At 38.1% G+C, this 144,179-nt stretch overlaps 1 protein-coding gene and 1 pseudogene across 1 annotated transcript; one reads left to right on the top strand and one right to left on the bottom strand.

The window, feature by feature from the left end:
* Window positions 1-4,858: 4,858 nt before the first annotated feature.
* Window positions 4,859-20,607, top strand: LOC102271158 (poly(A) polymerase alpha-like; annotated as a pseudogene).
* A 40,000-nt stretch (window positions 20,608-60,607) lies between these two features.
* Window positions 60,608-115,314, bottom strand: ETNK1 (ethanolamine kinase 1). The gene is made up of 8 exons (XM_005897701.3): window positions 114,868-115,314; window positions 101,358-101,617; window positions 89,716-89,856; window positions 84,683-84,825; window positions 75,798-75,881; window positions 73,836-73,996; window positions 66,603-66,676; window positions 60,608-66,290 (listed from the first exon to the last, which is right to left on the bottom strand). The coding sequence occupies exons 1-8, from the start codon at window positions 115,021-115,023 to the stop codon at window positions 66,218-66,220; spliced, it is 1,092 nt and encodes a 363-aa protein (XP_005897763.2). The 5' UTR covers window positions 115,024-115,314; the 3' UTR covers window positions 60,608-66,217.
* Between the last annotated feature and the right edge of the window lie 28,865 nt (window positions 115,315-144,179).

The following is a 144,179-nucleotide window of genomic DNA, read 5'->3' as shown; positions in this document are numbered from 1 at the left end:
CCTGGAGGACGGCATGGCAACCTACTCCAGTATTCTTGCCTGGAGAATCCCATGGACAGAGGAGCCTGGCTGGCTACAGTCCATAGGGTAACAAAGAGTCAGACACAACTGAAGCATCTTAGCATGCACGAATACACACTTCAACTAAATAATTGTAATTCTGATGAATATTTTACATCAACAGTAATTATGTCCTGTAGTGTGTCACCTGAAACTTGTTTTCCAAGGTCTTTTTTTTTTTACTTTTAAGACAGAAAACTAATATTAAATTGAGTTAATAATTGGAATGCTCTTGGATACTTGACATAATATCTAAGTAAACATAATTTTAATATATATATTTTTGTTTCTTTTTCTTGCACATTGTAAAGAGCTATACTTCTGAGCTGGTAACATACACATTCATTTTTCCTACTTTAAGAAGGTATAAAAAGATGTGTGTAGTTGTAAAACATATGTGTGCTCATAAGTTTTGTGGTCTGCTAAAAGGCTTGTGTATCACAAACAGTTCACAATGAACTACCTCCAGTGTTTTTCTGATTAATAGAAGTGAGTTACTTAGGTTAAACACTGTATTGTTGAAAGTGTACTAGAACAATCAGCTACAAATGTGAAGGTAAGAAAATGGGGTATGTGTGAGTCCCCCCCACCACCACCGCGCAAAGAAACAGAGTGGCTTTGTCTTAAAGTGTTTTATTTCAGAACATGAAAAGGAATTATGAAAGAAAACTTGAATGAATTTAGAAAGTCATAGAAAGTTAGAACACAAACCCCATTTGCTTTGGTTTTAAATATGTGCAAACAATGAGTCTGAAAAGAAGAAATGAAATATGTAAAAGGAAAATCAGCAGAGTATGCTTAGTTTGATGCATTAATTTCAAAATAGAAGGCTTTCATGAAAGACTAGAATTAGGTTTTTCTCTCTTGAAATGAAAAACTGTTCTCAGAGTAATTAGTCTGCTCTTAACAAGAGGTAGTAAAAAGAGATTCCTCATATTCTCTGTTACCAGCGCAGGTAACAGAAATTCTATATCTCAGCAGAATAATGTTCTGTGCTTTGTACTGCATTTTTATGCCCTTCATTATTTTCTAAAGCAAACAACAGAATCAGGAAACTTAAGACAGACAACAGAAGTTATACAATCTGAAGAAGATAGAGAATAAAAGATTGAAAAACAAAAGTGAACAGAGCATAAAGAACTTGGGGAACACTATTGAAAAGTCTAATATATGTGTAATTGGAGATGTAGAAGGTGACCTTCAGAAGTTGATTTTCTGGATTAATAGCTGTTCACCACTGCAGGGCTCTAGATATTTCAACCATACTCCAGAGAGGTTCATATGTGCACATTCCTGGCTGCATCAAGGTAAATGAACAGAACACAGCACAATATAACAAGACTTCTTTGTAATTAAAATAATCTTTGGAGTTAATTCTTATCTTGAGGAAGGGTTGTAATTTGTTAAGAAAAAATATCCAAAACTTGAAAACAAGGCAAAAGGATGACAGTTAATCTTTCCAGTGTTATACTGTGGCATTCGCTAATAGGTCTGCCCAAAATTTATTTAATTTTCTACAAGAATGTCCTTTTGATTGACGTACTATTTGGGGCTTCCCTGGTGGCTAAGTGGTAGAGAATCCACCTGTCAATGCAGCAGACCCGGAGACATGGGTTCGATCCAAGGGACCCACGAAGCTCCCTTGGAGAAGAAAATGGAAAGCCACTCTAGCACGCTTGCCTGGAGAATCCCATGAACAGAGGAGCCTGGCAGGCTACAATCCATGTGGTCACAAAGAGTCAGACACAACTTAGCATAAACAGCAACTATTTACCACTGATTATAACCCAGACTCTAAAGTCACAATCTAATTTATAGACTTTCACCCAGCATAGATAGAAATTATTTCTTTGACATGTGTTCACTTTCTGTTTGTACAAGTAATCATTTTACTTTTTTGAAACATTTACTTTGACAGGATGAAATCATTGAAATTCAGTTTTGGAAAAGTCAAATGATGGCATGTGAAACTTTGGTTGTGGGCAGAGATGGACACAGAATCTTCTCCAAAGAGTTGTTTTGTGTGTGTGTTTTTTAGGAGACAACTGACACAGCCTTAGATACTTTCATGTGATTTCATGAGGCAAAACCAAGTGTATAAGATTAAATGCTGCTTTACGAATCATTAAAAGCCATCCTAAAATCAATTTAAAAATTGACCAGAAGCCACTGCAATTTGCTCCAAAGAGAGATAACATGCTGAGTAAGCAATGCAAATGCTCCTTACCCTTCCCCAGACTGAAGTAACCTGCTGCATCAGCACGGTGACAGCTACGACTACAGTGAAGTCAAAGACAGCAAGACCTGCTGAACAGAAGCCAAAAAGATGGGCATTTCATTTACTCTGTTCTTAGTAACTGTATTAGTTTCAGTTTCGAGGAAGAGCATAATGGCAGAGTGTGATGTAAGATATATCCTAAAACTTCTTTGAAATTTGCTCTAGAAAACCATCTCAAAAATAAGAGAAAAGCCTCAAATTCCCATAAGATAAGATAATCAGGCTTTTTGTGTCATCTGATACTTTTGATCAAGAAACCTAAATTCAAATCAGTCAGATGTTCTGACTTCAAAGGACTGCAGCATCCCTGGAAAAGGATGCAGCAGCTGTTTCCCACAAAAGATAAGGCTCCTATACATGACGCTCCTAAGTATTTTCCTAAAGTCACCAGAATCAGTTCTTCTAAGTTCACATAAACACACTCCGTTCTTGCTGGATTGATATCTTTGGGCCCCTCACTTGTGCTGTTAGATGATACTTTTTTAAAGTATTTTCTGCTATCTCCAAAAATTAAACAGTTTTAGTTGGGCTCAGTAAATAAGTATAATCATTTCTTTCCCCACTCCTCTCTCAAAAAAAAAACCAAACTGAAACAAGTAAATTTCCAGAACACACTGTGTAATAGTAAGGGAAGACTGCTAATTGAAGATGAGATGCAGACCTAAAAAATAATCTGAGAGAATGGAACAGCAAATACCCTTAAATCCTGACATTTTTGAACATTTTTATGTGTTTGCTTTTTTTTCTATTTGGGCTTGAGATTACTACTTCAAGAAGCTTATACTGGCAACGCGATGACAGTTATGAAGTGGAAAAGAAATGGAAAGAGGGTAACATTTCAAGTTTGTGTTTTTTTTCTCACAAAGTCCATGGATTGTGGGAGAAAAGTAAAAGACATGAGGAGAAAAATAAAGCATTAATTAGAGGGCATATCTTTGAACAAACTTGGGGACAAAATTACAGATTTTTATTTGGGTATTGTTTTTTTTTTTGTTTTTTTTTTTAAGTACACACTCAAAATAGACAAACTTCCTTTTCTCTTTTCTGGGTATTGTGTTTTGTTTCTGTATGTGAGCTATGCTCTGAGCTCTGTGCTACAGATTCTATTCTGGGATCCCCAAATCTTAGCATAGGTAGTACCAAGAATTTGATAGACATTCCATAAACATTTGTTAAGGACATGATAAAACCAAATAATTACTGAGCTATTAAAAACTGCTATGACAATAACCTTTATTTATAAAAAAGATTTCAGTTTAAGGGTAAGGTATAAAGAAGTGTTTCTGGCCAGTTCTTCTCAAACTTTAATGTTCATACAAATCACCTGGTAAAATTGCCATTCTTGTAAAATGGCAAATTCTGACTCAGTACTTTTGGGCGGGGCTGAAGAGTCTGCATTTCTAACAAGTTCTTAGGTGATGCTAATGCTGTGCATTCATGGGCTACATTTTTTATTTTTAATTGGAGGATAATTGCTTTACAATATTGTATTAGTTTCTGCCATACAGCAACATGAATCAGCCATAAGTACATATATGTCCCCTCCCTTTTGAACCTCCCTCCCACCTCCCACTTCATTCCACCCCTCTAGGTTGTCACAGAGTACCAGGTTTGAGTTCCTTCTGTCATACAGCAAATTCCCACTGGCTATCTATTTCACATATGGTAATGTATATATTTACATGCTACTCTCTCAATTAGTCCCACCCTCTCCTTCCCCTACTGTGTCCACATGACATGGGCCACATTTTGAGAACCAAAATCCTGGACAAGCTGACGGTCTGTGTCAATAAGGAGGCTACAGAGTTGGGCATCACAGAGAAATGTTGGACACATGGCCAGCAAGGAAAAAGGAAGGCATGGGTCAAGCAGGCATGGCCATAGGGGAGGAGAGGAATGACCATCCAAGAAGTCTGCACATGGCCCTGTCCTTTCTGGCTCTATGAAATGAAAAGTTTTATTTCCTGCTTGAAAAGCAAAGTTTCAAGAATCAGCAAGCAAATGGGAGAAGGAAACAGAGACTGTCTCCTTACCCTCGAAATCATATTCAGACCATCCATGAGGCTTTATGAGGCCAGTTGAGAGAGGTTGTGAAAGACTAGTCTCTGCCCCTTATGGCACCTTCTCAAGTCCTCATTTCCTAGAGGAGAGACCTTGGCTACAACCACAGGATGCCTATTCCCCAAGATCTTTGAAGCTTGGAAGAGATTATTCTGGCATCACTGGCCTCTCAAGCAGCTTTCACCAATTAATTGCCTCTTTCCCTCTCTTTTTCTACCCACCTGTCCTCTCCCCTACACCTAGTCAGCCATCAGCCTCCATCACGGCCATCATATTCATGGAGGTCATGATGCACTCAACAATGCACCTTTAGTTAAAGGTCAAAGTGACTGAATCTACTCACCTACATTCCTGGCCCACAGGTTACATGAACCTTTAGCCCCTGACATTATCTTTTGAACTCTAGTTTCATACAAACACAAAAAACAAGAACAGAACTCAAGGTATGGAGGAAAAAACATGGTTATTTTCCGGTGCTCGCTCTTCACCCGAGACACAACAGGCAGTAGTCTCCGCCTGCCTTCTGATGACAGTGGTGGTCCTGGGCTGGGGCCTCAAGTGTCAGTCAAGACACAGAACAACAAAAGTAGGAAGCTGGATGCCGCTGGGCGGCCGCTCTCAGAGCAACCACTTGACGCAGCTTCGGGGGCATAATTAATTTAGATACCATGTGAAAGTCAGCTCCTGGAGCTGTGTGATTCTGCAGCCCTGGAAGGGACTCTTGAGAGAAAACGACCCAAAGAAGGAGATGGGAGAAGGGGAACACATGACGGTGAAGGAAGAGAGGTGAATTTCAGCTCTAAGGAAGTTTTCTCCAGAACATTTCTCTTTAACTTTATATGGGAATATATACAACAACAAGGATTAAAATGTATATATGGCCTCTGGAAAGTATCCGTGCCATTCGTTAACCACCAGGTCATCTCCCTGGCTCTGTAATAACAACACAAATTACTGTCTCATGTGTAAACTACTGAGCATTTATTTCTAATGCTCATGCTTTACAATAAGAATTATGCATAATACTAAATGTGTCAATGTATATTATTGGGAGTCTTATTTTATTTCAACAATAATATAACTTTGCCAACAAAGATCCATATAGTCAAAGCTATGGTTTTTCCAGTAGTCATGTACAGATGTCAGAGCTGGATCATACAGAAGCCTGAGAGCCAATTGGTGCTTTCAAACCATGTTGCTGGAGAAGACTCTTGAGAGTCCTGTGGACCAAGGAGCTCAAACCAGTCAATCCTAAAGGAAATCAACTCTAAATATTCATTGGAAGGACTGATGCTAAAGCTCCAATACTTTGGCCACCTAATGCAGAGAGCTGACTCATTGGAAAAGACTCTGGTGCTGGGAAAGACTGAAGGCAAAAGAATAAGAGAGCAGCAGAGGAAGAGAAGGTTAGATAGCATCACTGACTCAGTGGACATGAATTTCAAACTCTGGAAGATAGTGAAGGACAGGGAAGCCTGACATGTTGCAGTCCATGGGGTCGCAAAGAGTCAGACATGAATTAGCCATTGAAAAACAACAACAATGTCCATCTACTTCTGATTGTGACTGAACAACAACAGATTTTATTGTAGTTGGTATGTTTCCAATCCTAAATTCAACAAGTAAAAAGGGAAAAATTAGTATTAATAAAATTATTAACTAGAAATGTGTGACAAGATAAATGGGCCACCAATAACATAATATACCCAAAGAGAGAAACTAAATGAGTAGTTGTGCTCTGAGAGAAATGAAAGACCAATCATAACAGACACATGTCATCTCAACAAAAAATAAGCAGTGTTGAAGGCTTGCAATTTTAAGCGCAATGTTAGAAGCCAGTGTGTCTAATCCCATTTAATCCTAGCAACGATCCTATAAAATTGGTACAATTATTGTCTCCATTTTACCCCTAAGCAAATTGGAGCACAAAGGGGATCAGTAACATATTAAAGGCCGTATAATTGGTAAGGAGCAGAACTGGAATTCAAGTCCAGGCTGACTGAAGTGCCCATGATTTTGCCAGTAAGATATACATGATCCCTAGAACCAGCAACCCACATTTGTTCCTCTGTACTTAACATTGGGCTGAGTGTTTTACTATCTTCTAAAGCATTAACATAAATCCATGGCATATTCAGTTCTACTTCAGCTAGTCTGAAAAAAAAGAACATCAAGAAGCTTCAAGTGAGTCCAAAAGAGGAAGAATTTCTTAAAGTTTATCCAGGATCGTTCAGGGGAAGTAGCACTCTGGCCAAATAGTGTGACCAGTTCAAATAACTTAGCCATAGGAGGGATATTCCAGATCAGTTCAGTTCAGTTTAGTTGCTCAGTCGTTTCTGTCTCTTTGCAACCCCATGGACTGCAGCACGTTAGGTTTTCCTGTCCATCACCAACACCCGGAGCTTGCTCAAACTCATGTCCATTGAGTTGGTGATGCCATCCAACCATCTCCTCCTCTGTCATCCCCTTCTCCTCCTGCCTTCAATCTTTCCCAGCATCAGGATCTTTTCAAATGAGTCAGTTCTTTGCATCAGGAGGCCAAAGTATTGGAGTTTCAGCTTTAGCATCAGTACTTCCAATGAATATTCAGGACTGATTTCCTTTAGGATGAACTGGTTTGATCTCCTTGCAGTCCAAGGAACTCTCATGAGTCTTCTCCAACAACACAATTAAAAAGTATCAATTCTTCGGTGCTCAGCTTTCTTTATAGTCCAACTCTCACATCCATACATGACTACTGGAAAAACCATAGCTTTGACTAGATGGACCTTTGTTGGCAAAGTAATGTCTGTGCTTTTTAATATACTGTCTAGGTTGGTTTCTGCTTGGCTTCCCTGATAGCTCAGTTGGTAAAGAATCTGCCTGCAATGCAGGAGACCCCGGTTTGATTCCTTGGTCAGGAAGATCCCCTAGAGAAGGGATAGGCTACCCACTACAGTATTCATGGGCTTCCCTTGTGGCTCAGCTGGTAAAGAATCCGCCTGAATGCAGGAGACCTGGGTTCGATTCCTGGGTTGGGAAGATCCCCTGGAGAATGGAAAGGCTACCCACTCCAGAGGTTCTGGTCTGGAGAATTCCATGGACTGTATAGTTTCTGGGGCCACAGAGTCAGACACGACTGAGCGACTTTCACTTTCACTTTCATTTCAGACCAAGATCATCCAAATATCCCTCTTGCTCTGATACTATAATTTCCAAACCTTAAGATTATACTTTTATTTCCTGGATTTCTTTTTCCCCCTACAATGAGAGAATGGGAGAACCACTGGCATCACTTCATGGCTTTCTCAGAATAAATTAATAAACTGACATTCTTATTTATACATCAGTGTTTGTGAGTTGGGATACGTCAAGTCTGCCTGCTTGACTAAATTATCAAAGCTGAATTCTTTGATCTGTTACATCAAAGACCACACCAAAGTTCTGCCATTTTGAGAACCCGTTGGTAAAGCAGTTGACCTCCTGGCCTTTCAAGAGGATGTATTAATACTTATTTTGTGCTGAGCTAAATAAATGTGCACTCATTTGTTTTTGTTTTGTCTGTTTTTCATGTGTTGTTTCTTTAGTCACATACAATTTTTAAAACTATGGGAAATATATCTCTTTGACTATGGATTGGTTGACATGATTTCTAAGGTATACAATTCCCTTGCAAGACATTTGGCCCTGTCCAAAATCAATAAGACATCTGGTCCATAAAACATCTGGTCCAAGGACTTCCCTAGTGATGCAGTAGTTAAGAATCCACCTGCAAATTCAGGGAACACAGGTCCCGTTCCTAGTCCGGGAAGATTCCACATGCCACGAAACAACTAAGCTCATGCTCCACAACTACTGAAGCCCTCGCACCCTTGAGCCCAGGCTCCAAAACAAGAGAAGCCACTGCAGTTGAGAAGCCTGTGTACAACTAGAGCAGCCCACACTCGCCACAACTAGAGAAAGCCCATGCGCAGCAATGAAGACCCAGCACAGCCTAAAAGAAATACAAAATAAGTAAGCCAGAAAGAAAAACACCAATACAGTATACTAACGCATATGTATGGAATTTAGAAAGATGGTAACGATAACCCTGTATGCGAGACAGCAAAAGAGACACAGATGTATAGAACAGTCTTCTGGACTCTGTGGGAGAGGGAGAGGGTGGGATGATTTGGGAGAATGGCATGGAAACATGTATAATATATAAGAAACGAATCACTAGTCCAGGTTCGATACAGGATCCTTGGGGCTGGTGCACTGGGATGAGCCGGAGGGATGGTACAGGGAGGGAGGTGGGAGGGGGATTCAGGATGAGGAACACGTGAATCCGTGGTGGATTCATGTTGATGTGTGGCAGAACCAATACAATATTGTAAAGTAATTAGCATCCAATTAAAATAAATAAATTTAAATTAAAAAAAAAATTTTTAAGACCTATGGTCCACACGTAAAGCTCCTTGAAATTTGGTCCTATTCAAAATGTCCATCACCACACTTGGTCCATGACAAATGATTTTGGATAGAACAAAATAACAAAAAAAAAATTTTAGCATGGACCAAATATCTGTTAACCATACAATAACAAAAAAGATGAAAAAAAAGTAGAAGAGGAGGACAAATAAACATTAATTAATAGCCAGTGTAGTACTATTTGGGGAGAATGACTTTGAACCAGAATTATTCATGTTCCCAGGAGAAGAAGTTGAATAGAAACATAAACCAAAGTCACATAAAATGAAGGCTAAATAAAAGCCTTAGAGAAAGTCAGAGTTCTTTGGTCTGTTCCTAATTTCCAGAAAATGCGTTTACAAATGGTCAGGCAACTGAGCATCTGAGATCTAATTGTGTCACATCTAACAAACTGGTTTGATGTTCTCCTTTTAGAAGAGCAGATGGAGTCGTCTAAAGACTATGAGAAACCCCTGAAGAAAGATGTGACAGTCTGAGGAACAGACTTAAACTAATGTTTAAAAAAATAAATGCTTTCGTGAATTAGCAAGGATTTTGCAATCCAGATCTAAATGAGATTTTCATCATTCTTTAAACAATGCCAAAGTAATTTTCTGGTTTTGAAGAAGAAAAAAGGACAAGAATTTAAGAAGCTAAGTAAAGAGCAATTGATGAGAAGGAGTTCAGCGTGAATGCAACATCAAGGAAAATGGTTTCAGAGGGTTTTTCTTGTATTAAAAATGTCTTTAAAATATAGGGCACTGCAAAGAATAATATAATAAACACTTGTGTATCTAATACATGGTTCAAACAAATACTCATATTTTGTCATACTTGCTTCAAGTCACTTTTGAGAGAAACAGATCCTTATAAATACAGTTTACATCCTCTCTATTCCTCTTCCCAGTTCAATTCTCCTCCCTTTCTCCCCAAAACTCATTACTATGAGTTTTGACGTGTACTACATCTACTATATAGGTATGCAGTATAAAACAGTACCATATATACAAGTATATATACAAAGTAAGTGTAGTATTAAAATACATATAAAATACATATAAAATACATATAAAATACACCAGGACTTCCCTGGTGGTCCACTGGTTAAGACTCCGAGCTCTGACAATGCAGAGGACTAAGATCCTACATGTCACATGGTTTGGCCAAAAAAAGAAAAAAATACAGATTGGAAAAACACCAAACTTGTATATCATGTAGGTATACATGTAACTCATATATCTCGTGTACTTTCAACTATATTCATAAAATTGCTTTTAAACTGAGACATTTCAGAGAATAAATTTCAGAGTTAGTTGACGTGGCTAAAATCTAGTGGCCATTCTTGGAAAATAATAAGAATAGAGATAAAATTTAGAGCAAGGACTTTGTTATAGTGAATTCTGAAAGCTATTTTATAAATTCTGAGCATATACAGAGAATGAAAAGGGATTTCAAAGATGGTGATGTGACCAAAAGTTCTACCAAGAAACTCATGTTTTATAAATTTGAAATCAGAAATGAAACGAGTCCAAATAGATTTCAAAGGTGAATTGAGGTACTATAAAAGATTATGGTGGCTCATTGAACTCTCTTCCAGGCATGCTAAGCTACTCTCTGGGAATAATTTACACAGCTTTGGAAACGACATTAACTCTTCAAACCTCTAGGGTACTCCTTAGTAAGTTACTATCTGATGTACTGATTTTTCTTAGCACCTAAATTATTCTCACAACAGTAGCTCTTTCCTGAGATTAAGTTATGGTCTCCATAAACCATATAGTTTTCTGATTACTTAAGTGTTCCTGTGACTTTCAAATGTGCTCAACTTATTCACAGAAGTAATTTAGGCCACCTAGAAAACCCACCTAAACAAGTAAAATTCACTCTGATGCTACTGTGTCCATATGCTTAAAGACAACGGTATGAAAAAGGTCAATCTGATACATTCAAGCCTATTAAAGAATCTACTGACTGTACTGCCAATCCAAATGTCCATTATGATTGGCAAGCAAAGCCAATTAAATAAGGAATGGTTCACTTATGGCTTTTATGCAGTCAGAACTTCAGTGAGTTACAAATGCTCTATAAGTCTGGCTCATGGTCAGATTTCCTTGGGATCATTAACAGTCCCTTGGTAATTTTATCAAAGAGAGAGGTATCGATCCCAGTATCCCAGCCAAATTTTAACTTACAGAATTACAGCTGACCCTCCCCAAATTCCCTCAGATTAAGTGATATATTCTGTGAGAATAAGCACCCCTGACTTCTAATGTGCTTCATCAAACCCACGGATGTTTCAGTTCAGTTTAGTCGCTCAGTCATGTCCGATTCTTTGCAACCCCATGAACCACAGCACACCAGGCTTCCCTGTCCATCACCAACTCCTGGAGCTTGCTCAAACTCATATCCATTGAATCAGTGATGCCATCCAATGATCTAATCCTCTGTCATCCCCTTCTCCTCCTGCCTTCAATCTTTCCCAGCATCAGGGTCTTTTCAAATGAGTCAGTTCTTCACATCAGGCGGCCAAAGTATTTGAGTTTCAGCTTCAGCATCAGTCCTTTCAAAGAATATTCAAGACTGATTTCCTTTAGGATGGACTGATTGGATCTCCTTTCCATCCAAAGGACTCTCAAGAGTCTTCTCCAACACCACAGTTCAAAAGCATCAGTTCTTTGGTACTCAGCTTTCTTTATAGCTCTTTATAGAGCTATAAAGCTCTATAAAGCTTTCTACTCAGCTTTTTTATAGCTCTTTCCTTATAGCTCAGCTCTCACATCCATACATGACTACTGGAAAAGCCATAGCTTTGTCTAGATAGACCTTTGTTGGAAAAGTAATGTCTGCTTTTTAACATGCTGTCTAGGTTTGTCATAGCTTTTCTTCCAAGGAACAAGTGTCTTTTAATTTCATGGCTGCAGTCACCATCTGTAGTGATTTTGGAGCCCCAAAAAAGTAAAGTCTATCACTGTTTTCAATGTTTCCCCATCTATTTGCCATGAAGTGATGGGACCAGATGCCATGATCTTTGTTTTCTGAATGTTGAGTTTTAAGCCAACTTTTTCACTCTCCTTTTCACTTTCATCAAGAGGCTCTTTAGTTCTTCTTCACTTTCTGCCATAAAGGTGGTGTCATCTGCATATCTGAGGTTATTGATATTTCTCCCAGTAATCTTGATTCCAGCTTGTGCTTCATCCAGGCCAGCATTTCTCATGATGAACTCTGCATATAAGTTAAATAAGCAGGGTGACAATATACAGCCTTGACATACTCCTTTCCCAATTTGGAACCAGTCTGTTGTTCCATATCTGGTTCTAACTGTAGCTTCTTGACCTACATACAGATTTCTCAGGAGGCAGGTCAGGTGGTCTGATAGTCCTATTTCTTTGAGAATTTTCCAGTTCCTGCCTTGTCCAACTCAATAACACAGAAGCCTTGATGAGCCCACAGAAACCTCTTCTCCCACCACACACTCAACAACAAAAAATGAACCTATTCTAATTCTTCTTTAGTGTGTTTTTGATCACTCCATTGGCAGGATCAACTCAATGTGGCATAGACAGACGTTTATTTACAACCACCGATTTCTCTACATGCCTTCCCAGCAAAGAGAGAGAAGCTGAAGTGTGAAGAGCAAAGCCATGAGCTTTGACTCCTGCTGGAAAAAGACAAAATCATCAGCCTCACTGTCTACGCCCCTTGGAGATCAACTTTAGCTATACTGGTTCAGAAATGGAGGTCGGAAAACACCAAGCAATGACATTACTTTAGCAAAATGAGAAATCTGATCAGTACTTTTTCCCTGAGAACACCTAGGGAAGATCATCTCTAAAGGGGGGTAAACTAACATGGAGTAAAGTGGCCCAGAAGATGAGGCAACTGTAGTGTCCCACCAGTCTGCAGGATAACTTGGAATGAGAATCCACAGACTAGTGGATTTTTAATTGTCAGTCTTATAATTTTGTCAATAGAAAACTAAATAATATGTTATTTATTTGCTTGATTTTATTTGAAAACTCAGTTGATTCAATGAGAAAAAAATGAACTACCAGGGTTTGATATCACTCAGGTTTTAATCTCGAACTCATCAACAAGTTAACAGAGTTCTAGTTTTCATATACTTGTTTTGTATGTTTATACAGCTCAAGTTACCTATAAACACTAGAGTGGGATTTCTTCGGTAATAAGGATTAGAGGCATTGTTATTGTGGAAAATAATATAAATGATTATAGTTAAGAAAGCACTAATGCCATTCCTCGGAATATAAACTACAGCATAGTTGGCTGTGAAACATAAATACATCTAGTTAACACTTAAGCACATTTTGAGGGTCTGAAAAATCATCTTTTCTCTTTCTGAGCAATACTGACACTCATTACCACCTTTGAATATAATTTCATGCAGCTTAATTTTCTTATTTATAAAACTGTTTCCAGGTGTGATTATTATTCATCCATCACATGATATATTTTTAAAAATGAAAACTGACAGCATTCACTTCTAAAATTTATGTATGCTGGTAGAATGCTCTAATTATACAACAAAGTAATTTAGTTAATGTAATTTTTTTGGTACTCAGTTATACTCCCTAAAGATGTTCGTAAATTAAAAAAAAAAAAATTAAACTCCAAGTCCATGTATTTTTTCATTAATACTATTCACGATTTCTTTGTGGATTGTAACTATATAACCCAAGGTGATGTCTGCTAATTCTTTCTCAAGTTCCTTTTCTTAATCTGCATAATAAGAAACCCCAAGGATAGACAGAAACAGCATCTTTGATATAATCGTGGGCTCACAGCAAACTCTGACAGTAGAGTCTGAAAGGATTACTTCAGAAGGTAGGTCCTGAAAGTGAGAAAATTCAGGGAAATTTCAGACATCCTTAATCTATTTGTGAATGCAGACAGCAGAAGTACAACAAATGACCCCAGTACTAAAGAACTCCAGAAAGGCATTCCACTTTGTATTAAGATATAGGTGCAATCATTCATTCATTCAACATTTATTGAGAGCCTATTAGATGACTGGCACCAGGTAGAGCTTCCCTGGTGGCTCAGCTAGTAAAGAACCCACCTGCCAATGCAAGAGATACAAGAGACATGGGTTTGATCCCTGGGTCTGGAAGATCCCATGAAGAAGGAAACGTCCACCTGTTCCAGTATTCTTGCCTGGAAAATCTCATGGACAGAGCAGCCTGGCGGGCTACGGTCCATGGGCTTACAAAGAGTTGGACATGACTGATCACTGATGCACCTATGCCTACTAAGGTACCAGGCAGCAGGAATTCAAGAATGAAAAGGATGGGTCTCTGCTCCAGTCTGGGGAGGGAAGGGGGAAGACCGATGCACAAAGGATTTGCCTGTAGTGGTTAAGATTGAACATGGCTACAAGCTTCTCCTGGAAATGATGGTGATTCAGGTAAACATCAGTCAAGTCTGCTCTGAAGGAAGATCCGTGGTAAAGAACAATCGAGCAAAAGACCCTGGCTCCCGGGGTCCTCCTCCAACTGAGCATCAGAGTCTGCTGGCAGAAACCCTGTAGTCTCCAGCTTAGAAATCCCTCCCCTGTTGCATCAAGACTGTTCACAGACCTTGAGTCCTACAGCAGGTGTACCCAACCTCTTGGATCTAATGCCCAGTGATCTGAGGTGGAACTGATGTAATAACAGTAGAAATACACAATAAATGTAATGCTCTTGAATCATCCCTAAACCAATCCCCCGCCCCCCACCAGCGGTACAGGAAAAACTGTCTTCCATGAGACCAGTCCCTGGTGCCAAAAAGGCTGGGGACTGCTGTCCTAGAGGACACCCCCCAACAAAGGGGCCTGGTGGGACTTTCTGCCTGCAGCACTGTTTATTTATCCTCTCTCATAATTAAACCTTCTTCTAATCCTACAAGGTAATAATATTTGCAAATGGAGAACACCTGGCTATCCAACATGATGAATTTTCCAGGCTTCTGGGAAAAGGGTTGTTCAAGCCAAAAGAAATCTAACACGCCCCCAGAAAGTAACCTGAGCCCTTCACAATATGAATACACAGGCACAGGGGTTAAATGTATAATGTATATTCAGCACAGAGAAAGCATGAATATTATGTCTCTGTGTGTGTGCGTGTGTGTGTGTGTGTGTGTAACCACAGAATTCTAAGCTTGTAGGGTGTGCTTTACATCTATATCATATGTTATCCAGATACCAGTTGTATATTATAAGCTGCATATGCAATACCATATGGACACCATAAAATATCACATGTGTTGTCAGGATAATTTTACATTTAGTGCATGATTAAAATGTCTTATATTATACACCTATCTTTTCTGTGTGTGCATGGATTTGTCTCACAAATTGCTTTCATTATCAAATTCAGATATCAGTCAAAGTTAAAGTCTCTTTACTGAAATTTAATAAAAAGCAATATGGAAACGTGACTACAGTTTGTTTTTCTTCCCTAGATTTTTCTGCCATGCAGCATTTAACACTGGTGCAGCCGTCAATACCCATTCATCTGCTATCGGGCAGCTTTTTCCTTTCACTCACTGTGACATTTTTAAAGTGGCAAAAAAAAAAAAAAGAAAAAAAGCTTAAAACAGCATATTTGTCACTTTTTTCTTTCTAGTGACCTTTTAAACACTAGGGAAAATTATATGTACTAAACCCTTTAATCACTCCATGTACATTTCACAGTAGTGCTTTCTATAGGGGTATCCTTTAATTAAATTTAAGAAATTTACATTGTACACACTGCTGTTCATTTAATTATTCAAACATTTAAACATAAGAAAACCTCATAACTTTTAGCTATGGCAACCATGTGATGTAACTATTATCTATAATAAGAATCATTTTTTATAAGGAGAATTTCAGAAATAACTTGTACATACCCTCAGCTTCCAGTCTTTAAGTCCTGATAAATAGCTACATGAAGCACTTTCCTTCAGTATTTAAGAAATTTAAGAATTTAAATCCAGTGAAGAAAAACAGTCTTTATGTTTCCATATGGTTTTTTATTAAATTTAAGGAAAATTAAGAAATTTAAGGAAAAAGATACGTGGATGGCAAGACATTACATGGAACGTTTCTAGGAGGAAGATGTTGATTGGGTCTCTGGGCTTCCCTGGTGGTCCATTGGTTAAGAATTCCAATGCTGGGGTCATGGGTTTGATCCCTGGTCAGGTAGCTCAGACCCCACAAGCCACGGGGCAACTAAGCCCAGGAGGCACAACGTAAGATTGCCAGTGCCACAACTAAGAGCTGACACAGCCAAAAATAAACAAATACAGAAGTAAATATTGAAAAGAAAACTGAATCGCAACCCTATTTTGGATCAGCTGTGTGACCTTGAGGGAGTCACTGTGTATCTTGATTGCACCCTTATGTCACCGTTTGCAACATAAAATACTGATAGCCACTTCTTTTCATCACAGTATCATTGTGGGGATCGAATTAGTAAATATCTGTGAATATGCCCTGAAGTCTACTTTAAAAATGAAAAGTAACATGACTTTTAGTTCAAAAACAAATATTCTCTGTTTTCTAGAAGTGGAGAAATTTAAAATTCTTGTAACACAACCAGAAAGAAACCAAAGGTTTAAAACAAGCTAAAATATCAACATTAGCAGTACATTATTTTAAATCAGTGTCCTTTCTAAAAAGAGAAACAGAAATACTGCTGTCCCTGCTATAGAATGGTATTACAAATTGCAAAGAGTAGTAATTCTGGAGTGCCCATTTAGTTTCATTTTTACTCTTATCATTTTCACTATGACTGTCATACCTTTAGACACGAATAAGTCTCACAGACATAGAAAACAAATGTATGGTTACCAAAGGGGAAACAAGGAGGGATAAGTTAGGAATTTGGGATTAGCATAGACTATATATAAAATACTTTATCTATATATATAACTACTATATATAAAATAGATAACAAGGACCTACTGTATAGCACAAGGAACTATACTCAATACTCTGTAATAATCCATAAAAGAACCTGAAAAAATACATAAACATATATATACATATATAACTGAATCACTTTGCTGTACATCTGAAACTAACGCACACTGTGAATCAACTATGTGTGTGACTTCTAAGTCACTTCAGTTAAGTCAGACTGTTTCTGACCCCATGGACTACAGCCCACCAGGCTCCTTCATTCATGCAATTTTCCAGGCAAGAATACTGGAGTGGGTTGCCATTTCTTAGTCCAGGGGAACTTTCCAAGTCAGGGATTGAACCTGCCTCTATTCCATCTCCTACACTGGATGCGGATTCTTTACCACTGAGCATGTGAGAAGCCTGTAACTTTCACACTAGAAAAGTTTTTTTTTAAAAAAAGGAAAGTGAATGGGCAGCACACCCTAGGTCAGAATCTCTTATTTCACCACTTATGAGTTAGCCACCAAGAGAAACTTAGTTTCTCAAATCATCAGTTCTCTGGTCTCTGCAACTGAGAACATAATACTGAACACAGAAAGTTCTTAGGAGTTCCTGCTCCCTCATAAATAGTGTATCTTAGTCAGTCAGTCAGTTCATTCGCTCAGTTATGTCCAACTCTTTGCAACCCCATGGACTGCAGCACGCCAGGCTTCCCTGTCCATCACCAACTCCCAGAGCTTGCTCAAACTCATGTCCATCGAGTCCATGATGCTATTCAACTATCTCATCCTCTGTCATCCCCTTCTCCTCCTGCCCCCAATCCCTCCCAGCATCAAGGTCTTTCCAGTGAGTCAGTTCTTCACATCTGGTGGCCAAAGTATTGGAGTTTCAGCTTCAGTATCAGTCCTTTCAGTGAATATTCAGGACTGATTTCCTTTAGGATTGACTGGTTTGATCTCCTTGCAGGCCAAGGGACTCTCAAGAGTCTTCTCCAACACCACAGTTCAAAAGCATCAATTCTTCGGTGCTCAACTTTCTTTATAGTCCAACTCTCACATCCATACATGACTCCTGGAAAAATCATAGCTTTGACTAGATGGACCTTTGTTGGCAAAGTAATGTCTCTGCTTTTTAAATATGCTTTTAGTTTGGTCATAGCTTTTCTTCCAAGAAGCAAGTGTCTTTTAATTTCATGGCCGCAGTCACCATCTGCAGTAATTTTGGAGCCCAAGAAAATAAAGTCTGTCGCTGTTTCCATTGTTTCCCCATCTATTTGCCATGAAGTGATGGGACCAGATGAAATGATCTTCGTTTTTTGAATGTTGAGTTTTAAGCCAGCTTTTTCACTCTTCTTTTCACTCTCATCAAGAGGTTCCTCCTTACTTTCTGCCGTAAGGGTGGTGTCAGTGTATCTGAAGTTATTGCTATTTCTCCCAGCAATCTTGATTCCCGCTTGTGTTTCATCCAGCCCAGCGCTTTGCATGATGGGCTCTGCATATAAGTTAAATAAGCAGGGTGACAGTATACAGTCTTGAAGTACTCCTTTCCTGATTTGGAACCAGATTGTTGTTCCATGTCTGGTTCTAACTGTTGCTTCTTGACCTGCATGCAGATTTCTCAGGAGGCAGGTAAAGTGGCCTGATATTCCCATCTGATATCCCATAGTTTGTTGTGATCTACACAAAGGCTTTGGCATAATAAAGCAGAAATAGATGTTTTTTCTGGAATTCTCTTGCTTTTTCTATGATCCAACAGATGTTCCCAATTTGATCTCTGGTTCCTCTGCCTTTTCTAAATCCAGTTTGAACATCTGGAATTTCATGGTTCACAGTACTGTTGAAGCCTGGCTTGGAGAATTTTGAGCATTACTTTACTAGCGTGTGCTGCTGCTAAGTCACTTCAGTCCTGTCCGATTCTGTGCGACCCCATAGATGGCAGCCCACCAGGCTCCCCTGTCCCTGGGATTCTCCAGGCAAGAACACTGGAGCGGGTTGCCATTTCCTTCTCCAATGCAGGAAAGTGAAAAGTGAAAGTGAAGTCGCTCAATCGTGTCCGACTTTTAGCCACCCCATGGACTGCAGCCTACCAGGCTCCTCTGCCCATGGGATTTTCCAGTCAAGAGTGAGATGAGTGCAATTGTGTGGTAGTTTGAACATTCTTTGGCATTGCCTTTCTTTGGGATTGGAATGAAAACTGACCTTTTCCAGTCCTGTGGCCACTACTGAGTTTTCCAAATTTGCTGGCATGTTGAGGGCAGCACAGTGTATATTAAGGCTCTGGTTTGTAATACAGAGAAACGGTATTTATCACTGTTGTTTTGGCAAGAACTCTGTTACCACACTTTGCTCTGATAGTAAGGTGGAAGACAAACTGATTCTGGAGTTCAACAAGAGTCCAACCAGCGTTCTAGAAAGTTGCTGTGCCCGTGTTTGGGCACCACATGAGGACAAAGAAGAAAGCTGAGCAGCGCTGAAAGCAACCCGCGTTGACACAGTGGGGAGGTGGGGCGGGAGTGGGCGTGGCCCCCGGGGCTGAGTCTCGCCCCTTCTCCCTTTCCCCTCAGTGGCCACGCCCAGAGCAGCCGCTGAGTCCTTACTACTCGGGGATCCAAACAGACACAGCCACCTCCGAAAACACTATGGCATCACCTCTCCCATCAGTTCAGCAGACCCTAAGGAAACTGAGTGCCTACTTACGCAGAAACTAGCTGAGACTCTGAATCCCTCTGGGGTTTGGGAAGAGGAACTACAGTGCAGGAATTTCATTTTGGGAAAATGAACTTTTCAGTAAAAGGTTTTACTTTTGGATCTCATAGATGAAGAGTACATACAGAAGGTGCTGATACTAATTGATGTGTTGTGTTGCCCGAAGACATGTTTATGGAAGTGTCTTCTTCACCTCATACTATGATAAACTGAAATTACAGGAAGAAGTAAATGATGTAAGGGGCTTCCCGTGTGGTCCTAGTGGTAAAGAACCCGCCTACCAATGCAGTAGACATAAGAGATGCTGGTTCCATCCCTGCGTCCGGAAAGATCCCCTGGAGGAGGAAATGACAACCCACTTCAGTATCTTTGCCTGGAGGATCCCATGGACAGAGGAGCCTGGTGGGCTACAGTCCATGGAGTTGCAAAGAGTCGGGCAGGACTGAAGCGACTTAGAACACACCTAAAAGATGGAAGAGCTGTTGAAGAGGCATTGGTAACCAGTTATCAAGTTGCACTTTTGTGGAATAGAGATTGATATTTTGTTTGCAAGATGGACACTGCAGAAGACTTGGATTTAAAAGATGACAGTCTGCTTAAATTTTTAGATATAAGATGCATAAGAAGTCTTATTGGTTGCAGCATAACTGATGAAATTTTACTACTAGTACTAAACATTGCTTCAAAGGCAGTGCGGTGGTAAAGAATCTGCCTGCTATACGGGAGACTTGGGTTCGATCCGTGGGTCAGGAAGATCCCCTGGATTAGAAAATGGCAACCCACTCTAGTATTCTTGCTGGGAGAATCCCATGGACAGAAGAACCTGGCAGCTACAGTCCATGGGGTCAAAAAGAGTTGGACACAACTGAGTGTGTACACACACACACACACACTAAACCTTGACAACTTCAGGTTAACCCTAAGAGCTATCAAACTGTGTGCCAAATGCTGCAACATCTATTCCAATATATTAGGTTTCCTTGGTGCTATTTCCTGGGCTATGATAGTAGGAAGAACTTGCCAGTTTTATCCAAATGCAGTAGCATCAACACTTACACATAATTTTTTTTTTTTGGGGGTGGGGGGTATTTTCCAAATGGAAATGACCAAATCCAGTCCTATTGAAACAGCCTGAAGAACACAGTCTTAATTTGCCTGTATGGGACCCAGGGCTTCTCAAGTGGCACTAATGGAAAAGAATTGCCTGCCAGTGCAGGAGATGCAAGAGACTTGGGTTCGATCCCTGGGTGGGGAAGATCCCCTAGAGGAGGAAACAACAACCCATTCTGGTATTCCTGCCTGGGAAATCCCATGAACAGAGGTGCCTAACAGGCTACTCTTTGGGCAGCAAAGAGCCGGACACAACTAAGCGACTGTACATACACACAGTTTATAATATCAAGGTCACTAGTATTTTAATATATTCTATATAGAACTATCTTATAAGCCAAAGTTGTATGGGCATTTGTGCTTTAAAAAATAGTAATGGAGACTTCCCTGTGGTCCAGTGGTTAAGACTCTGCTTCCAATCAGGGGACATGGATTCAATCCCTGGTCAGGGACCTAAGGTCACACATGCCTTGGGGCAACTAAGCCCGTGCCCCACAACTACTCAGCCTACGCACCACAACGAGAGAAAGCCCAAGCACCTCAATGAAGTTTCAGTGAAGCAAAAAAAAATTAAAAAAAAGCTAATAAAAGAATACTAAAAAAAAAAAAAAAAAGATTCCATCTGGGAATCAAGATGAAGTTCTCCCCATCCTTCAAGTGGTCGTCTTGGAGCCATCTTGATTTGGTTTTGGCATCCTAATGAAACAAAGTCTGGAAAGGACAGCCCTCCCCCTCAAGGCTAAATATCACTGTTAGTTTGCAACCTCCAGAGTTTGATTTGTCACCTGGGTGAAATTCAGAGTTGCCCCTCCCCTACACGGAGGACAAAGAGAGACCAAAGGAAGAGGCAGACCCTCCATATTGGTAGGTGGCAGGTGTAATCAGCAAGGAAACTTACTTAAGAGGCTTGTCACGGGACCACAAGATGCTTAGGTCTCTGCCCCTCCTGGTCAGAACTTTTTAAATGTATATAGATGCCATTACTATGTTTAGTCATGTATATACCATCCAGATGGTCTCAACAACATCTCATCCCCTCAAGGCTCTGTCTTTGAAATAGCTCCTAGTGTGCGAATGGTGGGTGAAATGTGTATTTCAAAGACAGGGGAGAGGGTGTGGAGCCTCTGATTGCCTGCATCCAACTGGCAGGTCAACAATCGTCCTGGGATGTCCTGGGACTTCCCTGGCAATTCAGTGGTTGAGACTTCGTGCTTTCACTGCAGAGGGCCTGGGTTGGATTCCCTGGTGGGGGAACTCAGATTCCACATGCCTCATGGTAGAGTCAGACAAACAAAAACAATCGTGACATCTTTGTCCCTTCCCCATCATCCTCTCATACGAACAGGAAGTGAGGTAATGGGCTACTGTCATGCCTGGTGGCAACCAGACTGCTCTGATTAAGTACACTAAACAACGCAAGAAAGGAGAGTACTACGATCGCTTGAAGCCGTCGTGTCAGGGAGGTTCTGAACAGGGTCCTGGGCTGGGTCTTAAAGTATGAATAAAATTTACTAGCTGGCAAGATTCGGGAAATATTCCTTAACAAAGACAACGTGTGTCCAAATCTCAGGGACATGAAAGGACATGGATGGTTCACTGTGTGGAAGCCAGATTTGAAATTTGAGATCAGACGGGGATCAACAGTGACTGTCTCACGGCACCATACTGAGAAGTCAGGGTTTTAGCCTCTCTTCTGCTAGGACCCAACGAAGTGTTCAGCGGGAAACAAACTTTTCCAGATTCTGTGTTTTGGAAAGATCATTAAAAGTTTGTATATAGAATGGGTTGCATTGAGGAGGGTGGGGAGATTGCACAATAAGAAATTAATTAGGGGGCTTTCCTGGTGGCTCAGTGGTAAAGAATCCACGTGCCAATTCAGGAGACACAGGTCTGATCCCAGACCTGGGAAGATTCCACATGCCGCGGAGCAACTAAGCCTGTGTGCCACAATGACTAAGGTTTTGCCCTAGGGCCCATGTGGCGCAACGACTGAAGCCTGCATAACCTGGGGCCCACGCTCTGCAACAGGAGAAGCCACTGCAACAAGCCCACGTGCCTCACTGGGCAGGAGCCCTTGCTCCCAGCAACTAGAGAAAGCCTTGCACAGCAACAAAGACCCAGCGCAGCCAAAAAAAATAAATTTTTAAAATATTCGCTTTTAAAAATTATTTTAGGAAATTAATTAGTAGACTTTAGAATAGTCCAGACAAGAAATTGTGTGCCCCTGGACTAAGGCAGCATGGGTGTAAGTTCAAGAAGGGGACAAGTAGGAGACGGAATCAGAACATAGGGAATGAGTGTAAGAAGTGGGAAAGAGAAAGCAGCTAGGTTTTCTAGTTTCCTGACTAGGGTGCCTGAGTGGATAGTGGGCAGATTAAACATAATGAAATGTTTTTCCATGTGAAAATGCTCAAACACGAACACACCAGAAGACATAATGAAGCAGTCCTATGTTTGCACTTATTTACAACAAATGTTTAGATTTCTGAGACACTTTTGTTTATATTTGACATTTGGAAATAAAGGCTAAACAATTCTATTCCTATATACTTAAAATCACTTTGAGTGTGCGGTAGCTCCAAACGCTAGGCCATCTTCTGGGCAATGATATGCTTTCCCAAATTGGGACATAATTCAGCAATAATGTGTCATGCTTGATAATGTTCTCAACAAAACATGACACAATTTCCTTCCATTTACGTGGTAGTGGCAGTCTTAGAAAATTCTGTATATCTTTACACGGTACAAATTTACTGTACAGTGTGCATTAATTGCTCAGTCGTGCCTAACTCTTTGCGACTCCATGGACTGTAACCCACCAGGCTCCTCTGTCCATGGAATTCTCCAGGCAAGAATACTGAAGTGGGTTGCTATTCCTTTCTCCAGGGGATCTTCCCAACCCAGGGATTGACCCTGGGTCTCCCACATTGCAGGCAGATTCTTTACCATCTGAGCCACCAGGGAAGCCCCAAAATTCTATGTATCTTTACATGGTTCAAGTTTACTGTATGTTCATAGGTAAAATGGTGTTATACTCCAGGCTTAGAAAATTGTGAACAACGTTTTCCCTTACATGGATGCCTGTTGAGAACATCTGAGGTTGTACAGAATACAAGACCATTCTCTGTGTGAGACTGTCCTGAGTGTTACAAAATCTTGAGTGTCTCTGCCTCCTCATATACTATGGTGACACTTAAGTGATTTTAGCAACCGAAGCATTGAGGCAATTAAAAATACTCCCAAGACATTTCCCAAACATTCCCCAGGAAATCTATCACTCTGACCCCATTTAAGACTAGTGTGTTTGGGGAATGTTCCAGAGAAAACACCACAGCATCCTCTTTTTCAGCATCTGTGGGTACCATTTCAGCCCAGTAATTAAAAATCTCCTTCTTTAAAGAGGGCCTTCCCTGGTGACTCAGACGGTAAAGAATCTGCCTGCAATGTGGGAGATCCAGGTTCAATCCCTGGGTCTCAAGGATCCCCTGGAGAAGGGAATGTCTATCCAGTCGAGTATTCTTGCCTGGAGTATCCCATGGACACAGGAGCCTGGTGGGCTACAGTCCATGGGATCACAAAGAGTCAGACACGACTGAGTGACTAATACATACTTTACTTAAAGGGAACTAATGATCTTGTTAATTGAGAAATCTTCTTAGCTTTGAATCAAACTGCACTAATGGTTAATCAGAAAGCATGAGAAGAAAAGAAATCAGTATCTGTCAGTTATTCTTTAGTTTTTAGAAGAAGTCTCATCTCTGCCTCTGAGTGTTGGTGGGGCCTTAAGCACTTCATGAACTATAACAGGACCTGTCAGTCTAGCAGTAGAGTTCAGGGCAAGATGTGGAGAATGAGCCTAACTTTACTTTATGGCTGCCCTGGCCCACTAGATTGTTGAGTCTAGAGGCATGCTGGAGCTAGCTCAGGCTGGCTTTTGAAAGCCAACCTAAATTTTGCTGAATTTGTGAGCTGGTTAACAATATATTAGAAACTCAAAATTACCCATGGTGACAGTATTCAGGGCTTCCTTGATGGCTCAGTGGTAAAGAATCTGCCTGCAATGAGACACAAGAAACATCAATTCAATCTCTGAGTCAGGAAGATCCCTGGGAGAAGGGAATGGCTACCCACTCTAGTATTCTTGCCTGGGAAATCCCATAAACAGAGGAGCCTGGTGAGCTACAGCCATGGGGTCACAAGAGTTGGGCACGACTGAGCAACTAACTAGTATTCAAATGATGGAAACTGGAAGACACTGTGAATCAGGCCTCTCCTCATTGCCCAGAGCCAATGGTTAAGCATTTGCTGGTACTCCATTGGTTGAAGTTCTCCATCCTGCAGGACAGGGAGATTGCCCCTAAAGAGGCATTTTTCAGAAGTCCATCATCCTCTACATCCCATCTTGGCCACAAGCTGCTCATTATAACTTCAGTGCTTGGTGATCGTGCCTATGTGTGATCACACTTACATGTTACTTGTGGACACCTCAATGCTGTTTCTCTGAAGCATCCATGCAAGGGTATCATGGACAAACTGCCTCTATCCTGGGCTAAAATGACTCACCCCAAATAGACACTTTTGGGAAACGCTAGCACTGCTGTCCACCAAGGAGTGCATTCCAGGCTTCCCATAACCCTCTTAACAGCAGTTCAGTTTTACTCAGTTTCAGCACGAGTATAAAAGTAGATTCATTCCTTCTTCACTCTATCATCTGTCCCTGCAAGCCCAAGCTTGGGGAAAAGCCACAGTTGCCTCTGAAGTGACTTGAAACTTACAAATCCCTGAGCTTCAGTTTCTGGGTCAAAAAGAGTAAAGAGTTTTGTCAGCCTCAAGTCACTAGATGCTGTAGAAGTCCATCAAATCTGCTGACTCAACACATTTTGCTTTAACTATTTAGGAAAGATGCCAACTGAAGTTGAATGACAAAAGAGATGTACAGGGAGTGCGAAAACTAAAGAGAAGGCAGGAAAATGAATATGTATTGTTATTCCTACTTCAAACAGTCTGACAGCATTTTCACTAGTTATTCTGTCTCCTTTCTGCACCGTATCTTCTGAACTAGCTATTATTTTGGCTATTTTACAGGTGGCAAAATTAAATGGGACTTCCCAGGTGGCTCAGTGGTAAAGAACCTGCCTGTCAAGCAAGAGACACAAGTTCAGTCCCTGGGTTGGGAAGAACCTCTGGAGAAGGAAATGGCAACCCACTCCAGTATTCTTGCCGGGAGAATTCCATGGATAGGGGAGCCTAGCGGGCTACAGTCCATGGGGTCACAAAGAGTTAGACATGACTGAGCGACTAACACTTAATACTTAAAATTAGTTTGGTCAGATAAATAAGCTAGGTCTGGGACATTTGGAGAACTCAAAGCTAAAATCCTGGTTTTCTAAGATCTTCCTCTCAATCACTCTGACTCCAGTATGTGTTTCCCATTTGGTAACATGAAGGTAGTGTAACTAAGGTAGATTCAAGGTATGTTGCCCTTGAACCTCACCCATGCTTAGGCTTTTATATAAATGAACCTCTTAAAATAGTTGAAGAGTCAAACATCCATTTAGTTCAACTGAATTCTAGGACATTTTTTAAAAATCAGTATAAGCTACAATAATTCATATTATTAATATTTGATCATTGTATCTTTTTTCTCTTTTTCCTTTTTTGAAGCAAATTTATTGAGATATAAAAGCATGCAATAAACACAATAAGTGTACAACATAGTTAAGTTTTATGTATGTATAAACCCACAAAACCATTTTTACATTCAAGATGATGAGTTTTCTATTACCTCCCAAATATCCTCATGCCTTTTGTAATTCCTCTCCCTTTCCCATCCCACCTACCCCTGCAGGCAAGATATGATCTGCTCTGTCAATATAGATAATTTTTTATGCTCAAAGTTTTATCAAATTGACTCATATTATATGTACACAATATCTGGCCCCTTTCACTCAGCATTGCAATTTTGAGATAAATTCATGTTGTTAAATCTGTTGCCCATTTCTAATCAGGTTATTTTCATATTATTGAGTTATGAGAGTTTTTTATGTATTGTGGATACAGTGCTTTAGCAGCTATATGCTTTGCAAATATTTTCTTCCGGTCTGTGGCTTGTCTTTTCAGTCTTTTAACAGTATCCTTCAGAGAGAAAGAGTTTTTAATTTTGATGAGGCTGAATTTATTAATATTTTATTTTACAAGTCATATTTTTGACATCATATCTAAGAAATCTTTGTCTAACATAGTGTCACAAAGGTTTCTACTTATGTTTTCTTCTGGAGGTTTTATAGTTTTAGGATTTACATTTAAGTCTATAATCCATTTTGAGATTTTGAGTTAACTTACATATACACTATCAGGTTAAGATTGAAGTTTGTTTTTGTTTGTTTTTCATATAGATATCCAATTATTACATTTATTATTTTGCATATATGTTTCCAGTTATTCTAGCATCATTGTTGAAAAGACTATCCTTATCCATTGAATTATCTCTGCATCTTTTTCAAAAATCAGTTGTCCACATGTGTGGGGGTCTATGTTTAGTTCCTTTTGTTTCATTGACCTTTTTTCCCTATCCTTATGTTATTGCCATAGTTTATTGGTTAATGTAACTTTATAAGTCTTGAAATTAGGTGATACTAGCATTCTGATTTTGTTCTTCTTCAAAGTCATTTTGGTTATTCTAGGTTCTTGTATTTCCTTGCAAATTTTGGAGTTAGCTTGTCAATATCTCACACACACACACACACACACACACACACACACACACACAAACACACTCACACAGAGCCTGTGAGTGTTTGATTGGGTTTGCATTGACACTATGGATCAGTTTGGAAAGAACTGACAACTATATTTCTATATACTCGCAACAAACATTCAAAATTTTAAAATGAAAATTAATATCACAATAGCATCAAAATATTAAACACTTTAAATATGATAAAAGATGTGAAAGACCAGTTCACTGAAAAGCACAAGACGTTGCCAAGAGAATCACAGACCTGAATAATCAGAACAATGTACCTTGTCATAAGTCAGAAGACTCAACGCTGGAATGATTTCTTTTCCCTTTAATAATGGAAGCAACTGCATTTTTGCTTCTCTTTGACTATGTTCTGCCTAAAAGAATCTGAGCAGAAAAAATATGTGTAACTTCTGAGTCATATCTTTTTCGATTTCCATTTTTTCCTTCCTTTGGGTCAATGAGAATGGGGATAGAATTTGAGGGCAATGCCTCTTCAAATCTAGTCTTCTGACCAGCAGCATCAGCATTACCTGGGAGCTTTTTAGAAATTCAGGTTCTCTGTCCTCACCCCAGACACACTGAATCAGAAACCCTGGTGTTAGAGTTCAGCACTCCCTGTTTGGAAAAAAAAAAAAAAAAACCAGGTGGGTCTGATGCAGGGTAACATTTGCCAGCTACTGCCCACTGGGAATGCAAAGCATCAAGTAGGGCCTGACTGGCTGATATCCTCACTGAGCGAGTTGCCCACTCTCCCTGGACCACCAGCCTACCTCCATCCTCTTATGTGAAGGAGAAATAAACTTCTTTTGCTTGAGACATCTGTAATTTTTTGCTTGCTTTTTGTGTTTCTGAAATACCTTTTTATTGGAGTCTCACTGATGTAGGCGTTTGTCATTTTTGTCTCTTTGTTATACCAATTTAACCCATCCCTAGGTAAGGCCCCTTCTTGCCTCCCTGTGATATTCTCCTGTCCTTGTGTCTGGGAAGTTTCTCTTTTAGGATACACTGTTTATCTAAATGCTATCAAGAGCATCACTTCATGTCAAGGATTGTATTTGCAAGGATTGTACACCAAAGAGTACATCATAATAAGAGTCAGTACCTTTCCTGTATACATCTTGACACTTGGAAAAGTTGGATAAATAATAAAGCTACATAATATGTTATATTCAAAGATATAAATTATCATATTCAAGTTAATCTTAAAAATTTAAATATGAAACATGCATTTTCCTTTTTGCATAATTTCTTCACTTTTTCTCTAACTTTGATGAGGAACTATGAGGTTTATCCTTTCCCTTCAAAGTATTAACTTTTTTTCAATCCATTCCTATCATGTAGGTACTTTAGTCATCAGTAACAGCAAGAATTATCCTGAAGACTTGTTGGAAAGAATTGAGAAGGTATGAATAGCCCTAGTTGCTAAAAGTAAAAGAAAAACTCTTTAGATAATATTCACACTTGACTGTTTATCAAATCTTCAAGCAGGAAAAAAAGAATTATGATGTGGAAAAAATTTAGTATTATTTTAATCATTTAGGTAGGTAGGTGATAGGAAGATAGATATAAAGATAGATAGATAGATAACTTCCCAAAATATAGTGAAATACTGTCAATAACTTGATGGAAATTCTTCAATGATTCATCACAAAGCACTTCTTATGATGCTTGAAACAGCCTGTCAAACAACTTGAATACTTCCTGGTGACAGGAGATTCAAGTGTTCACAGCTCGCTCAATATTCCACTTATTTGTGAAGCACCTACTCTGTACCATGCAGCCTCTTCAATTTTTGAACAGTTTTAATTGTTTTAAAGTTCTAACTCATACTGAGAGGAAATCCTCCTGTAAAGAGCTTCAACACAGCTCCAGAGAAGAAACACACTCTGCTGGAGGTTGGAGAGAGACACACAACTGCCTCCAGGAAGCTCAAAATGTCATGCGGCCAGGGGTTGGGGTCTGACAATGGAATAATAAATACTGAGCTATATGGGGGTTCCCAGGTGTCTCAGCTGTAAAGAATCTGCCTGCCAGTGCAGGAGATCTGGGTTCGATCCCTGGGTCAGAAAGATCCCCTGGAGAAGGAAATGGCAATCCAGTCCAGTATTCTTGCCTGGGACATCCCATGGACAAAGGAGCCTGGTGGGCTACAGTCCGTGGAGTCACCAAAGAGTTGGACACGACTGAGTAACTAAACAACAACACAGATTTACAAAGTGCTCTGAGAAGCCAGATGCAAAAGCCACTACTTCTGCTGAGAGTGCTCAGAAGACTCCAGAGAAAGCATGGTATCAGAAAAGGGTGAACGGGACTCAAAAGAGAAAAAACATCTCGTTCGAGGAAGAGCATGAATACAAGCATGGAAGCCTAAAAAAGCATGACTTATTTGAGAAACTTAAAGTGGCTCAGTAAGTCCAGAATAAAAGTCTGTGGAGCAGAAGATAGGACCGACAAAAGTTAGTAAGAAGCAAGTCAGGAAAACACTTGTTCTTCATGATAAGAAGTTTGAATTTCAGGCTTTGGGGGAATCAGTAAAGAATGTTGAATGAGGTCTGTGACAACCTGGAGGGATGAGGTGGGGAGGGAGGTGGGAGGGACGTTCAGGAGGGAGGGGACCATGTATACCTATGGCCAATTCATGATGATGTATGGCAAAAACCACCACAATATTGTAAAGTAATTATCCTCCAATTAAAATAAATAAATTGAATAATAAAAAAAGAATGTTAAATAAGGAAGTAACATGATTGGCTTTCATTTTTCTTTTTGAAGTTTTATTAATAAGCTTTATTTTAAGCAGATATGGTATATAACATCCTAGAATTTTTCTTTTAGTTTTTATTGTATATTGGAGTATAGTTGATTTACAGTGTTGTGTTAGTTTCAGGTATACAGCAAAGTGATTCAGTTATACATATATCTATTCTTGCTCAAATTATTTTCCCATTTAGGTTATTACAGAATATCAAGTAGAGTTCCCTGTGCTATACAGTAGGTTCCTTTGTGGTTTATCTTTTTTAAATATAGTAGGGTGTATATGTTGATCCCAAACTCCTAATTTATCCCTCTCCCATACCTTTTCCTTTTGATATCCATAAGTTTTTTTTTCTGATTTGAACAATTACTCTGAAGTACAGGATGAATCTGAGAAAGGAGAAAACATAAGAATAGAGAAAAAGTATTGGGCTTCCTTGATGGCTCAAATGGTAAAGAATCTGCTCACAATGCAGGAGACCTGGGTTCGATTCCTGAGTCCAGGAAAATCCCCTGGAGAAGGGAATAGCTTCCCACTCCAGTATTCTTCAGAAAAGGCAAGGGCACCCCACTCCAGTACTCTTGCCTGGAAAATCCCATGGGTGGAGGAGCCTGGTAGGCTGCAGTCCATGGGGTCACAAAGAGTTGGACACGACTGAGCAACTTCACTTTCATTTTTCACTTCCACGCATTGGAGAAGGAAATGGCAACCCACTCCAGTGTTCTTGCCTGGAGAATCCCAGGGACCGAGGAGCCTGGTGGGCTGCCATCTGTGGGGTCGCACAGAGTCAGACACGACTGAAGTGACTTAGCAGCAGTAGCAGCCAGTATTCTTGCCTGGAGAATTCCATGGGCAGAGGAGCAATCTGAGAAAGGAGAAAACGTAAGTAGAGAGACCTGTACCTGATGTGTTTCCTCTCTTTCTCTCTCCAACCCTCTCTCTATTCCTTTCTCCTGAAATAGTAAATATGTCTAAACCAAGGTGCTACAAGTGAGGAAGAGATGAACCAACAGAATTCAGAGATAAAATCATCATCAGTACTTTCCAACCAACCAGATATGGGGATTGAAGGAGTGGGCTCTAATTCTGCCCCTTGGAGCATCACAGATTTCTTCCCTATGATAACTCTTCATCCACTTGAGAATAATTATCACATTCTTTCCCTCATCTTTAAGACAAAGTGCTCCTTCTCTTTGACCCAAGAGCAATAAAATGCTGTTCCCCAGTCTTACCATCCTCCAATGTTTGATTAGATAAAGAAGGTGCCTTCTCTGAAATTTCTCAACTCAACAATGTGCTCAAAACTCAGTGAACAAATTAATGCATTCTTCTTCAGCCTATAGGTATTTACACCAGCCAAAACATCTCCCTCGCTGTTCAGTTGTCAAGAAAATATACTAATGCTTCTAAATCGAGAACAAAAATAAAATCCCTCAGAAATAAAGTTTAACATTTCATATTTTTGGCTCTTAAAACATTCTTCTATTTGTGCTATCCTGAACATATGACTTGCAAAGTGAAGTAGCCATAAATCAGGCTGCAACACCCCTCCTCTCAGACATTTGTCAGGAAAAATTATTAATACACTGGCTAAGAGAACACTAATAAAACAGTGCATTGCATTGCATTTGGTCCTTATTCAACAATGGCAAAGAGTTCCAAAGCAAAAGACAAAGAAAATTAGAATGATTATTATCCCATACCCTGTTCTACTGATGAAGCACATTCTTGATGCTGGCAAAACTCCTGGACCTGATCTTTATTTTTTAACCTACTGATTCTTTTCCATCAGTGACAGACTTGTTCTGCCACAAGAGATGCATTTCCAAATTGGCCTGAGGGAGACATGTGGGGTAGAAACAATATTGTCATTGGCCTAGTTCTGGCAAGATGGGTGGAAAATCAGACAACTGTTATGTTTTGCAGTTGTGGGCTAATAGTGCCCTCTGTTTTCCATTTTTGCTCCCATCAACAGAATTACCAGATGGCTAAGAAGCCACTATAATAGAAGTAACGTTCCAATATAGTGGGAAAAGACCAACCCAATAAACACCCTGACATTTATCTAGTTGCAATTAGCAATCTTCGTGTTTAAAGATAAAGTTTTTTAAAAAGAATACATAACAGAAACCCTTGAAGCTTCACTCCTTTCACCAGAATACTTGTGCGTTGTTGTTTTTTTTTAAGAGCAATACATTCATTGCAGACTCCAGCATTCTCACCCATCCTCCCAAATGCCAAACCTTATGACCCAAAGGACCACAGTCACTTAAAAGACTTGTAACACTCTTCAAAATGCCTCCAGAGATTCTGAGTCAGTGGGTCTACGATGGAACATAAGAATCTGTAATTTCAAAAAATCTTTCCAGATGATAGGGAACCACTTTGAGAAGTCTGAGGTCTACCTGTGGGAGAAACTTTTAACTCAGGCTGCTGGCCAGGGAACTAATCAGTTGGGTGGATTTTCAGTTCAGACAGCCTCTGCTCCTACCTCCGGGTTTCTTGGCGCCTCCTAGTGGACGGAGAGCAAAGTACCCATGGTGAGTGTGTTCCCTGAGAACCAGTGATTTTTAGAATAGTCAAGGAACTGCCTGGAGGAAAAATAAAAAAGCTTCCTCTCTTAACATGTGAACATGTAACTCTAGTAGGACTCAGTTAATAAAACCACTGTTTTCTTCACCACCACCTTCAAGTTTGGTTCATTCCATTGAGTTAATGCTTCATCTACTCCTGAAAGAAATTCTGGGAAGATGAAATTCATTTTTCCAGGCATCCTCAGATAAGAAAACCATTTTGTGTGAAAGAGTCTCATCTTTTAATTATAAGTTAAGTCAAGAGGACTTCCTAGGTGGTACAGTGGTTAAGACTTAGTCTTCCAATGCACTGGGTTCCGGTTTGATTCCTGGTTGGGAAGCTGAGATTCCACATGCCTGGGGACCAAAAAACCAAAATAGAAAACAGAAGCAATATTGTAACAAGTTCAAAAAAGACTTTAAAGATGCCCACATCAAAAAATAAAAAAGCTAAGTCAAAAGTGCATAATTCAAAGCTACAATGTTACTCCTCCCCAACTTGTACTGGTACTCCCAAATGAGGTCTGCACATTCAAACTTTTCTCAATATCCTCTCTTGTTTCTCCCCTTCCTCCACCTCACTCATTCAGCTTCCTCTGCCCCAGGCAAGACTGCAGGTGGAGCTGGGGTCAGAAGAGAGAAGGGAGAAGGAAGGACTCTACAAAGTCTTGCCTGACTAAAACCATACCACCTGCCACTGGCTCCCTCTGCTGGCTGCTGTGGAAAGTGTGAAGGGTCTTTGTGGAGCTCCTGCCCATCATTGAGAACTCTCACCGAACAGATTCGTTCTGTCTGGCTCACGGCTCACAGGTCCTCCTCTGTCAGTTCCTGACTTCCTCTGCACAATTAAAGCCTTTCTTTTTTTTTTAGCTGATGATCTTTTGTTTTTGTTTTTTGATCGATTACCATAATAAGTTGATTTAACATTTATCATCTCATATATATGCCCAAAAATGAATATGTTTTTTCCTCTTGATGAGAAGTCTTAGGATCTATTCTCTTAACAACTTTCAAATATACCCATAAAGCAGTGTTGGGGCTTGCCTGGTGACTCAGACGGTAAAGAATCTGCCCGCAATGTGTGAGATCTGGGTTCAATCCCTGGGTCGGGAAGATCCCCTGGAGGACGAAATGGCTGCTCACCTCAGTATTCTTGCCTGGAGAATCCCAATGGACAGAGGAGCCTGGTGGGTTCCAGTCCATGGGGTCACAAAGAGTTGGACATGACTGAGAAACTAACACATTCATAAAGCAGTGTTAACTATAGCTGTCGTGTTGTACAATACATTATAGCCACAGAACTGGTTTACCTTGTAACTGGAAGTTTGTGTCTTTTGACCTTCATCCAGTTCCTTTACCCAGCCCTGCCTGTGCTGCTGCTGCTAAGTTGCTTCAGTCGTGTCCAACTCTGTGCGACCCCATAGACGACAGCCCACCAGGCCCCGCCGTCCCTGGGATTCTCCAGGCAAGAACACTGGAGTGGGTTGCCATTTCCTCCTCCAATGCATGAAAGTGAAAAGTGAAAGTGAAGTCGCTCAGTCGTGTCCGACTCTTAGCGACCCCATGGACTGTAGCCACCAGGCTCCTCCATCCATGGGATGTTCCAGGCAAGAGTACTGGAGTGGGGTGCCATTGCCTTCTCCCGCCCTGCCTCTGCTAACTGCAAATCTCTTTCTAAGAAGTTGGTTTTTTTTTTTTTCTTCTTGTTTGTTTATTTAGATTCCCCATACAAGCCAGAGCACACAATATTTATCTTTCCTGTCTGGCTTATGTCCAAGGTAATACCCTCAAGGTCCATCCAAACTGTCACAAATGCAGATTTTCCTCCTTTCTATGACTGAATAATATCCCACTGTATGTTTAAGCCACAGATTCTTTATCCATGCATCCACCAATGGACACTTAAGTTTTTTCGTGTCTTGGATACTGTAAATGATTACAGCCTTTCTTGAAGAGCTCTCTTGCTCTCCCTGCCCCTCAGAGCTTGGGCAGGATTCAAGGCAGTTCAAGGCTAGCTTTCTTTCTCACACGTGGCCCACATCTGATCCACTGAAAAGACTCCTGTGTCATTCGCTGTCCCACCATCAAAGCAGGAATATCGAACCAAGAATTTTGCTTTTAGGTGCTTCAAGCACGTATCAGACATCAGTCAACCATGTTCCTCCAGCAACAGGAAAATAATGTATTCCTTTGAAGTGCATTTTGCTTGACATAAAGCAAAGAAGCCTTCCTTCTACTTCATCTGCATGAGGAAAGAAGATGGGAAGAATACTAAAAACCCCCTCTAAAAATCCTCTTATCTCTCTAACCAACTCCTCTCAGTCTCTCCAGCTTCTCCCATAACCCAAGGTAGATGATCTACAAAATCAGTCTATTGTTGTTATTCAGTTGCAAAGTCATGTCCGACTCTTTGCAACCCCATGGATTGCAGAACCCAGCCTTCCCTGTTCTTAACACCTCCCGGAGTTTGCTCAAACTCATGTCCATTGAGTCAGTGATGCCATCCAACCATCTCATCCTCTGTTGCCCCCTTCCCCTCCTGCCTGCAATCTTTCTCAGCGTCAGGGTCTTTGCCAATGACTCAGCCCTTCGCCTCAGGCGGCCAAAATATTGAAGCCTCAGCTTCAGCATCAGTCCTTCCAATGAATATTCAGCATTGATTTCCTTTAGGATTGATTGGTTTGATCTGCTTGCTGTCCAAGGGACTCTCAACAGTCCAAAATGTGTTTAAGTGACCCTGCACCCCCTCCTTGGCATGCAGTACTTCTATTGTCTTGAATCCTCAGATGAAACAGCCATTTACAGAGTCCCCTTTTACATTTGGGCAGCTTAAATCTTAGTCTTTTAGACTGCAAAACTGAGAAGGGCAATGGATTTCCAATAGAGAATCTGAACATGCCCTGCATTCAGTTGGCTCTTTGACATTTGAAGTCTGGGCAGACTGGCAGGTCCCATTTGCCAAGGAGCAATTACTTCTGTAGTAATTAGGTCTGAAATCATGTTGCCTCTTTGAATCAAAAGCAGTTATCTGTGCAAGATAACACTCAACCAGTGCAGACACAGAAGAGTAAACAAACAGCCAGTGTTTCCTCAGCCAGACACAAAACTGAACTTCATGGCACATAGAGATTCTGAGAGTATTAAACAATACAAGACTAGAATCCTAAGAATACCGAAGAGATTTATTGACCAAAGACAAAATCTAAAAATATAAACTGATTATTTCTATTATAACAGGAAAAGAACAGAGGGACAAAGTGAGGGGAAAAAGAGAAAACTTAAGTAGTAATTGGAAAGCAAAAATTTAGATGTATCAACTATTCTGAAGATCAACAGTTTGATTGCCTTGTTTTACATAAATAATAACAATAGGGACTTCCCTGGTTAAGACTTCGCCTTCCAATGCAGGGGGCCTGGGTATGATCCTGAGTCAGGGAGCTAGATCCCATGTGCTGCAACTTAGACTTGGCACAGCCAAAATAAATAAATAAAAATAAATATTAAACATAAAAATTATTTTTAAAAAAGAAACAGCAATTCTGAATTGCTAAGAGAACTAAAAATTTTCCACCTCCCTTTTCTGCTTTTATTTTTGGTCTGTGTGAGATAAAGACAAACAAAAGGACAACTACAGGTTTGACTCAAGCAATAAGCATATCAGCTTAAAATGAACAAAGCTAACGCAAATTGGCAAAAGTTTTTCATGCAAAATGAACCATCAAATCCCAGGACTTGAAGCATATAAATTCTTGGCATTATTCAATGGGTGTTTATTGACTGTTCATGCAATATTAAGCTTAGGGCGAAGATGGCAGTGGGGAGTGGGTGCTTATGGAGTGGTTAAGAATAAAAGTATGAGAGAGATCTTCCCTTGAGACATTTTATCCTCATTAAAAAGTAATTCTTACAGGTTCAAATCATTGCTTCAAATCCAAAGACATTCAGAACTGCATGTAAAGCCATATTTTGTTTCAAAAATAAATTTCAAGACTTCCCTCATGGTCTAGTGGTTAAGAATCTACCTGACAATGTAAGGGACATGGGTTCAATCCCTGATCTGGGAAAATTCCTCATGCCACAGGGCAACTAATGCCATGTGCCCGTGTGTTCCAACGTCTCCACAACTAAAGAGAAGCCACCACCACAAGAAACTCACAGCACAGTGAAAAGTAGCCCCTGCTCGCCCAACTAAAGAAAAGCTCACATGTGACAACAGAGACCCAGAACAAGCAAAAATAAAATAATTAAAAAGATTCACATCCTCCATAAAGTTTTTTTTTAATAAATAAATTTCAGATTTGCTAACAAACAAAAACAGTTATCCCACCCCCAAATAAAACCCACAGCAAACATCAACACAATAATGAAAACTGTAAAGCATTAACTTAAAAATTAGAAAAAAGGCAAAATTCCTGATATCACCAGTTCTGTTCACATTACACAGGATATCTGAACCAGTAAAAGAATAAAGAGAAAAGATGTAAAAAACATGAGAACTGAACAGGGAAAATCAACAGCCAGTATATGCTTATATACATTTGTTGTTGCTGTTGTTTTGTTGCTAAGTTGTGTCTGACTCTTTTGCAACCCCATGGACTATAACCTGCTCCTCTGTCCATGAACTTCTCCAGGCAAGAATACTGAATAGGTTGCCATGTCCTTCTCCAGGGGATCTTCCCAACCCAGGTGCAGTCAGGAGATCTTTTACCCTGAGCCACTTGGGAAGCCCAGCACTTGTATACATAGAAAACTCAAAAAAAATTATATAGCTAAACTGCTAAAAATATTAAGAGATTTTTAACAAAGTAGCTGGATATAGGATTATTAGTTTTTAAATCCATATTAAAAAGTCAATTGTACTTTTACACACCAGCAATAGACATTTACAATGTATAACTTTAAAAGATATCACTTAAAAATCAACAGTTAAGAAAAGTTGTATAAATAAATTTAACAAAATCTTTGCACAGTCTCCAAGAAGAAAAATATAATACTTTACATGAAAGATGACTTATGAGAGCTATACCATGTTCATGGGATACATGAACATAAATATACTGTATCAGTTATCCTTAACTTATTGTGTATATTCAATTTCATTCTAATCATAGTTCAATAGGTTTTATGGAACATTAAAAGCTAATTTTTACTCATATGTAGATTGATGGGTAGATAGAGAGATGAACAGTTATTTAACAAAGCGATATAGCAAAAAGTTATTATAGAATCTAAGCAGTGTATAGTCCCTTGAGCTGCAAGGAGATCCAACCAGTCCATCCTAAATGAAATCAGTCCTGAATAGTCATTGGAACGACTGATGCTGAAGCTGAACTCCAATACTTTGGCCACCTGATGCAAAGAACTGACTCATTGGAAAAGACCCTGATGCTGAGAAAGATTGAAGGTGGGAAGAGAAGGGGATGACAGAGGATGAGATGGTTGGATGGCATCACCAACTCAATGGACATGAGTTTGAGTAGGCTCCGGGAGTTGGTGATGGACAGAGAGGCCGGGCATGCTGTAGTTGCTGGGGTCACAAAGAGTTGGACACGAATGAGTGACTGAACTGAACTGAACTGAAGCAGTGTGTTTATGAGTGTTCGCTACAAAGCTCTTTCAACTTCTTTTCATTTTTGGAACTTTTCATAATAAAATGTTGGGGGAAAATCATATGTAAATGTCAACAGGTAAGACTAGCCCAGAGACTCCTGAAAAGGAAGAACCAGGAATGCACATAGGAAAAGTTCGAATAGAAATTATAATAATTAAGAGATTATGACATTGGTGTGGAAATAGAAAAACAAATCACTAGAATAGAATAGAAATCAGGCATTTATGAAAACCTAATTTATTTCAGATCTGACCTTATAGATCACTGGGGAAAGGATGGGTCATTCGTTAAATGGTACAGGGAAAATCGGTAAGCATATAGAAAATAATTTAAATGTTAACAACAAAACTTTAAAACTTTTAGGAAAAAGTAAAGAGAATATCTTTAAATATCTTTAAATTAGTGAAGGCAAAAAAAGATATATAATAAAACCATTTGCAGAAAAGATTTAAAACAGACAATGTTAAAATATATATATAATATGTATATATATATATATATATACATATATATATATAAAAGGATACTAAAAGGATAAGCAAAACATTACTGTTATTGTTCAGTTGCCAAGTCATGTCAGACTCTTTGCAACCCCATGGACTGCAGCACACCAGGCATCCCTGTCCTTCACCATCTCCTGGAGTTTGCTCAAACTCATGTCCATTGAGTTGGTGATACCATCCAGCCATCTTATCTTCCATTGCCCCCTTCTCCTCCTGCCTTCAATCTTTCCCAGAACAAGGATCTTTTCCAGTGAGTTAGCTCTTTACATCAGGTGTCCAAAATATTGGAGTTTCAGCTTTAGCTTCAGTCCTTCCAATATTAAATGTATAAAATTTATGAAATGTTTTTCTTTCTATGCCAGTAGCTCTCTTGTGAACATGGTGAACATTTTTGAAATCCACTGGACTTTCTGTAAGAAGTGTGGCAACACCAATCTCACAAAATGACGCAGTACAAGAAGGGCAAAGATCCTCTGTATGCCTGGGGAAAGCAGCCTTATAACAGGAATCAGAGTGGCTATGGTAAGCAAACTAAGCTGTTTTTCTGGAAAAAGGCTAAAACTACAAAGAAGATTTTGCTAAGGCTTAAATGTGTTGAGCCCAATGCAGATCTAAAAGAATGCTAGGGGACTTTTTGGCTGTCCATGGTTAAGACTTCACCTTCCAGTACAGGGGGACAGGTTCCATCCTTGGTTTGGGAGCTAAGATCCCACATTACTCGGAGCCAAAAAACCACACATGAACAATATTGTAACAAATTCAATAAAGACTTTTAAAATGGCCCACATCAAAAAAAAAAAAAAAAAAAAAAAAAAAAAAAAAGAATGCTGGGTATTCACAGATGCAAGATTTTTGAAGTGGGAGGAGATAAGAGGAATGGCCCAAGTGATCCAGATCTAAGCTCTATCTTTTGTTTTATTATAGAGACAAAAACTATTGAGGTTATGCTCACTTCATTTGGTGGCTTTGATCTTTGGGGAGGAAAATAGTGTCGTCCACAAAGTTCTCCTTGTGGGGAAATTTATGTTTTAAAAAAGTATATGGAGTGGAGAGATGAAGATGAAATTTGGAATGAGCATATCAAAAGCCACAGATGTCGTGGTAATGATCTATTTTTTTTAATTGGGTGATATATATGAATATATGTATTCTAATACTTTGGCCTTCTGATGCAAAGAATTGACTCATTGGAAAAGACCCTGATGCTGGGAAAGCTTGAAGGCAGGAGGATAAAGGGACGACAGAGGATGAGATGGTTGGATGGCATCACCAACTCAGTGGACATGAGTTTGAGCAAGCTCTGGGAGTTGGTGATAGACAGGGAAGCCTGGCATGCTGCAGTCCATGGGGTCACAAAGAGTCGGACACGACTGAGCAACTGAACTGATACATGAATATTTCTTTATATTTATAAAACTGGACACATACTGTTTTATACATGATACAATATGCAAATTAAAGATTTTAGGTCAAATGCAGAATGCTAAAAAGCCTAATGCATGCTGTGCTTAGTCGCTCAGTCCTGTCCGACTCTTTGCAACCCTATGGACTGCAGCCCACCTGGCTCTAGTGTCCGTGGAGATTCTCTAGGCAAGAATATTGGAGTGGGTTGCCATGCCCTCTCTCCTCCAGGGGATCTTCCCAACCCAGGGATTGAACCCAAGTCTCCTGCATTGCAGGAGGATTCTTTTACCATCTGAGCTACCAGGGAAGCCCAAAAGGTCTAATAGGAAAGTAAAAATCTAAAAAAGCTAGTCAAAATAGAAAGAGATTAGTAAACTCTTAAAATCCTAAGATTTTCATGTCTCTCAACTTTAAAGGAAATAAGCCAAAATAAGGGTGACGCTGGCTTATACTTTAGTAAATTTGGTAAAGCATCCATGAAATATAATCTAGAGGTGTAAAAACCACACATGACTTAATGAAGTTCTTTTTTATTAGCCTTCTCAAAGTTTACAAATTGTAGCTAAGTATGTCTTTCCTGCCTTAGAAGAGCAAGGGAGTGGACATTATGACCAAATATCCATCCCTCCCTCCTTCCTTCCATCCTTTCTCTCTACTTCTGTATTAGTTTTGGTTTCCTAATACTATATATTAAATTACAAAAAGAAAAACCCCACAGAAGCTTAAAGCAAGTTTATTATTTCACGGTTTTGGGTCAAGAACTTAGTCACAGGCCAACTGGGTCCTCTGCTCAGAGTCTTGCCAGGCCAAAAAAGCAAAGTGTGACAAGAGCTGTGTTGTCATCTGTGACTGAGTCCTCCTCCATACACATTCAGATTGTTGGCGGAATTCAGCTCCTGTGGTTATAGCACTGAGGTCTCAGTATTCTTGCTAAGTTCTGGCTCATGGTCATCTCAGTTTCTAGAGGCTGCCCTCTGGTCCTAGCTACACGGCATTCCTACAACTTACAGCTTACTTTTCAAAGCCAGCAGGAGATATCTCTCTCATGCTTCAAATCTAACTTCTTTTAAGGGCACACCTGATTGAGCCAGGCCCTCCTGGGATAATCTCTCTTTTGTTTAATACAAATTCAACTGACTGGGGACCTTAATTACAGCTGGAAACCACAAGTTGTTTAAGATGTCTGAAGCATAGAATGACAGGCGGCATTGAGTGGGATAAAATGAGAGAAAAAAGTTAAATCACTTAAGACATTTTAAACCAATTATGGAATGTGGTCCTTATCTTAGCAACAGTTAGAAACCTTGAAATAGTGAGGGTTTTTAGGAGCAAAAATATTGACTGATCAGATCTGCAGTTTAGAAGAATGGCTTTAGGGGGCAGTAATAATGATGTGCTTAGTGTCGTGTCCGACTCTTTGGGACCCTATGGACTGTAGCCTGGCAGACTCCTTTATCCATGGGGATTCTCCAGGCAAGAATACTGGAGTGGGTTGTCAAGCCCTCCTCCAGGGGATCTTTCCAACCCAGGGATCGAACCCAGGTCTCCCGCACTGCAGGTAGATTCTTTACCATCTGAGCCACCAGAGAAGCCCAAGAATACTGGAGTGGGTAGACTATCCCTTCTCCAGGGGATCTTTCTGACCCAGGAATCAAACTGGGGTGTCCTGCATTGCAGGTAGATTCTTTACCTGCTGAGCTTTCAGGGAAGCCCAGTAAGAATGATAAAGAGAACACTTCATTTGAGCAAGTATTTGTTTTGTGGCAAAAATAACTCTAGAAACTAAAATGAAATGCATGGTCTCAGAAATGCTTTAATTTGGAAAAAAAAATTTATTATAACCAGAAAAAAAGTCGCACGCCCTTCTTCCTCTAACCTACCACAAATATACACAATATGACTTTTGAAAAAATAGCTGAGAGACAGGAAAGTCAAAATACAAAAAAACAACCTTTAGGGGAGAAGCACATTGCAATCCATACTGTATCTTCATCTACTGTTTCCAGGAAGGGTAAAATTTCATCCTTACATGTCCTTGAAGTCAAAGGGATACAGAAAACTTAGCCAGTTACAAAAGTCATTGTGTTCACAGGATAAATTGTTCAGGAGAAGAAGGAATATGACTGATGGCAACATTAATTGAAACTTCCCCTCCCCCCATCCTTTGTTTTTTTAAGTAATACACCAAGCGTTGGGAGAGGTCAAAACAGAGACGTGACCAGTACACAGGTGAGCTTGCCGAAAAACATCTCTTGATGAAGGGAGGAGAGAATATTGCTCTTCAGAGAGAAGGGGCATATCCTGGTCATAAATTTATCTCCATCTGTGGCATTCGATCACTTCTCGGTCAATGTGTCAAAGGGCTTATTTTGTGATTGGAGCAACCCACGTGTATGATAAATTGCCAGCCTCATCTCTTGACTGACTTGTAAATCTCAGTCCTTTTCGGGGATTAACTACTTGCTAAATTCATTTATCAAAATTAAAACTAGGTTTTCGGAATGTTGCCCTCCAAATCCCAAGAAACTATAAAAGATTAACCTTTTGCAGATCCTTCCAGACTGAACACCAGTGGGTAACATCAACGCAAGTGATTAATAGGAGCTTTCTAAGATCCGGGGGAGTTGCTGACAGCCATTTCCCTCATATGACAGCATAAGTCATCTCCTAATCAACCTATGAAAACACACACCCTGAAACTCTCCGTACTAATGGAACACATCCAATTAATATTTAGAATATCCATAGGAGTTCTGTTTTGCATTAGTACCAGAGGTTTTTACAAGTGTATCAGACCTCCTCAAGGCTGTAAAACAGAATTCATTAACTCAGTCTCGTTCAATCACTCCAGAAGCAACAGTAGCAGCCGCAGAATGAAAGTCCAATCCAGAGTGAATCAGCTTCCAGAAGTCGCAGCTTCTCTGTGATGCTGCTGTTTGTTTTTAAGGTCATTAGCTAACATTTGTATCTCACTGACCCCTGGACCATCCAAGTTGCATACAGCCTGTATATTCGCCATGGAGAAGCACACTCCTCTTCCGTCTTCTTTCTTCCTCGTGTATTTACAGCCCATGGTGCTATCTTGGGGCCTTAAAGGCATTTCATCCAAATATCCACATTTGCACAAAATGTTCCGACACCTTCCCAGTACAATCCGTGACATTTTCCCTCCCCTCCCTGGGAGGCGTGTGCTGTGAACCTGCTCCTACTTACATGTGAAATGGCAGCTGGGCTTATTAATGGTTCCCTCAGATCCTCTACCTCCTTTAGTCCTCAAAACAAACTATGGCTCAGTTCATAACAGGTCTGAGAACACCCTAAATAAAGTACCACAGAGACTTCGTTTCCCACGAAAGGGTACAGGTTAGACCCAGATGGAGGTATAAAACAGTATGTGTCCTATCAAAGTAGTCCCAGATTCCCTTAATTACACTTTATGGAGTTGTTCCCTTTGAATCCCCTAAATCAGTGGCAAGCGATCTTTTCCTTTTCCCTGGGGAGCTACAAACTTACACGGTAATCATTTAAATGGGGATCATACAGGTTATGCTAAAGTCATTCATTTTATAAACTTATAGAATACCTAGCAGTACCGAGTATGTATGGTAACCATACACTGTGTGAAGCAATTTATATGCATTATTTCTACCAATCTTGACAATGATTTTGTCGGAGACTGAGGCACAGGGAGTGTCTGTAATGTGTCCAAAGTTACTCAAATCGAGAGTGGTTAGATCAGGAGTCCCAGAGCCCGGGCTGTACTTACTGACTGCCTTCCCTTTCACCCTGAGTGAAGCTCTGAAGTAGGTCCTAGAGTCATATTGGATGGATAAGTCACATGGATGCTGAAGACAGTATTTCTGCCCCACCTCCACCTGGGGCTTAAAGTCCAAGAAAAATATGTCAAAATCTATTACAAACCTAAGAACAGAATGGTGATCCAGCATGGAGAATGGAAGAGCCAACTTAGGCTAGAAGATTGAAGAAAGCTTCCCCAGAGGAGTGGTATTCAAGCCATAAACATGATGAAGGATATCCATGGGTTCCATCCCTGGTCTGGGAAGATCCCATACGCTACAAAGTAACTAAGCGGTTCACCACAACTGCTGAAGCCTGCATTCCTACAGCCCATGCTCCGCAACAGGAGAAGCCACGGCAGGGAAAAAGAGTAGCCCCCATCACCACAAGCTCAGCAACAAAGACCCAGCTCGGCCAAAAATGAATCGATTAAAAAAGGTTTAAAACTTCCACCAGAGCACATGGACTGGCAGGCATAACAACCTTTCCCCTTGAGTGGAGGATCTTTGTGTAGGACAGAACATACTCAGCACCATGAGGTGGTCCTTGCTAGGAATTAGGTAAGAAAGTATTTCAGGATAGTGAGATTGGAATGCAAAGACCAAGAGAATCAATTTTTGATAACAGAAAAATAGTGAAGAACAAGGCAGAAGATGGAAAGAATCCACCTTAGAGTTTAAGGATGATGGTGAAGGCTTGAAATGCAAAGAAAACTTGTTAGAGGCAAAAAAAAAAAAAAAAAAAAAGTGATCTGATCTGTATTGATAATTCACCTGAGGTCGTATACTAACTCCACCAATTACACATTTGTAATTCTTGTATGTAATTTTATTTTAAAAATTGAAAGCGATCACAAAAGTCTAGACTATAGGAAGGTATAGGAAAAATAACTTAAGTTCCCCCAACAAATAAATCATGAGTTGAAAAAGAAAGAGAGAAATAAAGCAGGAATCTATACAGTGAAAAAGTATGAAGAGAAAAAGCAGCCATGACAATGTGGCGATTTATTTGGTTACTGATTCCAACAGACAAATTATAAAATAATATTTTAAAATTGGCATGGGAGCAATGGAAATGTGAGCATTAACTAGATTTTGTAATATAAGGAATTAACATTTGGGGAGTGATATTGGCACTGTGGTTTTGGTTAAGCATCCTCAGGTTTGAGAGACGGATACAGACATATGGAAAAATCTGGTACGAGACTAGAGCTTGCTTCAAAGTAACTTGGGAAGTGGGAGTGTGGGTGGGGATATGGGTAGAGTAAGACTGGCTATGAATTGATAACTTTGCAGCTATATGATAGGTACATAGGGATTCATTATACTATTCTGTGCATTTTCATGTAAGTTTCAGGTTCTTTATAACAAATTTTGTTTAAGGACAAAACAAGATTCTATTCAATGAATAATGGAAAAATTGCATTGCTTCTGATGATGGTCAGTTAAGGAGATAATGAAAGAGAGGAAACAATTTTTAAGGGGAAGATACACAAGTCAGAAAAAGACCAAAAGATGAAAAGGACTGGAACACAGAGACATGGAGGCATAAATACAAACAGAAAAAGAGGAAGCAACCAAGCAAAAGACAGACTTGTGAAATGACATTACCACCTTGTGGTCTTTTAGGATATTGCTCCTAGAGACTCCAGCCATGATGTTTTTTCACACTTGTAGGCATTTGTGGGGATGTCACACCTACACTTGGACCAGGTGAAACGGAGGTAACAGCCATGCCTAAGCTTTGGTCTGGAGGTTTCTTATTTGTGACCAAATTTTGTTGACTCTCCTAATATTTTCAGACCATACCTGACTTTTTATCACAAGGTTCCCACATTTGTTACGTTTTATTGTCCTAAGTTTCCCACTTTATTTATTCAGGGTTAGCTCCTGATTTGGTATTTCAGGACTTTGTAAATAAATCTTTGTTCACCTATCCAAACCCTCTGTGGTTTGTTTTTGTTAAAAACAGCTTTATCGAGATTATAATTGATATCCAAAAAATTGGACATAATTAACATATATAATTTGATGAGTTTGGAGAGATGTATAAACCATCATGACAATCAAGGTGATAAACATAATCATCACCTCTGTTTATTACATCATCTATTTGCTACTCTAACTCCAGCCTAATCTTACTTTTTTTTTTTTTCAATATATAGTAACACAATCTTTTTTGTTTTTGTTTTTTAGTATTTATTTATTTGGCTGCTCCGAGGGCTCCAGAAGGAGATGGGCTCCTTAACAGTGGAACATAGGCTAGTTGCTCTACAGTGTGAGTGATCCTATTTCCCCAACCAGGGATCAAACCCGTGTCCCTTGCATTGGAAAACGAATTCTTAGCCACCGAACCACCAGAGAAGTCCCTTAATCATACTTTCTAATGCCTCCATCTCCTTGAGCATCATACTCACCTTTCTCTTCCCTTTTCCAACTCCACAGAAGTTGTTTTTCTTGCAGTATGTGACAGAACAGCACAATGTAGTCATTGTGTGGGAGCAGCCCCACAGACAAAGGAAAGGATTGGAAAATGTGGAAGCAAAGGGATTCTATAGCTAAAATGGCCCCATTATACAGCTATTTGACCCAAGGAAGAACGGTCCATCTCAGAAACAATAGCCAAATAGCCCCAATGCTATTACTATCACATGGTATTATGTTTTAAATTTTTTCCTCCTCTCCATCCACATTCCTCCTGTGTGAGCTCCTGCTGCTCTCCCTGGCATGGACTCTGCCAGCGTCCAAGCCAACCTCCTTACTTCCACTAGCCCCTCCTGACCTTCCACACTGCCTCCAGGGACTTCCCCAAAATACAGGTTAATCCTGGACTCTCTGCTTAATACCTTCCACTATTTCCTAACATCCACGAGAAAAGAATCCTAAGCTCAGACAGCCATGCTGTTTCTAATCTCATCCACTGCAGTGCCCTCAAGGCACATACACCGCCCCATTCATTCCAGATTGCTGGCTGTTCCCGACAAGGCCACTGTATATGTGACACCCCCTGTCTTGGCACTGATTCTTATCCTTGTCTGATAATCCATTTTTATGCCTGGTTAATTCCTAATCTTGATTTGTCTTCACTTAGACCCTGAATTGGGCTTCCCAGGTGGCTCAGCAATAAAGAATCTGCCTGCCAGTGCAGGAGATGTGGGTTCGATCCCTGGGTCAGGAAGATCCCCTGGAGGAAGAAATGGCAACCCACTCCTGTATTCTTGCCTGGAGAATCTCATGGATAAAGGAGCCTGGTGGGCTACAATCCATGGGGTCACAAAGAGTCGGATGCGATCAAGCACACGCACGCACACACACAGACACTGAATTGAGACTCAGACCTCACACGACTGACCTCACTTCCCAACTGAGTGCTCCTGTAGCATCTTCACACGATTCTACTTAACTCACTGTGTGGTGATGGTGATGTGTTTATTGGTCTCTCTGCAGCCCTGCCTCCAGTCTCGTTAGACTCAAGAGGAAGGTAACTGGAACTGTGCTGCATTAATATAAGCTCTCTTAGAACTTAGCACAGTGCCCCGCAAGGCGTGGGTATGCAATAAAGTTTGGCTGCCTTCTCCTCTGCAGCTCTCTGTGGGAATCTGATCTCTGAATACAGAGTGGGTGGCCAGAGCTTTAATAAAGAAAAGAGATACCACTGGGGACTTATCAGATTGGGTATTTTTTAATGATAATTAGCCAGTGTTAGTAAAGATTCTCTTAAAGTTCAGCTAGGAAGTAAAAAAATTTGTTCAAGCCTTGTAGAAGTAAATATAACAAAATATATTAAACTCGTGCATATCATTAAACTCAGAATGCCACATGCAGGAACTGAAACTGACAATATGCACACAAAACTCCATACAAGAATGTTTGTCACAACAGTATTGATATAGTCTAAAAAAATCTGAGAATCGAAAATGTCAAAAATAGAAGCTTAACAGAGCAAACTGTGGTATAACCATATGATGGAACTCTAGGCAGTGCTTAAAAATTATATAATATGAAATTTACTCTTGAAAAGCAAAAATAAAAAATGCTGGTTATAAGACAACTGTAGTCAATTTTATAGTGCGTGTGTGTGTGTGTGTGTGTACATTTGTGTGTGTGTGCATATGTTTGTTTCTATCATTATTCATCATCAGTCATCGCTCAGTCGCGTCCGACTCTTTGCGATACCATGGACTGTAGCCCACCAGTCTCCTCTTTTCATGTGCTTCTCCAGGCAAGAATACCGGAACGGGTTGCCATGCCTTCCTGCAGGGTATCTTCCCAACCCAGGGATCAAACCTGCATCTCCTTTGTCTCCTGCATTGGCAGACAGATTCTTTACCACTGAGTCACCTAATGCAATAGACATTGTACATACATACATTTATACACAAACATAAGATAGCCATGCAGAGTCAAAGTTTGGAAAATATATATAACCAAAATGAAAATAGGTTTATAAATAATGTAGTTGGCTTCTCTGTACTTTCGGATTTTTCTCCACTGAACAGGTATCCATTATAATAATACGAGGGAAATATAAAGTTGGTTTTCTTTTTAAGAGAAGAGGAAGCGAAAAGGAAAGGCAACTGAGTCCTGAGGCCATCAAGAGAAGAACTAAGGAAGCTGACCTGAATGTAAAAGAGCATCTGAATCTTAATAACACATAGACCTCTGGAATTTTACAGAAGGTTAAGCCAATTGGTCATATGTGCCTTAGTGTCAAGTACTTAGATCAATATGTACTTGAGGTCAGTGTCAATGAATGGAAATAACTGGAAGAGGAGGGAACTGGAAAGAGGAGGTGATATCTGTCAATATTCTGGGTCAGATTATTCACCTAACCCTTCTTTCCTTGCTTGTCCCGGCCCGCCTCTCCACTCTGCCTCCATCCTTAACACAGAGACTTGGAGAATACGAGAAACTTCTTTTACTCATGGAGAACAGGCAGGATATCTGTGGAAGAAGCGAATCAAGAATATCTAGACCATATGCCTGCCCAGTCTACCCAGAGTTGCTTCACCCTAGACTTAGGCCTCTCACCCCTAACCCAGAGCTCAGTGGACACAGTTCAGTGCTTGGAAATTTATTTAAACTTCAGTTCAGTTCAGTTCAGTTCAGTCGCTCAGTCGTGTCCAACTCTTTGAGACCCCATTAATCGCAGCACACCAGGCCTCCCTGTCCATCACCATCTCCTGGAGTTCACTCAAACTCACGTCCATCAAGTCGGTGATGCCATCCAGCCATCTCATCCTCTGTCGTCCCCTTCTCCTCCTGCCCCCATCCCTCCCAGCATCAGAGTCTTTTCCAATGAGTCAACTCTTCGCATGAGGTAGCCAAAGTACTGGAGTTTCAGCTTTAGCATCATTCCTTCCAAAGAAATCCCAGGGCTGATCTCCTTTAGAATGGACTGGTTGGATCTCCTTGCAGTCCAAGGGACTCACAAGAGTCTTCTCCAACACCACAGTTCAAAACTTAGGTTTCATCAAAAAGTTCGCACTGTTTGATTTACATAGAAAACCAATAGAGAAAATCTCCTGCCTTGTTAGACTGGATACCAAGTATTCATTTTGAATGGCTTCCCAGGTGGCATTAGTGGTAAAGAACCCACCTGACAATGGAGGAGACAAAAGAGACCTGGGTTCTATCCCTGGCTTGGGAAGGCCCCCTGGAGAAAGGCACGCCAACCCACTCCAGTATACTTATCTGAAGAATGCCCACAGACAGAGAAGTCTGGTGGGCTATGGTCCATAAGGTTGCAAAGTGTTGGACATGACTGAAGCAACTTAGCAAGCACACACGTTCATTTTGAAAACTCTTTAGTTTCTTAAAAAAAAAAAAAATTAAAATCATACTAGATGAAACAGGAAGTTGAAGTTTGTGATAGTTAACTCTGTGTGTTAACCTGATTATGCCAAGGGATTCCCAGATAGCTGGTTAAACATTATTTCCAGGTGTGTCTATGAGAGTGTTTCCAGAAGAGATTAGCATGTGAATGCTCGGGCTGAGTACAACAGATGGCCCTTCCCTATGTGAATGGGCCCCACCCGATTTGTTGAGGGAGGCAAAGGAAGGGAAGTTGTGTTCTCAGTTTGATCATTTCAGCTAAAGCTCTGATCTTTCTGCAGTTAGCTATCCTGGTTCTCAGACCTCCAGACCCTAGATGGAAACTTCATCACGGACTCTCCCTCTCAGGCCTTTGAACTACACGATCAGCTTTCCTGGGTCTCCAGATCATAGATAGCAGACCATAGGACTTCTCAGCCATTGGTTCTGTTTCTCTGGAGAACTCTGACCAGAGTCATTTCATAACAAGTATTCTTCTTTTCAAGAGAATAATTTTAAATTTCATGTTAAATATCTTTTAACAACTGCCTAAAATTCTATCACATGGTTATACCATAATTTGCTTTGTTAACTTCCTATTCTGGCCATTTTGGGTTTCCAGATACTTTTAGACTATATCCAAACTGCTGTGACAAACATTCTTCTGTTGAAATTTTTGTGCATATTGTCAATTTCAGTTCCTACATGTGGAATTCTGGGTTTAATGATATGTCTATGTTAAACATATTTTTTTGTACTTACTTCTATAATGAGTTTCCCAGGTGGCTAACATGGTAAAGAATCTACCTACCAACACAGGAAACTCAAGAGAGATAGGTTCAATCCCTGGGTCAGGAAGATCCTCTGGAGAAGGAAATGGCAATCCACTCCAGTACTCTTGCCTTGAAAATCCCATGGATGGAGGAGCCTGGTAGGCTGAAGTCCATGGGGTCTCTAAGAGTCAGGCACGACTGAGCGACTTCACTTTCACTTTTCACTTTCATGCACTGGAGAAGGAAATGGCAACCTACTCCAGTGTTATTGCCTGGAGAATCCCAGGGACGGGGGAGCCTGGTGGGCTGCCGTCTCTGGAGTCGCACAGAGTCGGACACGACTGAAGCGACTTAGCAGCAGCAGCAGCAGCATGACCAACAGGATCCAGATCATGATGGCTGTTTTGAGATGCATGGTTCCTTGGGGTCCCATGTTCAACTATTCCATCTCTACTGAGGACCAGTAGCTCACTAACAGCTATTATCAAAAGGCAATTAATTCTCTGCTGCACAGGGCAAGATTTTACTCCCAAACCTCTAGATCCCACTCTATCGGAGGGCTCAAAATAATGCTTGTCTCTATCTATCAGTGCCAAGGTAGACCCTATGTCCAACAGACATTCCAGGTATTCCTACTCCTGAATACAGTCTCAAGGGCTGTCATTCCCTTTGAATAAGGATTGGAGAATCATCAGTATTAATCATCTACTTACTATGGTGTTATAGTGACCTTCTCCCTGAGGCCTTGACCAACCCTTTTGTAAACAGAATTCAGATTTAAAAAGTGGCTGACTAAAAATTGGGCAGGAGTTTTATTATCCTGACTGCCATCACCCTTCTGTCCATCCGACTTTGCTTTTATTTACATATAGCTTGCTAATCTCTTTTGCCCTGAGGGATGCTGTTTTCTATTAACCATCTCCACCAGGGCCAATCCCTTATATGTTCAGGCCTCTGAGCAAATGTTTTTTGAGGACCCCTGTCTACATAAATCGTTGTTGTTGTTTAGTCACTAAGTCGTGTCTGACTCTTTTGTGACCCCATGGACAGTAGCCCACCAGGCTTCTCTGTCCATGGGATTTCCCAGGCAATAATACTGGAATGGGTTGCCATTTCCTACTCAGGATCTTCCCAACCCAGGGATCAAACCCACATCTCCTGCGTCTCCTGCACTGGCAGATTCTTTACCACTGAGCCACTGGGGAAGCTTGGTTCCAAGGTTATTACAAAATTTACGGGCCCATGTGAAGTACAGTGATATTAATGAAAATTTAGAATAATGCGTAGAGAAGAGGTAATTACATATTATTTTTCTGTCCAATCAGCACATGTAATGATTCTTTGTGGCATCCATAAACATCCTCCTTGCCTTTAGGTCCAGTAGCCACCTCTTAATGTTCTTTATTGTCAAAAGCACCACTACTGGCTAATTTCATATCTCCCATGACAAGAAAAATGTAGCTCTTCAGAGTGCTTGGGAACCAAAAAGATCTTCTTGCCTCTGCCTGCAGTTCCTCTAGACCATTTTTAAATGATGTTACATTAAATACTATTTATGGTACATACATACTGATGATGATCTTGCATCATCCTTTGTAGTTTCCATAACAGTGGCTTCCAGTGACTCTCTCAAAGTTGTTCCTGTGCCTTTTTTACTTATTTATTTATTTATCTGGCTGTGCTGGGTCTTAGCTGTGGCATGTAGAGTCATAGTTGCAGCATGTGCAATCTGCAATGTTCAATCCCGCCCAGGGACTGAACTCCAGATCCCTGCAATGGGAGCATGGAATCTTAGCCACTGGACCACCAGGGAAGTCCCTCCTGTGCTTTTTGATGATAACCACAAATGCACATCTTGCTCATTGAATACAAGAAAATATCATTTGTTAAATTTATCATTTGGAGTTTTATAGCCAAAATGTAAAATAACATACCTTCAACTGTGTCCTCTCTTGAATTCTTTAGGCTGGATTCCAAGAATATGGGTTCTTTTAATGTTGACCACACTACTGCCTTTCACACCCTACCACCAGCTGGGAGAATAGATGAGAGACCCATGGGTGAAGAAGGAAATGCCAACTCACTCCAGTATTCTTGCCTGGCAAATCCCATGGACAGAGGAGCCTGGTGGGCTACAGTCCATGGGGTCACAAAGAGTCAGATAGGACTTATCGACTAAACAACAACAAAAATGGGTAGAGTATGGAAAATTGGCTTTTTTTTATCTGCACGAGAGATGTCTGTTCTTCATCTGACATGATTTAATGTGATTCATGTTAATCAGAAGCAAAAGGGGACTTCAATAGAAGTACTTATTTGCATCACAGAGCAATGGTCTTGAAAGCCTTCAAAGAAGAGGTACAGTGCAGTCAGGAGAACTAGGAGAACAGCCTGAGCCTAAGCAATGGAGTAACCACTCTGGATACCAGTGGAAGAAGGATATGCAGAGTAAAGGATGTTTAAAAACATGCTCGCTGTCCTGGGGTACTGTAGACCAGAGCCAGTACCATGGTTCAAACATGTAGCAAATCAACGCATAATTCCACATGCTCAACCCCAGGAGTCAGTAGTAGACCACTGGTAACCCAGAACCCTAAACTCATTCTGGTCATACTCAAGTAAGAGTCATTTCAAAGCCAGAATGTCAGACCTATTCAGGCAGTGGTCTTGAATGATCCATTCGTGTGCTGCATCTGACTGATACCAGAGAGTCAACTGTTAGCCTCTCTTCCCAGCTCTACACTTAGTGACATCATGTTGCTGCTGCTGCTAAGTTGATTCAGTTGTGTCCGACTCTGTGCGACCCCATAGATGGCAGCCCACCAGGCCCCGCTGTCCCTGGGATTCTCCAGGCAAGAACACTGGAGTGGGTTGCTATTTCCTTCTCCAATGCATGAAAGTGAAAAGTGAAAGTGAAGTCGCTCAGTCGTGTCCGACTCTTAGCGACCCCATGGACTGCAGCCTACCAGCCTCCTCCGTCCATGGGATTTTCCAGGCAAAAGTACTGGAGTGGGGTGCCATTGCCAACATCATGTTAGTAACCTAAAATTGACCGTGGAGAGTGTATTTATACCACGGGAATTGGCAAACACTTCAGGGCTTTCTGATGAGTTAGCTAGTTATTAAACTGCTCTTAAAGGCCAAGCTACATTGGAGACTATGAGACTGTAGGAGCATTAACTAGCAAAATTGTATCCCCCAACAGGGCCAGCCCCAGAGGCAGGAGTGGATGAGACATATGACTGGATATATTGAAGCCTAAGGATTGGCTGGATGATGGTGGGAGAAAAACAGAGGTGGCCAGTAGGTGAGGATGCTGGTTGGAGGGCCTGAGGTGACATGCCAGAGTCTAAGCTAGATAAAAGCAACAGGCCAGAAGAAGGACATTTGGACACAAAAGGAAGAGGTGCAAGTTCTGGAGGTTTTAATGAAGGAAGAGAAAAAGTAAAGTGGAAAAAAAGGAAATGAAAAAAGCTAGATAAATAAGAAAGTGCATTTTCAAATGACAAATTAGGCACAGCCCATGACCTTCCAGATAGGATGCTGATATGAAAAGGAAATGTTAAAATTTGAAAAGGCTAGAGAATGTTCAGCCTGGGTTGCTCGGGTGACATTCTCGGGTATAGCTAAGTTGTACCTGGTGATGACAGCAGTGGAGATGAGAGAAAAGACTGTGACTGAGATCCTGAAGCCCCTTCGTGAACATGAGGGTATGGCCAGAAGAATAGAAAATGACGGAGAAAGTGAGTATGGCATAGTTTATGAACTTCACATAAGGCAAGTGTTTGCTGGAAAGAAACAGTAGTGGGAGGTTCAGGGCCCTAGCCACATGGATTCATGAGAGAATGAGCAACCTTTGCTGTGGGGACTGTAAGTGGTATCCTCAGATACCTTGTGCCACAGTGAACGTTTTCATATACTTTTTCTAAAACCCACCCCAACATACCCACACGCATTAATACCTACTTGCCTTACCCACTTACAACATTAAAGCCCTAAGATATTCTAAATTCCTGCCATCTGTACTAATCAGCTCAGGCTACCACGACAAAATACTAAACTTGGATACATTCAAGTGGCTTATTTTTCCACAACTCTAGACCATGATCAAGGTGCCAGCTGATTAGGTTTCTAATGAGAGGTCTCTCCCTGGATAGTAAATGTTGTGTGCTCACAAACCCTTTCCTCAACGCATGAAAAGAGTAAGCAACTTCTCTAGTGTCTCTTCCTATATGGAAGCTAATCCTCTCGGATGAGGGCCCCAGCCCTGTGAATTCATTTAACCTTAGCTATTTCTTTTGCAGCTCTATTTCCATGAGGGGGGTTAGGATTTCAACATGTGAATTTGGGGAAAGGCATTCAGTCCGTAAAACCATTCAAACACTAGAAAAAATGACTTATTTGGCAAGAACCTATATAATATTTCAGAAAGAAAAGACTCGAAGTGACACTCAAAGCCTGAGACCTCCAAAGACAAGGTACCTCCTTCAGTAGCCAGTGTTTAGCTAAGATGACCCTGTACCAGCTGCAGTTCAAGCAGGGAGCACAGCACAGGAAGAGCAGGGATGTGCCGGAGTGCAGAAGAATACCGGAGAGTCCCAATTCTTCTATGTAAGCTTTTCAAAACATTAATCCTAATGCTGCAGTCCAGGGGGTCACAAAGAGTTGGACACGACTAAGCAACTGAATAACAAAATCTTTACAAAAGTATTTTGGTTATTGCATTCCAGTAGTTTAGAACTAAAAGAGACTCTAGAGGTAATCTTATTTAATCTGAGAAAAATGAGAAAATGAAGCCCATAAAATTTCTGGTCATTACTGGGAATTTCTGCCACCCGAACAGGATCTTTCCACCATGAAATATTTGCCCTCTAGTTTCTAGTTGTCTCCAAAAAAAAAAAAAAGATACTCTGAGTTGACAAGGAAAATGAACAATAAACTCCACTCAACGTATCCAAAGACTGGCACTATTAGCAACACCCAGTAAGCAACACCCACTAAGTTTTTTAATGGCAAAAGATAAATGAGCTGTTGTGGTCAACACAATCTCAGGTAACATGAAGACAAAGAAAGAAAAAAAAAACTCAGCTCCTCTAATCAAGAAGGAAACTCACTGGCTAATGTAGCCAAGTGGTTGTTTTCTTTCTTGTTGACTTTTTCTTTTGAGACTATTTCAAAGCTGGAACTCAGAAATCTTTTTTAGCAGGATTGCTTTAAGTTGTTAGGGATGTCACAGACAGCCTTTTACAAGGCACCTACACAGCCTTCTGCTTCTATGTGAGAAAAAAAAAAAAAAACTGCAAGAAGCACAATCAAATTTTAAGTTCTTTTCAAAGTGTTACAAAGAGGGAAAAAGACAACAGTTTGAGTTAGATTCTTGAAATGTTGTGAGAAATTTAAAAAGGCAATTCTTATTAACTAGATACTAAATACATATAGTTTATATAAAAGACTAAGTAATTTTCAGTTATTATAAAGATTCCCAATATAAAGAGCTGAGAAAGACCAGTGAGAGAAACTGTAGTCGAAATCTGGATGTATGATTCATGATCATGTGTTAAAGTAATACAGTAAAGATACCTGATACATCAGTGTAGTTTTAGGTTCATTCTTCTTTTGTGATATTCTGGTTGTGCTAAGAAGGCAGAGGAGACAATCCAAAGCAACTGCCAAATCTTTAGAAAAAAGTAGATGGTTCCCCACATAACAAATTATGAATGATGGATGCTTTAAAAAAATAAGGTTCTGGTGTAAGTCAATGTTTTACCGACATTTATGTGATTTTACGAGAAAAACAATACAGATTCTGACTGAAACTCATTTAGAGTGGGAAAAGATCTTTCACTGCTTGTTTTAATGTTATTGGACATACATTTTTAAAAATACATACTGGGTGAGGGGGCTTAAACAGCTGGTGGGATGCTAGATTCTAAGAACACTGAATTCTGGTCATCTGTAGGAAAATCACAATCATTAACAAAATATTTCTCCAAATTGGGACTCAACTAAATAAAAAATTAAAACCAAGCCCTGAAGAAGTATATATTTAAAAAAAAAAAAAATGAATTTCTATCTTCCAAAGGAGTGAAGCACAGCTTCCCTAATGAAATTGTTTTTCTGGTATCACATCAACTGAGGAAAAGCTATTCTGGAGAGCCATTTCCATGGCTAACCTCTCTCCAAAATCAAATACTGACTTTTTATTTCACTTAGTATTTTTTGCTTAGAAATACTTCCTAATTATTCAATACTTTGATTCATTCATTCAACAAATATAAATTGAAAGGTCCATATAGTCAAAGCTATGGTTTTTCCAGTAGCCATGTAGACATGAAAGTCAGACCATAAAGGCTGAGTGCCAAAGAATTGATGCTTTTGAACTGTAGTGCTGTGGAAGACTCCTGGAGTCCCTCAGACAGCAAGATCAAACCAGTCAATTCTAACGGAAATCAACCCTGAATATTCACTGCAAGGACTGATGCTGTAGCTAAAGCTTCGATAATTTGGCCAACTGATGCAAAGAGCAGACTCATTGGAAAAGACTCTGATGCTGGGAAAGACGGTTATACCATAAAGATAAATAAGGCTCATGTTGTGAAGGCTCATTAAATATACTCAGGAAGGCAAATACATAACCAGACAATTATGGATACATTCACTAATAAGAGGTATTACTGGACACTGCAGTGAGGTGGGCAAAAGGGCTAGAAGGAATGATTGCACAAGCATGGAGGTGGCTTTCTGGAAGCGATACTTCCAAAGTAGTCTGCAAAGAGTTTTTTAAAAGCTTTAACAAAGCCAAGCATTAACCTGGTAAGTGGACAAGCAGCACGGGGAAAAATTCAGGGGTTTTTCATAAGACTGTTATGTCCCAGAACTATGAGCAGATGGGTGATGCTCTAAAAGTATAAGGCAAGAGGTGAGACGAATCTGAGCTGAAGAGCTGAGACCAAACCAAGGAAGTCTTCAGCACTGTTTGGAGAGCCATTTTAAACAGTGAAATTGTCAACGAAATGCACAAAAAATGTGAAAAATGTGGCACTAACCACGTGACGAAAGAACATTAACAGTGTGAGAGCTGAAACAAAAGGCAGAGTTATCAGCTTATTCTACCTCAGCTGGGAATTCATGTGTTGGGGGAACTCAAACTTTGCATTACTTTGCACATGTCCACAGAAGATAAGAGCAGCCCAAGAATTGACTTTGGGCATATAAACAAATTTTAACAAGTAGGCAAATTTGCCAATATGGAATCCTGGAATAATGAGGATAAATTGTATGCACACACACACATACATATACACATAAATATATAACTCTGTTTAACACCACACACTGACAATAGAGAATATATCAATACCCTCTTCAAGAACATTTCCCACCCTGGTGGCTCAGACAATAAAGAATCTACCTGCAATGCAGGAGACCTGGGTTCAACCCCTGGATTGGGAAGATCCCCTAGAGAAGGGAATAGCAACCCACTCCAGTATTCTACTGAACAACTTCAAACAGTCTAATCACGTGTAATCAGGGACCCATAAAGAGAAGATAGAACAGGTCTGAACTAATACTCAAAGAAATAATGGCTGAAACTTCCCCAAATTTGGTGAAAGACATAAATTTACAGATTCAAAATGGTCGAAACCCAAGCAGGATGATAAATAGAAAGGAAATCACATCAAAATGCATTACAATCAAATTGCTGAAAACCAATTAAAAAGAGGTCTTTAGTTCAGTTCAGTTCAGTTCAGTCGCTCAGTCGTGTCTGACTCTTTGCGACCCCATGAATCACAGCACGCCAGGCCTCCCTGTCCATCACCAACTCCCGGAGTTCACTCAGACTCATGCCCATCGAGTCAGCGATGCCATCCAGCCATCTCATCCTCTGTCGTCCCCTTCTCCTCCTGCCCCCAATCCCTCCCAGCATCAGGGTCTTTTCCAATAAGTCAACTCTTGGCATGAGGTGGCCAAAGTACTGGAGTTTCAGCTTTAGCATCATTCCTTCCAAAGAAATCCCAGGGCTGAAAGGTCTTGAAAGCAGCCAAAAAACAAAAAGAAATGTACTTTTTCTTCATTCATTTCAATGATCACTAACTCATCAGAGGTAAAATGAGTGTTCTTAGGAAATACAAGTACTGAAACATTGAGGGGTAAAGATTTACGGGACTTCTCAGGTGGCACTAGTAGTAAATAACCCACCTGCCAATGCAGGAGACGTGAGACATGGGTTCAATCCCTGGGTTGGGAAGATACTCTGGAGGAAGGCAAGGCAATTCACTCCAGTATACTTGCCTGGAGAAGCCCATGGAGAATGGAGCCTGGCAGGCTACAGTCCATGGAGTCGCAATGAGTAGGACATGAATGAGCGACTGAACACACACACACACATGCAAAGATTTATGTGTGCAAATTACTCAACTAATTCACAAAAAGAAATACACAGAAAAGGGTACAGCAAAGGAAGTTAAAATATTAACAGGGGAACTCTGGGAAGGATGTATGAGAGTACACTAAACAATCCTTGTGACTTTTCTGAAAAAAGTGTTGCTCAGTCGTGTCCGACTCTTTGTGATGCCATGACTGTAGTCTGCCAGGCTCCTCTGTCCACGGAAATCTCCAGGGAAGAATACTGGAGTGGGTTGTCATTCCCTTTTCCAGGGGATCTTCCCAACCCAGATATTGAACCCAGGTCTCCTGCACTATAGGCAGTTTCTTTACCATCTGAGCCACAGGGAAAGCACTGTGACTTTGCTAGTATTTCCTAATTCTGTCCACTGATGGAACTTAGAAGCAGTAATGCCCAAAAATGGTTAAGGTCTTAATTTCTAAATATTCTCTAAAAATTAAAAAAATGTTAAGGCTCCTTAAGTATTTGAACTGAGGGTTGGGGCAGGGAAAGTACAAATCTAGCCTGGAACACCTTATTTTGCCATAAAAGGAAGTGCTCTAGAAATGATGTGGACAGTGTTGAAAGAACACAGCAGCCAATACAGTGAAGGAGCTCTCAATCACCAAGTTGAAACTAATTGAGCACTAGAACAAAAAAAAATTACAGCTCACAAAACATCCTTGCGTCCCTACTGGTTGGATAAATAAAAGTAAATAAACAAAGGTACAGCTTTTCCTTAAGAGTAAAATTCTAATTTATGAATGTAGAAGGAAAGAGGGCAACAGAAAAGCAAGATCATGCAAACGTCATAATACTGTCTCAGGGCAAAAACTGCCCATGGACGCTAAAGTTAATAGCAAAAAAAGCAAAAAATCCTGCAGAGCTTCAAAAACCTGGGAGACATTTTAATCAAGTAACTAAGATTAAAACCACTAGTAACATACATATCAATATATTATACCTCACATAACTTCCCAGGAGACTCAGCGGTAAAGAATCCGTCTGCCAAAGCAAGAGACCCAGGTTCGAACCCAGGATTGGGAAGATTCCCTGGAGAAGGAAGTGGCAACCCTCTCCAATATTCTTGCCTGGGAAATCCCATGGACAGAGGAGCCTGGCAGGCTACAGTCCATGGGGTGGCAAAAGAGTCAGATATGACTGAGCGACTAACAACAATCTCATAAGATATACCAAAAAGGATACATTACCATGGTATTCTTAACAAAAATTCATATCTATATTTTCAGAGTAAGGAAATAAGAAAAACAAATAAGAAATATTTGTTTGGAGAGGCAAGGAAGAACTCTAGAAAGTTGAATCAGATATTGGAGCTATCAGTATGGACTCAATCCTAAAGGAAATTAACCCTGAATATTCACTGGAAGGACTGATGCTAAGTTGGAGCTCCAATATTTTGGCCATCTGATGTGAAGAGCCGACTCATTGGAAAAGACTCTGAGGAAGACTGAGGGCAGCAGAAGCGGGCAACAGAGGATGAGAAGGCTGGAGAGCATCATCGATTCAATAGACCTGAGTTTGAGCAAACTCTTTCAAGGACAGCGGGGACTGGAGTGCTGTGGTCCATGGGGTTACAAAGAGTTAAGACACAACTGAGCAACTGAACAACTTCAAATATACAAACAGAATACACGAACACTGAAAAGCTTTTTCTACAAAGGAAAACTACAAAAATAAGTTGAAGTCACAAGTTTATGGATACAAGCAGTTAGAACTCAACTTTATTGTTACAACCAATTTTTATTTACAGAATATAAATCTCTTCAAAAAGATACATTCCTTCATTTAATCAATGGTAAAAGGCCTTATTAAACGGAAATAAAGCCTAAACATCACTTATATTTAACAGAAATACAGATTCATGAAAAGTTTGTGAATATATAGCAAAAAATGCATTTTTATTTAAGCAGTTTACATGAATGAGGCTGTTTTTAATTTTATTCACTGGCAACCCCATTTTAACCACAGAACAAATTTTACTTAAATTAACAGCAGTAAAAATGTAAAAATTAAATTTGAAACATGAAAATAAACAACAAAAAACAGGAAGTATCTTCATTACCAAACAGATTACAAGTTCTCAGACACTCAGATACTTTCTGAGGCATATCAAATACACCTACCTCAAACGTTGCATTCATTTGAGAGGTATCAATACATTTTCAGTGCTGAGACTATTTGTAGCACTTACAGTATTTACAGAGCAGCATTATACTACTATGTTTCACATTTGATAAACACAAATTTAACCTTTATGCCACAATTTCCCAATTCAACATACAGCTAATGCAATGACAGTTATTAGTTTTTTTCTTCTGAAAATGATAAGGACATTATCATTTAAGAACATGGAATAATGCCAGGTCTTCTTTCTTAAAATAATAGTATATTTTAAAATCCAAATACTTCAAATCATGGAAACTTCACCCAGCTATAAAGCTTCCTAAATAGAATAGAGTTTAAAACTCTCCTCTTTGCAAATTCCACCAATTTACAATTACTTTAGTACACGGAAGTAACAGAAAACTTCCTCAGATTATTGAACAATAAAAATGTCAGTGTGTCACTACATAAATTAGGTAGCAGCACACCACAACCATGCAAGTGCTCTTATTTCCGCCACTGCTTTTTTTTGGGGGGTGGTCCTTTTCCAGTTCATAGAATCTAGTATTCATGGATATCATCAGATCTTGGTCTCTCTCTTAAAGTCCCTTCCTTAAGAGTTTTGAAATTTAACTAATGGAACAATTCAAATCAGCCAGCTTTTTCTTACTCTTCATTAACTAGTTCAAATATAATACTTAATGTTTTCAGTTTTTATAAACACTTTGTGTTTTGTCAAAATGATTAATGGTATTAATACCATTAATGGGCAAGATGTAAACAAAAATATGTCTACATTTAGGGATTAAGAGTATTTTACAGAGCAACTTTTTTCATAACTAGAAAAGTCATAGGATACATAATGAACACAGATTTTAACTGGCTGTTTGATAACATCAGTAAGTACAGGAAAAAGAAGAGAAAGCAGATTGCAGGATAGAACCCTACTAAAAACTTGAGTTCTGAATGCCTCAAACTCAAAAAGGTATTTTCTACAAGCACTACCATTATTTTTTCTATTCAAATGGTTGAAATCTGTCCATTTCAAATTATAATCCAGAAAGGAAAATTTTAGTGTAAAACCTGTTCAAAAAAATCCAATTCATCATGTAATATATCTTATTAATTTCAGTTTTTCAAGTACTCAAGTAATGCAAACTCAAGCATTTTCCTTTAGAGCAATACATTTACACACTAAACTTCAAAGATGGGGGGAAATTCATTTAAAATAATTGCTACATTTTTCTGTCTGAAGACACCAAACCCAAGACAAAACACTGTAATCACACAAATGGTATGTAACAGAAAAAAAAAAAAAAAGGTGGTTCCCTATAACTAATATCTTTTGTTAAAAAAAGAAACAAAAACAAATGGCCTTAATATGTAACTAAGTTTCCAGTCAAACACATTCTAAAATCTAACAAACCATATTAGAAAATTCAAAGCAAATCAATTTTGAAATAAAGATTAAAGTTGCTTTAGGACATCCTTATAATTCACTTTCCTTGGTACATAATAGTTACTAGCATTTGCCTTTTGTGTTGAGTGATGCAAGTTGCCGTCAATAACAAAACTTTCCTCCTAGCATAAAGCATTGTTAACTCTATTAACTGAAATACTGACTAATATTAAAAGTTTGTCTATATCACTTTGGAACGCAGTATAAAATGCTTATTAAAAGCAATGTAAAGCAGAAAAGCAAAATGATAGTTTTCTCATTTACATTATGAAGGATTTTGAAAATGTAAGAAAGAAATACCTATATAACTTTAAAAGTGGAGGTTTTTAACTTTTAATTCAGAGTGTTTAGGGGGAATTTTTCCTTTAAATCTGGAAGCTTTCATAATATGTTTATGAAGTTAAATATTCCTAGTTCAACAAAAATGGAATTAGCAGTCATTAAAAGAACAGTTCTATCTTTTTCTGTATTTTACAATCCCCTAATGAACAATTTCATACTTAGAGAAGCCAACTGAGATATGCTTAAGTTGAACTAGAAGCTATTATTTATCATCTCCCTTGTACATATGGGACTTAAGAATCATATTGAGATATATAAAAATTGAAAGTGTTTTTTTGGTAGGAAAAAGTTAACAGCCTTGAAAATAGAAAAGGGTAATACTTCAGTTTGCAATCATAAAATTGCATTTTTAATTTGCTTTAGTTTAGAATCATGACTCAAAGAATGGAATTCTTACAGGGTATTAATTTAATGCTTGCAAGAATCTAACCTCCAAAAACTAACGGCCAAATAAAGAATGAAAAAAAGTCATATTAGGCACTGATAGGCTAAACAACTAAGTACTGACGTTAACAAAAATGGATAACCCTATTTCCAGTTCCTCTTGTTATCCCACTGTACCGCCCCATCTGTTGGTTATTTCCAGTCTAAACCAAAGAGCTGGATCATTCCCTTACAGAAAAATGTCTACAAAAGGGAAGAGAATGCAAAAAACAATACACAATCTCATATGCAAGATACAATTCACACTAATTTACAAACTTTTATTTACACTGTTGTATATACATTCCAGGCAGACCTAGTTGATGAGTTTTGTGCTCATATTGATCTCAAATGATCATGTGAACAGTATGATTTACTACCACATCTCTTTAATTCCCAGAAAGCGGTGGTAGCATGGGGTCTGGAGGGAAAAATGTCAAGTATTACTGGTCAGGTAAGATCACACAAGTAGGTACGGAACAAAGGGGAAAAGAATTGTGGAATTCTGCTTGTTTAAGCATCCAGGCCACTATGGTCTACTGACTAACAATGAGTATACATGAATGCCACTTCTCTAACAACCATTTTCATATTTACAAAATGAGCTTACTATCAGTTATTAGGTAAGGCATTCAAGTTCCTTAACATAAAAAGGCAAAAGACATCTCAGCAAGCCACAGGACAAATTTTAGAGGGATGCTTTCCCTTGAGAATCCCTTAAATGGTCAATTCAAAGGGAAGCAATTTTGAACTCTATTATTAGGCTGAAGTATGATCCCCAAAACCTGCAAAGGAAGTGAGAACATCATGATACCCCAAAGAGTGGGAGAAATATCTTAAGTATCTTATTTTGTTCCCAAGATCCACTGCCTAGGGCTAAAGTGAGAGTCTTTATTCCCCTTTACATTCACTTCCTGAATCTCTTTGAACCACTTACAACGGTGTCACAGCGAGCAGCCATGCACAGTCTACCAGCAATGGCTCAGTGAATCTATTCAAAATAGTCTGAAGAATACGGAGGAAGATAGAAAAATGATCTCCTCTCCTCCCACCCTCTCCAAGATGTATACTGTTGCCCTTTTAGGAAGTCAGAAAGCAAAAAAAACCTCCAGTCCTACATATTCTTCGTTGTCCTAAGAAAACGTTCCAGCCACAGATGAAAATTCCACCAAAAACAATTTCTCAAGTTCACTCTTAACATTCTATAAAAAGCTATTAACTGTTTAATTGGTTCCTTTCCTTTAGTTAATTAGGTAAAATTCTACTGATCCAATGGTAATACGGTTTATAAAAACAGAAACGAACATTTGCAATGTTGGGGAGGTAGGAAACAAATCGTGGCTAACACTGTTACAGATTCAAACAGATTTTAAGATTCTACTCATGTAACTAGAATTTACCATTTTAAATGCCTGTGTTTCTACTTACTTTACCAGTTTTAAACATCTTGAGCTAATCCAAGTTATTTTAAAGCACTTATCTGAGAGTATAAGTCATTTGGAATAATACATCAGACACTCCATAAGATTTCTCAGAGGATAAATTTGCAGTTGCATATTCTGAATATGCAGATCCATTAAGCCAACCTTGTACATGGGCACTTATGTGACCAAAGTGTGCAAAGCTTCTCAGACTAATTTTCTAAGCAAAGTTAACCATGACTGCTCAACTCCACACAGCAGTCTTCAAAACTTGAAGTTTGCTTATCTATCCCAAAGACCCAAGTTCCTTCCAAATAATAACTGTCATCCTCTCACAAACAGACAAAAATAAAATCAAAAGAAATCAAAACAAACAGAAGCCCTCCTACCATGAGTATTTTTGCCTAATTCACACTGTTATATTAGATTTTAAGTGTACAGGATGTTCTAAATGTTCCTTATTTAATTCTTTTAACCACCTCAACTTATTTCTCTGAAACTACATGTTATCAAGTAGTAGAATGAATGCTGAATGAATGCTATCATTCTAAAGACACAGAAGCCAAACTAAAACATAAAGCCACAGTGTAAGGAATGAATCTGGAGAAGTAAAAAAGAATTAATCTAAACAACATTTTCTTGTTCCCAAATATTATAAGCATTCTACCTTTGTTTCAAAAATTAGTAACTGCTGTACTAGCTACTATTTAATAACAAACAAAATACAGAATATCCCAATAAGTGAAACAAAATTTTTGGTTAGAAACAAATTGATACAGTAAAATTTTAAAAACAAACTGTACCTTAAATGACCATATATAGTACATGAAAACATTATTTAATGCGGATTTTGGTAACAAAACCATCATATATCTATTCCAGGATTATATGGTAAATATTAATATTTATTCTGCCAGACTATGTAAGAAGAGGGAAATTTAAATTCTAAGATATTCCCCCCTCCAAAATGCTTTCCAATACTTCAGAAAGATGTACCACTATCATAGACAGTGAATGTATTTCATTCTCCTACACAGGTATTTTTCTATGAACATTTTAAGTTATCTAAACCAGCGTCTGGCATTTCAAGAGTAAATGATTCATTTTACTTACAGTGTGTCAGAAAGGTTACACTAAAAACCAAAAATGTTTACTGAAATTAATCTTACTTTAAACATAACAAAAACAATATTTTCTCTGGAAATTTTTCACTGCTTACACTCAACAAACAGATGAAACAGATGAAAGTGGTCACAAAATTCATGTTAAATTTATAATAAATAATTCACATATAACATAGATTAAATTATAAAAGGATTAAACTGACATCTTTGTATCTTTTTGCCGATTTAACAAACTTCTAACCCACCACATACTGAAAGCAGTAGGTATATTTCTTGACATCATTCAGACTATTTTAAAAATAAATTGGTTGTTAAGAGGCATAATTTGTAAAGCAAGAAAACCAAATTAAAAGAATTTTAACAAATATTGACTTTTTGGAATTTCTTAAAGATCCACAAGCACTGTTCAGCTACTTAAGAATAATTAAAGTCTTCTTTACTCAGGCACTTTCAATGCAGTAACCTCAGGCTTCATTTTAAAGTACTGGTTAAAACGAACAACTGCATACCTATCAAGAAAAGAGAGTAACAACAGAATTAGAGCTAAAAACCTTAATCCTTCATTTTCACTCACCCTTCTAAGTTAAGTTTTAAAATTTAAAAGGACATATTTTTAGTTTATTGCACCACCTACTGGACACTTTTCTAATACTGAGAACATTTAACAGATTAAACCAGATTTCCTTGCAAACCAACTATTAAATGCATACAACTTTTGTAACATCTGACTAAAAACAATAACTACATGTCCCTTATGGATTCTAAAATGAATCCAAAATGAGTAGAGACAAATGTAATGCATACAATAAAATTAAACTTACCCAAGGAAATCAAAATCAATAGTGGAGTATTTGGCTTGAATCAAAGCCCACAATCCCCAAAAGAAATGAGAAGCCTAAAAGAAGGAAAGAAATATCAAGAATTATGATAATTGATTTCTTTTCAAAACAAATATCAAATTTTAAGTTTTTCCTCTTTCATCAACTCCATGCATATTTTCTGGATGCCTTTTTAACACAAAGTATCTACAACACAGGTAATACTGAAGTGCACAATTCTCTGTTGCTGTTGCTGCTGCTAAGTCGCTTCAGTCATGTCCGACTCTGTGCGACCCCATAGACGGCAGCCCACCAGGCTCCCCCATCCCTGGGATTCTCCAGGCAAGAACACTGGAGTGGGTTGCCATTTCCTTCTCCAAGGCATGAAAGTGAAAAGTGAAAGGGAAGTCACTCAGCCGTGTCCAACTCTTAGAGACCCCATGGACTGCAGCCTACCAGGCTCCTCCATCCAAGGGATTTTTCAGGCAAGAGTACTGGAGTGGGGTGACACTGCCTTTTACGGTATAATCAGAAACTGCACAATAATTTTGTATGTATGCTTTACTAAAATCTATTTCACTATTCACTTAGTGAATCTAAGAATTCACTTCCCAGGAAATATTCTATTGTAACCAGAAGTACTATAACTAGAAAAAAATTACTAGCTGTGTGGCTGTAAGCAACTTAATTAACCCCTCTGCATCTTTGTTTCCTCATCTGTAAAATGCAGGTGTGATCATTTATAATAAGAAATAAACATCTGATCTACATTCACTGTTTCTGGCTCATGGCTCCTTGGACTTTCCTAAGCATAAAGCAACTGGGAGCATTTTTTATATAATATCTGGTCTTTTGTCGTTGGTTCCTAAAATAGTTCCAAAGCCATAAAATTGAAAAGAATGTCTGGTTATTCTTAACAAGTCCCTTTCAACCACATGTTACTGAGGTGTCTTTTGAAAAGATGCTAAACTTGAGGGCTGGTTGCCAGGGGGAACCAACCAGGTGATTAGATGGTTGGAACTTTCAACCCCATCACCTCCGCACCTCAGGGGAGGGAAGAGGAGCTTGAAGACTGAGATAAATCAATGGCCAATGATTTAATCAATCTTGCCTCTGTAATGAAGCATCCATTAAAACCCAAAAGGAAGGGGTCTGGCGAGTTTCCTGATTTCACGAACCACAACCTATGCACATGCTGAGGAGGGGAGGGGTGTGTTCTACCCTACACTCCACGGAAGAGAAGTTCCTGAACCCAGGACACTTCCAGACCTCACTCTACCATACTTCTTCATCGAACTTTCTTCTGTATCCTTGTAATATCCTTAATGATAAACTGGTGAACATATGCAAACATTTCTCTAAGGTCTGTGAGCCACTTTGGCAAATTAATAGGCCCCAAGGAGGGAGTTGTGGAAACCTCCCATTTATAGCCAGTTGGTAAGAAGTACCAATAGCACCCCAAACTTGCAAGTAGCATCTAAAGGGGTGAGGGCACAGTCTTGTGGGACTGAACCCTGACCTTACAGAATCTGACACTATCTCCAGGTGGAAAGCATCAGACTTGAGTAGAATATGTAAGACACCCAATCACTGCCTGCTGAGAACTGGAGAACTGCTTAGTGTGTGTGTGTGTTGGGGGCGGGGGAAGGAGAGAACCACCTCAGAGCAACTAACAATAGTATTTACACCTGGCATACAACAAACATCCAATAAAATGTTAATTATTATAATTACACAAAACCAGAATGACAAAAATGAGGAAGACTTTAAAAAATGGTCTTCTTTCTATCTAAGGATATGTCTCAGGTATTGAAAGGTGCATTATGAAATGCTCTCCTTCTTTTGAAAGTCTAAGTCGGCGGTTCTCAAAGTGGTCCATGAATCCATGGAAGATTCTGAGGCCCCAAGCTATTTTCATTACAATACTAATATGTTACTTGTCTTTATGACTCTGTTTACATTTCCAGCAATGGAAAAGCAATAATGGGTGAAGCTCCTGGTTCCTTAACATAAGCCAAGGCAGTGGTACACTAAACTGTACTAGTATAATGGTCTTACTCTTTACCACCACACACTCACAGTACAAATCCAGTCTCACTAAAGAATGTACTTTATGAAGCCATTAAAACTATTAATCTTATTACATCTCCACCCTTGAATACATGATATTCTGACATTCTGTGAGATGACACTGGAAATACACATAAAGCACGGCTGATGCCTACCCAAAGTATGAAGGCTGTCTCAAGGTAACACACATATGATTGAGTTGTGTGACCTAAACTTGCACAATTTTAATGGAATATCATTTTTACTTGAAAGAACAACTGACATATGAACTAGTTATTAGACTTGTGTATTTGGCAGACATTTCTCAAATATAAAAAAAGAGAACTTGTCATTTCAATGAAAATAACTGACAGTATTTGTTGCCAATGACAGACTTAAGACTATTCAACCTAAATTAGAACACTGGAAAATCTGTGTTCAACTCTGTGAGATTATCAGCTTCTCAATTAAGAATTTAATATTTTTCTGATATTGGCAGTGACATAAATAAGTGTAATTTTTCAATATATAATGAGATGTATCAACTTTGAGATGATTATACAACTTAATAAATGCATATTTTCCAAATAAGTAATGAATGACATTAAAATTACAAAATCACACACTGGTATAAGAGGTATTCAAAGTGTAAGATAAACAAAGGAAGTTTAATGTAATAGAGTACAAAAGTTAACTGATATGCTCAGATTAAACATTACTACTAACCTTTAAGAAACTATTACTTATTGAATTTTGGTGAAGCATCAGAAAAAAATATCCACAGTTCTTTGAAAAGGCAAAATACTTCTCTTTCCCAACAACATATGTGTGTGAAACAGGACTATCTTCACACACTTGAGAGAAAACAACACATTATATGAGATGAAATGCAGAAGCAAATATGAGAATCTAACTTTTGTTAAGCTAGACATCAGAGAAATTTGTAAAAGTATAAAATTATGTCTTTCTTCTCACTGAAGTGTTTTTTGCTTTGGAAAATAGTTATTTTTAATTTTTAAAAAGCTGTTTATGTTAATCTGAGCTTTTAAAAATATATATATTTAGTAAATATTTTAAATTTAATATCCAAGATGGTAAATATTGATAACTAAACCATATAAACAAGATCTCATAGAAGTCTTCAAAACTTTTTTTAAAGTATAAAAGAGGGTAATGAGACCAAAATGTTTGAGAACCCTAATAATATAAAAAATCATCTGCAAATAGTATCTCTTTCTATTAGTCTGGTTCTGTAGTAGGAAAACTAAAATCAGGGGAAATTCTACACCTAAAAATAACATCAAAACAGCTCTCCCCAGTGTTTCAAGCACTGTTATCAACCGTATTTCTCAATTTTTATTCATACAGTAATGTAAAATAACTAAATGATTCTCTACTGCTGCTGCTGCTGCTTAGTCGCTTCAGTCGTGTCCAACTCTGTGGGACCCCATAGACAGCAGCCCACCAGGCTCCCCCGTCCCTGGGATTCTCCAGGCAAGAACACTGGAGTGGGTTGCTATTTCCTTCTCCAATGCATGAAAGTGAAAAGTGAAAGTGAAGTCACTCAGTCGTGTCCGACTCTTAGCGACCCCATGGCCTGCAGCCCACCAGGCCCCTCCATCCATGGGATTTTCCAGGCAAGAGTACTGGAATGGGTTGCCATTGCCTTCTCCAGATTCTCTACTAGAGAAGCATTATACATAGAACCTCACTTATTTTGGTAGGTTAACACCTTTTACAGGCTGAAAATGAAAAAATTATATTTATATTAGACTCCTATATGAATAAAAAGGAAAGTGAGGGAACAGTCCATTTATTATTTGCATTCTCAAAAATGGAAAAGTGAGAATACTGAAGTACAACTAATATAATAATCTGTGATTCTATGATTTACTAATACTATTTCTCTCAGATTTCAAAGTTACAGATATGTAAGTCTATCAAAGGGCATTTTAATTCCTAGGCCACCCACATATGTTGCCAACAAAAATTAGAAGCTTTATATAGTGAATAAACGACTTAAAATAAATTCTCAAACTCTTTTCTGAAAACCTCATATATAATTTTAATATATTATAAATAATACATATTTATATGTTTATAAATATATAATTATACAATATAACTTTACTTACAAAGAATCTGAAGTCTGCCAACAACGTGTCTAAAAACTCGTCAGAGCTTAAAAAACCCATGCATTATCTATTTGGTTTTATAATGTAAATACCTACTTTTGTTTGTCATCATCTCAACATTAATTGGAGAAGGCAATGGCAACCCAGTCCAGTACTCTTGCCTGGAAAATCCCATGGACGGAGGAGCCTGGTAGGCTGCAGTCCATGGGGTCGCTAAGAGTTGGGCAGACTGAGCGACTTCACTTTCACTTTTCACTTCCATGCATTGGAGAAGGAAATGGCAGCCCACTCCAGTATTCTTGCCTGGAGAATCCCAGGGACAGAGGAGCCTGGTGGGCTGCGGTCACAGAGTCAGACACGACTGAAGTGACTTAGCAGAAACACTAATTAATTATAGTAAACAATCAATAACAAGTGAAGTCTTTTAATATTTAAGAGTCTGACCATGCCCTGAGGAATAAACATTTACCAACCATTTATTTTGGAGCTTCTCTGGTGGCTTAGCTGGTAAAGGATCTGCCTGTAACGCAGGAGACCTGGGTTTGATCCCTGGGTTGGGAAGAAGGGAAAGGCTACCAACTGCAATATTCTGGCCTGGAGAATTCCATGGACTCTATAGTCCATGGGGTTGCAAAGAATCAGACATGATTGAGTGACTTTCACATAATCATTTATTTATTTAAATCATCTACACCTCGATCTTATTACTCAAACCTCTTTTCCTCCCTTATCAAAACAGCCTTATAATGTATGTCAGTGCTATCTTCTTCATGACAAGTGATCAAGGGAGGAGGAGGAAAGAGTTTTTAAGACACATCCATAAGGAATAAGAGGGACTTGCCAGAAAATACTGGGAAAAGGGCATCCTAGGTAGAAAGAAATAATCTATACAAAAGCATACAAGCTTAAAACACCTTGGAGTGTTTATAAAACATGATGACTCTGCTAGAGGAGGAAGTGGGATGTGAGAAATACAGTGGGGAATAAGAAAATCTGTAGATGCTATCATTTGTATGTCACTCTGTAAACCACGGGGAGCCATAAAGTAGAAAAATGACACAATCAGATTCATAAATTAGATTCTAGTTATTAGAAAGATCACTTTTAAAACGTACAGTATGAATTACAGACAGAAAAAACCTAAAGGTGAAGAGACAAGTAAAGACTAACATAGGTGAGAGATTAAGTCCTTAATCATAGGTCATGCAATTAAGGAGAAAAGGGGTGCAATTCACAGAATTTCAGGAACCAAAAAAAAAAAAAAAAAGAACCTGAAAATAGAAAAGTGTGAGAAGAGGAACACTTGAAAGATAATTCCTTCTTTCCTGGTTTCAGAATACAACAACAGAGTACACATCATTTTAATTAAGTCAAAACAGTACAGTAAAGAATAAATAATGGGAAACAGGACAGGATGCTGAAAATAAAATTCAAGTTTGGACACATTGTGGTCAAATACTAAAGGGACCCTGGAGAGATACAGTCCAGATCTGGAGCTTGACAGTGGGAGGAAACTCAACTTTGGATCATTAAAAGAAAGGGCAGTAAAAGCCAGGGAACTGTATATAAAGTAGGGAATTCCCTGGTAGTCCAGTGACTAGGACTAGGCACTCTCACTGCTAAGGGTCCAGGTTCAATCCCTGGTCAGGGAACTAAGATCCCACAAGCTGTATGGCACTGCCAAAAAAAAAAAGGGGGGGGGGCAGAGCCCAAAATCTGAACACTAGGAAACACTAGAATGCAAGAGAATGAGAGGAAGAGTAAGAAGAAAGAATAGCCAGAGAAGCAGACAAGCAGGAGAGCACAAAAGAGGAAAACCAAGGAAAAATGGTACCACAAAAATTAACAAATAAAAAACTGGAATCAATGGGAAAATATACCATCAAATGCTATGGACAGACAAAGTAAGATAAGACTTAAGAGTTTTAACTGGATTTAGCAATTATGCCATTATTGTTAAGAAAACCCTATAATCTCTAAGATCATGCTTAAAAAAGAATAAATAGAAACAGCAGGCATCCTAGGACCAAATGGAGAGCATGTCATTAATGTTCTAAAGTCATCAGAACAGTAGATAAAGAAGTCACATTTCAGCACATCCTCTTAAGATGTATTCTGAATGGCTCTGGAGAAATGCTACTTTTAATACTATGAAAACAGTACGCCCATGAGCCACCATTAGGGTCTATTTGTACAGACTACATAGCAAATAATTCCCCTGTCAATTGTAGAGAATTGTATTAAAACTAAAAAGACACAGTAGGTAAAAGAACTGCAACCCAATATTCAATTTGTCTCAATACCTTAGCTGAAAGCTCATTTTTTTTTTTATTTTTTATTTTTAAACTTTACAATATTGTATTAGTTTTGCCAAACATTGAAATGAATCGAAATGAAAGCTCATTCTAATGGCAGCATGTCATTCTCAAAAGATAATTTAAATGAATTAAATTTTGAAAAAGTAGATGCATTTAGAGTAAAGAGAGGTGGGTCTTGAAAATAACAGAGCATTAAAATACCAAAGATGTGGGAAATAACTGCTTATCAAAAGGTCATGAAGACAAAATACTGCGCAGTTATGAACACAATTCTACTGGTTCTTCCAATTTACTTTTAATCATGTTAACATGATAAGTTCATGTGATGATTACATGTATTCTGGAAATAACCTCACTTCTCATACATCTATCCTTGATTATGTTTTTTTATAACATAAAGAGAATTCGGTATTTTAAAAAAGTGCTTCACACTTTAATCCTAACTCTAACTCAAATCCATTCACTGAACAAATAATTTTATTGAGCACTTAACCTGTAGTTTGGCATTGCTGTTCTAGGGGCTGAGGATACAGTAGTGAATGAAATAAAATCTTTGTCCTCAAAAGCTTTACAGTGGAGGAATTGTAAACACTCTTGTTTTGTCATTATTTTAAACAATTAACAAGTTCAAAAAACTCAAAATGGGAACTGCTTAAAAAAATGATGGAAAACTTTTTTTAAGCTATTAACACTGTATCAAGAACCTTTCATTAATTACTTAAATTTAAACTTACCAAAGCAAACTGATTGACTTGAATGAAGAGTATTTCCACTTCCTTTTCAGTAACTTCAGTCCCAAAACCCTTATATTCTTTGTAGGCTTCAAGGTAAGAACGCAGCCACTGGCCCTGTAGTTCTCTACCTGGATAAAGACTATAGTCTACATCACTCACACCTAAAATAGAAAAGTACACTGAGATTTTTTAAAACACATGACATATCTTCTGTCTACTTTAATAATGTGCACCATCTACCTATTTTTTCAGAAAAAAATTATTAAATGTCTCCATTTTTTGCTGAAACACTAGATATTAAGTAAATACCATTTACTAAATAAACCAATCATAACGTATTCCTAATTAAATTCTAATACACAATACAGTTGATCACCATAATCAATTTTCACTGCCTCAATTTTTCCTCAAAATGTGAAGCCTGAACCAACTACCATTAGGTGTCACAAATCTTCATTTACCTCAGTACCTCAGGAGATTCTTATGATTCTCATGCACACTAGCATCTAGAGCATTTTCTAGAACTATGGCTTTAAAGCATCTTTAACCATTACTCCCAAAGTAACAAATACATTTAAGTGGATAGACCTATTTTTTGTTTTCTGGTCACGCAGCATGTGGGCTCTTAGTTCCCCAACCAAGCAGTAAACCTGCACCCCCTACATTGGAAACATGGAGTCCTAACTACTAGACCACTAGTGAAAACCATAAATACATTTTTATATTGAAGCCTTACACATGCACCTGATACTATATTTCATGAAACAATATTTACCCTAACTACACCTTCCAATTCTGATATTTTCTATTTCTTTTGCATTCTTTGCTTTAATTAATTCCTCTACACATCTGATCTCATGATGTGCAGTTTGAAAAATACTAATTTAGTTCCTAGTATTTTACCTAGCATTCAAGTTGATCCTAAGTTGATCCAAACTTTCTTCTCTGGTCTTATGACACTCTATTCTCCTTCATGGATTTTATATCCTACGGGAATAGGTGTATTCACCTTGAAGATTTCTTCCTTCTTCTTGCAGTGCCCTCCTATTTGCATATCCAAATTCTACCTTTCTCAATTTTTTTTCTACACAAAATCATATTAAGATCACTGAAGCTTCGTATCCTCACCAGTTAAGCATATTCATGGTGATAACTCTTTTTATGCACAGCTACTCTCCCTTCCTATAGATAAAGAAATAAATTCTTGAGCTTTTTAGTTAGATGACATTTGACAAGCCCAGGTATACAATGGAAAGTCAAAGTCACTCAGCTATGTCCAACTGTTAAGGACCCCATGGACTGTAGCCTGCCAGGCTCCTCTGACCATGGAATTCTCCACTAGGGCTTCCCTGGTGGTTCAGCTGGTAAAGAATCTGCCTGCAATGCAGGAGACCTGTGTTTGATCCCTAGGTTGGGAAGATCCCCTGGAGAAGGGAACGGCTACCCACTCCAGTATTCTGGCCTGGAGAATTCCATGGACTGTATAGTCCACGGACTTGCAAAGAGTTGGACACAACTGAGTGACTTTCACTCACACACAATGCAAACAGCAAAGGCCTTTAAATGATAAAAAAAAAAAAAAAAAGCTGGCTTCAAATCTTAGTTCTCTGCATTTTACCGTGACCTTGGTGAATTACTTTTACTTTACTCATTTGTAAATTGAGAACATGGATTGTGTATAGAAAAAATTAGATGGGATTTATAAAGCAACTATGTCAATTCTTAAAAAAAAAGTTAAAAGCCACAATCATTATTTTTCTCTTATTTTCCTTAAGAAATTAAGGAAGAGGTCATCATCTCTTTTCTCTAATAATAAAGAAAAACCAAAATGGTCATGAAGAACATAAAAAGTGTTGCCCCCACCCCCAAGTTGATCTTCTGTAAAGAAAAAATTCTAAAAGCATCCTTTCAAAGTTATATATGCTACCCTGCTAGAGGAACACATTCTCTGCTGGATTTTACCTGCAAATTCATTGAAATGATTTCCAATATCATATGCCAGGTAGTTGTATCCAGAATATTCATAATCAATGAACTGTACATCACCTATGTGAGACACAAAAACAAAGACATAAGAAATCACATATAGGATAAGAAAATCCCTATGCTCTTTATAATTAAATAGCTTCCAATATTCTGTCTCATTGTACGTGCTTGGTTACATGCACTTCTGAGACAATACAGGGTAAGGCTGTGAATTTTATGGCAATGAGCTTTACAAAATTCAAATTACATACATATGTCAACAGCTTCTTTGCGGACATCAATGTCCACTATACTAAATAAAAGTCAAAAACTACAGTCATTCTCCACATTCAAACAAAAGCAAATATGTATTTAACCACATGGGGGCATCAGTTACTTAAAAATTCAAGTTTAGTTAGAAATGAAAACTACCTTTGGAAACAATAATTTATGCAATCTTCTAAAAAAATTAATATATATTCCAACAGTGAGTTTACCGATGGAAAAAATACATAGACTTTCAAAGGTTTGAATTCTGCGAGTCCTGCACTTAAGCTATAACACTTGCTGATTAACAGAATCTCTTTAAGGTAAGATAGTTGCTATCAAACTCTTAAATATTCTTGAAATGCTACATAATTAAGGTTTCCAATAGCTTACTTGAGCAGCATTAAGGTGGTCATTTTATCATTTAAAGGAACAAAGGTAAGCTATTTTTTCTTTTTGAGAAATTTTTATATAAACTAAAAAAATTCCTATTCTAAATTAGTGCTTTATATAGATATATATGCAAATTTTATTATAATTCTTCAGACTATCCTGTTCCATTCACCCAAGGGACAAATTCCTGCTTAGGAAGCTTCATCTGTGAATACTGAGCATTAGTTAGAAGATTTGGCTCAACACAGATATAGGTCCTATTTTTTAAAAGACAGATGAGGAAAAGAGAGGGAGGGAGGGAGAGAGAAAGAGAAACATTAAGAAAAAAACATCAAAATGGGTCACTGTCTACACCAGGAGATCACAAACTCAAAAGGCTCAACAGTTAAAATGGATACATGAACACAGATGTAAGGCTGTAAGAATAGTTTCTAAGCTGCTGATATTGAGAAAATACAGAGCATATGTCTAGTTACACTATCTTTTAAAACATCAAGCTGAGGTAATAAACTTCTGGTTTAAACACACTGGCTTTTCCCAGATGAAAGAGCCTTTTAACTATCATGTGTTGCTATAAATTTATATGTTTAATCTTGGACTGTATGTTGATCATATTCCAACTCAGAAAAAGAGTATTATACGACCAAAAAAATGTAATAGCAAGTGGAGTATTTTACACAAAAGCAAAAAAAAATTAATATAATTGCATTTAATATATAATTCAAAACTTTCATAATAGTCATCTAGAGTAAAAAAGTGAGATCATCAAAGTATAAAAGTCCAGTTACCAAAATCTATATGCATATTGACAAAATAAGATTTCTAAGAGCTGGTGACTACATAAACCATTGCAACTCAACCAATTTATATTCTTGGAAAAACAAAAACTATCCCGCAGAAAGTCTTAAAGTTAACCAAAGCACTTCACTAACCTGCAGAACAGGAGGACAGAACAAGCTTTAACCAAATCACTTCACCAATAAGTTGCAAAATGAAAGGTCAGAATATATTTTAAAATTTTCTTCTAGGTACCCTTGGGAATGACAGGGTAAAGACCACCATGATGACAAAATACTTTGCAGCCATGATAAAAATTTCATTTGCAAAAGTTATTTAACGGCCAGGAGAATTACAAATGTTATATGACAAAAGATACAAAATAGTAAACACAGTGATCCAAATTATTAAAATATGCCTGAAGAGAGAAGGAAAAAAAAAGAAACATAATACATAAGGGGAAAAAGATGGTGGAAATAAACCAAAACATTTTTATTGGTTTCATTTCAGATGGTAGACAAGTGACCTTTTTTCCTTAATTCTTTACAATAAACATTATTTTAAGGAGAAAAAAAATGATAGTTTAAAAAGATTAGGATGAAAGAGACTAAACATAATGATTTGGGAAATACCTATCTACCCACCCAGACTTCAAAATATGAGGATTCCAGAGGATTTACCAAGTTGTCTTACTGAGTCAACCAAACAATTTTAATAAACAATTTTTCAAATTACAGCTGTTGATTGTTTTAGCTCTTTAAATATAAATTCTTGTAGAGCTCATACAAACTGTTACATGCCAATAAAAATACACAGCCCAGTCCTGAAGCTTACTTTAGCCACATAAACAAAAGCTTCAATTTCAATTTTCAAAATCATATTTAGAATTTGGCAAATATAAATAAAACAGCAGGTAAAACATGCCTGCTTATAGAGTATACACAATTTAAATAAAGCATAGATCATTTTAACAAAAGTTAAAATCTGTTTCAGTATGAAAATTTTAGCAATGACTTTTTGTAGTAGCATTAATTCATTAAAACTAGCCTTTATTTTTAAATGCTATGTTGAGTTTATAAATAATGAAATTTTAAAAATAAGAAAATGAAGCTAACAAGATACAGATGAGGCTGTTACCAGGCTCCGTGCATGTGAACAAGTGATGCGATAAACCTCCAGTCAGTGCGTTTAAGAAGCACGGGTGCGCCGCCACATGGCAGCAACAATGGCATACCTAATCTGTAGCAGATGAAGAAAATTTGGCAAACTCACATTTTACAAGACACAAAGCTTAAAAGGAAAAAAAAATTTTTTTTAATCTGCATTAACTATTCTTTTCAAACTACTGCAAACAAAGTGGAACTCAACCTTAAATTTAATCTTCTGCAACAAAGTACAATTAAAGAGGCCTGCTTTCCTTATTTTGGGTGCCAGAAAAATCAAATTACTGGAAAATGCTTTCCTACAAGAAAAAAAAAAATATCCTGAACTTTTTTCCTCTACAAATTTAACTTCTGAATTCTAAAATTTCCAATTTAGAGAAACATCCACATCACTATTAAAAACTAACAGCTCATATGGCATGACTATTTTGTTTTCTCAAAAGCTACTTTTTCTTTTATTACTGTTTCTTTATCTTCACAGTAATGAAGTCCACTCTTACTGAGTTAAATCATTTAAATCTCAGTACAGTTTAAACAATATTTAAAGTACTTTAAAACCAAAAAAAGTTAATTAACTAAGGCTATATAATTCACATGATGCATTCATTTGGACTTCTTTACTTGTTGTTAAGGAAGAAAGGATTAAAAGCAAAATAACCAATATGAGAACCTGAAAATGGTTCCAATTCACCCTACTTGCTCTACAGAGTTATGTAAGACAGGAAGAGAAGAGAGAAAAAGTAACCACAATTACACTCAAGTTGGCAAAATGTTTTCTCTCTTAGGCAGAAAAAGGAAGTATTCAATTCTGGGAAAGTTTCCTTTCATCTCTTTCTCTGGAGTCCAGTGACTTTACCCTGGACATGTACACCTTCACCACAGCACTCATCGTTGTGAATGTAAACATCCGTTTTCTTATCTGACTCCTCCATCGTTTCCTGGAGGGGCAGTAGGAGGGGCAGCAGGTCCCTTCCACCTTTCTTCATGCAATCCACAGAGCAAACCCTAGCACACAGGAAGTAGTCAAATGCTAGTGAAATAGTAATAAATGGAAGTTTTGCAGAGAATGCTCAGACACAGTGATAACACATGTTTAAATGGGAGCAAGGGAGATAAGTATGAAACACTAAGGAACAAAGTATGGCATTTCTGACATTCTTATTCAAGTATATGGTTGAACATACAGTGGAAGTGAATGTATGAGTAAAGAAAAAATTCTAAACTAGTAACTATTTTAGGTAGCTCTTCCTTAATAGTTCAAGTTTTTACAGTCCATTTAAGTGTTTTATTATGTAATTTAGGGATATTTTATTTTATGCTAAATAGTGATTTAGACTACAAGGTAAAACAAAGTTAAGACTATCCTTCATAATAATTCTACCCTGGAAAATATACTCTAACAAATACGATAACAAATTTTAATTTAAAAATAAAACTAACCAAAAAAAACTCTTGTTAAAAATCAATAAAGTAACAACGGTGCTCTTTCATGAATAATAATAAAGTGAGTAAGATTCAGAGTCAATCAAAAGACTACGAATGGTGACTCACCCATTTTCTAATTATATTGTTTAAAACTCTGAAGAAAAACCTAGCTTACTCTGTAATTGCCCAAAAAAGCTTTGTTTCCTTAGTTATAAATTAGCTTCCTGCATTTGCTGACAGAAAAAAATAATCAGTGGCAGCCATTTAAAGTTACATATTAGGTCTTAAGCTTTTTATGAAGTTTTTATCAACGGGGGGCTTCCCTGGTGGTTCAGCTAGTAAAGAATCCACCTGCAATGCAGGAGACCTGTGTTTGATCCCTGGATTGGGAAGATCCCCTGGATAAAGGAAAGGCTACCCACTCCAGTATTCTTGCCTGAAGAATTTCATGGCAAAGAATTTCATGTCCCAAAGAGTCAGACACGACTTCATGTTCATGAAGAATTTCATGTCCCAAAGAGTCAGACACGACTGAGCAAAATTCACTTTATGAATTGGGGAAAAGAAGAAACAAAACAGCCACCAGTAAACATTCTGACAGAGGATCAAGACATGAGACGACAAACTCAAAAGCTTTAGCGATTACTTCTAACTGTCAGCAGCTAAAGGATTAGTTGAAATTAAAATACGAGATTTGAAGTCAGTTAATAAGCAATATTGAAATTTGTTCCACTCAGTATAAATTCTTTTTAATTAATTGCTGATTAACTTAAAAGAAGACTGATAAGTCTTATCATACAGTTCTGGAGCAAGAGTCACTGCTTTTGGTTTTATCATTATATAGCAAATTCCATCATCATATCATCAAGTATACTTTTCTTACCTTTTTAAGATGTCATTTCACTGAAGCCAAGGAATGGGACGCTGTCTTACCAACCACCTAATTCCTGGCACTGACTAACATTTCAAAAATCTTGACAACTACCATCGACTTCAGAAAGGAAGCTTACTCTTCTCCCATATTCCTGAGTCCTGTCAACTGACATGATGAAAACAAGTAGAGGCAGGATTTCTTCTGTGATGCCTACCAGTTCCTGTAACATTCACAGGTGAAAATGCCTACAAACTGCAGAGTGCTCATAGTCTGTCTGTGTTTGTGTGCGTATGAATAAGTACAGCACACATACATATATACATTTTTAACTTTAAATTAATCACTCAAATTATAGTTAAGATAAAATCTGTAAATTGCATTTAAAGACAATCTGAATTGTCATCTCATACTACTAAGCCATAAATCCTTCTGGCTTACAGTTACCATTTTTACTTTTTCAGAATCAGATACACTTTGTATAATACATCTCCTATGAACATAACACAGGGGTTGGCAAACAATGTGTTCTCGAGCCAAATTCAACCCAGTGCCTAACAATATATGGCTGTGTTTGTGCCACAACACAGAGCTTAATAGTGGAAACCGAGACTTTAATATGGGATGAAAAGTCTAAAGTATGTACTACATAGCTCCTTACAGAAAGCTCCTTACAGTTTGCCAACTCTTATCACAGTATAATAGCTGCAACTGAGAGCTGTTAAGTACCTAGCCTGGTGCAATATGTGTTATATGCCTCATCTAAAATCTTGTCAGGAACCATCTGGAGTAGCTATTAACTCTAGTCTCAAACAGAGCAAATCAAAGTTCTAGACTATCAACAGTATAAGCAGCACTTCCTAGAGTCTTAAGCCCATCCATAAAAATTTTTGTTCAGATGGTCTTGGATGGAGCCCAGATACCTACATTTTCCCCAAGTACCCTAAGTGATTCTGGTGCAGACAGTAAAGGATTAAATATAAACACTTAATGAAGAGATAAAAACAACTTCTTTAATACCACCTACTTCCATATGTGATTGAGCAGGGATCTGCACACAAGAGTGTTTGGTTCCAAAATCTATATTCCTTTTGACTTCTCTTTAAAGTTACTTAAGAGTCTGATTAGTCTTTTAAGAGTAATATATCTCCTGATAAGAGTTACTTAAGAGATTTTTAATCTAGTTATACTATATACAAATCTAAGTTATTATAGCTGAAAAGTACATGCAGAGACCAAGATGATCCAATATACATTCATGAAGTTTAAAATTTGTACTTTCAAGAAATTAAGGGTCTGAAATACACTGTATCTTATTACTTTATATATAGCAATAGGTGGGTACAAAATGGTGAAGCCCTGAGCTCAAATCACATGAACGACTTAACAAGTGATAACAAATCAAACACATTTGTGAACATAATATGTAATTTAATCATTTATTCTATGTAGAAACCATTTTAATTCTGAAAGACTTAAAACTTGGGATTTCAGATGCTACAAAGCAGTAAGTTAAAGAACTCTGCAGTGTATGTTTCTAATTTCAATGAACCTCCTGAGAGTACCATTATAAGTACTAATGCTATGCTACAGCTCAAATACATATATTCTTTGCTTATTAAATTCACTAAATTTATATAATTTACCTTTTTTAAAAGTATGAGGCAAGTTACTTCTCCTTATAACTAAAGACAATATGTCATAACCACATTACTTCAAAACCATTAGCTCCTAATTCAAAACAAGTAAGATAATAGCAGGATAAGATAATAAAAAATAAAAACAAGCTTCTTGCCACATTTTCATGAGTTTCAGATTTTACCTGAACAACATTCCAAACATGTTTTCTTAATGCTTATGTATCAACTAATCACATAGAAATTGATTTTTTTAATGGCTGCCGCAAAGTCCAAAGTAGCCTTCCTAATGAATAGTATAAAACCATTGGTAAGAAGAAAAAAAAAAAACATTGTAAGAAAATATAACATAATATTTTCATAACTAACACACAAACATAACCACAAAGACAAGAAGAAACAAATAGTACATAATAGACTCCTATGACGAAGGGCAAACTCTAAAACTGTATCAACATATTTACACTTGTTAAACTGTGAGTTTTATTCTTCAATGTCAGGAAGAAAAATTAGACACAAAAGTATGATTTAGGTAACTGCTGGTAAAACAAAGAATGACAAGAAGTTTGAACTTTTAAAGCCAGGATGAAGCATAAATATTTTATTTGAAAATAGGAGAACTTTTCATATCACTAATCAGCAGTTCAGATAGCCAACTAGTTCAATAAAAAAGCAAAAATTCATGTTTTATACCTAAAACATAGTAATCTGATTTTTTTGGTCCCTTTTATTTTAGATATAAATTACGTTTGTTTGGTGAAATGAATATGCAAAAGAAACTTATAAAATAAAAATGTAAAAAGTTAAAATTATATTCCAAAGGAAATAACAGATTCTCTTAATTAACTTGCAGTTAAAAATAAAGCTGAGTGTCCACTTCAAATGTAAGATGAAGGCCCTTACTTGAAATTCCATTATATAATATAACGTGTTATTAGGTCTTGCACTGAACTTAAAAGATAATACATCACTTTAATGAATAACTAATATTCTTGTTTCACAAATGGCATTGAGATTTGGTTACTATTATACAATGTAGTACATATATACTGTAACAACTATAGGTAATAAATGGATAACAATAAATTAAAGGACACTGTCAAGTACTTAATGTTGTAGGATATACTGGAAGTTTTTAAAAAAATTATTCCACAGACTTCAAGACATTCAAAATAGAGATGTTAGCTCAAAACTTTTTTAGACTCTCTAATCTAGATTAAAATATCAAATATAAAAGGGACTTAAGCATGTTTTTGAAAATATGTGCTTCAGTCTACCATTCTTGACAGTGTTCTTTGTTTTTCAAGTTGAAGTCAGTTATAAATATTACAAGCTTTTGCATTAGAACAGTCTCAACTTATAATTTGATAAGAATGGTCATAAATAATAATTTGACATAGTATGACCACTTAATCAGAATTCTTTGGCTTCAGTATCTTCAAAAAGCACACTTGTAATTCAAAATAATCTTCCAACTGTAATATTTATCTTCAAAACTGGTTTCCTACAAAATGCAATAGCTTCAAAGTTTCAGACAGACTTTTTGAATTAACACTAATCTTTCAACCAAAATTGTGTCTTTTAACACAAAATTGTGTCTTGAAGGGCATCTACCATTTTAGCAACCAAACCTCAAACCACTTTATCCAATAATATTATACAATCATGTGTTTCTTAAATATGAAAACATTAGAGAATTTGAATACAACAAGATAAAAACAATCCCCAAAAACATTTCACCAAAAAGTATCTCTGTCCTCCTCAAAAAATGTTAAGACAATTTACTAAAGTGTCTTGATTATTACTTCAGTAGATAAAATTTCAGCAACTACAAAATAAAATTTCCTCCATCTGTGGCTTATTTCCTTAGCATCAAAATATCTAACAAGTCAGTAAAATAAACAGGTAATAGGAAACCTGGATACATTTGTGTTTAATACTCGGTCCCCCCCCAACACTCAGAATATTTCTATATTTATAAAACAGTGCAATGTCAAGTTGGTTTTTCAATAACCCTCATTACAAGCAGGTGCATTTTCAAACCACGAATTATCAAATATTTACAATTAAATTTATAAACAGTCATGTCATCATTTTTCACTTAAAACTCTAACAGAAACCAAAAACTATTTCTAATAAACCAATTCTAAGAAACAATTTATACAACTATGCAGAATATTCCTAATATAGCACAGTTACCATGACTTTGTAACCAAAAGAAAACACTTCAGTCTTCATACATGTTTTTAACCCTTACATTTGAATTATATTGATTGATACAAAGATCAAAGGACTGTTATAAACACAAAGAAAAAAAAACTTTACTTACTGCTAAAGTCAGATACCTACCTTGTTTCTCATTGTAGATTATATTCTTACACAACAGGTCATTATGGCAAAGCACAACAGGTGAGCCCAGGTTGGAAAGAATCTTCTTCATCCAAGTCATTTCTTCCTGAAGAATCTGAGAGCTTGGGATATCACTTAAGAACCTTTCAGTTAAAAAAAAAAAAAAAAAAAAAAAAAGTTACATCTTGTTTATATTAATGACATGTTTTTTTAAGTTTCCCTAAGGAATAAAACCTTTTTTTTTTCTTTTTGGTCATATATAACTTGAATTTTTTCCTTTCAGTTTTAAGATATAACTGACACACACAGCATTATACAAGGTGTACAAAATTAAATTTGACTTACATACATAATGAAATGATTACTACAATAAGGTTAGTTAAGTATCCATCATCTCATACAGATATAAAATAAAAAGAAATATTTTTCTCTTAAGGAACTCATGTTCTTAACAACTTTCATATATAACAATGTAACAATATAACAAAAGTTGTTATAACAATATAACAACTTTCATATATAACATAGCAATGTTACTTTACCATGTTGTATATTACATCCCTAGTGCTTATTTCAGAGAAGGCAATGGCACCCCACTCTAGTACTCTTGCCTGGAAAATCCCATGGATGGAGGAGCCTGGTGGGCTGCAGTCCATGCGGTCGCTAGAGTCGGACACGACTGAGCGACTTCACTTTCACTTTCCACTTTCACGCACTGGAGAAGGAAATGGCAACCCACTCCAGTGTTCTTGCCTGGAGAATCCCAGGGACAGGGGAGCCTGGTGGGCTGCCGTCTATGGGGTCACACAGAGTCGGACACAACTGAAGCGACTTAGCAGCAGCAGTGCTTATTTATTTCATATCTGGAAGTTTGAAATTTTTGCCTACTTTCATCCAATTCCCCCTTCCCCACATCCCACCTTTGGTAATCACAGATCTGATCTCTTTTTGTCTGAGTTAGTTTGTTTGTTTTTGAAATATAAATGACCTACAATATTGTTACTTCCTGGTGTACAACATAGTAATTCGGTATTTCAATACGTAACAAAAAATCTATTTTTAATAAGTTCTTTCCATTTAAATGTAGACTTCTGAATTAAAACAGGCCAATTATTCTAAGATTAGAATAAAGAAAATCCATGATAAACAACTTTAGTATGAATAAAAAGCAACTGAACAAGACACCTTAAATGCACAGCATAAAAGTAAAAAGTGTATCAGTACAAAACAGGGCGAGGGAAGAATATACATGTCTAACAGCTGACATTTACTAACACTATTCTTCTCAATGTTTTATATTTATCTCCATTTTACAGATGGGAGAAACCAAGACACATAGTTTAATAAAAAGAAGTTTAAGTATTTAAAGTCACAAAGACAGCCTATTAAAGAACTAAAACATCTATCTCAAGCTTGGAAGGGTGAATGTAGAATAAATTAGTTAAAGTCACATTTGAAAGTCAACAGATATATCTGGGCTTCCAGGTGGCTCAGCAGTAAAGAATCCACCTGCAGTGCAAGAGCTGCAGGAGACTTGGGAAGATCTCCTGGAGGAAGAAATGGCAACCCACTCCAGTATTCTTGCCTGGAGAATCCCATGGATAGAGAAGGCTACAGTCTACAGGGTCGCAGAGAGAGACATGACTGAAGTGACTTTGCACACATGCATGCAGATATTATCTATTGCTGACAAATCAACTCATTATTATATGATAATCATCAATCATATAAACATTATGATACTATCATATGATAACGATATCATAGAATATTCATCTTTACAGAGAATTGCCTCAGTAGTTAGACTGGAAGGATGAGAGTTAGTTTGACAAAAAGGATTGGCGATTATGGCTTTTTATTCTGTACTCTTTTCTGTACTATTTATTGTGCCATATTTGTAATAATAAAAATACAATGGAACAAAAATAGTGTGCTGCTATTAATTCCTCAATAGCACCATCAGGCTTACAAAATTGCTGTTCCTCCTCTTCTTCCCTAAAACTTCAAGACAAGTTCTCTTCATTCTTTCTCTATACAGTCTCTCAGATTACCCCTTTCAGTTTACAATACAATAAACAGTCTGTATCACAGTTTACTTTAATGAATCTGCCTATTCACTGTTCTCCCAACTGCTGCATTCTCTTCTACACATAGCTTCCAACAGAGATCCGTATATGCGCTTTTTAAAATGGTGTAATTATTCAAGAATTTATTTTAAAAGTACCGAGTTGAATGGAAAAATAGGACTCAAAGGATTATTAACATAATCACAATCATGTACAGACAAAAAGGAATGAAAGGAAATATGAAAAATATTTTTAATATTAACTATTTTTAATACTTTAGTTGTGTATTTTCTACTGGGGCAAGGATCTTTTGTTATCTACCATAGGGCATCTCCAGATTTATCACTAACCTCAAGAATTTAAAGTAACCTCTGAATAATAATTTTTAAAATAGCAGCTAACATTTATTTAGCACTTAAATGTATAAGCACTGTTCTAAGATATGTGTATATACTGACTCAATCCTCACAAAATCCCTAAAACGTAAACATCTTACCCTTGTTATTTCCATTTTACAGAAAAGGAAACAGGTACTTTGTCCAGGGTTACACAGCAGAACTGAGATTTGATCCCAGGTAGTCTGGCTCCAGAGCCTTGTACTCTTAATCCATACAATATCATACTGCCTCTCAACACTGAACCACTGCCAGCTTCATTATTTTAAAGTGATTTTTTTCCTGAAACCTTTCAATAAAATTGTTATTTCGAAGGTGGATTCTTTTTGTTTTTATGTGATCACTGTCTGAGTATCCAGCACCATGGACACACTTTCAGAGGTCTGTCTACCCCAGTTTACAGGGTATCATATCCCTGTCCTTTCAGAGTCTGACAAACTGTGAGCAAACAAAGCACACACACAGTGAGTCAAACTAATCTTTCGAAATAATCAACTTTAATTTTTTCCTAATGAATTATAAAAAATAAAACAAGAAAAAAAAATCCACAGGTCCTGCTTACCTCTGTCATTCTTAAAGACTTCCTGAATACAAAGCAAGATTTGCAATTTCTGTACTAGTATTAATAACATTATGGAAAAACATGCTCGGTGTAGTTTCTGAGGCATGTGTCACAGACTGTTTCAGAGGGTCCCAGCAGGACTGCGCTCTCTTTGTTAGGAGCATTCAAGATGGTTAAGTAGGAAGACTGAGCTCACCTGCTCCAGCGGGCACATCAAAATTACAACTACCGACAGAGCTACTAATGAGGACAAAGACCAGAAGACTAGCACAAAAGATTTTTCAAAGGTAGAATGGAGAAGCCACAGTAAGACAAGTAGAAGGGGCAGAGATGCAGCACAGTGAAGACCCACAACCCTGGGTGGGCAACCCACAAATGGGAGGATAATAATTACAATTGCAGAGGTTCTCCACATGGAGAGAAGACAAGCTCCATATCTGGCTCCCTAGCCCAGGAATCCTACACTGGGAAGGCTGGCTCCTAGAACATTTGGCTTTTTAAGGGCACACTTTCAGGAGAACCAGAGGGCTGTGGGAAACAGAGATTCCACTCTTAAAGGGCACATACAATATCCCACATACTCTGGGATCCAGGACAGAAGCAGTAATCTGAAAGGAGCCTGGGTCACACCCACCTGCTGATCTTCAAGAGCCTCCTGGAGAGGCAAGAAGCAAATGAAGCTCTCCCTGGGCTCACAGGCACTAGCAGCAGCCATTCTGGGAGCTCATTCTACCAAGAAGACACTGGTCCTGGCAAGCCCCACTATGGAATCCTCCCTCTAGCTCACTGGCACCAGGACCCAGCCCCACTCTAGCTGCTAAAGTTTTAGGACACCTTGGGCCCCTACCGCAGCCATCCAGGGATCTTGCCCCACCCACCAGCAAGCTGATACCAGCTTCCAGGACACCCTGGACCCCAAAGCCAGCTGTGCTTGAACCAGCCCTGCCCACTGGAGGTCCTGACACCTACTCTGAGGAACCTCAGGGTCCTGTAGCCAGAGACCCTGGGACCTGACTCCACCCCACAGCAGACCAGCTCTAGGCCCAGGAAGTTCCAGGATCTGCGCCCTGTCCACCAGAGGCCCACACTAGACTGAGGATCTGTAGCCCCACAACCACCGACCCCAGACCCAGTTCTGCCCACCAGAGAGCCAGCCTGGCCCGCTTAACATTGCTGTACGTTATACACGGAAGTTGTTAAGAGAGTAAAACCTAAGAGTTCTCACCACAAGGAAAAAAATTTTTTTTCTATGTCTTTATTATGACAGATGTTCACTAAACTTATTGCAGTAATAATTTCATAACATATATAAGTCAAATCATTATGCTGTATATCTTAAAACTTATTCAGTGCTGTGTGTCAATTATATCTCAATAAAACTGGAAGGAAAAAAAACTTGTTTATATAATTTAGATTCTAAATTCTGATTTACACATTTATCTTTATAGGAAATGAAATATCTTAGTTACTCTGAACCTGAAGTCCTACAAAATCTGAGACTCCAGTAAAAGAATTTTCAATCTCATTATATGAGACTTTAAAAGTCACAATAAACTAAGACAACCCAAACCTTTTCACACTTCAATATGACTACACTGCCCCAGTGTAGATCTCTAGGCCCATTCAAAGCAGCCTTCCTTGGAACAGAAAGAATTGCTTTAAAAAGGTCTCTATGGTCAATTCACACTATAAAAAATATACCCAATAACAGTAACCTTTATATTATGTTTACTGCCAAATAAATGTTCTATATTTGTTTCTTGGCTCCCCACTTCCCCACTTTTATAGGGACTGATTTTTTTTTTTTTTTTTTTTTTTTTTTGAGCTGACTAGGGAAGAAAGCAGATTTCTGTAGTGTCTTCTCAGAGTCAAATGAATTAATGTTTATTTTACTTAAATACAAAGAGATAAACAAAATCAGATTTTACACACCTTACAGTTATCTTCGAAACCCTATATATGTAGCAAAACAATGTAAAACATAATTTCAAATGAAAAAAGTAATTCTACCTTTTATTAATGTCTTCATCTGCAAATCCTGTGGGAATGAGAGAGAAATATTTTCCCATCTTTAGCCACAGGTTAGATTTGGGAATCCAGCCATTGTGTGCATGAATAGCATGGATTTTAGCAAGCTGACGAGCTATTAGCCTGTTTAAAAACAAAACAGCATAAAAAGGAAAGTGTTATGCACCATACAGTTCATATTTACTCAAAGGTAAACTAAAATAATTAGGATGCTTTTATCATGTAACATGATTTCTTTTTACCTTACATAAGATTCAAAATAATATGGCAAGTCAACTCTCATTAGAAAAGGTAAACATTTAATACATAAGTAGGAAGAAATACCTAAAATTAATAAAGCAATTATAGTCCAAAGGGATTGAGTGGCAGCCTATTTTGATTATACAATGTCAGCAACCAGCAGAAGAATACACATCTATAAATGATTTCAAGGCACATATTAGACATTAATTACCAATACATTTAAATTACACTGAGTCATTTTAATTTTGAGCCTTTGAAGTCACTGAAGTTAAAGGGCAAAGAGGACTAAAAGGTAAATGGGCAGATAAAAAGGTTTTATGAGTTAATTTCTGAAGGGGGGTGTTAACAAATTCTCTGAACAAATGTTAGGATTTTATGATGTCAATCAATCTTGATATAATGACAAAATAATTTGAAGCTGTGTGTATTTATGTCCACACTATCTTTTTATCTGTAGAACCTAGTACAGCAAATGCTAATGGAGGAATAAGCATACTACATAGAAATAAGAACTAAATTAACACTCAGTCCATAGAACAGTAGATAGAAAAGTGACAACAATAATCTACAAAAAAAGAACTTAAAACTGGCAAATCTTCAACATTACAATCTAATGTAACATCCCTCAAAGTAAAGTCCTAGGACTTACAATACAGCACCACCAAGGAATTTCTGAAGTTCTACCCTGCATCTACTGAATCACAAATTCTAGGGGTACACCCTAGCACTCTGCATTTTAAACAAGATTTCCAGGTGATTCCAATTCACTGTGTAATTTGAGAAGTACTGACTTAATGTTCCAATTCTGCTTTTGAAGTCACTGAGGTTAAAGGGCAAAAGAGACTAAGGTAAAGAGGTAAGTGGGCAGATTAACAGGTTCTACGACTTAATTTCTATATCTTATGTTAACAAACATTAGCTGGCCTATGTACTAAAATGGATCTTTGGAAACTTAAAAAAAAAAGAAAAAAAAAAAAGCCTGGGTATTACCCCAGAAATTAAATGGTTTGGGGTGCAGCCACGGCATCAAGGTATTTTAAAAGCTTCTCAGATGCCGTGAATACGCAAAAATCACTTTAAACACACACGGAATCTAGTACTGTAGTTATAGCTCACCAATCTGTGATAAAATAACACAGTTTTATTATGTTTTTATACTACAATGAATATTCTTATCTACTTAGTTTTTAATAAGATTCCTGATTTTCCTTTGGAAAAACTTCCATCCCTCTCACTTTTAGTTCATGTGGTTCCTTCAGAGCTGATCTCCATCCTAACCCCCTATCCCAGCTGCACCACTAACTTCAGGAGTGAAGAGATGACACAGACTTGCCCAGAGCACTCCATTCTGCATGCCAGAGTGATTTGTTCAGGGTATATTACCCAAGCCCAGGCTAAAAGGATTTGATCCCAAGACTTCTACGGAAGCTACTGACTTTGGGTGAAGCCATCAGAAAAAGAGGAACACACCCTCACACACACACACACACACGCACACTGTGCAAATTGATTAGATAAGTCTGCAACGGCAAGTAATTGTAACTGTCACTCTTCAGAAAAGTTTGCCAGAAAAAAAAAGCTAGCATACAGTAAAATAGACAGCAACACTCCTCATGACAGACACTATTAGAGCCCCTGGATCCACCCATGCTTGAACTTAGTATTCTCAGATATAGACACCAACAAATTCCTTCTTCTTTGAGCCAGTCTGAATTTTCATATTATTATCCTCAATAAGAGTCCTGATGCAGCTCAGAAGTGTTTAGACATTACTGCAAGTGAGTTCCAGTTTTACTACAAGAAATATTCAATGCTTTGTTTGAAAGAACATAGCTTTAAAGAACCAAGCAATTGACTTATATTCTTCATCTTTCCATTTAGATGATTATAATTCAGCTGATCACATCTATTTTGATATTCGATGATCTGAAAAATATTTCACAGTGGGGGTAATGCTCAATGCTTGTAAGAAGCAGAAAATTGTAACTGGTCTGACAGCACTTGAAGCAACAAAATGAGGTCTATGGGACATAGCCCTCACAGATCTGTCTTTGATGCACAATGCTGTAACTGAATTCACTGTTTCCCTATTGATTCTCTCCTGTACCCAGATACAGAAATTGGTCAGTTTCTCTTGTCTTCAGAGCACTACTGGATTTTACTATCGAATTAAAAATGAGTAAAAAAGTATTTGTAATGCTGTTCTTTAACCTACCTAAATTTTTAAAGAGAAACTTCCTAATATTGTTACTCTGAAGCTTAAAGATTACATGTAGATCACATCCAGCCAGTTCCTCGGCCTAAAGACGTTGCAAGTGTCATGTCTGACACATTCAATATTTTTCTTCTTGTGAGACATTCAATATTTTTCTCCTTCTACTGTTTTCTATTCTGAAAAATAAGTATGATGAGGTTTCACTGTAACTGAGTAATACTTGATTTTGGCCTTTATCTTGATGATTAAGTTACAATTCTATCTACGGATGCTGAAGTTATTTAAAAGGAGAGGCAAAAGGTATCTTAACTGAGAATATCTTTTGCCTTTAAGGCACTGCATTCTTGTCTAAGATGGAAAACTTTGCTGATTTGAGAATAAAACTAAGTATGCAACTATGAGAAGAATAAATCGTATTTTGATGAAAAAAAAAAAAAGAATCCTAATGCATTACCAAAATATTAAAATCCGTGATCTTTTTAGGTATGTGTGTTTTGGTTCATACCTCTCAAATTACCAAATAATCATTTTTTATCAATAATTATTGCCTGAATGATCTTAAGACCACATATTCTATAAGAATACAGAATAAAAAATCTATTTTTATTATCAATCTCTCATACAGTATTTGCATTAAAAAGCTAGGCCCATAAAAGTGCTATAAATAAACATATAGCACTTTAAGCACTAAGAAACTTCATTAAAAAACCAAGTGATAGTTAAAACGAAGTGCAAATAAACACACATATATATTTATATCCACGTGCATACATGTATACGTAAACTGGTTTTAAACTTTAAGAGAGGGAGTTGGGACAAGGGGTCTGAAGAAAAGTAATCCATGTTACATAAAACTCAAGGAGAAATCTACATCAACACAACATTATGACCTAAAACTGTTTACCCAACAAATGAGACCAATGATTCCAGAGAAGGGTCACATATTAGAATAGATACTTAATACCAACAAATTTTTATTTGCTGTTTTAAAAATAAATAATAATGTCATTTTTCATTGTTTTACCCCAGAGTTTATATGAGACTCTGATTTGAAAACCACAAAATGTAGTTTCAGAAGTTCTCCAAATACAAGTTATTCAGCTACGAGTGACTGAAATGACAATTCTACGGTAAATAGAATGGTCATAACTCCAAAGGGCTCTTACATGTTAACAGAATCTGTTGAACAGCTGCTACGAGAAAAAGCACCTACTAATTGTGAGAATCTTGACTTTTGGGGCAGAAAGACGGCTAACTGGAGCTGGGCCAGGATTTGAACTGATTATGTGATGCAAAGGCCAAGGTCTTTCCATTACAGTATACTGCACTAACACTGCATGGAATTAGCAAATCAATGCATTTCTCTGAGTCTCTGGGTTCTTAGAAGGAAAGCCAAATTACTCGTGTAATCTTAAAATCTCTCCTTCAAATCTAAGAGGGGATGTCTGTGAATAAAAGAAAAAAATTTACATAAACGTCCACTCAGTTTAGAGATTTAAGTTCAATAATGACAACAGGAATTCCACATTCATATTCATATACAAGGCTCCTGTAAACTAACTTCCCATCTCATAACAATTTCCTACTAGTCATAATAGAAATATTAAATATACATGATCTATGGACTAAAAGAGGCAAAGTTTTCCAAATGATACTGATTTTTATCAAAAATCAGCAACTATTTTCATCTTTGAGTAAATTTCTGAAATTACAAGTGAAATTATAAAAATTATTTTATATGAAATTTTAAAAATACTGTTACATAATGAGATACATATCTACTCAAATGGAAAACAAACTATTAATTACCAACCTACAAGAGCAAAATTAGTATTTTCAAACAAAGCTATATCAAAACTTAAGAGCTAATGATTAGTATCTTCTAAAGTAAATTATAGATGTATTTGTCCTTTCTAAAGGTGCATTGTCAAAACAGTATTTGATAACATAAGGGACAATGTTAATATTAAATGATAACATCATGCTTATATAACAGGTAAAAATATATTCAGAATATTATTTAAATGTTTTATAGCATTTTCCTATGTAATTTTTAAAAAATAGCAGCAAATAATAATAGTATAGTTGAGATTGCTTTATTAATGCTACTGATCAATACTATCACTAGGTTATCCTACAAGAGGCAAACACCATGCCTTATTCTTCTCTCTTAGCATTCAGCACTAAGAGGAGGTACTTAATAGATACTTGATGAATAAGAATCATCATCTTGGTAACAGATTCAGGGTACATTTAGAAACTTACCACAGGATTCTACCACTATTGGAGTTATTCTCAGGTGGATTAAAATCTATCCTGGATTTTTTTTTAATCTCATATAATACCAGTTGTGCCAAAATTAATGCAGAGCTACAGAAAGACAAAGTGACCATCCATTTGAAACACTGCCTGTTCTTTGACAAGACATAACTTGTATAATAAGTCTTTTTTTTCCCTCAAAATTTAGAATTCAAGCTAATTTCTACAGGGCTTAGAACTACTGGTCTATCTTCTCTGCAGCAAAATTAACAAGGAAAGGAAGAAAATCTATTATACAAATATCCTCATGGAAATAACAAATATAGTTAAACTGCAAGCACAGCAACTACATACTTAAAAACCAGGCTTTGCTAAGAGATTTTAAAAATTAAATAAGTCTACTTACAAGTTCCATACTCATCTGAAATTTTCGATAAATTGGTCTTGAAAAAAAACAACATGTAATTTGTGAAGGATGGCTTTGTTAGGAAAATTTTTGGTTTTTCACTTGTAACTGAATTCAACACAGTTGCAGAACACAAAATCAACACATAAAATATGTTGCAATTCTACATTATCAATGAACAAAATTCTCCTCAAAAAGGAGATTAAGTAAAACAACTACATTTACAATAGCATCAAAAAGAATAAAATGCTTAAAAATAAATTTATCGAAGGTAAAAAAATTTCTATACAAAACGTTGCTGAAAAAAATTAAATACAGAATTAAATGGAAATATATCCCCTGTTTGTGGACTGGAAGACTTAAAATTGCTAAAATGTCAATACTAGCCAAAATGATCTATAAATTCAATACTATCACTACCAAAATCCTAATAGCATTTTTTACATTAAACAGAAAAAAAAAAAAAAACCTAAAATTCAAATGTAATTTTAAGGAAACCCAGACAGATAAAAACAAGTTAAAGAAAAAAAGAATAAAGTTAGAGGTCTCACATTTCCTGATTTCAAAACTTATTACAAAGCTATAGTTATCAAAACAGAGTGGTACTGGCATATCACCACACACACAGACCAATGGAATAGAGCCCCAAAATAAACCCCCCAGTTTATGAGCAAATGATTTTCAATAAGGATGCCAAGACTATTCAATGGCAAAGGACAGTTTTCTCAACAGATGGTGCTAGAAAAACAGAATATCCACATGTAAAAGACAGAAATTCCTTAATCCTTTCCTTAAATCATCATAAAAATTAACCTGTCAAAAATCTAAATGTAAGAACTAAAACTATAAAACTTTTAGAAGAAAATACAGGGGAAAATCTTCATGACACTGGACTTGCTAAAAATTTCCTGGATATGACACCAATAGCACAGATGACAAAAGTAAAAGCAAACAAACTGACTACATATATCAATTTTTTCTTTTTTCCCCAGATGGGTAGGTAGGTGGCAGGTTAAATAAGCGAGAGAACTTACATATAAGGCTTGTCTTGGGTAGCTGCAGGAGAAATAGATCTACCTGCCTGCCAGAATCTTAGAAGTTTATATAGAAGTCTTAACGGGGTTCAGTAATGTATGCCATCCAGATAGTCTCAACAACACCCCATTCTCTCAAGGCTCTATCCTCGAACATAGCTTCCACTGGGGGAACAGTGAGCAGAGAACACATTCCAAGGGTGGGGGTGTGAGGAACCTCCTACTGTGTGAGTACAGCCCCGGTCAACTGATGGTCACATCTCCTTGATGATCTCTTCCAACAACTGCAGAGGTTGTTAGTGATCAACAAAACAATCCACGTACATCAAAATTTAAAACTGTGCATTAAAGGGCAAAATCAACAGAGTGAAAAGGCAACCCATAGAATTAAATAAAGTATTTGTAAGTTATATATATGATATGGAGTTAATATTCAGAATATATAAGTACTCTTACATCTTGACAACAAAAAATAATCCAATTAGAAAACTGGAAGAGGACCTGAATTGACATTTCCCCCAAGAAGATACACAAATGGCCACCAGGCATAAGAAAAGATGCTAAATGTGACTATTAGGGAAAAAGAGATCAAAATCACAATGAGATACCATCTCCTTATAATCAGGATGGCTACTATCAAAAAATAATAATAATAATGTCAGCAAGGACTTGGAAAAACTGGACCCTGTGCACTGCTGGTGAGAATGTAAATTGGTATAGGTGCTATGGAAAACAGTATGGCAGTTTCAAAAAAAATTAAAAATAGAATGACTGTATGATCGAGCAATTCTACTTCTGATAATATACCCTAAAGAACTGAAAACAGGGTCTAAAAAAGCATTTGCTCACCCACGTTCGTAAGAACATTATACATAACAGCAAAAAAAGTAGTAATACCCAAATGTTCATCCATGAATTAGTGAGTAAACAAAACATAGTCTACACGTACAATGGAATATTATTCAGCCTTTAAAAAATGGAAGGAAACTCTGATACATGCTACAACATGGATCAAGACATTAAGCTAAGTGAAATAAGCCAGTCACAAAAAAACAGAAGTAACACTAATATAAGGTATCCAGAGCAGTCAAATTCATACAGACAAAAAGTAGTATGGCTGCCAAGGGGGCGGGAGGGGAGAATGGGAAGTTGTTGCTTTTGTATATACAATTTTAGTTTTGCAAGAGGAAAGAATTGTGGAGAGTGTTTGCAAAACAATGTGAATGGACTTAACACTATGCAACTGCATACTTAAAATTAAGATGGCAAATTATGTTACATGTATTTTATTACAATTAAAAATAAAAATGTTAAATAATATAAATGGTCATAAAAAAGAATACAGTTCTTAAAAAGACTTGATTAGAACAATTCAATTATTTTCTATTAGCTAATTTTATATACAACAGGAAAAACAATTAGGTAATAAAAATAAGATTTCTTATTTTCACTATCACAGATGGTCCTTCTTCTATGTAGTCTCAATAAGATAAGGTTTTACTGCACTAACATCAAGGCAAATGCTACTTTAAATTCCATATTCAATAAAGCCAAATGTTTGAAAACCTCAAGGCTGCAGAGAATTTCTTCAAATACCCACTAATACTCACTAGTTGCTCCTTTCTTGGAAGCTTTTTAAAAACTGTAACTATAACAGGCATTTTTTGAAATTGAAATAAAAGATCCCAAATCCTACCTTCCCAACAGATTTTTTAAACACTCCTTTCAGTTTTTTACATAAACAAATTACTGCCTGATTGCAGCCACAGTTCAACTAATAAGAGCCGGGGCAATGTAGGTGAGAGCACAAAGTAGTAAAGTAGGCAGGCTCTGGTTATGGGGGTAGATGCTCGAGGAGTTCCAGGGGGACTCCTGAGGCTCGATCCGCCTTTGCGTATGTCGAGCCTCCTTCCTCATGACCTTTGTCACGGGCGGAGTACCTCACTCTGGCCCCCAACAAATAAGCTGATTTTTTCTTAGTCCTACATCAGACATTTTGTATGTTTTAGACAACATTCAATAATAACATAACATTTATTTGTGCTAATGTACCTTTGTTATATTCAAATATGAGTTGTTATCACACAACCAAGCCATATGACTTTCTTTTATAACTTACTATATATTGCCCTACGGATTTCCAAAAGAGAACATTACCAATTCTATTTGCAACCCATAGTTTACCAGTTCCACTATAATATGCTCAGCACTGGAAGCCGGCATTTTTTAGTTATGTTTATTGATAAATGTGCAATAACTCATTTTAAACTGCACTTCTCCCTGTATGTCTGTTGCTGAGCAGTTTTAACTACACTTCAGCCAATATTTCCAGCAAGAGGCAAATTTTAGAGAAATACCAGGTAAGAAAATTCCTAAACACCTTAGAATTTTAAAAAAATATAATAATAATTAAAGGTTTCTGTAATACTTGACTGCTGTAGAGAAATTCAAATAAAAAAGTTCATGATAAACTTGCATAGGCTGAATTACTAGTTAAGTATTAGCATGATGTAATTCATCTTTACCTGTCATCTCCCTCAGACTCCTCCATGTTCTGCATCACCTTTAAGGTCCAATTCAAATATCATCTTAGTTAAACACTGCTTATTTCCCAACTATACCACAGAAAATTAGTTGTACTTTTTTTAAAACCTTTTCTACTCCTCTATGTATACTATTTAGCTTATTTTCCCCCCAAGGCTACTGTCTATCACAGACTGTATTACTTACTAGTAGACCAGCTGACTGTTTGAATTACTTTTCCTCCCCTCAGATCAGTCACTCAGTTGTGCCCGACTCTTTGCGACCCCATGAATTGCAGCACACCAGGCCTCCCTGTCCATCACCAACTCCCGCAGTTCACTCAGACTCATGTCCATCCAGTCAGTGATGCCATCCAGCCATCTCATCCTCTGTCGTCCCCTTCTCCTCCTGCCCCCAATCCCTCCCACCATCAGAGTCTTTTCCAAGGAGTCAACTCTTTGCATGAGGTGGCCAAAGTACTGGAGTTTCAGCTTTAGCATCATTCCTTCCAAAGAAATCCCAGGGCTGATCTCCTTTGCAACGGACTGGTTGGATCTCCTTTCAGTCCAGGGGACTCTCAAGAGTCTTCTCCAACACCACAGTTCAAAAGCATCAATTCTTCGGTGCTCAGCCTTCTTCACAGTCCAACTCTCACATCCATACATGACCACAGGAAAAACCATAGCCTTGACTAGACGAACCTTTGTTGGCAAAGTAATGTCTCTGCTTTTGAATATGCTATCTAGGTTGGTCATAACTTTCCTTCCAAGGAGTAAGCATCTTTTAATTTCATGGCTGCAGTAACCATCTGCAGTGATTTTGGAGCCCAGAAAAATAAAGTCAGCCACTGTTACCACTGTTTCCCCATCTATTTCCCCTGAAGTAATGGGACCAGATGCCATGATCTTGGTTTTCTGAATTTTGAGCTTTAAATCAACTTTTTCACTCTCTTCTTTCCCTTTCATCAAGAGGCTCTTAGTTTCTTCTTCACTTTCTGCCATAAGGGTGGTGTCATCTGCATATCTGAGATTACTGATATTTCTCCCGGCAATCTTGATTCCAGCTTGTGCTTCTTCCAGCCCAGCGTTTCTCATGATGTATTCTGCATATAAGTTAAATAAGCAGGGTGACAATATACAGCCTTGACGTACTCCTTTTCCTATTTGGAACCAGTCTGTTGTTCCATGTCCAGTTCTAACTGTTGCTTCCTGACCTGCATACAGGTTTCTCCAGAGGCAGGTCAGGTGGTCTGGTATTTCCATCTCTTTCAGAATTTTCCACAGATCCACACAGTCAAAGGCTTTGGCGTAATAAACAAAGTAGAAATAGATGTTTTTCTGGAACTCCAACGAACGTTGGCAATTTGATCTCTGGTTCCTCTGCCTTTTCTAAAATCAGCTTGAACATCTGGAAGTTTATGGTTCACATATAGCTGAAGCCTGGCTTGGAGAATTTTGAGCATTACTTTACTAGCGTGTGAGATGAGTGCAATTGTGCGGTACTTTGAGCATTCTTTGGCATTGCCTTTCTTTGGGATTGGAATGAAAACTGACCTTTTCCAGTCCTGTGGTCACTGCTGAGTTTTCCAAATTTGCTGGCATATTGAGGGCAGCACTTTCACAGCATCATCTTTCAGGATTTGAAATAGCTCAACTGGAATTCCATCACTTCCACTAGCTTTGTTCATAGTGATGCTTCCTAAGGCCCACTTGACTTCACATTCCAGGATGTCTGGCTCTATGTGAGTGTGAGTGATCACACCATTGGGATTATCTGGGTCGTGAAGATCTTTGTTGTACAGTTCTTCTGTGTATTCTTGCCACCTTTTCTTAATATCTTCTGCTTCTGTTAGGTCCATACCATTTCTGTCCTTTATTGAGACCATCTTTGCATGAAATGTTCCCTTGGTATGTCTAATTTTCTTGAAGAGATCTCTAATCTTTCCCATTCTGTTGTTTTCCTCTATTTCTTTGCATTGATCACTGAGGAAGGCTTTCTTATCTCTCCTCGCTATTCTTTGGAACACTGCATTCAGATGCTTTTATCTTTCATTTTCTCCTTTGCTTTTCGCTTGCCTTCTTGTCATAGCTATTTGTAAGGCCTCCTCAGACAACCATTTTGCTTTTCTGCATTTGTTTTTCTTGGGGATGGTCTTGATTCCTGTCTCCTGTACCTTGTCACGAACCTCCATCCATAGTTCATCAGGCACTCTATCTATCAGATCTAGTCCCTTAAATCTGTTTCTCACTTCCACTGTATAGTCATAAGGGATTTGATTTAGGTCATACCTGAATGGTCTAACATAGTAAATACTGATAAATATAATTCACAATAACAAAAGCTCTTTAGGTCCTCAGTAAACTTTAAAAGTTTTAAAAGAGTCTTAGGACCAAACTGAGAAGTTTAGATCTAAACTATAAACGAACTTGCGGTTTTCAAATCAAGCCCACTTATTACAATTTTCAAGAGCAGAAAAGAAAATTTTATCAATTTTAGAAAATTTTTAGAGCATTTCCTTATAAAAACACAATATATTGAATTAAATAATAGAAGTTTAAAGAGTAACAAAGAAGTGTTAACAGTATTAAAAGGATCTTAGTGAGCAATAACTCTGAAACTATGAGCAACTGAGTGACAAAACTTAATAAGAAATGTGTAATGCTTTGATTCAAGCACTATTTTAAAAAATTAAGGAGAAACCTTGACCTTCTATAGCAAGCTAATCTAAAACCTATCACTTATATTTCTTTTGCAAAGTAAACTATGAGAATTCAGATAAAAAGGAATGCTTTTTCTTTAGCAAAAACAAAACAAAACCCAAACAAGAGAAAGTTTCTAAATTTACTAAATCGTTGCTTAAAGAAAGAAAAGGCAGTTTCAAAAAACATTTCCTTAGTGCACTTAACTTTTCAAAAGGATAAATTACTTAGGAAAAGAAATGTACCTGAAAATGGCAGGGTTGCAGACATGCTTTGGATCCAACGCTTCTCCCTGTATAAATTCATAGCACAGTCCATTATTGAAGGTACAGTAGAGCTGTGGTGCGCAGCCATGAGCCTGCAACACTCGGAAACTCTTCACTTCCTCATCACGGTCGACTAACAACTCAGTCTTATTGCCATAAATTCGCACCAGGACGACATCCTCCATTGTATTACCCACATAACAGCCAATAAGTTTATTTGTGATTCCATCAGTGAAAAGCTGCCCCCAAAAAAAAGAAAAAAAAAGGAAAAACAATTATTCACTTTTAAGGAAGAATTAGGAGATAACTTGAAAAACATTAAACACTAACTGAAAAAAATCTACTTAATTTTTGAATATAATTTTGCCTGTTGCTGCTGCTGCTATGTCGATTCAGTCGCGTCCGAACTCTGTGCAACCCAATGGACGGCAGCCCACCAGGCTTCCCTGTCCCTGGGATTCTCCAGGCAAGAACACTGGAGTGGGTTGCCATTTCCTTCTCCAATGCATGAAAGGGAAAAGTGAAAGTGAAGTCGCTCAGTCGTGTCGGACTCTTCACGACCCCATGGTCTGAAGCCTACCAGGCTCCTCCGTCCATGGGATTTTCCAGGCAAGAATACTGGAGTGGGGTGCCATTGCCTAACATGTCTATAACTTTAATTCCAGATGTAAACAAAATGGAATGCTGCTATTTAATATGTTGTGTAGTACAACACACACATTCTTTCTCTCGCCTATGTCTAACAGATTGGAAAATCTCTGAAGATAGGGAAAGTGGCTTTCTTCCTAGCATAATATATGTTATAAAAAAGTCTTTAATAATGTTCACAAGTTTAAAACTACAAACATAATGTACCATAATTTTTATTATGGTAAATCTCCAATTTATAAAAAAACTTAATTTTAAATGTTATTTTCAAAGATTACTTAACATAATATACACTAGAAATTCTTCTAAGTATTCAGGTTATAATAATTTAAACTTGAATGCTACAGCTAAATAAGCAGCAGCAGCACAATCTTAATTAGATGAAGATAGAGAAGTAACTAGAGATTTCACAGATATTTTCTAAAAGGGAGTTTGAGGACTTTTCAAGATTTTTTTTGCTGCACCCTGAGGCATGAGGGATCTTAGTTCCCCAACCAGGGACTGAACCCATGTCCCCTGCAGTGGAAGGGCAGAGTCTTAACCAACAGCCCACCAGGGAAGTCCCCTCAGGAGTTTTAAGGTCCTTTTTCAGATTTGCATATAATATTATATGAAAAAGCAAACAGATGATTAGCAATATTAGTTCTCTAAGTCTATTCAAAAACTGCAACTTTTGTCTTCCTCTACATTAATTTGACACTCAGTTCAGTTCAGTTGCTCAGTCGTGTCCGACTCTTTGCAACCCCATGGACTGCAGCACGCCAGGCCTCCCTGTCCATCACCAACTCCCAGAGTTTACTCAAACTTATGTCCATCGAGTCAGTGATGCCATCCAACCATCTCACCCTCTGTCATCCCCTTCTCCTAAAATTGACATTAAAACTTTCTATTTACCCAATTATAACTCAGAGCTTTTGGAGGCTCTTGGGTAGAATAAAGGGATAAAAGTGAAAGCAAGTGTTAAGGACATTTTTCCCAAGACAAATGGGAAAGAACAAGAATAATGAACAAAGGATAAGTTTTAAATGTATACACATTTAACTAATGCCTGAGAAAGAGGGTAATCATTTTTATTTTGATAAGACTGTTGTAATGATAAATGATACCTGAAAAGGCTTTAGATCTTCAGGTGAAATTTAAAAGAAGTGTTTACTTATCCTTATTTACCTAATGTAGGTAAATTTAATGAGCTAATGTGAAAAGATTTATTTTGAATATCTATGTTTTGGGGTATACAAACTCTGCTTTCCACCTAGATTTCAAAAAGCTGGTAGGTAGGGAGACAATGACAAGAAGCATATGCCCTTATACTAAATTCCAATCATCATTTTCTTAAAAACTATGCTGCAAGTTTGTTCTTATTAAAATATCAACTCACACATATTACTCTGTAACTCCTCCAAATGTCATGTAGAAATAAAATATTTCAATTATTGAAATAAAGTTTGAGAAATTAATGTTCTGAAATGCTTATGATGAATGACACTCCACACTTCTCAAAGGAGTAAAATCTATGTTTTCTACATCCCCTCAACAAATATTTAGTAAGGACTTAAATACTGGCTTCCCTGGTGGCTCACCGGTTAAAGCTTCTGCCTGCAATGCGGGAGACCTGGGTTCAATCCCTGAGTCAGGAAGATCCCCTGGAGAAGGAAATGGCACCCCACTCCAGTACTCACGCCTGGAGAATCCCATGGACGGAGGAGCCTGGTGGGCTACAGTCCACGGGGTCGCAAAGAGTCGGACACGACTGAGCGACTTCACTTTCACTTTAAATACTAGCTTGTCTTATTGATATAACTTATAACAAAGTTATTCTTTCACTCTTGCCTGTAATAAATTTCTTTAATTGTGCATGCTATATTGTATATTTATGTGTACACACAGAAACACACATTTAAGATGTATGCACTTAAAAGGGCTAGAAGTGGATAACATTACTGGATAAGATTATTGAATAATATACACACATTTATAAGGATGACATTGAGTCACAACTCCAATGACACTAACCCTAACATACTCTACTATACAAAATAGCTAAAAATTTACAATAAAATGATAGTCACAATAAATTTCTGGGGCAAAAAAATATTGCTTCATTTATAAGAGTATTTTGCTTCCCTGATTGGCTCAGCTGGTAAGGAATCCACCTGCAATGTGGGAGACCTGGGTTCAATCGCTGGGTTGGGAAGTTTTCCTGGAGAAGGGAACGGCTACCCACTCCAATATTCTGGCCTAGAGAATTTCATGAACTGTATAGTCCATGAGGTCACAAAGAGTCAGACACGACTAAGCGACTTTTATTTCACTTCATAAGAATATTTTATGTAAAGTATCACTTAATTTATATTTATGTATAAATAAGGATAGAAATGTCTACAAAAATATCCAACAGAAATATTAGGTAGTTTAAATCCTGTCTCCTGTTTCCCTGTTTTAAACTTTTTTCTTTCGGCTTATGCATGTTTTCTTTTTTTTTTCTTCCACGATCAATCCAGTTTAAATGCGAAAAAATTAAATTAGTGAGAAAAACAAAAGGAGCCCAATAGCTAGGAACAGACCCAGTACATACAGCAAGGCCTGGAGATTCAGTTGAACATAAGTAATTTCACAGAACATCAATATCAGATGAGACCACTCTGTGTCCATAACGCATCAAGACAAAAACAAAGCCACTCCGTAATCATGTGTGAACACAGATAAAACCATGAATTTTTTCCAAACCACAAAAATCACCAAACATCCCCCTGCTCTGGCTAATATGAGGAACTGCTGTTCCTTTTCAAGTCACAGCTCTGTCCCTGCTTCATTCCTCCAGTCCTCTAGGTAACGTAAGTTACCCACAGTCACAGACTTGCTCCACTTCCTTTCTGACAGCACCCAATCCACAGGAAAGCCTCATGTCTGACTCTTTGTGATCCCATGGACTATACAGTCCATGGAATTCTCCAGGCCAGAATACTGGAGTGGGTAGCCTTTCCCTTCTCCAGGGGATCTTCCCAACCCAGGGATTGAACCCAGGTCTCCTAGGTTGCAGGTGGATTCTTTACCAGCTGAGCCACAAGGAAAGCCCAAGAATACTGGAGTGGGTAGCCTATCCCTTCTCCAGGGGATCTTCCTGACCCAGGAATCAACAAGGGTCTCCTGATTTGCAGGTGGATTCTTTACCAACTGAGCTATCAGGGAAGCTTCCCTGAACCCTCTCCTAAATTTTTATACTAAGTCCTTTCTAATACCCACCATTACTCATGGAATAAGTCTTCCGCAACTGCAAGGAGTAATAAATCCAATTTGTTCAGCTATTCAAATGACCTCTTGATGGAGATTTCTGAATTTAAAGATGTATGGATAATGCTTTTTCGCTCTTGGATGGTTCCTATCTCATGCATAAATCAATAATTAATTCAAGGTACTTCAGCTTTCCAAAACAGACAAAAATATACTAGGTATATGCTAGGTATGAGTATTATATCAGATATACACTAGAAATGTAAAATTCCACCTCATTGGAGGGGGTAAAACAATAGAAATCTCATGGAGCTCCTTTTCACAGGGCTTATCCTACACTGTTTGTCAAGTATGTAAGATAGTACTAGTTCAGAGAATGAGCTCAGAGCAAGACTGCTCCACCTGACTGTAAATTCTAGGTGTGTTAGTCTATTCTTAGGCAAGCCACTTAACTTGTATGTGCTTTATTCATCTCATGTTTAATATAAGCAATTAGAATCTACTTTATAGTTTTAGTTTTTATTTTTTCACTTAATATGTTTTTATGAGAATTAATAGCTTCCCTTGTGGCTCAGCTGATAAAGAATCCGCCTGCAATACGGGTTCAATCCCTGGGTTGGGACGATCCCCTGGAGAAGGAAAATGCTACCCACTCCAGTATTCTAGCCTGGAGAATTCTGTGGACTGTATAGTCCATGGGGTCGCAAAGAGCTGGACACGACCGAACGACTTTCACTCATGAGAATTAATGACTTAACATATACAGAAGCACATACAACAGTTTCTGACACAAAATAAGCTCTTATCAAGTATGCAGATAACTACATATTTAAATTTCAACACAAGACAGCAAAATGATTCATAATGAGATCATAAAAGTTAATAATTATGACAAGATCTATGTTACAGATTAGCCCTAGACTCTGTGTGCTGCACTGCCCAAACCTGTACAGGTTGCCATTTGAAGTAACACAGAAACTCTGGTTGGCGAAAAGAAATTATAGTTTAATGACACCTTAGAAGTTAAAGTGACTATCAGTGAACCTGAAGACCTTCTTGAGACCCCCAAAACATAATCCAATGCCTCCTTTCAGTACATGACACTATCCTGCAATGACAAACTCTATATCTTAGCTACCACGAAATTTCTTTAGTCCCTAAGATGATTAAGAAACCAAGCAGAGTTTTGACATTTATTTATGGTTTAAAATGACCAATTAACTACTAAATTCAAATAAATAAGCTTCCACAGGCCAAGATAATGGGAAAGACAAGTTTCAATTATTCTTTAAGACAATGACTACTAGACAAGACCAGGAATTTAGAAAGATGGAATTAATTTGTGTCAGTTAATTGTTTTGTGGAAGAAACCATTGTGATTCCACCACCTTCCAAAATGACAGAATGAAAAGCAATGTAAAAAGAAAACAAAATACCATTTTCATGTATCTAACTGGCAAAAAATTTTTTAATATCAGAGATTGGAGAAGGTATACAGAAAGATACTTTACAATACTGTTTTGAGGAATAAAAAATTACATAAAGTGAGAAATAGCATGACAGTTTTATGTCAACTTGGACTGGCTATAAGGCCCAATTATTCAATCAAACATTAATTTAGATGCAGCTCTGTAGGTATTTCGCAGACTTATTAACCAGATAACTTCAGGTAAAAGATTAATCCCCTTAAGTGAGCCTCATTCGACCAGGTGAAGAGCTACTAAAGCAAAACTTAGGTTTTCCTGAAGATACTCTGCCTTAAGGCTACAGCATCAATTCCTGTCTTAAGAGTTTCCAGCTTACCAGACAATGCCATACAAATTTCAGATTTACCAACCTCTACAACTGTGTGAGCCAGTTCCTTGAAGTAGATCATATATATATATATATACACACATACACATGTATATGTGTTTGTATATTTTTTCCTTTAAATTTAATTTCACTAAGAATTTACTCTATGGATATACTTAAAAGAAGTTACCCAAAATATATGCATAAAAGTAGTTCACTGCAATACTGATTTTAATATCTAAAAAATAAAAACAAAATTTAAAAAAAAGATTACATACACTGATATGGAGATATCGAAGATATATTATTTTAAAAGCACAATATAGAATAATTTAATTATATTTACTATATTTATAAATGTAAGTAGATAATGTATGCTGGTAAACCCATACATAAATTATTTATGCTGGTAAATAATCTGACAATTTTTTATAAGTCAAAAAAAACTGTTCAAAAAATTACCTTTGAGGAGAAGGACTTGGTATTGAGGGATTTAGGTGTTGTTTTTTTTTTTTTACTTTCCATTTTATAGTCTTATTTATGTTTTAAATATTTTATTAAGAGCATGAACCATATGTATCTATTAAACAAAATCACAGGGTTAGATAGTGTTCTTTTATGAATGTGACATGCCTATGTGTGTGTGTAGTCGCTCAAGTCATGTCCAGCTCTTTGCAACCCTATGGACTGTGGTTCGCCAGGCTCCTCCGTCCATGGAATTCTCCAGGCAAGAATACTGCAGCGGGTTGTTATTTCCTCCTCCAGGGGATCTTCCCAACCAAGAGATCAAGCTGTCTCCTGTGTCTCCTGCAACGCAGGCAGATTCTTTATCTGCTGAGCCTTTCTAATATTCCTCTTTATACTCTTTAGAATTCTTTTTAAAACCTCACTTTAAAAGTAATTAAGTCACATGATCTTTAACATGATCAAATATTATGTTTCTAGCTATCAAAAATTGTGGTCAATACCATAAAAACATGAAAATATTTACAACGGACATGAGTTTGAGCAAGCTCCAGGAGGTGGTGATGGACGGGGAAGCCTGCAGTCCATGGGGTCACAAAGAGTCGGACACGATCGAGCAACTGAACTGAACTGATGTGAAGAACAGGAATACAGAAGTGTACATAAGATTCAATAAAACAACTATGTAAAATATTTAAGGGAGAAGTAGACTGTAATAAACAAAATAGAACAGTTGATTGTTTAATAAAATATGAACAGGAAGTGGGGGTTTTTTGCTACTCAAAGTTTTAATATTGTGTTACATCTTTTCAGTAAAACTAAATTACTTCATGATTATATAGTTCTTTATTTAAAAAATTTACACATACAGTATATTTTCTCAGAGTACTAGAAAAAATGATTAATTCAATTCAAAAATATTGTTCTGTTAACTTTTTTTTAAACTGTTACTGTGATTACCACTAGAGGGAGGGAAAAGGTAGGAGCAGAAAGGGAAGTGGGAGATATTCTGGGTTACTGGTTAATATTTTCTCTCTTTCCCTGAGCTAGGGCTACAAAGGTATTTGTTCTACAACAATTTATGTTTCATTTTTTTCTGTAGGCTTGTTGTATCTCACAATTTTTAAAAGGGTGACAAAATTTATCTATAGCCCATAAGATGTATCAGAGTAAAAGGACTTCTAAGAAAAAATTCGGGGGACTTCCCTGGTAGTTCCAAGTAAGATTCTGTGCTTCCACCTCAGAGGGTTCAGGTTCAATCCCTGGCCAAGGAACTAAGATCCCACCTGTCACGTGGCAAGGCCAAAAGATAAAAAACAATGACAGAATCCTGAAAAATACAACTTGATTCCTTACATAAAGGCCTTTCATTACTGCCCTATCTTTGTCAGCCACAAGAAGAAACAAGAAACAAAACAAAGCCCTTAAGCTTCCCACTTCCTCCCAGACCTGCAAGCAATTAACAAGTCCTGCACATTTATTTTCTGAAATGTCAAATCTATCCCTTATTTCCAGCTTCAAGGCCACTGTCCTAATTTGGATCCCAGCACCGCTTATCTATACTAACATAACAGTCTCTCCTCAGTTGTCTTTCACAAACATTTTTTAACGCAATACACTGGGGAAAAAAACGTATTTATGGTTTAATTCAACACTTACATAGTTTTATGTAAAACTAAAGAAAGCTTCACAAGAAATATTCAACCGTATTACTTGCAATGCTCTCTGATCTATCCTATCACATCTTAATTCATCTTTTTAAACTGTAGTGGTTTCAATCCACTATACTAATTTAGCATCCTCTTAGTAAGCAGCAACCAAGACTTTCAAAAATAATGTCCTTTTTAAGTGATCTGCTGCTGCTGCTAAGTCGCTTCAGCCGTGTCCAACTCTGTGCGACCCCAGAGACGGCAGCCCACCAGGCTCCCCTGTCCCTGGGATTCTCCAGGCAAGAACACTGGAGTGGGTTGCCATTTCCTTCTCCAATGCATGAAAGTGAAAAGTGAAAGTGAAATCGATCAGTCGTGTCGGATTCTAGCGACCCCATGGACTGCAGCCTACCAGGCTCCTCCGTCCATGGGATTTTCCAGGCAAAAGTACTGGAGTTGGGTTCCATTGCCTTCTCCGTTATAAGTAATCACTCACTTCCCAATTCAAAACATTTTCTTCAATGGATGCTGCCTAAATAGTAATCTGCCATTTCTCTAAAAAATATGTAACATACCTCCTTAAAAACATTCACCAACTTCCCATTATGTCCTAGATAATAAAATACCACCTCCTAATGAAGCATAAATACTTCATATTTAACCTCTCCCTTATTTGGAAATCACTTTGTACACCACACTCATACTCCATGAAACACTCATAGTTTACGCAAGTGGTTTTTCTTTGCCCAGAAATACTTCCCCATTCCATCTCCTATCTTTCCTTCCAAACTCAATTCAAGGTACCCCTTGAAGCCTTTCTGTGAAGCCTTTCCTTCTCCATTCTCCCACGCCTACCTTCTGCTACAAGAAATGCTGCTGAAAATTAGCGTTATGCCAGTACAAAAAAATACATGTCAAAATTTTAGGAGCTTACAATTCTTTTAGAACAACTTTCTACTTACAAAGGCTGGGGGGGTGGTGAGCCAGGGATGGGGGGCAGGGTGAAGTAATTAAACATACTGTGCATAATTTTTACCTATTTCATTTAATTCTCCTGATACTCTACTCTTAGTAGTAAAGTAGTAAAAGAATAGTATTAAAATTACTATTTGTAGTAGTGTAAGAGGAGAGTGAAAAAGTTGGCTTAAAACTAAACATTAGAAAACTAAGATCAAGGCATCTGGTCCCATCACTTCATGGCAAATAGATGGGGAAACAATGGAAACAGTGACAGACTTTATTTTGAGGGGCTCCAAAATCACTGCAGATGGTGATTGCAGCCATGAAATTAAAAGACACTTGTTCCTTGAAAGAAAGTTATGACCAACCTAGACAACATATTAAAAAGCAGACGTTACTTTGCCAACAAGGGTCCATCTAGTCAAAGCTATGGTTTTTCCAGCAGTCATCTATGGATGTGAGAGTTGAACTATAAAGAAAGCTGAGCACTGAAGAAGTGATGCTTTTGAACTGTGGTGTTGGAGAAGACTCTTGAGAGTCTCTTGGACTGCAAGGAGATCCAACAAGTCCATCCTAAAGGAAATCAGTCCTGAATATTCATTGGAAGCACTGATGCTGAAGCTGAAATTCCAAAACTTTGGCCACCTGATGAGAAGAACTGATTTATTGGAAAAGACCCTGATGCTGGGAAAGATTGAAGGCGGGAGGAGAAGGGGACGACAGAGGATGAGATGGTTGGAGGTATCACCGACTCAACAGACATGAGTCTGAGTAAACTCTGGGAGTTGGTGATGGACAGGAAGGCCTGGCAAGCTTCAGTCCATGGGGTGCAACATGACTGAGTGACTGAACTGAACTGATAGTAGCTAAATTCTGTTTTGTACTATGCTACTATTTTCCAAGGTAGATAGTAATTTCTTTTTATAGAGATTTTTAAACTTGCCAAAGGTGACAAATGGCTGACATCAGGATTTGAAACCATCCTCTTTCTACTACACTATGCTGAGGCCTCAAAAAGTGATGAAATGGTTGCTCAGTCCAAGACATATAGCTATTAATACCTGAAAGTGAACTAGCACATTAGACCCTTGACTTTGTGGTCACACATTATCAAAACACACGGGAGCCTATCAAACATTACACATCCTTCACAGGAGCCTATTAAATCCCATCTCTCTTTGTCATAGTTAAAATACTCTTAGGTGTTATCTCCCACTCAAATACTTTCCTATTAGATAGTAATGATTTTAAAAGAAAGCAGAAGTGAATCCCTTTTCCAAAATATTGTCACATGTGGAAAAAGTAATGAAATTATATTTGTAAGGAACTTAAGACAAAATCTTTCTATGAACTTTGCAGAGAAATGGCTTCCCTGTCTTAATCATAATATACAAACTGCAGTCCACGGGGTCACAAGGAGTTGGACCCGACTGAGCAACTGAACTGAACAAACATAAACTTTTATCAAAGAGCAATAATTTATGAGTTCTCATCCCAGATCTGCCATTACTAACTTCAAGTTCAGTATCATTTAACTATAAAATACATATTAACAGTTTACATCTATCTCACAGGATTGTTGGGAGAGTGTATGCCAAAGTGCTTTCTTTATAAACAGTAAAATATTAAATAAAAAACACTCTGATGTATTATTTTAGACCTACTCTCCCTATTCTAACATACTACACTCCACAAAGCTCACCACTACTTTTATATTGTAGTCTTTTAATTTGGCAGAGATAGGGAAAAAATAACTCAACTTTTTAAAGCTCTGTCTAAAATAAGATATATTATCCCATATGTCCATAAGTTGTGAGCAAAGACGGGACCCTCTATCATTTTGAATGTACTAACATCTTTTTTTGTTTGCTTCTGGATTTTGTAATGTGCTCTCAAAGTTCAGCTGGCAAGAGTAAGTGCCAGGTAAATAAGTATTATTAGATTAAGCTTCTATGCTATGCTATGCTAAGTCACTTCAGTCGTGTCCGACTCTGTGTGACCCCATAGACGGTAGCCTACCAGGCTCCCCCGTCCCTGGGATTCTCCAGGCAAGAACACTGGAATGGGCTGCCATTTCCTTCTCCAATGCACCTAAGTGAAAAGTGAAAGTGAAGTCGCCCACTCTAAGGTATGTTTAAATAATATTTTATATCCCAAAAGAATTTGAGAAAAAATCTTTTAAAAATATGTGCCATTATTACTGATACTTGTTTTAGTCTTTTGACTACATGTGAGGTATGACTTTTATCTTTATACTTCAAAGGAGATAAAAGCAAATCTCAAAAGAAAATATTCCTGTCCATATTTACTAAAGAAATTCTGAAGCATCATAAAAGCAGAGTTTATAATGACCTAGAATGTGGGAGTCAGATCTACTAAATTGAGAGATGAATAACCATCAACTCAGCTTAGCAGTTGTCCCAGCTTCTGGATCAAAAGCTTTGCTTGCACATGGAGGGATTAGATTTCTAAATAACAGTCATCATAAGAGCAAAACAAATGGTAGTATTTACCTTCATTTACAAATAAGCACACTGGAAGTTTGGATAATGAGTACAAAGGTCTTAAAGTCAAAAGTTGGTACTCGGGTTTCAGGTAAGGCTCAATCTCAAGTACTTTCAACAACCAGAAACAGTCTGAATGTTAACACATTTTATCTTTTTTTTCAACCTATATCCTGGCTTTACTTCACTGAGTTATATCTAAAAAAATGATAGTACCCATCTAAAATGGTTGTCTGAGGGATTAAACGATTTAAAAAAACACCTAATGTACCTCTAAAATTCCAGTCATCAAAGCTTCAAACTCTTAAGTCTCTGCTTAAAAAGTAATACATCTTGTCAGAACCAGAGTTTACCAGAAAACGGCAATGTCTTTAATTAATATGTTTAATTAATAACTGATGGCCGGAACATAACTTATTTAAATAAATGTAAAAAACCAGAATAAGTTAATAAATAATAAACTAAAGAAGTGTAGAGTTTCAACTTGGAAGTTTCAATTAAACTAATTTTCCTTAAAGAAAATACGCTGTTATTGTTCAGTCACTAAGTTGTGTTGGACTCTGCAACCCCATGGACTGTGGCACGCCAGGCTTCCCTGTTCTTCACTATCTCCCAGTTTGCTTAAATTCATGTCCCTTGAGTCGGCAATGCTATCTAACCGTCTCATCCTCTGTGTCCCACTCCCTCCTTCTCCTTTTGCCATCAATCTTTCCCAGTATCAGGGTCTTTTCCAGTGAGTCAGTTTTTCAAATCAGGTGGCCTAAGTATTGGAACTTCAGCATAAGTCCTTCCAAAGAATATTCAGGACTGATTTCCTTCGAGGATTGACTGGTTTGATCTCCTTTCAGTCCAAGGGACTCTCAGGAGTCTTCTCCAACACCGCAATTCAAAAGCATCAATTCTCCGGTGCTCATCCTTCTTTATGGTCCAACTCTACTATTTTTTTTTTAAATTACACATGAAAATCACTTTTGATTCACAATGTCCTACATATCTGGCTAACAAACACTCCCTTAAATTTTCAAAATTTTTGTCTCATAACTTTTTTCCAAAACATATGGGTCCTTTTAATCTGCTCAAAACTCTTCCAGACAGTAAGAATTGAAGCCAACATTTATGAAACTCAAGTGTCAAGGACTGTTCTGGGCCCTAGGGCACTATTCATGTTTTATTCATTTTTATATAGGTGACTACTTTAGCAAAGCACCTGAGATACTGTTGAGTCAGTTAACTTTGCTGAAACAGTCAACAAAATAAGGCAGATGATCTGGCTCTTACATTATTGCTCAGATTTGAAACAAACCTCAAATACGCCAGCCTTTAAAATTACTCTGTGTTTGCAACGGAAAAGGAGGTTCATTTTCGTATATAGTACCTAAAACTGCAAAAGTTAAAAAGAAATAAGTGCTCAAAATACATTTCCTGTATGCTGCATCATAACTTATTGAAAATAAGCTATTCAAAAACGCATAGGTTCTCCAGGACTTTTTCTCCCAATTTCTGTCTATGAATACAGTGGCTCCGGAAAAAGAAATATTCACAAGCCACCTATCGTTCTAACACCAGATATTGTTAGTTTCACTCACATGATTAAAACCTTTACAGAAATACTGATACAAATAAAATAACGTGTGCAGGGCCACCTAAGAACCCAATCTGATAATGCATGATGACCATGGTCATTACTTTGGGATACAGGGCTGTCGCCAATCCCAGGATTTGAGAAGATAAAACGCAGGGTGAGCATCAGTGGGTTACACCGACGGGGGGAGGGTTGGAAAGGGAAAGGAAAAGATCAGAGAAAATTAATTACTGCATTATTCGTGAAAGGAAAGGCGACAGTGGCTTAGGCCGACGGGCGAGGACCCCTTGGAAGGGGAGTGGAAAGGGTTCATTCCGCAGTCTTCTAGGAAAGGGGAGGGGGAGGAGGGGCAAGTAACAACAAGAACCTTCCTGAGGTGGAAGGGGTGCGTCACTAACGTAGCCGCTTCGGGAAAAAGGAAATCTGCCCTCAGGACAACCTTAGTAAGCAAAGATGAAAGAAGGGGGAGTGACCTTCCTAGGTGTGACGGAGGAAACACAGGGTCACTTCCCAAAGAACGGAGCGAAAAGACGTTCCCGGAGATCCTCCTGGGGCCCCGGGGACCATAAAGGATGGTGAGGTGAAAACCCCCCACTCCCTTCCCCCTGGGCCGCGTCAAGGTCGGGAGAGACCCGGGGCTAAGGTGTGGGCGTTACCTGCAGGGTCACCTCCTGAGGGTCCCAGTGCGGCCGCAGGTGTTGCAGGAGGCTCAAGGCCCCCTCCCGGCAGCGCTGCTCCTCCTGATCTTGCACCGTGACGTCCAGCTTGGGGACCTCCGGGGAGCCGGGCGGGACGTGGATATAATTGGCCATGGCCCAGGCGACGGCAGAGACTACCACAACGACGACGGCGACGGCGACCACGAGAACGGCGGGCGCCGACAGGCTGCTGGATCCTTCCGTCCCGGGGCGCCCTCGCGGGAGGGCTGGGGGCGTTCAGACTGACGGCCGAGCGGTAGGAGAACCGGTGGAGGCGGCACTCTCGCCGACCCGGGTCTGGACAGCGGCTGAACTGAGCGGGGAATGCTCACGGGAAAAAAATTCCTCTCGTCTGCGCTCGGCCGCCGGCGGGCGCGGAGCATGCCGGGACTGGCCTGACGCTGGCGTCACGCGTGGGGCGGGGCCTCGGCTGCGTCAGGCTCAAGGCCGCGTGTCTAGCTCCGGGGCACAATGGGCCTGGTTCCCAGAGCTCGGTTTCTCGGCCTTTATCAGACTCTTCCTGGCGTGGTGTTAGTCGGAAACACGCGGGGCTCGCCTTCTGGAATGAGGTTGAGCCCTGCCAAGCCCCGAACGAAAGGCACTGAAGCTTTAGCTCACCTTTTTGGAGGAAGGGGTGGGTCTTGGGATCTGGGTTTGAGGTAGGGCTGACTTTTTCTGGAATGCCAGGGACGCGTCCTGAAATAACCCCAGGGTCAGCCTCTGAGTTTGGCCTGAGTCTGGGCAATCTAAATTAACTGGGTCGCCTTGATCTCGGAACTGCTGTGTACTGAGGTCCACATAGTTGGGTTGACACATAGTTGGGTTGACAACTAAATTACCATCAGCAGTATACTGAGCTCATGGTATACGGGACAGTTAAGATAATTGGGTAAAACGGAGACTGCACTTCAAGATGTATTTTTAAAGGTCGGTTATTTGACCGTACTGAGAATTATTTAGAGTCAGGAGGAACAGGTTATAGTCTATGAAGATGGAAGGGAAGTAATTCTGAGGCTCAGCGATGGAGATGCTAGGTGGGCTTTTGGTCTTGTATCAGCTAATACCACTGCTAAGAGAATACTGGAAACTGGGTAATCCACAAGTAATTTACTGGGACTTCCTAATTTTCCTTATAATGTGAGGAAATTGGTTTTAGATTTGACCTCTTAATCTGTCTTCTCTGCAACACTTGGTAAATGGTGAATATACTTGTTAGTGGTGAATTACATCACTAACAACTCAGCTTAACAGTCAAAATGTTTAATTATCTGATTAACATCAGTTTACATTCCGATTGTTCAGAACCTACTTACCTTTGTAAATCACAAAATAGCTTACTTTCAATAAGGGGAGGCCGGCGGGGGCGGGGGTGGAGGGGGCCTGTGCGCGTGCCAAACTTCATAAACTGAAAACAAGGAAAAGAGAGTTTTATAGACAGCAAGAAAGTTGATTCAGTATATTCCAAACTTAGTCTTTTTTAAATCGTATATTGCAAGAAATGCTAAATTACATGTTCTTCTTGTTTGTGTGGAAATAATATACTAATAATTTCACATTTCAGGTAGAATCTATTTTATTTTTGTATAATTTGTACTTGTATTAAACAGTTGGAATTTTAAGAATTTTGAAACTATTCTGAATTGTGAAATGATTTTAAAATTATTTCTGGAATTACACAAGTTTGTAATTTTAAAGAAATATCTGTTAATAATTAGACCCCCCCCCAAAAAAAAAAACTATTAGGTGCCTAAGAATAAAACTAACAAAATATGTGTAATACTGTTATGGGTGAAATTATACTAATGGAGAAATGAACCACATCCATGAATAAGAAAACATAGTTATTATAAAGACCTCAGTTTTCACTGAACTAATCAATAAATATAGTGCAATTACAATTAAAATCTCAACTGAGTTTTTCACAAAACTTGTTAAAGTGACATTAAATTCACACCAGAACTTAAGGTCAAACAAAAGCTGCTATGATTCTTTGTGGGAGAGGGAGATTGGAGAATAAGTTGGGAGAACGCATCCTACCAAGATTTATTATGTAACGGTTTTCAGTTCAGTACAGTGGCTCAGTTGTGTCCAACTCTTTGCGGCCCCATGAATCGCAGCACACCAGGCCTCCCTGTCCATCACCAACTCCCGGAGTTCACTCAGACTCACGTCCATCCAGTCAGTGATGCCATCCAGCCATCTCATCCTCTGTTGTCCCCTTCTCCTCCTGCCCCCAATCCCTCTCAGCATCAGAGTCTTTTCTAATGAGTCAACTCTTCGCATGAGGTGGCCAAAGTGCTGGAGTTTCAGCTTTAGCATCATTCCTTCCAAAGAAATCCCAGGGCTGATCTCCTTCAGAATGGACTGGTTGGATCTCCTTGCAGTCCAAGGGACTCTCAAGAGTCTTCTCTAACACCAAAGTTCAAAAGCATCAATTCTTCGGTGCTCAGCCTTCTTCACAGTCCAACTCTCACATCCATACATGACCACAGGAAAAACCATAGCCTTGACTAGACAGACCTTTGTTGGCAAAGTAATGTCTCTGCTTTTGAACTTAGGAGTGGGCAAACAAACCAGGAGAACAAATAAAGATTCCAGAAAAAGATGTACACATTTATGAGATCTTTGAATATAATGAAAGTGGCATTAAAAATTAGGAAAGGATGGATAAATAGTACTGGAGTAATGGCTATTTGTATGGGAAATTTTTTTGATCCCATTGTTACCCAAATTGGGTTTGCCACTTCATGAATGTGAGCCAAAAGACATAACCAAGGCAAAGATCTGGACGAGGTAATATTTATTACTTGCAGCAAGTGAAGAGACACCAGGGAACATCTAAGCAACATCTCCTAGAACAGCAAAATTGGAGAAGTTTTAAGCTAAAGGAGCATGCATATTCATGAAGCAAATTGGGAGGAATATGCATATTTATGAAGGAACTTGAATAGAGGATCAGTTCAGTTCTCTACTCTTTGCGACCCCATGAATCGCAGCACACCAGGCCTCCCTGTCCATCACCAACTCTCGCAGTTCACTCAGATTCACGTCCATCGAGTCAATGATGCCATCCAGCCATCTCATCCTCTGTTATCCCCTTCTCCTCCTGCCCTCAATCCTCCCAGCATCAGAGTCTTTTCCAATGAGTCAACTCTTCACATGAGGTGGCCAAAGTACTGGAGTTTCAGCTTTAGCATCATTCCTTCCAAAGAAATCCCACGGCTGATCTTCAGAATGGATTGGTTGGATCTTCTTGTAGTCCCAGGGACTCTCAAGAGTCTTCTCCAACACCACAGTTCAAAAGCATCAACTCTTCGGCGCTCAGCTTTCTTCACAGTCCAACTCTCACATCCATACATGACTACTGGAAAAACCATAGCCTTGACTAGACGAACCTTTGTTGGCAAAGTAATGTCTCTGCTTTTGAATATGCTATCTAGGTTAGTCATAACTTTCCTTCCAAGGAGTAAGCGTCTTTTAATTTCATGGCTGCAGTCACCATCTGTAGGGATTTTGGAGCACCCAAAAATAAAGTCTGACACTGTTTCCACTGTTTCCCCATCTATTTGCCATGAAGTGATGGGACCAGATGCCATGATCTTGGTTTTCTGAATGTTGAGCTTTAAGCCAACTTTTTCACTCTCCACTTTCACTTTCATCAAGAGGCTTTTTAGTTCCTCTTCACTTTCTGCCATAAGGGTGGTGTCATCTGCATATCTGAGGTTATTGATATTTCTCCCAGCAATCTTGATTCCAGCTTGTGCTTCTTCCAGCCCAGTGTTTCCCAGCTGAATAGAGGATAATTCAGCATATTACTGGGGCAAAGGTCAGCAGAGTCCAAGCTTTAGCTAATGGAAGTCATGAGGGTCAGAAAAGGTCAGCGTCTTCCTTCCTTAGGTTGTGACCAGTCTGGGTCTTCCATCTGGGTGAGGGGACTTAAGCGTCTGTAGAATAGCTCAAAGATTTGTGTCAAATTATATAGATAGATATACAGATACACCTTGAGAAAGAACTAGGACTACTTTATAGCTTAACTGTTGTTTCTTGATTGCTTTTCTTCTGTTTCTAAACTCCTTTGTTCCCTTGAGATCATTAGTTACTGAGATCTGTGCAAGGCAAGCGTTGCAGCCAAGCTCAGATCACAAAATGGCTTAGGCCAAAAATGGCTTCTCTTATGTCCAGAAAGCCATGCCTGGTTTTCTTTCTCTGGAGACCCTCTATACTATCTGCTTACAGGCTTAATTAAAATTAAAAATTTCTGCTCTGTGAAAAACATCTCTGTATTTAAGAGAATGCAAGTCCAAGACACAGACTGGGAGAAAATATTTGCACAACATATATCTAATAAAAGATTTGTATCCAAAATGTGCAAATAACTTTTAAAACTTACTAATGGAAAACAAACAATCCAATTTAAAAATGGGCAAAGGATCAGAACAGTGACCTAACCCCAATTCCATACACAGACAGCAAACAAGCATATGAAAACATTTAACATCAGATCATTAGGAAATTGCAACTTTATACAACAATGTGATATGACTACACATTTATTAAAATAGCTGAAATACAAAATACAAAAAATGGTGTTGAAGATATAGAGAAACAGGAACTCTTAATACTGACAATGATAATGGTATAGTCACTTTGGAAGAGAGTTGAGGAGGTTCTTACAAAGGTAAACATTGTCTTACCATAAAATCAGTAATCATGCTCCTTGATCTTTACTGAAATGAGTTGAAAACATACATTCACACAAAAAAACCTGCATAAGAATATTTATAGAATTTTTATTCATTTATAGCATTTTTATTCATAATTCCCAAAACTTGGAAACAACCAAGATATCAGTGAACAGGTGAATAGATTTAATAGATGAATAGATGGCATCCAGTCCCATCACTTCATGGCAAATAGATGGGGAAATAATGGAAACAGTGGCAGACTTTATTTTGGGGGGCTCCAAAATAACTGCAGATGGTGACTGCAGCTATGAAATTAAAAGATGCTTACTCCTTGGAAGGAAAGTTATGACCAACCTATACAACATATTAAAAAGCGGAGACATTACTTTGCCAACAAAGGTCCATCTGGTCAAGGCTATGGTTTTTCCAGTAGTCATGTATGGATGTGAGAGTTGGACTATAAAGAAAGCTGAGCACTGAAGAATTGATGCTTTTGAACTGTGGTGTTGGAGAAGACTCTCGAGAGTCCTTTGGACTGCAAGGAGATCCAACCAGTCCATCCTAAAGGAGGTCAGTCCTGAATACTCATTGGAAGGACTGATGTTGAAGCTGAAACTCCAATACTTTGGCCACCTGATGTGAAGAGCTGACTCATTTGAAAAACCCTGATGCTGGGAAAAATTGAAGGCAGGAGGAGAAGGGGACGACAGAGGATCAAATGGTTGGATGGCATCACCAACTCAATGGACATGAGTTTGAGTAAACTCTGGTAGTTAGCAATGGACAGGGAGGCCTGGCGTGCTGCAGTCCATGGGTCACAAAGAGCTGGACACAACTGAGCGACTGAACTGAACTGAATAGGTGTAAAAATAACAACAACAGCAACAACAACAAAAACCACCAGGACATGTATCCAAGGGAATATTATTCAGCAATAATAAATGAGGGATAGATCCACCAAAAAAAAAAAAAATGAAAGAAACTTTAATGCATATTGCTAAGTCAAGTCTGCCGATTTGAAAAGGCTATAAAATGATTCCAATTATATGCCATTCTGGAAAAAGCAAAACAATAGTAGAGACAGTATAAAGATCAATGGTGACCAAGTGTTCAGCCAGAGGAAAGGAAGGATGAATAGATGGCTCACAGGAGGTTTTAGAGCAGTGAAACTATTCTGTATGCATGATACTGTAATGTGGCTACAAGACTTGAACTTTTCAAAACCTGTAGAACTGTACAACACAAAGACTGAACCCTAATGTAAACTAGGGACTTTAGTTCATATTTATGTCTTTGGCAAGGCAGTAGTTATTTTAACAATGTAAATGAATGCATGGAAAAATTGTAGAAGGAAACAGAGGATCAATTTTGCAAGTTAAGGAAAGATTTCCTAAAGAAGTTTCATAAAGCGCATACCATAAAGGAAAAGGATTGAAAATTTTGAAAATATTAAAATTTAAAACTTTATGAAATTAATTGGCTAGTCATAAAAAGACATATTAATTAACAACACATAAAAAAGATAAAAGATAATTGTGACATATATCCTCAAAAAAGGGCTAATATTCTGAATACCACTTATCAATAAGAAAGTCGTCACCCAAGAGAAAATGAATGAATATTAATTTTCAGAAGAGAAAATCCAAACAGGAAATAAACATCAAAATATACTTCTATAACTAATAAGCAATGCAAGTTGAAACAACGAGACATCATTTTATTTCCATCCATTAGACTGGGAAAAATTTTGAATTCTTACAGTGCCAAGTGTACATTACTGGTAGGAAGGTGAAATATTAAAAAAATAAAAATGAAAAAAAAAACCTATGGAGAGCAATTTTGCAGTATTTATTAAGATGAATATAAGCATTCTTTGCCATCCACCAACTTCAATTCCAGATATATACAAAAATCTCACATATGTACATGAGAAAGTGTGTAAAGAATGTACATGCAAGTATGCCAAGTCGCTTTAGTTGTGTCTGACTCTGTGACTCTATGGGCTGTAGCCTGCCAGGTTCCTCTGTCCATGAGATTCTCCAGGCAGGAATACTGGAGTGGGTTGCCATCCCCTCCTCCAGGGGAGCTTTCCGACCCAGGGATCAAACCCACATCTCCTGCACTGGCAGCTCTTTACCACTAGTGCCACCTTTGAAGCCCAAAGAATGTGCACTGCAGTACTAATCATAATAGCTTATAATTGATAACAGCCAAGCTGTCCCTCAGTCAACATATACTTGGATAAATGATAGATAGATGGATAAATAGACAAGTAGAAATATCCTACAGCAGAATCATGACAGCAGGTGGAATACATCCATCTACTTATACATACATTAGGAGACAACTTTAAGGACCCAACAGCAACAGTGCCTCTGGAGAGTTTGCAAATAGCTGCCTTCTCTGTCTCCTCTCTTCCCCTGTTTTTATCTCTAGTCTGCTTCTAATTGTCTGTTTTTGCTTTCTTGTGATTTCTCCCTACTGGTTTCTTTCCATGGGTTCCCTATCACTCAGAGCTTACTCAACAGTTGTTCCCAAAAAGGTCTTTCCATTGCTTCCTTTATCATAATAACCTGTTTGATTTTTTTATATATAACTTGTCACTATGTAAGTTATCTCAAAATCAATGTATTAACTTTTTTAGTAGCTACCTTGGTAGCACAGTGTTAGCCCTAAAAGAGCAAATCCACAGTCTCTCTTGTCTACTGCCCCTTCCACTACGTAGAATAGTGCCTAGAAAATAAAAGGTACTTAATGAACAAATGCTTGAGTTCACCTCATTAGCTCCTGAAACACCCAGTCACAGATAAGAATAGCATTAGCCAGGGGCTGAATTAGCTGGAGTTGGTGATGGACACAGAAGCCTGGCTGTGCTGAAGTTCATGGGGTTGCAAAGAATCAGGCACGACTGAGCAACTGAACTGAACTCATAGAGTACTCTGATCATGCTGAGCTATGGATCTATGGTTTTTCCAGTAGTCATGTATGGATGTGAGAGTTGGATTATAAAGAAAGCTGAGTGTCAAAGAATTGATGCTTTTGAACTGTGGCGTTGGAGAAGACTCTTGAGAGTCCCTTGGACTGCAAGGAGATCTAACAAGTCCATCCTAAAGGAAATCAGTCCTGAATATTCATTGGAAGAACTGATGTTGAAGCTGAAACTCCAACACTTTGGCCACCTGATGTGAAGAACTGACTCATTGGAAAAGACCCTGATGCTGGGAAATATTGAAGGAGAGAGGAGAAGGGGACAACAGAGGATGAGATGATTGGATGGCATCACCGACTCAATGGATATGAGTTTGAGTAAATTCCAGAAGTTGGTGATGGATAGGGAGGCCTGGTGTGCTGCAATCCATGGGGTCGCAAAGAGTCGGACACAGCTGAGCAACTGAACTGAACTGAACTGATCACGCTGAACTTTCCTGTCTCTGTCCTCTTCCTAGGTCATAGGCCAGCCCATAAATTATCTTTGGCTTTGGAAAAATTCCTTAGCTTCAGGGCATCATTAAAATTGTTCAGCTTGTAAAATAGAAGTGAAGGTATAACAGCAATATAACATTCCAACAAACTTTAGTCCCCCTCCAGTATTTAGCATTACGTTGTGGCCTTCCAATACTTGTGAAGATCTGTCTTCTATCTCTGCTTCTTGAAATCGGATTCATTCTTCAGAGCTTAACCTCCAGCAACCATCTTCACAGAGTTTAGCTAGATTTTCCCAATCTAATTTTACTTTTATCCCTTTTATGCATCCATTCAGTTCAGTTCAGTTCAGTCACTCAGTCGTGTCTGACTCTTTGCGACCCCATGAATCACAGCACGCCAGCATCTACTAGAACACTTTAAAAATTCTGCCTTGTGCCACCTGTATTGTAGACTTAAGTCATAAAGATTATGCAACACATAAAAGACTAGTAAAATATTTATAACTTGCTACATAATAAACATTTTATATGAGGGAATAAAAGGACTACTGAATATACATCCAGAGGCTCTAGTCATAAATATTTTAATTACAGTGGAGTTAACCTTAGTTACCAGAGTAATGGGTTCAATCCCAGGCTTGGAAAGATCTTCCTGAAGAAGGAAATGGCAACCCATTCCAGTACTCTTGCCTGGAAAATCCCATGAACGGAGGAGCCTGGTAGGCTACAGTCCATGGGATTGCAGAGTCGGACACAACTGAGCAACTTCACTTCACCAGAGTAATAACGCAAAGAATTCACAGAAGAAAATATTCTGTGAAACAAGATCATGTGGGCATATCTAATCGCTAGATCATCCACCAGATTCAACACGTGTTTAAGAAGAAATCACTCTTGTACACCTACCAGAGAATCAGGATTCATTAATGCTATCATAGACTGAACTGAAAATTTAGAAATTCAAAACATCTGTGACCCCTCTTTCATATTCAAGGACAGGCATGCTCCACACACCTGCTCCTTCTCTTAAAAAAAAAAAAAAAGAGAGAAAAACAAGACCCTCTAGGTGTTTGGATTTTCAGATGCTGCATAAAAATGAAGCTGCCCCTGTTCTTCACTTTACAACTTTAAGATAGCCTAAGGGAGCTGGCCATCTATAAAACCTCTGCAACAATCACATGTGTGCTCAGTTTTAAAAGCTAATAAATATTTAACTCTATAAAACATGTCTATTGGTGCTTGTTCTAGCTTGCTTCTTTCTCCTGTTCCTAGAATCGGATTATAACTATTTCATATAATAGGTTAATTCCTTAATAGCAAGAATTCTATCATTTTCCTCTTAATAGCCTCGATGGTGTCAAGAGTGTCTTGCATACTGTAAATTACAATTGTGGATTTAGTAGAACAGAGAAATATTTCAAATGATTCTGAATTATAAGAATCTAAAATATGTAAGCGGGGAAAATGTTGTTAAAGATATATGGGTAATGAGAGGGAATGTACCTTACCAAATATTGAATCATATTATAAAGCTATAAGTTGTGAGGCTGGCACTGGAATATACAGATCCCAAAAAGAAAAATCCATGTGTAAATGGGTATTTAGATGTAATAAACTTTAATAGTTTAAATCAGTGGGAGAAGGCAAATTAATTAAAAAATAATGTTGAGATCATATTTCTCACAGAATTTGTTAAAATTCTGCGTTTATTATTTTTATTTATTTATTTCCTTTTGGATTTTTTTGGCCATGCAGTGTGGCTTGCAGGATTTTAGCTGCCCCACCAGGCCTTGAACCTGGGCCCCTGACAGTGAAAGCATGGAGCCCTAACCACTGGACAGCCAGGGAATTCCCTATTATTGTTATTTAAGTGATATTAATTAAAAGTTCATAAGTACTGATCAATATTTCATCTTTTGTTGCTGTTGTTCAGTCACCAAGTAGTGTCCGACTCTTTGTGACCCCCGTGGACTGCAGCGCACCAGGCTTCCCTTTCATCTTTAATTCTATATAAATCACAGCCAAGAACATCATTTTAAAAATGAAGAAACAGGGAATTCCTTGGGGGGCCAGAGTTTCGCTGCTGTTGGACCAATCAGGGAACTGTAAGATCCCACAAGCCATGTGATGAGACCCAAAAAAAGGGAGAAACATATTTAGCTTAATTAAATCCTGTGTTTTTATTAATCCATTTTTCCAGGACTTTGCTGATGATTGCCATTTAACAGTCACTTAATTATTTCTTGAATAATAAAATGGTGACAGGCTAAATATGTTCTGCATTATAGTTTAAAACAATTTTTTCAGACCCCTAAGGTACACTGAATCACTCTATGTTGTTTTTAGTACCATTCCAACTTTCTCCCAAATGCACCCAAGAGTTTAAATACCAATTCCCAAATTAAACATTTAATATCTCTATTTTCATGTTTATTCAGTCCTTATAAGAAGTGTTTGAAACTGTGTTTTAATAGTTGGAAATCAGGATTTCAGAGCAATCATGTTATGCACACAAACTCAGTTCAGTTCAGTTCAGTCGTTCAGTCGTGTCTGACTCTGCAACCCCATGAACCGCAGCACGCCAGGCCTCCCTGTCCATCACCAACTCCCTGAGTCCACCCAAACCCATGTCCATCAAATCGGTGATGCCATCCAACCATCTCATCCTCTGTTGTCCCCTTCTCCTCCTGCCCTCAATCTTTCCCAGCATCAGGGTCTTTTCAAATGAGTCAGCTCTTTGCATCATGTGGCCAAAGTATTGGAGTTTCAGCTTCAACGTCAGTCTTTCCAATGAATACCCTGCTGCTGCTGCTGCTAAGTCGCTTCAGTCGTGTCCAGCTCTGTGCGACCCCATAGACGGCCTCCTACCAGGCTCCCCTGTCCCTGGGTTTCTCCAGGCAAGAACACTGGAATGGGTTGCCATTTCCTTCTCCAGTGCATGAAAGTGAAGTCACTCGGTTGTGTCCAACTCTTAGCGACCTCATGGACTGCAGCCTACCAGGCTCCTCCGTCCATGGGATTTTCCAGGCAAGAATACTGGAGTGGGGTGCCATTGCCTTCTCCGAATGAATACTCTACAAAGGTCTAATGTCTACTACTTGTGGGCCTACAGCATTTGAAAAATACAGCAAGTAAGAACCAGTCTCTCCAAGTTCAGACTCTACTCTATCTTGTTCCAAAGGATGAAACTTTGCTTTCTAGCTCTTAAAGCATATTATACAGATACTGGAGACATATCGAAGGGGCTGAAAGGATTTGAGCTTTGCAGCTAGATGATACTACTGCCGAATTTGAGCAATGTATTTAATCTCCTTTAACCTCAGTTTTCCCATCTGCAAAACAGTGATAATAACAGAGATGCCAAAAAGATGTAAATAGATGACATCCAATCTTCAAGATAATGCCTGGTCCCAGTAAGGGCTCAAATATGTGTTGAGCCCTTATTTAAGTTTTTTATCTGGATTAAATGAAGACTCAGTGGACATCAGGTTGAGCAAACTCTGGGAGGGAAACCTGGTATGCTGCAGTCCATGGGATTGCAAAGAGTCACACACAACTTAGCGACTATACAACAACAACATAATAATTCAGTCAGTTCAGTTCAGTCGCTCAGTCGTGTCCGGCGACCCCATGAATCGCAGCACTCTAGGCCTCCCTGTCCATCACCAACTCCTGGAGTTCACTCAAAGTCACGTCCATCGAGTCGGTGATGCCATCCGGCCAATATCCTATGTAGTCCCCTTTTCCTCCTTCCCCCTAATTAGCTATTATTAAATGAGATGGTGCTATTATTATTTGACTATAAAAGGTAAACGACCTTCTTAGCTTAATCCAGGAACATTATCACAATGCTTAAACCTTAGTTCAGTAAAGGGATTTCAAAATCTATAACTAAGTTATGGTTTGGAGGTCTGCCTAAACTAATGAAATCTTTTTTCTTTCCTTGGGAGAGGTGTATCAGGCGCTGCTGCTGCTGCTGCTAAGTCGCTTCAGTCCTGTCGGACTCTATGAGACCCCATAGACGGCAGCCCATCAGGCTCCCCTGTCCCTTGGATTCTCCAGGCAAGAACACTGGAGTGGGTTGCCATTTCCTTCTCCAATGCATGAAAGTGAAAAGTGAAAGTGAAGTCGTTCAGTCATGTCCAACTCTTAGCGACCCCGTGGACTGCAGCCTACCAGGCTCCTCCATCCGTGGGATTTTCCAGGCAAGAGTACTGGAGTGGGGTGCCATTGAGGCACTAGAAGAGAATATTCTGGGGGAAGGGTAAGGAGAGTATCAGGGACCTACTTTCTCTGGCCCTTTGTAATCCACTAGGCTGCTCAGGTTACTCGCCTTTTCTTCCCTTTGTATATTTTAAAGCTGCTCTGAGTAACAGGACCCGGAAAGGGAGTACAATAGCCGGGAATGAGGAGTGATGCAGTAACTGGCGGCTCACTGATAACGTCTGCCACGCTCCTACGACCTGAGCAGAGCAATGGGGCCATTATTTTGCAGGACTGAAAGGTAACGACAGAGGATGAGATGGTTAGATGGCATCACCGATTCAATGGACATGAGTTTGGGTAAACTCCGGGAGTTGGTGATGGACAGGGAGGCCTGGCGTGCTTCGGTTCATGGGGTCGCAGGGAGTTGGACACGACTGAGCGACTGAACTGAACTGAACTGATGGGTAATGAAAATTCTGAAGACTGCTGAAAAGTGACGTACAAGCCTTTTTAAGGAAGGTGGGCAGAATGTCACCCTATTAATGGTAAACTAGTGAGATAAACCAGGAGTCCTAGGTGACTACTAAATAACAGATTCTTAAGCCATCCAAAAATAGACATCTGGAAGAGCCTTAATAGGAAAGGCAAAATTCTGATGGCTCAAAGAGAACATAGCCTACTGTACTAATTAATTAACTTTCATAATGGTGTCAGGCCATAATGAGGAAACACTGAATTTCACCTATTTGGAATTTGGGAAGATGTGGTTCTTTCTTCTTATCAACACGTTAGGATTATATAGATCCAGTCCTTTAAATTCAGTATTATAAATTAGAAAGAAATTTGACTGAAAATCTTATCCAAGTGGTTAAAACTATCACAGATGGTGAAATGTGCCAGGTAGGCTACTTGAGGATCATGTCTAGAGTCTTGTGTTTTTTTTTTTAAATACACTTACATATGACAAGTATTGTAGAAAACCAGTAGGAATTTCTACCCACTCCCATACCCTTGAGTTAGTGCTCAGTGATAATAATACCCAAACCAAGGTACAAATGGGGCTTCCCTGATGGCTCAGTGGTAAAGAATGTGCCTGCCAATGCAGGAGACGCAGGGTCAATCCCTGGGTCGGGAAGATCACCTGGAGAAGGAAATGGCAACCCACTCCAGTATGAGAAATCCCATGGGCAAAGGAGCCTGGCAGGGCTACTGTCCATGAGGTAGCAAATTAGCAACTGAAACGACGACTACAATAAGGTACAAATATATTAGAGGTGGCTAATATACAGACATTCATACAGAAGAAATAAAAATTTGGGTTAGGGAGAAAAGAGGAAGGAGCAAAATGTATTTTTAAAAATGTGTAAATAATGTAAAGTGTTCTAATTGGACATGACAAGGATATGAAATATGTATTTATTTAGGTACAAACTAAAAAAAGAAAAAAGTTTTAAAAAATATTTATTGTTTGGCTGCGCTGGGTCCTCACTGTTGTGTTCAGGCTTTCTCCATTTGCAGCGAGTGGGGGCTACGCTCTAGCTGTAGCGGCTTCTCTTGTTGCAGAGTGGTCTCAGCAGTTGCAGTGCACGGGCTTAGTTGCTTTGAGGCATGTGCATCTTCCAGGACCAGGAATTGAACCCCAGTCCCCAGCACTGGCAGGCAGATTCCTATCCACTGTACCACCAGGAAAGTCCCAAATTATTTTTCAATATTAATTATATCTTGAGTCGTTTACAAAATAATAAACATTAAAATAGGATGCATGCCAAATAATACAAAATCAAAATTATTAGCCTGAGATTAAAAAGAAGGGCCCAACATTAAGAGGCAAATGAATAGTCTTCCAAACGAAAACTAAGTCAAAAAGGAACTTAAAAATACAGTAACAATTTGGGAAATAATTGATATGAAAACAGTGTTGCAAGATAGACCTCTGCTAAATCAGAACTCGGACTTGTAAATTAATTTATGATTTTGTGTTTTATCATCAAAATTAAAAAAGAGAAAATAAGCACTGTAGTTTTCATTTAAAAAATACCCCAAGGAGGGGAAGATGAGGGGTGGGCACACATCCCATAAAATCAACCTCTCTTTCAGCTCAGCCAAGGCTTTCTTAGCTGTAATAGAATATGCAAATATAAATGGGAGTCTTACTGCTGCTGCTGCTAAGTCGCTTCAGTCGTGTCCGACTCTGTGCGACCCCATAGATGGCAGCCCACCAGGCTCCCTTGTCCCTGGGGAATCCAGGCAAGAACACTGGAGTGGGTTGCCATTTCCTTCTCCAATGCGTGAAAGTGAAAAGTGAAAGGGAAGTCGCTCAGTCATATCTGACTCTTAGCGACCCCATGGACTGCAGCCTACCAGGCTCCTCCATCCATGGGATTTTCCAGGCAAGAGTACTGGAGTGGGTTGCCACTGCCTTCTCCAAAATGGGATTCTTAGGTACATCCAATAACTAGTTTGGGAGGAAAAAAAATGTTTAAATTGTATTGGCAAGTCAGACAAAAGAATAAATTATCCAGGAATAAAGATGTGTAAGAAAGCTTTTCCTATAGTGCATACTTACTTTTTTAAACTATAAAATATTAACATGTATAAAGAAAAATCCAGTATTTTTTTTTTCTCAGTAAGAGAAAAACATGTGCAGTAATTATCAATAACATAATCAGACAGCATTAACTCTAATAACAATAGCTCCAGATTTTTGGTTAAAAGTAATTTAATCAACATGGCAATTGAGGGATTTTCCAGGGGTCCAGTACTTAGGACTAAACACTTCCACTACCAAAGACCCAGGCTCAATCTCTGGTTGGGGAACTAAGATCCCACAAGTCACAAAACCAAACCAAAGAAAACAAAACAGCAACTGAACAGAATGACAAAGTGGTCAAAACATATTTCCAGTAACCTTAAATTTCACACACATGATGCCCTGTTTCACAATTTCTTCATACATTCATACATCTCTTAAAATTTTTGCCTGTTTCAGAATTTTTTCAGATTGTTTTTGCTTTTCTTCCCAAGTATTTACTGCTAATTATACTACTCTGAGCTATTTAAAATAATGAAGTTTGAAAGTAACCAAAATATTCAAAACTTGTTTGAATATGCCTGTGTAGCATAAATTTATGCAATCATAAATTAAAATGTAGTTTCAAAATTTTACATTTTGAGGGACTTCCTTGGTGGTCTAGTGGCTAAGACGCCACACTTCCAGGAGACCCAGGGTCAATCCCTTGTCAGGACCTAGATTCCACATGCCACCACTAAGACTCAGCACAGCCAAGTAAATAAATTAATTAAAATAATTTTTTAAATTTACATTTGGGAATGAAAGACAAAATGTAATGTATATAATGTGTTTTCAAGGTAAAGAATTGGGTGTGTGTGTGTCTTTGCAGGAGCAGAAAAGGAATTAGGAAGAAGCTGTTGCCTTAACAGGCTTCCCAGGTAGCACAGTGATCTTGCCAATGCAAGAGGTTCAGGTTTGATCCCTGGGTCTGGAAGATCCACTGGAGAAGGAAGTGGCAACCCCCTCCAGTATTCTTGCCTGGGGAAGTCCATGGACAGAGGAGCCTGGCCAGCCGTAGTCCATGGGGTCACAAAGAGTCTAACATGACTGAGAGACTGAGCACACACACAGAGCCCCTGGATAAATGTTTAACTATCTGGTGCTGTACTGTTCGCTGTGTGCACATTGCTGTACAGCATATCTCTAGAGTTTTTTCATCTTTCATGACTGGGATTCTGTTGAACAGAAACCTCTCATTGTCCCCTTACCCTCATCAACTCCTGTCACCCTACTTTTTGCTTCTATGAATCTGACTGCTTTAGATACTTTATATAAGTGAATCCAAGTATTTGTCCTAATTTAGGGATTGGCTTATTTCACTCAACGTGATGTCCTCAAAATTCACGTGTTGTAGCGTATGACAGAATTTCCTTTTTTTTTTTTCTAAGTCTTTATTGAATTTGTTACAATATTGCTTTCATGTTTTGGCATGTGGGATCTTAGCAGCCCGACCAGGGATTGAAACTACATCCCCTGCATTGGAAGAAAGGTAAGTCTTAACAACCAGAACACCAGAGAAGTCTCCAGAATTTCCTTCTTTTTAAGACAATAATATTCCATTGTTTGGATATACATCATTTTCTTTACCCATTCATTCATCTGTGGACTTTTAGGTTTTTTTCTGTTTCTTCACTATTTGTGAATAATACTGCAATGAACATAGTGGCACAAATATCTATATGAGATCCTGTTTTCAATTCTTTTGAATAAATCCCCAGATAAGATTTCTGAATCATATTGTAGTTCTACTTAAAATGTTTTGAGGGGCATCCATGCCGTTTTCCATAGTGATTCCACCATTTTACATTCCCACCAACAGTGTACAAATATTCCAATTTCCTCACATCTTTACCAACATTTTTTTTTATAACGGCCATACTAACAAGTGTGAGGTGACATCTCATTGTAGTTTTGACGGCATTTCCTTGAAGATTAGTGATGCTGAACATACTTTTATCCACTCATAGACCATTTTTATGTATTCCCTGGAGAAATATCTATTTATTAAGGCCTTAACCCATTTTTAAGTTGGGTTATTTGGGGTTTTGTTATTGACATGTAGGAGTTCTTCTTATATTTTGGATATCATTTCCTTTTCAGATATGTGGTTTGCAAATATTTTCTCTCAGTCCATAGGTTACTTTTCACTCTGTTGATTGCTTGCAGCACAAAAGCTTTCTATTTTGATGTGCTCCCATTTGTCTGTTTTTGCTTTTGTTTTCTGTGCTTTTAGTGACATATCCAAGAAATCATTGCCAAGACCAGTGTTAGAAAGTTTCCCCCCTAAGTTTTCTTCCAGCAATTTTATTTCTTTTCAAGTCTTATGTTTGTCTTTAACCCATTTTGTATTGATCTTGGTGGGTGTAAAGTAAGGGTCCAGTTTCAATTTTTTACATGTCCATATCCAGTTTTCTCATCATTTTTTGAATAGACTATCTTTTCCCCATTATGTACAATATGTCTTGGCACTTCTGTCAGAGTTGATTTCAATGTAAATACATGAGTTTATTTCTGGGTTCTCTATTCTATTCAACTGGTCTATATGCCTGTCTTTATGCCAATACCATGCTATTTCGAGTATTGTATTAATATTAATAGCTTTATAATATGTTTTGAAATGAAATGTGGGGTCTCCAGCTTTGTTCTTCTTTATCAAGATTGTTTTTGGCAATTTAGAGTCCTTTATGTTTCCATGTGAATTTCAAGATTTTTTTCAATTTTGCTAAATAAATTGAATTTGTTGAGTCTGAAAGGAAGGACTTTTTAGGTCACCTTAAATGACAGAAACAAAATATAATTACAGCATATGCTATTTTGTGTAATTTTCTCACACCACTAAACCTGTAGCAAAATTTTTTTAATTAATTTCTATTGAAATATAAATGAAAAGTAAAATTATAAGCTGTTTATTAGGGTACAACATGATGATTTGATATAGCCATTGACATTTTGATAGGGACTGCACTGAATCTGTAGCTTGCTTTGGGTAATATGGACATTTTAACCCTATTCATTCTTCCAATTCATGAAGGCAGGGTATATTTTGGTTTATTTATGTCTAACTTGTTTCAGCATTCTGTCATGATTTATTTATTCATTCTATTTCAGTAGTTTTTTTTTTCCAGATGCCTTGTTGTAATGAACATTTTGAGTAATATCTTTCTGCATGTATCTTTTCTTTAATTTTGGATTACTTTTTATGATAGATTAAAAAAATAAAGATGACTGTGTCAAAGGCTATAACTATATTTAAGATTTGATTAATGATTGCTTTCCCAAAAGTCTTTTTCAAAGTACATTTCTATAAGTTAAGTACATGTTCATCTGCCTATATTGTTTAAGCCATGGAGATTTGAGGAACTGTATGTTGTTGTTTACTCACCAAGTCACATCCAATTTTTTTGTAACCCCATGGACTGTAACCTGCCAGGCTCCTCACTCCTTGGGATTTCCCAGGCAGAAATACTGGAGTACGTTGCCATTTCCTACTCCAGGGGATCTTCCCGACCTAGGGATAGAACCTGTGTCTTCTGCTTTGGCAGGCAGATTATTTACCATTTTGCCACCAGCGAAACCTGGACTGTATGTTAACTGCAATAAAACCCAGTGTATCCTAAATATTGCTATGATTTACAAAGTTTTCTGATTACAGCACCAAAATGATTAAGCTTTTACATGGTTTTGAAACTTTATGGCAGAAGATAAAATCTAAATGTGAATCAGAAGCTTTGTGTTGGAGAGCTAGCAGAAATTTTATAAAGATTTCAAATGTCTTTTGGGAATTCTGAAATGGAAACTCAAGAGACTTTTTGTGAAGCAGATGAAATGAAATTGGTTATGTCAAACAATATCACTGAGTGTTAAATTTTGCCAAGTAACTGGAAGAGAAGATTTACATGAAAAATATTCCTTTGAATCCCATTTGAAATTCTAGAACCTGAAGTAAAGATGATTCTAATTATTATGGGGTAGGCAGTATAACTTAGTTGTTAATAATAGGCCCTTTACCAAAATTCTCAAATCCCAAAGGTTCTAAAACCCAAAAATATTGTTTTACATTTGCCCTAAACTCATTGGGTAACAAATTCAGACTTGAAGTGAAATCGAACTACTTAAAGTCCTCATTTGTTCCACTCCATGTGAAGCAATAAATTTAAATCAGATATATTTATTTCTTTGCTTATGGGGAGGTATCCAGACTCTGCTGAAAATGTTATACAAATTTTGGTGAAGGGTCTCATTTACTTTTCTAAAGTCTGACTGATTCTGAATTATAAAGTGTATCAAACCTCATTGTAGAATGAGAATAATATGACTGACTAGTCATATACTTGATTAGTACCTAGGTTAAATAAAACATTTGAATCACTTAAGACAGTAGCACATAATACCTACTCAATATACTCAATATATGTGTGCTATTGTGGTATGTGTTGGTCACTTTAAACCAACCTGAACTATCAGTCATGATGGGGACCTTTAAATACTTAGAAACAACTTAGAATTTGCATCAATAAAAAAGAAAATATCTATTTGGACTACCTAGGAAGACATCTTAAAAACATATAGTATATCCCTACAGTAGAAGCTAACACAACATTGTAAAGCAACTATAGGTTTAGTCACTAAATCACGTCCGACTCTTGTGACCCCATGGACTGTAACCTGCCAGGCTCCTCTGTCTGCGCTATGGTCTGACCTGTAGAACAGTATTTGACCCAAAGTGGGTAATCAATAAATATTTCCTGAAAGAACAGGGTTGTAAAGCTATAAAGAGGCAACCATATGCTTCAAACTGTGAAATGTTGATATATTATATGATGGTAGATAATAAAAATGTTAATGGGTTTATTGCCTTCCTGTAAACAAACAGTCAAGTCCGCCGTCTATATTTCATTAGTGTTGTGCTGAAGATCCTCCCATACTTGTCTGGCAAGATGTCTGATAACGAATAAAAGAACTGAGCTTTACTTTCTATTTCAATCCCTCAGGTGACAGACTAGCCAGTGTAGGGGAAGAGGGGCACTTAGGTGAGCAGAAATTGGTCAAACGAGATTGGATTTTAAAGCTGATTTAAAGCTGATTGGAAAGCTCTGGGGTCTGACTGGGTTGTCCTTAAGAGATGAGTCAGGGGAATTTGATAGAAGAGTTGAAGTCATTTAGAAAACTCTAAGCTTTATGTTTATGTTATGTTGAAGGGAGACTGCTGAAAAGTAGTTATGCATGTTTTTTGGATAAAAGGACCTTGAAAAACTTTGAACCTTTAGAGTTTAAGAAACCTTAAGCTACTTAAGAAATAATTGATAATATATATGAATCATCTGATATTAGCATTAGTAACAAATAAGTAGTATACTAAAACTGTAACATTATTTGTTTCACTTAATTTTATTGTACTAGAAATATCACTTGTGAATTGTGATTAATGATTTATAATAAAAATAGTATAGCTTTCCCTCCCTGAGAGCTATTCGCCCACCTCAGGCCACATCTATTTCTTAATCATTATCAATAGATTTATTGAGAGCAAATAAACAGCCCATTTGGGGGGAGAAAAAGCAATAGTAGGATACCTGAAGTATGTCCTTCCAGTCCATGCCTGGAAAAGCTTCTGCTTATATTTCAAGACCAGTATAGATCAACAAAATGAAAAGGTAAGTTATAGAATGGGAGAAACTATTTGCAAACCAATATCTTATAAATGATTAATATCCAAAATATGTAAGGAACTCATACAACACAAAAGTAAAACAAGAAAATATCTGATTTTAAAACAGGCAAAGGACATAAATATATATTTTTCCAAAGAAGACATACACATAGTCAATGGTATAAGTAGAGGTACTTAACATCATTAATCATCAGAAAAATGCAAATCAAAGCCACATTGAGCTATCACCTCACACCTCTTAGAATGGCTATTATCAAAAAGACAAGTGACAATAAATGCAAGTGAAGGTGTGGAGAAAGGGGAACATTTGTGCATTGGTGGCAGAAATGTGAATTGGTGCAGCTACTATGGAAAACAGTATGGAGGGTCCTCAAAAATTAAAAATAAAACTACCATATAATCCAGTAATACCACATCTGTGTATTTATCTGAAAAAAAACGAAAACACTAAGTTGAAAATATATATGCATCCCCATGTTTATTGTGGCTTCCCTGATAGCTCAGTTGGTAAAGAATCTATCTGCAATGCAGGAGACCCCGGGTTGATTCCTGGGTAGGGAAGATGCCCCTGGAGAAGGGATAGGCTACCCACTCCAGTATTCTTGGTCTTCCCTTGTGGCTCAGCTGATAAAAGAATCTGCCTGCAATGTGGGAGACCTGGATTTGATCCCTGGGTTAGGAAGATGCCCTGGAGAAGGGAAAGTCTACCCAATCCAGTATTCTGGCCCAGAGAATTCCATGGACCCTAAGAGTAGGACACGACTGAGTGACTTTCACTTCACTTCACTTAATGTTTACTGTAGCATTGCTTACTATAGGATGCATGTATAAAGAAAACTTATTATACATATCTCGTATATCATAAAAAAGAAAGAAATCATGCCATTTGCTACAACACAGATGGACCTAGAGGACATTATGAAATGTGAGATAAGACAAAGACATATTGTATAATCTCACTTAAATGTGGAATCTAAAAAAAAAACAGCTCACAGAAACAGGAGATTGGTCATGGGGGATTGATGAGAGAAAGGAATGAGTGAAGACAAAGAGTACAAACTTCCAGTTATATTGATAAGATGAATAAATTCTGAGGATCTAATGTACAGCTTGGTGAGTATAGTGAAGAATACTGTATTTTATACAGTTGCTTAACGTGAAACCTACATCACACAAGGAAAATTGGTAACTATGTGAGGTGATAGATCTGAGCTACCAGGGAAGCCCAAGAATACTGAAGTGGGTAGCTTATTCATTCTCCAGGGGGATCTTCCCAACCCAGGAACTGAACAGGGGTCTCCTGCATTGCAGGCAGATTCTTCACCAGCTGAGCTACCAGGTAAGCCTGTTCTTAAGGATCAGTTCAGTTCAGTCGCTCAGTCGTGTCTGACTCCTTTGACCCCATGGACTGCAGCACGCAGAAACTACATTTTATTTGCTTTTTATTCCCTACCTAGCATTGTGCTTCAAATAGTAGGCATTTAATAAATCACTGAGGTAATTACTGAATTAACTCACATGTATTTCTCAGAATTGAAAAACTGAAGTAAGTTTCGGATAACTAGCACATTTTGGAAAAGTCACAGATATTCATGATCATGAAGTGCTGAATGTGCTAGGTCATTAAACCTTTTTTCTTAAGATTACAGGAGATTTACCTAACAGAGCTGATAATGGACTTTATCATCACCCAACTGCCGACACTAACACAGCTCTTAAAATTATGAAAAGCATCTAAGTTTTGTTGGCGTTGTAAAGATCACTTTGTTTACTTCAGGCTCTGATGAACTTTTAAGTCAATGAACAGCTCTAAGAGATCTTAATTTCCCAGTAACATGAGAGTGAGCTGGATGGTGGAATATGACCTAAGGTTTGCAATTCTACACTAGTGTTTAACTTCTTCAGTAACTCATTAACTATTTGAATTGCAAATAGAAAGGGCATGATGATGCTGAAAGAACTAAGCAGACTGATAAACATTTCTGGAAATGGGAAATCCTTTACATTTTTTCAGTGTTCTAGGGCTATACAGCTTGTGAGTTGTCTTTGATTCACTGAGACATTCCCTCAAATTTTTTATTGTATGTTTAACTATCCCAACTTCAAACGTGGTGCAGTTAGGGTTGTGAACACTTCCTTTGAACTTTGTTTTGTGACTCATTTCTCATAACAAGGAAATTCCAACTTGGCACATACTCAAATATGTGCAGAGAGATAATTTTCAAAGAAATACACACGGTGACACAGTGATGATTTGAAAAAAAATCCTATTTTTTTTAAAGCTAATTTAATATTGTTTTGTGCAGATTCTTATACATGGTTGTATATCTTTTAGATTCTAACTAAAAGTGACATTGGTATTAATGTGGCTATTATCTCAGTTTTACAAGTCTGGTTACAGGTATCCTCATATCTGTTGACTCCAGTAACATGTATGATGGAAATATAAAATTTCCCAAAATAAAGGAGAAATATTTTCAGAAGTAGTACTAAGTGAAAACTGAGCTAAGCAACAATTAAGGCATTTATGCCTGTCTTGTTCATCATTTGTTTTCCTGGCAAAAAAAAATCCCCTACAGAAACCTAATTATTATTTTATATTTTAAGAGTACTTAAAGTCTGGGTGTTAGTCGCTAGGTGATGTCCGACTCTGCAAGCCCATAGATTGTACCCTGCCAGGCTCCTCTGTCCATGGGATCCTCTAGGAAAGAATACTGGAATGGGTTGCCATTTCCTTCTCTACGAGATCTTCCCAACCCAAGGATTGAACCTGGGTCTCCAGTACTACAGCCAAATTGTTTACCATCTGAGCCACCAGGAAAGCCCAACTTAGATGCCCCAACTTAGATGCAGTTAAATAATTTTCTTTCTTTTTGATATATGACTGTTTTTCACACAAAGATGGGTGTCTTGAGCAAGGAAACTGTTAGTTCCACTGAACTGAATGCAGATCAAACTTTTATAGGATTGTTGCTAATTCATAATGCCATCAAAATAAAGACAAAAGAATAATAGTCTTTCTTGTATATTAGCTCATTTGTTTTTTTATTTTAAATTTCTTTAATTTTTAATCAAAGGGTAACTGCTTTACAAAATTGTGTTGGTTTCTGCCACTCAAATAATACTCTTCTAATGAGTATGGATAAACATGAACAGAAAATCTAGGTTGATTATATCTGTGCTTCCTGGGAGCTAATGTAATATGGTGGTCACTAACATAGAACTAACATTCATTGACCATTACTCTACGCCAGCCGGGGGTCTGCACACTTTGTGTATATCATTAACCTTCACAAACACTGTGAAAGAGAACCATGATGAGACATGAGCTCTTAGGGGAACAGATACATGACAAGAAAGGGAATAAAGTTTTGAACAGAGAGGTTAGTCCTAAACTTAGCAAGAGAGCTGTTTTAGGGGGACTCGAAGCAATGAGTAAAAATATATTCACCCCAGTGGTTTTTAAATAGTAGAAAAATAGAAATAATATAAATCCAATTACAAAGGAATGACACATTAACCACAGTATTTTCACTGGACAGAGCCTTATGCTATCATCAAAAATTTGTTTCAAATAATGTGTACTAGTATAGATATTCCATTCATCAACAAAAGAGAACACTTTTGATAAATGGAAACACTCTCAAAGAAATATTGTTCAGATATTTTTAAGGAATTCTTTCTTAAAAATTTTATTTGGCTGCACTGGGTCTTAGTTTTGGCAAGCAGGATCATCAATCTTCATTACAGCAGGCAGGATTTTTTTGTGGCATGTGGAATCTAAAGCCCTGACCGGGGATTGAATCCAGGGGCCTTGCACTGAAAGTGTGCAGTCTTAGCTACTGGATCACCAGGCAAGTCCCATTAAGGAATTCTAATAATTTACATGGCTCTCCTATACAGTCAGTAAAAACTACTGGCAGCTGACTGTAGCTCATATCATGAACTCTTTATTGCAAAATTCAAACTTCAGTAGGGAAAACTACTAGACCATTCAGGTATGACCTGAATCAAATCCCTTATGATTATACAGTGGAAGTGACAAATAGATTCAAGGGATTATATCTGATAGACAAAGTGCCTGAAAAACCATGGATGGAGTTTCGTGAGTTGTACAGGAGGCGGTGATCAAGACCATCCTCAAGACAAAGAAATGCAAAAAGGCAAAACAGTTGTCTGAGGAGGCCTTAAAATAGCTGAGAAAAGAAGAGAAGCTAAAGGCAAAGGAGAAAAGGAAAGATACCATCTGAGTGCAGAGCTCCAAAGAATAGCAAGGAGAGATAAGAAAGTCTTCCTCAGTGATCAGTGCAAAGAAGTAGAGAAAAACAATAGAAAAGGAAAGACTAGAGATCTCTTCAAGAAAATGAGATACCAAGGGAATATTTCATGCAAAGATAGGCACAATAAAAGACAGAAACAGTACAGACTTAACAGAAGCAGAAGATATTAAGAAGAGGTGGCAAGAATACACAGAAGAACTATACAAAAAAGATCTTAATAACCCAGATAATCACAGTGGTGTGATCACTCACCTAGAGCCAGACATCCTAGAGTGCAAAGTCAAATGGGCCTTAGGGAGCATCACTACGAACAAAGCTAGTGGAGGTGATGGAATTCCAGTTGAGCTATATCAAATCCTAAAAGATGATGCTGTGAAAGTGCTGCGCTCAATATGCCAGCAAGTTTGGAAAACTCAGCAGTGGCCACAGGACTGGAAAAGGTAGGTTTTTATTTCAATCTCAAAGAAAGGCAATGCCAAAAAATGTTCAAACTACTGAACAATTGCACTCATCTCACATGCTAGCTAAGTAATGCTCAAAATTCTCCAAGCAAGGCTTCAACAGTACTTGAACCGAGAACTTCCAGATGTTCAAGCTGGATTTAGAAAATGTAGAGAAATCAGAGATCAAATTGCCAACATCTGTTGGATCATCAAAAAAGCAAGAGTTTGAGAAAAACATCTACTTCTTCTTTACTGACTACACTAAAGCCTTTAACTGTGTAGGTCACAATAAACCATGGAAAATTCTGAAAGAGATGGGAATACCAGACCACCTGATTTCCTACTGAGAAATCTGTATGCAGGTCAAGAAGCAACAGTTAGAACTGGACATGGGACAACAGACTGGTTCCAAATAGGGAAAGGAGTATATCAAGGCTGTATATTGTCACCCTGCTTATTTAACTTCTATACAGAGTACATCATGAGAAACACTGGGCTGGAAGAAGCACAAGCTGGAATCAAGATTGCCGGGAGAAATATCAATAACCTCACATATGCAGATGACACCACCGTTATGGCAGAAAGCAAAGAATTAAAGAGCCTCTTGATGAAAGTGAAAAAGGACAGTGAAAAAGTTGGCTTCAAACTCAACATTCAGAAAACTAAGATTATGGCACCTAGTCCCATCACTTCATGGCAAGTAGATGGGGAAACCATGGAACCAGTGACAGACTTTATTTTCCTGGGCTCCAAAATCACTGCAGATGGTGACTGCAGCCATGAAATTAAAAGACACTTGCTCTGGAAGAAAAGCTATGACCAACCTCGACAGCATATTAAAAAGGAAAGACATTACTTTGACAACAAAGGTCCGTCTAGTCAAAGCTATGGTTTTTCCGGTAGTCATGTATGGATGTGAGAGATGAACCATAATGAAAGCTGAGCACCGAAGAACTGATTCTTTTGAACTGTGGTGTTAGAGAAGACTCTTGAGAGTCCTATAGATGGCAAGGAGATCCTAAAGGATCCTAAAGGAAATCAATCCTGAATATTCATTGGAAGGATTGATGCTGAAGCTGAAGCTCCAATATTTTGGCCACCTGATGTGAAGAACTGACTTATTAGAAAAGACCTTGATGCTGGGAGAGATTGAAGGCAGGAGGAGAAAGGGACAACAGAGGATGAGATGGTTGGATGGCATCACGGACTCAATGGACATGAGTGTGAGCAAGCTCTGAGAGTTGGTGATAGACAGGGAAGCCTGGCATGCTGCAGTCCATGGGGTCCCAAAGAATCAGGCAAGACTGAGTGACTGAGCTTAACTGAACTTGGCTCTCCTCTAAAGCTGTTAACACTCCAGTAACACTTCCTACATCTCTTTTTTCTCTCCTTTTCAATTTTCTGTAAACTCATATTACTCTGGAGCCTCTTAGTTACAAGGGGTTTCCCAGGTAGCTCAGTGGTAAAGAATCTGCCTGCCAATGCAGGAGACACAAGAGATAGGGGTTCGATCCCTGGATAGAGATGATCCCCTAGAGTAGCAAATGGCAACCCACTCCAGTACTCATGTAGAACATTTCATGCACAGAGGAGCCTGGCAGGAGCCTCTTTATTATAAGCCACACTCTAATATTTTCTCAACTCTTTCCCCCTTCTGTCCACCCCTCTTCATTACTTATTTTTAAATTAATAGATTTTACAGTCTATTAATTTTTCTCTTCTTCCCACTGCTTCCTAATTTGGAACTGTACATCTCAAAAGTCCCTCAATCCATCCTGGCAGAGGGACCTTTTCTCTGGAGGAAAAGATGGGATGCTGGAATAAAACAAAATAGAAAGTCAGCATTATCTCTTTCAGCGGAGGAAGCGTCATTTCCACATTAAGAATTTTTTATCCTGCTCAGTTATGAAGAGGCTAACAGAGTTTAAGATACCAAATATTAAAACTTGCTATCAAGTTCCAAATATTTAAACTTGCTATTCAAGTATGATTATCAAACTGGCTTTTTTTTGGTTTAAGTGTGACAACTTGTAAATACTCCCACCAGAAATACATCATATAAACCTTTATCAACATTAGATATTTTACTTCTTAGTGTGTTTTTTCATGTGAATCTAGGAAAATTTATTTTAAAATACTGATAAATACACAGTAACAATAGTAACATCAACAGAAGAGCTAAAATATAAAGCACTGGAAAGGTCTCTCAGTCAGAAGGGCAAGGGTTTTGCGGTACAGAATAAAAACTTTTATTGGAATTATGTTCTAGGATCCTGCCAACCCCTTGCTGAGCCACATAAATATGATTTACATATAACCTTTGTTTACCCTGAGAGGTCAGAGCCCTCAGAAGTAGCCAGTTGTTAACAGGGAATATGTCAAGAGGAAGTAAAGCAGAAGTGAGGGCTGAAAAATATTTAAAATTGCTTCCTTGTTTTTGATTTTTTTTTTTAAATTTCCATTTCTAAACATAATTGATATTACTAGAGCCCTGCTGCTCTCTTTGATTAAATGAGAAAAGATTAATTGCTGTACTTTGCAGCTCAGTAGATACTTCCTGTAATATCCTGTTTTCTCTTAACTACTTAATCAATAGTTCAATTAAAACTCAGAAGACTTATAAGTAGATGGGATGAAGTTTCATGAGGTCTTGGATTTACTTTCAAATACTTTAGTAATAAGAAAAAAAAGGAAGGTAGATGCAGCCAGTATGGCTAATGCTGATAAGCCTTTAAATCTCTGAGCTGCATGGATTGTGCTGTGCTCTGCTGTGCTCTGCTCTGCTGTGCTAAGTTGCTTCAGTTGTGTCCTGCTCTCTGCGACCCCATGGACTGTAGCCCGCCAGGCTCCTCTGTCCATGGGATTCTCCAGCAAGAATGCTAGAGTGGGTTACTGTGCCCTCCTCCACGTGATCTTCCCGACTCAGGGATTGAACCCACGTCTCTTAGGTCTCCTGCATTGGCAGGTGGATTCTTTACCACTCGCACCACCTACTTTAAAATACTTTAGTAATAAAAAGAAAGAAAAAGAGGGTAGATGAAGCCAGTATGGCTAATACTAATAAACGTTTAAATCTCTGAGTTGCGTGTATTAGGGTTCATTATACTACTAGTCTCTCCACCTTTGTGAGTGTTTGCAATTTTTTATAATACGATTAAAATCAGTAGTTACATTGAAGGCAATTTCTAGCTCTTAGCTTTAAAGAATAAAGTTTCACGTTCCACCAATGAAGTTTTTTTGGTTACATCTTGATTTGTGCAGAATAGTATTAAAAATTTCTGATATAAAAAGTGTTCTACATAGCCAAGGATGACAGAAACATATGTAAACAATAAATATCAGATTTAAGACATTTTGACATTAAAAGTAACACCAACTCGCATTTCTTGTCACGAGTAGAAAATCCAATTGCTTCTTCAACCAAGATTCTTCACCAGCTCTCTGCCACCTCCCACATCGCTCCTCTCCTTGCCTTTGTACTTCTGGAAATAGCTTTCAATTATTTTTTTAGCAACATTCCTCTACTTTCTTTGGAAAATCACCTTTTCATAAAATAGTGTTGTTTATATTTTAAAATTAAAAATAACTTAGAGTCAGTTTTAGAGGAGGAAGCAGGATTGATTTCCCACTGCAAGCCCCATTTTTGCCTTGAAATTTCACCAAGCATCTGGCTTCACAAAGCTGTGTTTCTGAATTCCTCTGAATTCCTATCATATTTACTATTCATGTTCAGGCTCTTCTCTATTGTTACATGTAAGTATATGAACTAAAATGGAACTCATTTAAGAGCAGTGACTCTTTTCTAGATGTCTCTGGACTCTCAAGGGGCTGAATGTGATGTTTTATTTGTAGGCTGAACATTGAACTAAAACTCTGCTTTGGTCAGAGCACACGAGTCTTTCCCTTACCTCTCTTTGGTTCCTTTCAGCTTAGTAACCGTCATGGACAACTGAATGTGAATCTTGGGGCTGTTACTGGTTTACCTAGC

Source organism: Bos mutus, chromosome 5 (genome assembly GCF_027580195.1).
Source record: "Bos mutus isolate GX-2022 chromosome 5, NWIPB_WYAK_1.1, whole genome shotgun sequence".
In the NCBI taxonomy this organism is placed as follows: domain Eukaryota; kingdom Metazoa; phylum Chordata; class Mammalia; order Artiodactyla; family Bovidae; genus Bos; species Bos mutus.
Note: the sequence above shows the minus strand (reverse complement) of the source record. Positions and strands in the feature narration are given on the sequence as shown.

Coding starts and splice junctions, on each gene's coding strand:
- ETNK1 (XM_005897701.3), bottom strand. CDS start 115,023: ATGGCCAATTATATCCACGTCCCGCCCGGCTCCCCGGAGGTCCCCAAG. Junction 89,857..101,357: donor TGCAACCCTGCCATTTTCAG/GTACATTTCTTT, acceptor GTTTTTAAACAG/GCTAATAGCTCGTCAGCTTG. Junction 73,997..75,797: donor TCATTTCAATGAATTTGCAG/GTAAAATCCAGC, acceptor TTTCTATTTTAG/GTGTGAGTGATGTAGACTAT.